At 39.9% G+C, this 144,179-nt stretch overlaps 2 long non-coding RNA genes and 1 pseudogene across 4 annotated transcripts; 1 reads left to right on the top strand and 2 right to left on the bottom strand.

Moving 5' to 3' along the window:
* Positions 1-989: 989 nt before the first annotated feature.
* LOC101687823 lies at positions 990-5,523 on the bottom strand (annotated as a pseudogene).
* Positions 5,524-35,377: 29,854 nt separating this feature from the next.
* NBDY lies at positions 35,378-86,308 on the top strand. Of its 3 annotated transcripts, none has more exons than XR_001177688.2 (3): positions 35,378-35,738; positions 37,466-37,585; positions 84,575-86,308. It is a non-coding gene; the product is annotated as a negative regulator of P-body association (long non-coding RNA). The 3 variants fall into 3 exon arrangements; XR_001177687.2 differs by lacking the exon at positions 84,575-86,308 and adding an exon at positions 53,691-55,966; XR_201439.3 differs by lacking the exon at positions 84,575-86,308 and adding an exon at positions 38,239-39,073.
* Positions 86,309-86,576: 268 nt separating this feature from the next.
* LOC123389902 lies at positions 86,577-130,946 on the bottom strand. Its single transcript, XR_006604583.1, has 4 exons — positions 130,818-130,946; positions 129,394-129,432; positions 87,942-88,022; positions 86,577-86,788 (listed from the first exon to the last, which is right to left on the bottom strand). It is a non-coding gene; the product is annotated as an uncharacterized LOC123389902 (long non-coding RNA).
* Positions 130,947-144,179: the final 13,233 nt, after the last annotated feature.

The raw sequence follows: 144,179 nt of genomic DNA, 5'->3' as shown, positions 1-144,179 counted from the left end.
GATGTTGAATAGCCAAAGCAGTCTTGAGAAAGAAAGAGAAAAAAGAAAAAAGCTGGCAGTTTCACAGTCCCAGATTTCCAAATATACTAAGCTGTAGTAGTCATAATATGTGGTCCTAGCGCAAAAATAGATACACATATCAATGGGATAGAATAGAAAGCCCCAAAATAAATGCATGCTTGTATGCTCAATTAATCTATGACAAAGGAGGCAAGAATATGTAATGGAGCAAGATGGTCTCTACAATATATAATGCTGGGAAAAACCTGATAGCAAGATGAAAAATAATGAATGTGTTACACTTTCTTATACCATACACAAAAATAAACTCAAATTAGATTAAAGATCTGTATGTAAGACCTGAAATAAAATCCCAAGGAAACCATAAACAATTATCTCTTTGACTTTTGGTTACCAGAGTCAGAGGTTGAAAGAAGGGTAATTATAAAAATGTGTTTGAAAGGTTCAAACTTCCAGATATAGAATAAGTAAGTACTAGATTACTAGGGATATATTATATAATGTGATAACTATAGCTAACACTGTTGTATGATATATATGAAAGTACTAGAGTAAATCATGACTTCTCTTCAGGAAGATTTTAAAAATTTTTCCTTCTGTTTTTGTTTTCTTCTCATTGCATCTTTAGGAAAAGATGGAAGCCACCTAAATGTATTGTAGTAATAATTCCACAATATATGTGTATCAAACCATTGTGATGTATTCTTTAAACACATACAAAGATTATGTCTATTATTTCTCAATAAAAGTGAAAAAATTCAAAAGGAACTACCATACAATACAGTAGTTGCACTTCTGAGGAAATAGCTGAAGGAAATGAATACATTATGTTGAAAAAATATCAGACATTGGCATGCTCCTGTTCATTGCAGTCTTATGTACCCTAGACATGGAAACAAATTAAATATCCATCAGTGAAAGGGAAAGAAAAATAAAATATGATAAAAACAGAGAAGGAGGCAAATCATAAGACTTTTTTTTTTTTTTTGCTTTTTCAATATTTCCTTTTATTCTGGAACAGAAACTGGAAAAAGGACAATGATTCACTCAGAAATCAATGACTCAATTCAGGTTGCTACTTTACATTTAAGCACCACTCAAAAAGTGGGCAGAAAGCAAGTGATTCTTCTTTGCCCATCACAATACCAGCTACATAGCTGAGAGTTCAGAACTTAATTACACAATGCTTTCTCTGTTACCAGAAGCTAACACTGCTCTGCGACAAATAGGACAGGTAGAATTCTCAGACAACCAGCGATCGATGCAGTGGACATGGAACTCATGGGAACAAGGTAGTTTATGAAGTTTGTTGCCTTCTGTGTATTCTGTAATGCAAACACTACAGGTTTTTAATGCATCGTTTTCACCAAAACTTCTCATTGCCAAGTTGTCAATCTGTTCTTTGGTGAGTCCTCTAGGTTGGTCATCACCATCCTCATTTAAGAGGAAAAACTAAGCCAGACTAAGGAAGGGCAAAGAGCCACTTTCATCAAATGTTACCAGGGCCCTGTGTCGACCCTCTCATCTGGCACCTGATGAGCCTGATGATGAGCTTCCTTCATTACTGCCTTCAAACACCTCTGAGCTAGTCTCTGAACTTTCACCACTGGAACTGGAGCTAGGACTGGAACTGGAACTGGAACCAGAACTGCTACTACCACCAGAACCCCCACTTCCATTCCATGACTTTGCCCTTTCCACATTTTGTTGAATTGCAACAGATGTAGTCTCACTTAAACCAGTATTAAAGATTCTACGAATTGGAATTCTGATGGTACTGACATAGGTTCTCACATCTGCCTGTTTGGAATGTGAAAATGTACGCCTAAAACCTCCTCATTCACTTTCATAAGTGACAGTATTGTTTGGCATCTGAGACCTTGACCGAGTTCTGCTAGCTATGCTATCTCTCTGCCGGTACTCTCCAGGACGAACTCTTCTTACTTGCAGATTAAGGACTATGGTTGGAGGTCTCTGTCCTGATCCTGCAGATTCACCACTGCTGGTTGTGTCTGAAGAACCTGCTCCTTGTGAGGCATTTCTTGTTCCAGAAGGTGCAAAAAGACCTCTACTTAGCAAGTCAGGTCCACTTATTTGCTGTCTCAATGTCACATGGTGTTGGGTTCTAGAACTTCCCTCAGTCTCATTTACCAAAGGATGCTCAAAAGTCTGAGATGAGATACTATGATGAGATCTCCGTGGAATTTCACTCATTGGATGCAGAGGTGACCTACATCTTTCAGCTCTCGCTCGGGTTCTCTAATGATCTGGGCTCCTGCTTCTTGCCCTTCTCTGACCTCTGGTGGGTGCGACTTCTCCCATTAATGCCTCAGTTGAATTTCGTTCTGATCTAGATGGCCTTGCAGATGTTGATTCAGATCGTGGATTTTCCACGTGCCTTTAGCTGCTGTTGTCTGTATTTTCTCCACCAGAATGTCTTGCAGATGGCTCATTTTCATTCTCTGGATTTTGACTCCCATCATTACGGTTAACGTTGATCTCTAAACTGAAATCTGAAATCACCACTGTCTGGGTTAGTCCGGCTCACTGCTCTCCAAGATTGTTTCCTCTTGGACCACTTCTTGTTGTATTTCCAGTTTGTCTGATGGAGTTAAGCCAGTCTATTATAGAGTCACCATTGGACACATCATCTGAAGAGTCTCCACCTCTGTTTTCATCTGAGTTTTGTGGTGCTGGGCCCTCTTTAATTTGTTGTAGTCTTCTCAGCAACTCTTCCTCAGTACTTTCACCTGGGGAGCCTAGCAAATTGTTATCCCGCATAAGTCTATAATCTTCTTCACTCAGGTTATTTACAAATTGATAGAAAGCTTCTTCCCGATCCAATCGGTCCATCTGACTCCTGCGCGCCTTCCTTGCAGCTGCTCTCAAGCCCACCTCCAATGAGTCGCTGGTGGAGACCCGCCTCTAGCCCAGCACCTGCTCGGAGACGTTGCTCAGGCAGCCATTATCTTCCCCAGATCAACGTTAACCATAATGATGGGAGTCAAAATCCAGAGAATGAAAATGAGCAGCCTCATAAGAGACTCTTAACAGAAGGAAACAAACTGAGGGTTGTTGGAGGGGAGGTGGAGAGGCAGGGTAAATGGATGATGGATATTAAGATTGGAACTTGCTGTAATGGGCACTGAGTGTTATATGCGAGTGATGAATCATTGAATTCTATCCCTGAAACTAATACTACACTATATGTTAACTAACTAAAATTTAAGTGAAATCTTGAAAGAAAAAAAAATGTCCATCAGTGAATGGATAAGGAAATTGTGGTATATATACAGTGTAATATTCAGGGCAATAAGAAGGAACTCATGATATTTGTGACAATAAGAATAGACCTCAAGGCATTACAGTAAGTGAAACTTGTCAGACAAACGGTATATGACTTTATGTGTATATAGGATCTGGAAAACAAAATAAAAATATATAAAAATAGTTCAGGGGCGTCTGAGTGGCTCAGTGGGTTAAAGCCTCTGCCTTGGGCTCAGGTCATGATCCCAGGGTCCTGGGATCGAGTCCCGCATTGGGCTCTCTGCTCCGTGGGGAACCTGCTTCCTCCTCTCTCTCTGCCTGCCTCTCTGCCTACTTGTGATCTCTGTCTGTCAAATAAATAAATAAAATCTTTAATAAAAAATAGTTCAGATTTGTGATTATAGTGTCGGGGGTGGTAACTGGGGATGTGTGAAGAAGGTAGCAAATAGTACAAACTTCCATGTATAAGGTAAATAAGTACTGGGGATGTAGTGTACACCATGGCTATATTTAACATTATGCTACTTTTGAAAGTTGTTAAGAAGGAAATTCCAAGACCTCTCATCACAAGGGAATTTTTCTTCTTTTTTTATATCTATATTTTATGATGTTAACTAAACTTATTTTGGTAATGTTTTTTTAATACATGAAATTGAAGTCATTATGCTCTATACCTTATACAGTGCTGTATATTAGTTATATCTCAATAAAGATTGAAAAAATATAAATACTACACTAAGTAACAAACAGATTTAATGCAACATTTATCAAAATCCCAGTGGTCTTTTTTACAAAAATAGAAAAATCCGTTCTAAATTTCAATATCAAGGATATCAACAGATCCCAAAATAGTCTTGAAAAATAATGTAGTCAGTGATCCCATGTTTCCTGAATTCAATTCATTACAAAGTAACATTAACATAAAGGTTTATGATACTAACTTAAAGACATGTATATAGACCAATGCAGTAGAATAAAAAGCTAAGAAATAAACTATTGCATAAATGCTCAAATAATTTTCAACAAAGGTACTAACACCATACAATGGAGAAAGGACAATCTTTTCAACAAATTACATTGAAAAACTGGATATCCAAAGGCAAAATAATTAAGTTGGACTCTTACCTAAAACCACATGCAAAATATAAATTTCAATGAATCAAAGACCTAAATATAAAAGCTAAAATTATAAAATTCTTAGAAGAAATCATTGGGTATATGATGGAGTGGGGAATAGAGGAACAATTTCATTAATTCAACCCAAAAACCATAGGTAACCAAAATTAAAACAGATAAAATGCACTATATTGAAATTTTATAATTCTATGCATCAAAGGACACAATGAAGTGAAAGGCAACCTACATAATGGGAAAAATATATGCATTATTGATAAGGGGTTCATACCCAAAATATATAAAAAACTCTTATGAAGTCAACAAATCATAAGCAAATTAATTAAAAAATGGTCAGAGGACTTGAATACACTATTCTCTAAAGAAGATATATAAATGACAAATAAGCACATGGAAAGGAATTCAATATCACTAATCAAACAATGTTGCAGGGGTGCTTGGGTGGCTCAGTAAGTTGAGCACCTGCCTTTGGCTCAAGTCATGATTCCAGGGTCCTGGGATCAAGCCCCAGTCCAGGCTCCCTGCTCAGCAGGGAGCCTGCTTCTTCCTCTGCATCCCCACCCCTCACTACTCATTCTCTTTCTCTTCCCCTCTCATTCTCAAATAAATAAAAATGTTATTAAAAAAAACAATGTTGCAAAAAATAGGATAATAAAAAATGTTAGAAGGAAAAGCTCAGAAAGGACATTTCCATTTGGGATTTGAAAATTTCTAATAGGTGTGCCTGGGTGGTGTACTAGGTTTAGTATTAGACTCAGTTTCAGCTCAGGTCATGAACTCAGTCATGCATCTGACACCCTGCTTGGTGCAGAGTGTGTTTAAGTTTCTCTTTGCCTCTCTCCCTGCCCCTCCCACTTCCCTTTCTTGCTCTCAAATACATAAATAAATCTTCAAGAAAACAAAGAAAAGGAAAGGAAAGATTTACCATATTCCTGGTAACCTAGAAGACCACACATATACATACACATGTGCATATGCCCAGGGTTGTGTGGATACCAACCAAAGAAGCAGAGTCCTTACCTCTGGCTGACTTGGAAGCTCTGTGCAAGCAGGAAGTGAAGATGAAGGAATTGTCAACTCCTGTTTGAATGGTGAAGGCATGCACAAACATGTACACAGAACTCCTGGGAGACAGACATGTAAGGAAATATTTCTGCAATAATTACCCAACCTAAACTAATGGAACGGAGACTTTAGTGACTGCACAAATGACAAAATACAGAGTATACAGAATTAGTTTCAAAAAGTCACTCAACAAACAAGATACACTGCTATCAGAAATAATGAAAACAATAAATCCTAGGAACAGAAAATTTGATCTGCAAAATTTTTCAGATTGTATTATTTAAAATAAACTGTTTCCAACGAAATTATAAGGCATGCAAATAAATAAGGAAAGTGTGTTCCTTACACAGAAAATAATAAGTGATACACAGAGAAATAAGACAATCATTTCTAAAGAACTAAAGAAAATGTCCATCAACTGATGAGTGGATAAAGAAGATGTGGTGTATATATACACAAAGTGGGATATTACTCAGCCATAAAAACCTGAAATCTTTCCATTTGCAATGACATAGATGGAGAGATAGAGTATTATGCTAAGTGAAATGAGTCAGAGAAAGATAAATACCATATAATTTCACTCATATGTGGAAATTCAGAAACAAAACAGATGAATGCGGTCGAGGGAGAGATGAAGTCCAGGAAACAAACTCTTATCTACAGAGAAAAAAACTGAGGGTTATTGGAGGTGGGGTGGGCAGGGGGATGGGTTAAATAGGTGATAGGGATTAAGGAGGACACTTGTGATGAACACTGGGTGTTGTAGATCAGTGATGAATCACTAAATTCTACACCTGAAACTAATATCACACTGTGTGTTAACAAACTGGAATTTAAATAAAAAATTGGGAAAAAATGAGAAAATTATGAGATTGGTATCTCATAAAGAATATCAGTAAAGAGGTAGAAATTTTTTAAAAGAGTCAAATAGAAATTAAGAGGTTGAAAAGTGCAGTAACTGAATTTTTTTAAAAAGGCACTAGAGGGGCTCAACAGAATATTTGAGCAGGCTGAAGAAATAATTGATAAAGTTGATGTATTGGGATTGCTCATTCTGAGACACATAAAAGGAAAAAAAATTAAAAATGAACAGAGGCTCAGAGACATGCGGGACACCATTAAACATACCAAAATGAAGAGTACAGATATAAATCCATGTGTTTGTGGTCAACGATTATTAACAAGGGTGCCAAAACCATTCAGTGCGGGTGGGAAACAGTATCTCCAAAAACTAATGCTGAAAACAACTGAATATCTATATGAAAAAAATAAGTTAGATCTCTACCTTCCACCATATGTCAAAATTAACTCAATAATATCTAAATCTACAACACACGTACTTAAAAAAAAAAAAGGTACGTCTTTATCACATTGAATTTGGTAATGGTTCCAGAGATATGACATTCAAAGCAAAACAACAACAAAAAGATTAGACTTCATCTAAATTTTAAAAATTTGTGGATGAATGAACTCTATCATAAAAGTGAAAAAATTTTAAAAAGTGAAAAAATAACCTACAGAATGCAAATTGTACAATTGATGAGTCTGATATCCAGAATATCAAAGAAAACTTATAACTCAGTAATAAAAAAAGATATATAACTAAATTTTTAAATGATCAGATTCAAAAAGGCATTTTTCCACAGAAGACACACAAGTATCCAATAAGCACAGGAAAAAATGCTTAATATCACTAGTCATTAGGGAGATGCAAATGTAAACCACAATAAAACGATCCCTAACATACATTAAAATGTCTACCATGAAATTAAAACCACATTGAGATATCACCTTACACCAGTTAGAATGGCCAAAATTAACAAAACAAGAAACAACATGTGTTGGAGAGCATGTGGAGAAAGGGGAACCCTCTTCCACTGTTGGTGGGAATGCAAGTTGGTGCAGCCTCTTTGGAGAACAGTGTGGAGATTCCTCAAGAAATTAAAAATGGAACTTCACTATGACCCTGCCATTGCACTCCTGGGTATTTACCCCAAAGATACAGATGTAGTGAAAAGAAGGGCCATCTGTACCCCAATGTTTATAACAGCAATGACCACGGTCGCCAAACTATGGAAAGAACCAAGATGCCCTTCAACGGACGAATGCATAAGGAAGATGTGGTCCATATACACTATGGAGTATTATGCCTCCATCAGAAAGGATGAATACCCAACTTTTGTAGCAACATGGACGGGACTGGAAGAGATTATGCTGAGTGAAATAAGTCAAGCAGAGAGAGTCAATTATCATATGGTCTCACTTATTTGTGGAGCATAACAAATAGCATGGAGGACAAGGGGTGTTAGAGAGGAGAATGGGGTTGGGAGAAATTGGAAGGGGAGGTGAACCATGAGAGAATATGGACTCCAAAAAACAATTTGAGGGTTTTGAAGTGGCGGGGGGGTGGGAGGTTGGGGTACTGGGTGGTGGGTATTATGGAGGGCACGGATTGCATGAAGCACTGGGTGTGGTGGAAAAATAATGAATACTGTTTTTCTGAAAATAAATAAATTTATTTATTTAAAAAAAAGATGTCTACCATGGGTGTTCCTCAAAAAATTAAAAATAGAGTTGCCATATGACCCAAAAATTTCACTAGTGGGTATTTATCCAAAGAAAACAAAAACACTAACATGAAAAGATATATGTACCCGTGTTCACTGCAATATTATTTATATTATTTATAATAGCCAAGATATGAAAACAACACAAATATGCATCAATGGATGAATGGAAAAATAAATGGTGTGGAGATATATGTATATAGACATATCTATATACATATATAGATATATATACACATATAGATATGTGTATATATACACATATGTGTGTGTGTGTACACACAGACACACACACACACACACAACGGAATACTACTCAACAATAAAAAAAGCATGAAACCTTGCTATCTTTAACAATATTGATGGACCTAGAGAGTGTAATGCTAAGTCAAATAAGTCAGACAGGAGAAAAACAGATATCATGTGATCTCAAATACACGTGGAATTAAAAAACAAAGAGATACCTTACCAAACTCATAGATGCAGACAACAGATTGGTGGTTCCCAGAGGCAGAAGAAAGGGGTGGGCCAGATACATAAAGGAATTGAAAAGATACAAACTTCTAGTTATAAAATAAATAAGTCATGAGGTAGAAGAAGCTAAGGTGGTGGAATAGTTGGAGGGCTTTAACATTGCATTGTCCCTCGAACACAGCTAGATAAACATCAAATCATTCTGAATACCCAAGACATTGATCTGAGGACTGACAGACTAAATTGCACAACTAGAGGGAGAGAAAAGGCCACATTGAGGTAGGTAGGAGGTGCAGAGATTTACTTTGGGGAAGAAAGGGAAGAAGGGTGCTGCATCTTTCTGCAGGAGGGAACCCTGGTCACAGAGACAGGCGAGAGACAGAGAGGACCACACGGGATCACACAAGAAAAACACTTCTCTAAAGACATTGATGGGGAAAAACGAGAGGGGCTGATTTTTGTGAGTTTTCTGCAACCAGCAGGTCTCAAAATTATAGAGGTCTGTGGTATGGCTGGTATAAAAGTCCTGAGAGTACTGCAGAGCTCCTGTAGAGAAGGCAGGCAGGTAACTAGGGGGCAGAGGGCACAATCTGAAGATTGCCTGATACACACTGGTAGAGAAGTTTCCCCCTTCTTGGAGTGAATTTGAGAGAAGCAGCATTGCCTCTCTGGGGAACAAAGGAGACTGCAGGTGACATTTTCCTCACCTGCCCTTCAGCATAGGCACAGAGATACCTTCTGAGAGCAGATAACCTGCACAATGGTTCTTTGCAGTGATTTATTCCAAATCCCATACCCTTGCACTTTAGTGTGACTGCCCTCCTGAGACAAATCTGCATGAATCGCAGCACAGGGACAACCTCCCCTGGAGGACCAGTGTAGTTCTGGGCAATGCCAGCTCCCTAAAGATTGGAGATTTTAAACTGAGCTGGCATGCCTGGGATAGAACATAGGTGCACTGTGCTACTGGGTGGGAAGACAGCCCAGAGCACATACAGGGCCAAGGCAACGATCTGAGGGAAGTTTTGGACACATGATTGGAGATTATTCACTCTTCTGGGAGGGATTTCCTCGGAAATGCCATATGAACACCCTCTCCAGAGACATGGGGTGGGGGAGCTGGTGCCATTTCTCTCCCTGGCCCCTCAGTATAAACTAACTAAGCAGCACAGCACAAACATTATCAGCCTAAGACCCTTACACCAAGCCTTGCCACCCTGAGCTCTGCAGGTGCTGCTTTTTTAGTCAAGTGTGACCAAAAACCAGATCAGTGGGCAGATCCTCCAGAAGACCAACAGCATGGAAACAAATAAAGGTGAAAACACAACAATCCAAACTCCTTGGGCTGCAACAAAAGTGGTCATAAGAGGGAAGTATATATTATAACAAGCCTACATCAAGAAGCAAGAAAACTCTCAAATACACAGCCTAAACATACATCAAAAGAGGCTAGAAAAAGATAAGAAATGAAACCTAAAGCCAGTAGAAGAAGGGAAATAAAGATTAGAGCAGAAACAAATGGTACAGGAAAAAAACAAACAAATAATAGAACAGATCAATGAAACCAGGAGATTGTTCTTTAAAAGAATTAATAAAATTGATAAACCCTGAGCCAGACTTATCAAAATCATAGAAAGGACCCAAACAAGTAAAATCACGAATGAGAAAGGAAAGATCACGACCAACCACAGAAATACAAACAATTATAAGAGAATATTATGAAACAATTTCATGTTGACAAATTGGGCAATCTAGAGGAAATAAATTCCTAGAAACATATAAACTACCAAAACCGAAACAGGAAGAAGTTAAAAAAAAAAAAGTGAAAAGATCAATAACCAGCAGGAAATTAAATCAGTAATCAAAAGTCTTCCATGGGAGAAGTTAGGATAGTGGGGAAGTAGGGGAACACTAAGTTTGTCTTGTCCTTCAAATACAACTAGATAGTTAGCAAATCCTAGTGAAAGCACAAGAAATCAGTCAGAGATCTGAGAAAACAAATGCTACAAGTTGACCAGTAGGAAAAGGACCATCATTTGGAAGGTTGGAAAGTCAGAGACTTGATCTGAGGTGGTATAGCTGAGGAAATGGTGGAGGGGAGGGAGCTTGTTTAAGGTGGGCAACCACAAGGTATTATAAGCATCAGAGTAGAAAACCAGAACTTTTCCAAGTCTACTGTAGTGGGGTATGAGCCTGGCTTAAAGGTGCTCAGGTGGTAAAGCAGGGAGAAGTCCCAGGTGTGACAGAGTAGATTCAAGATCTCCAGCATCACAAGAAGAATGGGTGGTGCCTGAAATGCGGCACAGTTCCCTGGCATAGGATTAGGGAAGACAGATGAGACCTGTGAGCCTAGGTGCCAGCTTTCTGCTCTGTGTTGCTGTAAACTGTGAACCACTGCATGGTCATGAGACCGCTTTCTTGGGAAGGGTTCAGAAAAAGGCAGAAGCATAGCAACATGTTCCTCCCCTGGGAGTAACAGTACAGGTTCTCAACTTGAAAGTCTCTAAAATTTGTAGTTTTGAAACTCAGTCACATGTCTGAGATAAAAACCCTCAGTCACAAGCAGGGAGAACACAGAGTTCTGACAGAAACCAGGGAGACCAGAGTGATTGACTGCTATTCTTTGAGGGCTTACTGAAGAGTACAGGGCACATTTTCAATTCCTAGCTAGAGACCCTGGCACAGCCATATTCATCTGTCTCATGAGTTCTGGAAAACTTCAGGGAGCAAAAGAACACCACCTAAAGGAGTCCAGAGCCATATATGCCAAACCCTGGCCCTCACTCACTGGAGACATTTTTCCACTAGGACTAATCCACCTTAGAATCAATGCAACAACAAAATGGGAGAATGGGAGAAGATATTTGCAAATAACATTACAGATAAAAGGCTGGTATCCAAGATGTATAAATAACTTATCAAACTCAATACTCAAAGAACAAATAACCCAGTCTAAAAGTGAGCAGAAGACATGAACACTTCTCCAAAGAAGACATACAAATGGCAAACAGACACATGAAAAAAACTTCCACGTCACTTGCCATCAGGGAAATATAAATCAAAACCACAATCAGATAATCAATTTTCTCCAGTTAGAATGGCAAAAATTAATAAGACAGGAAACAAATGTTGGTGAGGATGTGAGAAAGTGGAACTCTTATGCTGTTGATAGGAATGCAAGCTGGTGCAGTCACTCTGGAAAATAGTATCAAGATTCTTCAAAAAGTTGAAAATAGGGCTAGCCTATGACCCAGCAATTACTCTACTAGGTATTTAGCCCAAAGATACAGACAAAGTGAAAAGAAGGAGCACATGCACCCATATGTTCATGGCAGCAATGTCAACAACAACCAAACCATAGAAGGAGCTGAGATGTCCTTCAACAGATGAATAGATAAAGAAGTGGTACGTATATACAATGGTATATTACTCAGCCATCAATAAGGATGAATGCCCACCATTTGCACTGACATGGATGGAACTAAAGGGGATTGTGCTAAGTGATATAACTCAGTCAGAGAAAGACAACTATTGTATGGTTTCACTCATATGTGAAACATAAGGAACAGCATGGAGGGCCATAGGGGAAAGGAGGGAAAATTGAAGGGGGAGGAATCAGAGAGGGAGAGAAACCATGAAAGACTATGGACTCCAGAAAACAAATTGAAGGTTTCAGAGGGGGTGGGAAGAATGGGTAGCTTGGTGATAGGTAGTGAGGAGGGCACATGCTGTGATGAGCACTGGGTGTTATATGCAACTAATGAATCATTGAACACTATATCAAAAAGTAATGAAGTACTATAGAGTGGTTAACTAAACATATCAAAAAAATTCTATCAAGAATGGAAATTAATTATAGATTTCAGAAAAATAAAAGAATCAATGATACACACAAACACAAAGAATCAATGCAGTATACCTGTTCCCCACAAAACCAGCACAAACACCTCACTCTCACCAAGTTTGCTGATCATAGAGGGTCGCAAAGTTCAGGTCTTGGGGAAAACAGTATATAGCATTCTTTCTATTCTTATTCTTTATTTTTTTTAAATTTTTTTTAAGATTTTTTTTATATAATTTTTTATTTTTTATGAACATATATTTTTATCCCCAGGGGTACAGGTCTGTGAATCACCAGGTTTACACACTTCACAGCACTCACCAAAGCACATACCCTCCCCAATGTCCATAATCCCACCCCCTTCTCCCAAACCCCATCCCCCCAGCAACCCTCAGTTTGTATTGTGAGATTAAGAGTCACTTATGGTTTGTCTCCCTCCCAATCCCATCTTGTTTCATTGATTCTTCTCCTACCCACTTAAGCCCCCATGTTGCATCACCACTTCCTCATATCAGGGAGATCATATGATAGTTGTCTTTCTCTGCTTGACTTATTTCGCTAAGCATGATATGCTCTAGTTCCATCCATGTTGTCGCAAATGGCAAGATTTCATTTCTTTTGATGGCTGCATAGTATTCCATTGTGTATATATACCACATCTTCTTGATCCATTCATCTGTTGATGGACATCTAGGTTCTTTCCATAGTTTGGCTACTGTGGACATTGCTGCTATAAACATTTGGGTGCACGTGCCCCTTTGGATCACTACGTTTGTATCTTTAGGGTAAATACCCAATAGTGCAATTGCTGGGTCATAGGCCAGTTCTATTTTCAACATTTTGAGGAACCTCCATGCTGTTTTCCAGAGAGGTTGCACCAGCTTGCATTCCCACCAACAGTGTAGGAGGGTTCCCCTTTCTCCGCATCCTCGCCAGCATCTGTCATTTCCTGACTTGTTGATTTAGCCATTCTGACTGGTGTGAGGTGATATCGCATTGTGGTTTTGATTTGTATTTCCCTGATGCCGAGTGATATGGAGCACATTTTCATGTGTCTGTTGGCCATCTGGATGTCTTCTTTGCAGAAATATCTGTTCATGTCCTCTGCCCATTTCTTGATTGGATTATTTGTTCTTTGGGTGTTGAGTTTGCTAAGTTCTTTATAGATTCTGGACACTAGTCCTTTATCTGATATGTCGTTTGCAAATATCTTCTCCCATTCTGTCAGTTGTCTTTTGATTTTGTTAACTGTTTCCTTTGCTGTGCAAAAGCTTTTGATCTTGATGAAATCCCAATAGTTCATTTTTGCCCTTGCTTCCCTTGCCTTTGGCGTTGTTCCTAGGAAGATGTTGCTGCGGCTGAGATCGAAGAGGTTGCTGCCTGTGTTCTCCTCAAGGATTTTGATGGATTCCTTTCGCACATTGAGGTCCTTCATCCATTTTGAGTCTATTTTTGTGTGTGGTGTAAGGAAATGGTCCAATTTCATTTTTCTGCATGTGGCTGTCCAATTTTCCCAGCACCATTTATTGAAGAGGCTGTCTTTTTTCCATTGGACATTCGTTCCTGCTTTGTCGAAGATGAGTTGACCATAGAGTTGAGGGTCTATTTCTGGGCTCTCTATTCTGTTCCATTGATCTATGTGTTTGTTTTTGTGCCAGTACCATGCTGTCTTGATGATGACAGCTTTGTAATAGAGCTTGAAGTCCGGAATTGTGATGCCACCAACGTTGGCTTTCTTTTTCAATATCCCTTTGGCTATTCGAGGTCTTTTCTGGTTCCATATAAATTTTAGAATTATTTGTTCCATTTCTTTGAAAAAGATGGATGGTACTTTGATAGGAATTGCATTAAATGTGTAGATTGCTTTAGGTAGCATAGACATTTTCACAATATTTATTCTTCCAATCCAGGAACATGGAACATTTTTCCATTTCTTTGTGTCTTCCTCAATTTCTTTCATGAGTACTTTATAGTTTTCTGAGTATAGATTCTGTGTCTCTTTGGTTAGGTATATTCCTAGGTATCTTATAATTTTGGGTGCAATTGTAAATGGGATTGACTCCTTAATTTCCCTTTCTTCTGTCTTGCTGTTGGTGTAGAGAAATGCAACTGATTTCTTTGCATTGATTTTATATCCTGACACTTTACTGAATTCCTGTATAAGTTCTAGCAGTTTTGGAGTGGAGTCTTTTGGATTTTCCACATATAGTATCATATCATCTGTGAAGAGTGATAATTTGACTTCTTCTTTGCCGATTTGGATGCCTTTAATTTCCTTTTGTTGTCTGATTGATGAGGCTATGACCTCTAGTACTAAGTTGAATAGCAGTGGTGATAATGGACATCCCTGCCGTGTTCCTGACCTTAGCGGAAAAGCTTTCAGTTTTTCTCCATTGAGAATGATATTTGTGGTGGGTTTTTAATAGATGGCTTTGATGATATTGAGGTATGTGCCCTCTATCCCTACACTTTGAAGAGTTTTGATCAGGAAGGGATGCTGTACTTTGTCAAATGCTTTTTCAGCATCTATTGAGAGTATCATATGGTTCTTGTTCTTTCTTTTATTGATGTGTTGTATCACATTGACTGATTTGCGGATGTTGAACCAACCTTGCAGCCCTGGAATAAATCCCACTTGGTCGTGGTGAATAATCTTTTTAATGTACTGTTGAATCCTATTGGCTAGTATTTTGTTGAGTATTTTCGTATCTGTGTTCATCAAGGATATTGGTCTATAGCTCTCTTTTTTGGTGGGATCCTTGCCTGGTTTTGGGATCAAGGTGATGCTGGCCTCATAAAATGAGTTTGGAAGTTTTCCTTCCCTTTCTATTTTTTTGGAACAGTTTTAGGAGAATAGGAATTAGTTCTTCTTTAAATGTTTGGTAGAATTCCCCCGGGAAGCCGTCTGGCCCTGGGCTTTTGTTTGTTTGGAGATTTTTGATGACTGTTTCAATCTCCTTACTGGTTATGGGTCTGTTCAGGCTTTCTATTTCTTCCTGGTTCAGTTGTGGTAGTTTATATGTTTCTAGGAATGCATCCATTTCTTCCAGATTGTCAAATTTATTGCCGTAGAGTTGCTCATAGTATGTTCTTATAATAGTTTGTATTTCTTTGGTGTTAGTTGTGATCTCTCCTCTTTCATTCATGATTTTATTTATTTGGGTCCTTTCTCTTTTATTTTTGATAAGTCAGGCCAGGGGTTTATCAATTTTATTAATTCTTTCAAAGAACCAGCTCCTAGTTTCGTTGATTTGTTCTATTGTTTTTTTGGTTTCTATCTCATTGATTTCTGCTCTGATCTTTATGATTTCTCTTCTCCTGTTGGGGTTAGGGTTTCTTTTCTTGTTCTTTCTCCAGCTCCTTTAGGTGTAGGGTTAGATTGTGTACCTGAGACCTTTCTTGTTTCTTGAGAAAGGCTTGTACCGCTATATATTTTCCTCTCAGGACTGCCTTTGTTGTGTCCCACAGATTTTGAACCGTTGTATTTTCATTATCATTTGTTTCCATGATTTTTTTCAATTCTTCTTTAATTTCCCGGTTGACCCATTCATTCTTTAGAAGGATGCTGTTTAGTCTCCATGTATTTTGGTTCTTTTCAAACTTCCTTTTGTGGTTGAGTTCTAGCTTTAGAGCATTGTGGTCTGAAAATATGCAGGGAATGATCCCAATCTTTTGATACCGGTTGAGTCCTGATTTAGGACCCAGGATGTGATTTATTCTGGAGAATGTTCCATGTGCACTAGAGAAGAATGTGTATTCTGTTGCTTTGGGATGAAATGTTCTGAATATATCTGTGATGTCCATCTGGTCCAGTGTGTCGTTTAAGGCCTTTATTTCCTTGCTGATCTTTTGCTTGGATGATCTGTCCATTTCAGTGAGGGGAGTGTTAAAGTCCCCTACTATTATTGTATTATTGTTGATGTGTTTCTTTGATTTTGTTATTAATTGGTTTATATAGTTGGCTGCTCCCACGTTGGGGGCATAGATATTTAAAATTGTTAAATCTTCTTGTTGGACAGACCCTTTGAGTATGATATAGTGTCCTTCCTCATCTCTTATTATAGTCTTTGGCTTAAAATCTAATTGATCTGCACTCCTTGGTAGGTGAACTTGGTCTTGGCTGGATTTCTTGTTGATCTTCTGGGGGAGGGGCCTGTTGTAGTGATTCTCAAGTGTCTTTGCCCCAGGCGGAATTACACCGCCCTTACCCGTGGCCGGGGTGAGTAATCCGCTCGGGTTTGCTTTCAGGAGCTTTTGTTCCCTGAGCGCTTTCCGTAGAGTTCCAGAGGACGGGAATACAAATGGTGGCCTCCTGGTCTCCGACCCGTAGGAGCCGAGAGCCCAGGGCCGCACTCCTCAGTGTGCGCTCAGAGAACCGCGCCCAGTTACTCCCGTCTGCCTGACCTCCGGCCGCGCTCCGAGCTCACCGAGCCTGCGACCAGTTCAAGGTCACCCCGAGCTGCGAGCTTACGCTCGGCTCTGTCTCTGTAGCCAGCTTTCCCGTTCCAATACCGGCAAGCTCTGCGACACTCAGACACCCCCGATCCTTCCGTGACCCTGCAGGACCTGAGGGCACGCTGACCCCGTGTGGGCTTTGCCCCGGGTAGCCTCTGGAGCGATGTCCCAGCGGAACAGACTTTTAAAAGTCCTGATTTTGTTCGCTATTGCTCCGCCGCTTTCCGGGAGCCGGCCCCTCCCCCCAGGGTCTATCTTCCCGTCGCTTTGGATTCACTTCTCCGCCAGTCCTACCTTTTAGAAAGTGGTTGTTTTTCTGTTTCCAGAATTGCTGTTCTTCTTCTCTTCGATCTGCCGATGGATTTTCAGGTGTTTGCAATCTTTAGATAAGCTATCTAGCTGATCTCCTGCTAGCTGAAGTAGTCTCAGCCTGCTACTTTTCTGCCATCTTGACTCCTCCCCCTATTCTTTAGTTTTTTAGTATACTTTTGGTTATTTCCTTTTTGCAATTATTTTATCATTTTTATATACTTATATATTATTTTTGTTTCATTTCATTGTATGTTTTTTCTCTTCATTTTATTTTACTTTATTTATTTTTTTCAGTGCTCCAAAATTTGTTATTTATGAACCACACCCATGTTCCCTCTTTAATGCCCATCACCAGGCTCACCCAATCCCCTACCCTCCTCCCCTCCAAAATCCTCAGTTTGCTTCTCAAAGTCCACAGTCTCTTGTGGTTTGTCTCCCCCTCCAATTTTCCCCAACTCACTTCTCCTCTCCATTTCATTGTATGTTATTTCATCTTTCTTTTCTTTTCTTTACTTTCTTTCTCTTTCGTTCATTCTTTCTTTCTTTCTATTTTAGGATCTATTTATTTTTAATAAGCAGTCCAAAACACACACAGGATGTAGGGTTTTGTTGTTGTTTTCACTATTTTTTTTTGTGTTGTTGTTATTCTTTTTATTTTTTTGTCTCTAGACTACTCTGTTCTTTATTTTTTTTTATTATGTTATGTTAGTCACCATATCATACATCACTAGTTTCTGATGTAGTGTTCCATGATTCATTGTTTGCATATAATACGCAATGCTCCACACAATCTGTGCTCTCCTTAATACTGTTGTTGTTCTTGTTAGATTTATTATTGTTTCCTCTTTCTTTCTTCTGTTCTTTTCCGGACAAAATGAGAAGAAAAATTCACCAAAAAGAACAATGGGAGGTACCACTCATTGTAAGGAATTTAATCAGTACAGATACAAGAAGTTTGAGCTAGAATATAAAGTAACAATTATAAAGATACTAGCTAGGCCTGAAAAAGAATAGAAGACTCTAGAGAATCTCTTGCAGTAGAGATTGAAGAACTGAAATCTACACAAGCTGATATAAAAAATTATCTCACTGAGATGCAGCCCCAAGTGGAGGCCATAAAAATGAAGATAAACAATGCAGAAGACTGAATCATTTATATAAAACATTAAAATGATGGAATATGCATCTCACTGTGATGGTAAATAGGTTAAAAGATTATGTATAAAAAAGTGACCTGGAGTAGTGGGAATGAATTAAAAATAAAAGTTTTAACTACGAAGTAGTGGTGGTTGTTCTCTTGTCTTTTTTTTGTTGTTGTTGTTGGCTTTCTGGGGGAGGGGCCTGATGTGTGGTTTTTCAGGCAGTGTTCCCTGAATTAAGTCCTCCTGCCCCCATCAAGGGGGTGGGCTCTGACGAAACCCCTTTTTCAGGCTTTTGTTCTCTGGAGGATTTTTTGTTTGTTCCTTTGTTTTCTCTCACCTTGGTAACTTTGACGTTTTTTGGAGCTTTAGAGAAAAGCAAACTGTCCCCAGACCTCCCTCTCAAAGAGAAGCCTCTGTCTGTTCCCCTCTGGGTGCTCCAGAGCACATAAATTCCCTCTCGGCTGCTGGAAGAGGACATTCCCAGTCATGGTCTCTGGGGTCACAAGAACTCCTGCTTGTACCCAAAACCACAAGAGCCACAGCTTTCTGGGCAGCTCCAGATCACCAGAGAGGTTCCAAGCAGTGATAGCGCACTGAGATTTTCTTGTTGGCCCTGGCTACAAGTGCTCAGACTCTCCAGGTCCAAGAGAGCATCTAAGAGAGCTCCAGCTGGTGCCTGCATACACCTCTCTCGGGGGGAGGAGGTGTTTATATAGTTAATTTTTTAACCTATTTACCATCACAGTGAGATGTCCAGTACACCAAATTCCATAATAACCTTTTAACCTGAAATTTTTGATACATATATCTGTGTTTTTCTTCTGCTTTTCTATTTTTTAAATTTTTTAAATTTAATTTTACTTTAGTTTATTATTTATTTATTTTTATTTTTTAATATTCATATAGAGTTGAACTTCAAGGTAATCCTCTTCCCCCAGTCAATGCTACCCCTATAGGTAAACCAGTTTTTAATCCCCCTTTATCTTACGAAAAGTGGGTTCTTTAACAAAGATATCAAGATACATCCAGGAAGAATCAAAATAACCCTCCTCGCCCACACTGAGAATTTACAACCACTCACCAATCTGTTTCCTCCACCAGTGTTTCTATGTATTTGTTTTTGTCCTGGTAGTATATAAATCTTACACTTGGGTTTCTTTTGAATAAGGTTCTTTTTCTTTCTTTCTTTCTCTTCTCATCTACATTTATCAGTCTTTTTATTTCTCTATTTTTGTTTGTATACTTCATAAATTTTACCTTGGGGCCCATTTAGGCTGGGCCTTCTCTTTATTTTATCTTTCTTTTCCTGTATCCCTCTCTCTCTTTTTCTTTCTTTTTTCCTTCTTTTGGGTGGGGACACGTGATTGCTCAGAAGTGTTCCAGGGTACACCTTGACAGCACCACAGTCAATACATTCAGCTACATCTGTTCAGTCATCTCTCACCAAAATGATTAGGAGGAAGAATGCCCAACAGAAGAAAAATTCAGAGACTGGGCCTTCTGCAACAGAGCTAATGGCTATGGGCATAGGCAATATGTTGGAAAGGGAATTCAGGCTAACAATTATCCAGGCAATAGCTAGGTTGGAGAAATCCATGGATGAAAAAAATGGAATTGATTAGGGCAGAAGTGAAAACCACCAGGGATGATGTTCACAATGTTCTCAAAGAGTTCCAATCAAATCTAAATTGTCTAAAAGCTAGGGTAACAGAGACAGAAGATAGAATTATTGATCTGGAGGACAAACAGATAGAGAAAAAGGATCAGGAAGAAGTCTGGAACAAACAGCTTAGAAGCCATGAAAACAGAATTAGGGAAATAAATGACGCCATAAAACGTCCCAAAGTCAGAATTATTGGAATCCCTGAGGGGGAAGAGAAAGAAAGAAGACTAGAAGATATAGTTGAACAAATTCTCCATGAAAATTTTCCCAATCTTGCGAATGGAACCAGTATTCGTGTACTAGAGGCAGGATGGTCTCCCCCCAAGGTTATAGAACCTAGAAAGACCTCAAGACACCTGATAGTGAGAATGATGAATCATAATTGTAGACAGGGCTTTTGAAAGCAGCTAGGACAAAGAAATTCCTTACATACACAGGAAAGCCCATCAGAATAAGGTAAGACCTGTCCACAGAAACCTGTCAAGCCAGAAGGGGCTGGCAAGGCATATTCAGGGCACTAAATGAGGAGAACGTGCAGCCAAGAATTCTTTATCCAGCAAGAATGCCATTTTGACTGGCATTCAAAATGGATAGAGAGATAAAGAGCTTAAAGACCCACAAGTTTTAAAAGAGTATGCAGCCATCAAGCAAACACTGCAAGAAATATTAAGGGGGGGGTTATGAAAGAGGAAAAATCCTAAGAATATCATTGAATAGAAATATATGGAGGCAATCTATAGAAACAAAGACTTCACAGGTAAGACGATGTCAATAAAAACGTATTTCTCAATAATCACTCTCATGTGAAGGGCCTAAATGTATCCATAAAACGACACAGGGTTGCAGATTGGATAAAACGCCAGGACCCATCCATATGTTGTCTACAAGAGACCCATTTTGAACCTAAGGATACACACAGACTGAAAGTGAAGGGATGGAGAAGCGTCTCTCATGCCAACAGGCCTCAAAAGAAGGTTGGGGTAATGATTCTCATATAAGATAAATAAGATTTTAAACTAAAGACTATAATCAGAGATACAGAAGGACACTACATCATTCTTAAAGGGACTACCCACCAAGAAGATCTAACAATTGTAAATATTTATGCCCCCAATATGGGAGCAGCCAACTGATAACTGTTAATCAAGATAAAGAGTCATGTTGATATGAATACATTACTAGTAGGAGATCTTAACACACCACTTTCAGCAATATACAGATCATTCAAGCAGAAAATCAATAAAGAAACATGAGCGGGACGCCTGGGTGGCTCAGTGGGTTAAGCTGCTGCCTTCGGCTCAGGTCATGATCTCAGGGTCCTGGGATCGAGTCCCGCATCGGGCTCTCTGCTCAGCAGGGAGCCTGCTTCCTCCTTTCTCTCTGCCTGCCTCTCTGCCTACTTGTGATCTCTGCCTGTCAAATAAATAAATAAAATCTTTAAAAAAAAAAAGAAAGAAAGAAACATGAGCATTGATCAACACATTGGACCCAATGGACCTCATAGATATATACAGAACATTCCACCCTAAAACAACAGAATACTTATTCTTCTTGAGAGCACAAGGAACCTTGTGCTATGTGGTCACATACTGGGACAAAAATCAGGGCTCAACTGATACCAAAGGATTGAGATTATTCCCTAAATATTCTCAGATCATAATGCTTTCAAACTGGAGTTCAACCACAAGGAAAAATTTGGAAGAAATGCAAACACCTGGAAGCTAAAGAAAACTGTGCTTAAGAATGCTTGGATCAACCAGGAGATCAAAGAAGAACTGAAACAATTCATGGAAACCAATGAAATTGAAGACACTTCAGTCCAAAACCTATGGGATACAGCAAAGGCAGTCCTAAAGGGGAAGTACATAGCCATCCAAGCCTCCTTCAAAAAAACTGAAAAATCCAGAATACACCAGCTATCTCTACACCTTAAAGAACGGGAGAATCAACAACAAATTAAGCCATCTCCACACACAAGAAGGGAAATAACAAGATTAGAGCAGAGATCAATGAAATAGAAGCTAGAGATACAGTAGAATAAATCAATAGAACTAGAAGCTGGTTTTTTGAAAGAATCAATAAGATCGATAAGCCATTGGCCAAATTAATCCAAAAGAAAAGAGAGAAGACCCAAATTAATAAAATTATGAATGAAAAGGGAGAGATCACAACTAACACCAAGGAGATAGAAACAATCATCAGAAGTTATTATCAACAGTTATATGACAATAAGTTAAGCAACCTAGATGAAATGGATGTATTCCTAGAAAACTATAAACTTCCAAAATTGAACCAGGAAGAAATTGACAACCTGAATAGACTGATACCTAGTAATGATATTAAAGCAGTGATCAAAAACCTCCCAAAATACAGGAGCCCAAGACCTGATGGATTTCCTGGGGAATTCTACCAAACTTTCAAAGAACAAATAACACCTATTCTCCTGAAGCCGTTTCAAAAAATTGAAGCAGAAGGAAAACTTCCAGACTCTTTTTAGGAAGCCAGCATTACTCTGATCCCCAAACCAGGCAAAGACCCTACCAAAAAGGAGAATTTCAGACCAATATCCCTGATGAATATGGATGCTAAGATTCTCAACAAGATCCTAGCAAATAGGATCCAATAGCACATTAAAAAGATTATCCACCATGACCAAGTGGGATTCATTCCTGGGTTGCAAGGATGGTTCAACATTGGCAAATCAATCAATGTGATAGAACAAATCAATAAGAGAAGAGAGAAGAACCACATGGTTCTATCAATTGATGCAGAAAAAGCATTTGACAAAATCTAGCATCGGTTCCTGATGAAAACGCTTCAAAGTATAGGGATAGAGGGAACATTCCTCAACTTCATAAAATCTATCTATGAAAAACCCAGCAAATATCCTCCTCAATGGAAAAAGCTCACAGCCTTCCCACTGAGATGAGAAACACAACAAGGATGCCCACTCTCACCACTCCTGTTCAACATAGTATTAGAAGTCCTAGCAACAGCAATCAGATAGCAAAGTGAAATAAAAGGTATTCAAATTGGCAATGAAGAAGTCAAACTCTCTCTTCGCAGATGACATGATACTTTATATGGAAAACCCAAATGACTCCACCCCCAAACTACTAGAACTCATATAGCAATTTAGTATTGTGACAGGATACAAACTCGATGCACAGAAATCAGTTGCTTTCTTATACACTAACAATGAAAACACAGAAGGAGAATTTAGAAAATCAATTCCATTTACTATACCACCAAGAACTATAAGATACCTGGGAATAAGCCTAACCAAGGAGGTAAAGGATCTGTGTTCGAGGAACTACAGAACATTCATGAAAGAAATTGAAGAAGACACAAAAAGATGGAAGACCATTCTATGCTCTTGGATCAGAAGAATAAACATTGTTAAAATGTCTACACTGCCTAGAGCAATCTGTACTTTTAATACCATTCTGATTAAAATTCCACCGCTACTTTTCAAGGAGCTGGAGCAAATAATCCTAAAATTTGTATGGAATCAGAAGAGACCACAAATCGCTAAGAAAATGTTGAAAAAAAGCAAAAATGGTGGCATCATGCTACCTGATTTCAAGCTTTACTACAAAGCTGTAAAAATCAAGACAGCATGGTACTGGCATAAAAACAGACACACAGACCAGTGGAACAGAGTAGAGAACCCAGATATGGACGCTCAACTTTATGGTCAAATAATCTTCAACAAAGCAGGAAAAAAAAATCTAGTGGAAAAAAGACAGTATCTTCAATAAATAGTGCTGGGAAAATTGGACAGCTATGTGGAGAAGAATGAAACTCGACCATTCTCTTACACCATACACAAAGATAAACTCGAAATGTATGAAAGACCTCAACGTGAATCAGGAATCAATTAGAATCCTAGAGGAGAACATGGGCAGTAACCTTTTCAATATCAGCCACAGCAACTTCTTTCAAGATATGTCTCCAAAGGCAAAGGAAACAAAAGCAAAAATGAATTTTGGGGACTTCATCAAGATCAAAAACTTCTGCAAAGCAGAGGAAACAGTCAACAAAACAAAGAGGGAACCCACCGATTGGGAGAAGATATTTGCAAATGACAGTACAGACAAAAAAAAGCTGATATCCAGGATCTATAAAGAATTTCTCAGACTGAACACACACAAAACAGATAATCATGTCAAAAAATGGGCAGAAGACATGAACAGTCACTTCTCCAATGAAGACATACAAATGGCTATCAAACGCATGAAAAAATGTTCATCATCACTAGCCACCAGGGAGATTCAAATTAAAACCACATTGAGATACCACCTTATACCAGTTAAAATGGCCAAAATTAGCAAAACAGGAAACAACGTGTGTTGGAGAGGATGTGGAGAAAGGGGAACCCTCTTATGTTGGTGGGAATGCAAGTTGGTGGAGCCACTTTGGAAAACAGTGTGGAGATTTCTTAAGAAATTAAAAATAGAACTACCCTATGATCCTGCAATTGCACTCCTGGGTATTTACCCCAGAGATACAGATGTAGTGAAAAGAAGGGACATCTGTACCCCAATGTTCATAGCAGCAATGGCCATGCTCACCAAACTGTGGAAAGAACCAAGATGCCCTTCAACGGATGAATGGATAAGGAAAATGTGGTCCATATACACTATGGAGTATAAGGCCTCCATCAGAAAGGATGAATACCCAACTTTTGTATCAACATTGATGGGACTGGAAGAGATTATGCTGAGTGAAATAAGTCAAGCAGAGAGAGTCAATTATCATATGGTTTCACTTATTTGTGGACCATAAGACATAACACGAAGGACATGGGGAGATGGAGAGGAGAAGGGAGCTGAGGGAAGTTGGAGGAGGAGATGAACCATGAGATACTATAGACTCTGAAAAACAATCTGAGGGTTTTGAAGGGGCAGGGGTGGGAGCTTGGGGGATTCTGGTGGTGGCTATTATGGAGGGCACATGGAACACTGGGTGTGATGCATAAACAATGAATTCTGTTACGCTGAAAAAAATTAAATTAAAGTAAAGAAAGAAAGAAAAAAGAAAAAGAAGAGCCATTGATATGCTGATTACAAGGGACTCATTTTAGACCCAAAGACACCTCCAGATTGAAAGTGAGTGGGTAGAGAGACATTTATCATGCTAATGGACATCAAAAGAAATCTAGGGTAGCCATATCCATATCAGACAAGTTAGATTTTTAAACCAGTCCTGTAATAAGAGATGAGGAAGACCTCTGTATCAAAAAAGGGGGCCTGTCCAACAGGAAGATCTAACACTTGTGAATATTTAAGCCCCTACCTTTGGAGCAGAAAATTAGATAAACTAATTAAGAACGAAATTAAAGAGACACATTGAAAATAATCCAATAATAGTTGGGACTTTAAAACCCCACTCACAGCAAGGGACAGATCATTTAAGCAGAAAATCAACAAGGAAACAAGGGCTTTGAATGACCCACTTGACCAGAAGGACTTAACAGATTATTCAGAGTGTTTCATCCTAAAGCAACAAAATCCACATTCTTCTTGAGTGCAGATGGAACATTCTCCATAATAGATCACATACTAGGTCACAAATAACGTCTAGCCAATACCAAATGATTGGGATCATTCCCTGCACATTTTCAGACCACAATGCTTTAAAACTTGAACTCAATTACAGGAGAATATTGGAAGGAACACCAATATATAAAGGTTAAAGAGCATCCTACTAAACAATGAATGGGACAACCAGGAAATTAAAGAAGAATTTGAAAAATTCATGGAAAGAAAATGAAAACACAAGAGTTCAGAACCTTTGGGATGGAGCAAAGGCAGTCCAAATAGGGAAGTATACAGCACTACAGGTCTTTCTCAAGAAACAAGAAAAGTCTCAAATACACAACATAATCTTACACCTAATGGAGCTGGAACAAAAACAGCAAATAAAACCTAAATCCTGCAGAAGAAGAGAAATGATAATGATTAGAGCAAAAATCAATGAAATACAAATTAAAAGAACAGTAGAACAGATCTACAAAACTAGGAGATGGTTCTTTGAAAGGGTAAGATTGATAAACCCCTAGGAAGATTTTGAAAAAGAAAAGAGAAAGAATCCAGACAAATAAAATCATAAATGAAATAGGATAAATCACAACAAACACCAAGGAAAAACAGAAAATTTTAAGAACATATTATGAGCAACTATATGCCAACAAATTAGGCAATTTAAAGAAATGGGTGCATTCTTAGAAATATATAAACAACCAAAACTGAAACAGGAAGAAATAGGAAACCTGAACAGGCTAATAAGCAGCAAAGAAATTGTAGCAGTTATCAAAAATATCCCAACAAAAAAGAGTCTGGGGCCAGATGGCCTCCCAGAAGAATTCAACCAAACATTTAAAGAAGAATTAATACCTATCTCTCTGAAGCAGTTTTTAAAAGAGAGAAATGAAAGGAAAACTCCAAACTCATTCTGTGAGACCAGCATTACCTTAATCCCCAAACCAGGCAAAGACTCCATCAAAAAGGAGAATTTCAGACCAATATCACTGATGAATATGGTTGCCAAAATTCTCAACAAGATCCTAGCTAATAGGATCCAACAGTGCATTAAAAGGATTATCCACCACAACCAGGTGGGATTTATCCCTGGGATGTAAGAGTCGTTCAACATCTGCAAATCAATTAACGTGATACACCACATTAAGAAAAGATATGAATCATATGATCCTCTCAATTGATGCAGAAAATGCATTTGACAAATTATAGCATCCTTTCTAGATTAAAACTCTGTGGAATGTAGAGACTGAGGGAACATAGCTCGATATCATAAAAGCCATAAACAAAAAACCTATAGCAAATATCATCTTCAACAGAATGAAACAGAGCTTTTCCCCTAAGGTCAGGAACACAGCAGGGACATACACTCTCACCACTATCGTTCAACATACTACTGGAAGTCCTAGCCTCAGCAATCAGGCAACAAAAAGAAATACATGGCATCCAAATCAGCAAGCAAGAAGTCAAAGAGTTCACCAAAAGACCAAAAGAGTCCACTCCAAAACTGTTAGAATTCATACAGGAATTTGCAAAGTGTCAGGATATATGATCAATGCAGAGAAGTCAGTTGTATTTCTATACACTAACAATGAGAGAGAAGAAAGAAATGAAAGAATTGATCCCATTTATAATTGCACCCAAAACCTTACTATGCCTACAAATAAACCTAACCAAGTTAAAAGATCTGTACTCTGAAAACTATAGAATACTTATGAAAGAAATGGAGGAAGAGGGAATCCTGGGTGGCTCAGTCATTAAGCATCTGCCTTTGGCTCAGGTCATGATCCCATATCCTGGGATCAAGATCTTTGTTAGGTTCTCTTCTCAGCGGGGAACCTGCTTCTCCCTCTACCCCTCCCCACTTTCACTCTCTGTCTCTCTCTCTCAGATAAATAAATAAAATATTTTTAAAAAAGAAATTGAGGAAGACACAAAGAAATTGAAAAACATTCTATGCTCATGGAATGGAAGAACAAATGTTAAAATCTGTATGCTTCCCAGAACAATCTACACATTCAATGCAATACCTATCAAAATCTCATAAACATTTTTCACAGTGCTGAAAAAAATAATCTTAAAATTCCTATGGAGGGGTGCCTGGGTGACTCAGTGGGTTAGGCCTCTGCCTTCAGCTCAGGTCATGGTCTCAGGGTCCTGGAATCAAGCCCCACATCGGGCTCTCTGCTCAGCAGTGAGCCTGCTTCCTCCTCTCTCTGCCTGCCTCTCTGCCTACTTGAGATCTCTCTCTCTCTCTCTCTGTCAAATAAATAAATAAAATCTTTTTAAAAAAATCGTATGGAACCAGAAAAGACCCTGAGTAGCCAAAGGAATGTTGAAAAAGAAAATAAAAAAACTGGGAACATCACAATTCCAGACTTCAAGTTGTATTATAAACTGTAGTGAGAAAGACAGGATGGTACTGGCACAAACAAAGAGACATAGATCAATTGAACACAAAAAAGAACTCAGAAAAGGACCCTCAACTTTATGGTCAACTAATCTTTGGCAAAGCAAGAAAGAACATCCAATGGAAAATAGTTCTTGAAGAAATGGTGTTGAGAAAATTGGACAGCCACATGCAGAAGAATGAAACTGGACTATTTTTGTTACACTATACCCAAAAATAAAATCAAGATGGGTGAAAGACTTAAATGTGTGACAGGAATCCAACAAAATCCTAGAGGAGAACATAGGCAGCAACTTCTTTGACATTGGCTGCAGCAACTTCTTGATAGATCTCAAAGGCAATGGAAATGAAAGCAAAAGCGAATCACTGGAGCTTCATCAAGATAAAAAGCTTTTGCACAGCAAAGGAAACAGTGAACAAAACTAAAAGGCTACCTACACACTGGGAGAAGATATTTACAAATGTATTATCGGATAAAGGGCTAGTATCCAACATCTATAAAGAACTTATCAAACTCAACACCCCAAAAACAAATGAACCAGTCAAGAAATAGACAGAACACATGAGCAGACATTTTTCCAATGAAGACATGCAAATGACCAACAGACACATGAGAAAATGTTCTACATCCCTTTGTATCACGGAAATAGAAATCAAAACCACAATGACACACCACTGCTACATGAGTCAGAATAACTAAAATTAACAAGTCAGGAAACAGCAGATGTTGGTGAGGATGTGGATATAGAGGAAGCCTTTTATACTGTTGGTGTGAATGCAAACTGCTATCACCACTCTGGAAAACAATATGAAATAGAGTTACCATACAACCTAACAAATTTACTACTAGCTATTTATCCAAAAGATACAACATAGTGATTCAAAGGTACACATGCACCTCAATGTTTATACCAACAATGTAAACAAGAGCCAAAATATGGAAAGAGCCCAGAAGTCCCTAGACAGATGAACGGATAAAGAAGGTGTGGTGTGTATATATATACAATGGAATATTACTCAGCCACCAAAATAATGAAAACTTACCATTTGCAACAACACGGGTGGAACTAGAGGGTAATAGGCTAAGAGAAGTATGTTAGAGAAAGAAAAGTGCCATGTAATTTCAGTCGTATGAGGAATTTAAGAAACAAAACAGCATAGGGGATGGGAAGGAAAAATAAAATATAGGTGAAATTGAAGTAGGATTAAAAACCATAAAAAAACTCTTAACTATAGGAAATAAACTGAAGATTTCTGGTGGGAAAGTGGGTAGGCAGATGGGGTACGTGGGTAATGGGCATTACGGAGGGCACTTGATGCAGTAAACATTGGGCGTTACATGCAATTGATGAATCACTTAATTTTACCTCTGAAGCTAGTAGTACATTGTATTTTAATTAATTGATTTTAAATTTTAAAAAAGCAATTTAAATAAATTTAAAGAACTTGAAACTAACTAGCTAACTAAAGTCAGTCAGTCACTCAGTCAGTCCTGGGTACATAATGTATTACTTGTCGACTATACTTTAATGCTGTAGTACCAATTTGAGTATTGTTAAATGGAGTAAATCTCAGTTCTCATGACAAAAAAAATTAATTCTCTAAATATGTATGGGGATATTTTTAAATTTCTTAAGATTTATTTATTTATTTGACAGAGAGAGAGAGAGAGCACATGTGTACAAGCAAGCAGGGGGAGCGGCAGGCAAAGGGAGGAGCAAGCAGAGGGAGAGGGAGAACCAGGCACAGTGAGAGGGAGAACCAGGATCTCTGCTGAGCAAGGAGCCCGATGTGGGAATTGATCCCAGGACTGTGGGATCATGACTGATGTTTAACTGACCGAACTACACAGGCACCCTAATCGTGCTTCATTTTTCAAAAATGATTGTGAAGAAACAGCAAAAAAATGATGCATATCAAATAATAATAAATAAAAATATAATAATAATAATAATAATTAATCCTTGGCAAGGTGATATTGCCCTGGTGATATAGAAGCCCTTGTGCACTTGGTGAAAATGTCAAAAGGTGCAACCACTATGGAAAATATTTTGGTGTTTCCTCAAAAAATTACATATTGAATTATTACTACATGATCCATTAATTCCACTTCTGGGTCATATCCATAAAACTTGAAAGCAGGACCTTCAAGAGATATGTGTATACCCATGTTCTTGGAGGCATTATTCTCAATAGTCCAAACAAGGAAGAAACCCTAATGTAGAATAACAGGGGAATGGATGAATAAACTGTAGTATATACTTCCAATGGAATATTATTCAGCTTTTCAAAGGAAGGAAATCCTGGTACATATTCACCTTTTAAAGGGAAGATAATTCTGACACATGCTACAACATGAATGAACCTTGAGGGCATTATAAAAGCAAAATGAATCCTTCATAAGAAGACTAATATTGTATGATTCTATTTTAATGAGGTACTAGAGTAATTAAGCTTATAAAGACGGAAAGTAGAAAGGTGGTTGCTAGGGGTTAGGGGAAGTGGTGAGTGAGGAGTTGTTGCTTAATGGTTATAGCATTTCCATTTAGCAAGATGAAGACTTCTGGAGATCATTGCATAACACCTAATACTTCTGAGCTGTACACTTCAAAATTATTAAGATGATTAAGATTTTTCAAAATAAAAAATAAACTTTGTTATGTGCATGTACCATAATAATTTTTTAATTTTAAAAATGAAACACTGATTCATTGTACAAAATCATGAACCTGAAAAATATGCTTAGTGAAAGAATCCAAATGCATAAGACCATTTATCATATGATTCCATTCATATGAAATGTCCAGTATAGACACATCCATAGAGAGAGAAAATAAATTAGTAGTTTCCAGGGGCTGGGGTGGGGAGGATTAGAAGTGACCATTAAAATGTACATGTTTTCTTTTTGGATTGATGAAAATGCTCTTGAATTAAATAGTGGAGATAGATGCACAATTTTGTGAATATACTTAAACATGTCAAATTACATACTATAAAAAGGTGAATTTTATGGAATATGGATAAAAAATCAACGTAAGTGCATATAATGGGATTGTGTACAGCCATTAAAAAAATTTAACAATGAGAAGCAAGATTATGTGGAAAAAGCAGCAAACTATATGGTGAAGTTAAAAACACCAAAAACCTATGTTCAAAAGCTGTGATTATATGATCCCCTTTTTGAAATTAAAAAACAACACATATACAGGTACATACATCTCACACACATGCATCTGCATATGTCAACATATACAAATTTACACTCTGTTCATCTCCCCCCAAGCATTTAAGGAGGTTTTCTAGGCAAAGAGCTAATAGATCTTTTTGCTTCATTATTTTTATTTTATAGAATACTTTAAAAAATTCTAGTTTAACATTATATTAAAAACATAAAATAAAACAAAATAAATCATATGTCTAGTCTCACTCCAAATCATTCTTATTTTCCATTTTATGAAAATCTTACCAAAACTCCATGGTTTTTTCCTGAGATTGGTACTTAAAAACAATTAAGAAATTGCACATGTAAGAGAAAACTTCTTGGCCTTGAGATGAAAGTTAATTTCCAAAAGAAATCAGAAAATGTCTATTAGGATCCTCTGTCCATTTTTTAATCAGATTTTTGTTTTTGCTATTGAGTCGTATGAGTTCTTTATACACTTATGGATATTGGCTCCTTATCAGATATACAATTTGCAAATATTTTCTTCCATTGAGTACATTGCCTTTTTATTTTGTTGATGGTTTCCTTCACTATGCAGAAGCTTCTTAGTTTGATGTAGTCCCATTTGTTTATTTTTGCTTTTGTTCTCATTGCCTTTGGAGCCAGATTTAAAAAAAAAAAAAAAAAAGGTATCACCAAGACTGATGTCAAGGAGCTTATAGCCTATGATTTCTTCAAGGAGCTTTATGGTTTATGGTCTTGCATTCAAGACTTTACTCTGTTTTGAGTAAATTTTTGAGTATGGTGTAACAGTGATCCAGTTTCATTCTTTTTTTAAGTTTATTTATTTTCAGAAAAACAGTATTAATTATTTTTTCACCACACCCAGTGCTCCATGCAATCCATGCCCTCTATAATACCCACCACCTGGTACCCCGACCTCCCACCCCCCCGCCACTTCAAACCCCTCAGATTGTTTTTCAGAGTCCATAGTCTCTCAAGATTCACCTCCCCTTCCAATTTACCCCAACTCCCTTCTCCTCTCTAACACCCCTTATCCTCCATATTTGTTATGCTCCACAAATAAGTGAGACCATATGATAATTGACTCTCTCTGCTTGACTTATTTCACTCAGCATAATCTCTTCCAGTCCCGTCCATGTTGCTACAAAAGTTGGGTATTCATCCTTTCTGATGGAGGCATAATACTCCATAGTGTATATGGACCACATCTTCCTTATCCATTCGTCCATTGAAGGGCATCTTGGCTCTTTCCATAGTTTGGCGACCGTGGCCATTGCTGCTATAAACATTGGGGTACAGATGTCCCTTCTTTTCACTACATCTGTATCTTTGGGCTAAATACCCAGGAGTGCAATGGCAGGGTCATAGGGAAGTTCTATGTTTAATTTCTTGAGGAATCTCCACACTGTTCTCCAAAGAGGCTGCACCAACTTGCATTCCCACCAACAGTGGAAGAGGGTTCCCCTTTCTCCACATCTTCTCCAATACATGTTGTTTCCTGTTTTGTTAATTTTGGCCATTCTAACTGGTGTAAGGTGATATCTCAATGTGGTTTTAATTTGAATCTCCCTGAGGGCTAGTGATGATGAACATTTTTTCATGTGTCTGATAGACATTTGTATGTCTTGATGGGAGAAGTGTCTGTTCATATCTTCTTCCCATTTTTTGATATGTTTGCCTGTTTCGTGTGTGTTGAGTTTGAGGAGTTCATTATAGATCCTGGATATCAACCTTTTGTCATTCTTTTTCATGTGGCTATCCGGTTTTCCATCACCATTTATAGAAAACACTCCCCTGTTGCACATCTGTTGTCATCTTTTGAGCACTTTAAATTATGAAAGAAATTCAGATCTGTAACACTTTTCAAATCTGGTATGCTAGCCCTTCAGCCTAAAGGTACCTCTTTTGGTTTTATGATTCACATTCACCTATTTCAACAATGTTTAAAAAAAAAGTTTAACTTGGAAAAGCTGATGGGGAAAAATCCTTTTGAGACCTAGCTGTAAAAGGTTTTAGTTCTCCATTTTAGTATAACAAAAATAAACAAACAAAATCCAGTTGGGAATATAATGGTAGTAACCAAGGACTGGGAGAGGGGGGAAAGGAAGGCATTGTTTAATGAGTACGACAACATTCTGGAGATTGGTTTTACAACATTGTGAATATACTCAACTACTGAACTGTACACTTAAAAATGATTAAGATGGAAAATTTTATATTTTACTACAATTAAAAATAAAAATAAATAAATCCAGTTGAGATATAAATAATCCAGGTTGATGGCAGCAGCTTTACATTGGGACTGTTTTCACAAGTCAAATGTTTACCATAAATATAACACATCTGGATTTGATACAATTTTTAATTTTCATTATTTTACTAAAATAGGCAACATTTATCTTAATTTACTAAAGTAGTGGCTATAAAACAACTTAATTTCAACTTTTGCTCTTAAAGTCTCTAGTTTTACAGATTGAGAAGCAGATCTGAAAAGATTGCAAAAATGTTACTTAACTTACTTTGGAAAATAATGAAATAGTCTGCAGTATAAAGCATAGTAATAAGGTTTGACTTGTACAACTGGGTAGAAGGGATGACAGTCACTGAAATAAAGAAGACTAGAAAAGGAGCAAGCTCGGTAGATTAGGAATAGGCCAATGGCTCTTAGTGGGGATGACTTTGTCTCCCAGAGGACATTTGGCAGTGTCTGGAGACATTTTTCGTTTTAAAGGTGGTGAGGATGTGCTACTGCCCTACATTGGTACACTGCTAAACATTCTACAAAGCACAGGGCAGGCCCCTCCCACAGATAGGAATCTGGCCTCAAATGTCAGTAGTGCCAAAAGTGAGAAACACTAGGTTAGAGTCCTCTCCTTTGACTTTGGCTACTCTTTCTCAGTCTTTGCAGTAGACTACTCTTCCTCTGTCTATAATTACTCAATATTCTGTCTTTAGCCTGCTTCCTTTTTCTTTATGTTTGTGTAAAGGGCTGCACTGGTACTTAGAGGAAGGCAGTGATGGTGAAGATGAGAGGCGATGATGGTTAACAAGTATTTTAAATACATGAAGCTTGATTATGGCAACAGTTTTAAAAGGAAGAAATTAATATCTCCTGGAAATTATAGCTCTAAGTGTTTAATCGACTACTTAAATATCACAGAGCTTATAAATAACAGAGTATTTTACTTATTTTTATTTTTTTAAAGATTTCATTTATTTATTTGACAGAGAGAGATCACAAGTAGGCAAAAAGGCAGGCAGAGAGAGAGGGGGAAGCAGGCTCCCCGCTGAGCAGAGAGCCTGATGCAGAGCTGGATCCCTGGACCCTGAGACCAGGGCCTAAGTGAAGGCAGAGGCTTAGACCACTGGGCTACCCAGGCGTCCCTAACAGGGTATTTTAAAAGTCAGTTCTATTTTGACATTAAGGATTGAACTCTCTCTATTATAAAACACTAAGGACAATGATGTAAAATTGTGGTCTAGTTTGTGCATAGCCAAAGGTGGATGGACATGAATGAGAAAGGTCTAAGAAGTTCCAGTAGCCTTTTCTTCTAAACCACAGGGCACCCTTTTCTGATTACTTACCATATATCATAGAATATAATACACCATATAATAAGATGAATTATAATTTTCCATAACTCTGGGAAACAGAACAAAAATATTGCCAATTAAAGTATGACATTCCATCAATTGAGACTGAGATTCATCAACTGAAATTTTGTAGATGTTGAAATATTTTAAAATATTAGACATTTTAAAAAGTAAGCCTTCAGATATTTCTAAATTGTTAAAATACAAAGGAATAAGTGACATTACATTCTATGACATACGGTGAATTTATTTTACACATTCAATTACCATGGTCAATGCTGGTGTGCTATTTGGCACTTCAGTCAACTATCAGGTTCGCATATTGCTTTTTAAACTGTCCTAAATAGTTTCATGGCTCTGTGTTGCGCATGGGCAACTCTATAGTAAAGCCCTTAGATTTTGAATAATTTCTTTGTTCTCCCCCTTCCCCCACACCTGCGCAACTTCCCTCCCCGCTCCGCGCTTTTCCACAATCTATAAAGAGTTTACCGTTTAGGAGTAAATCTAAATTTCTTTTAATCTTAAAATGGCATAGATTGTATAAAACAGAACATAGATTTAGTTACACTTGGGGGGGACGAGCAGAGGAAAAACATTAAATATTAAATATACGCCTCGTCTTAAGACCCTCCCCTGTAGAAACGTTAAAATAGGGTGGAGTAGAAAGGGGAGGGCGGAGGCGGAGAGGGGATATGCGTTTCAGGATACAGGAAATACGGTAAACGCGAAACCGGGAGGAAGCTCTGTGCCTGGAAGGGACTGGCCGCCATCTCAGGTCTCGGCCTCGCAGGGCCCACCAGAGAGAGCTGACGCCCAGTATTATAATCCTTATGGGGGACCAACCTTGCGCCTCCGGGACATCCACGCTCCCACCTGGAAATACGCGGGAAACCAGGCCTCCAAAAAAGCGCTGTCTCCTAGCTCCACGGTGGGATTATCCTGAAGGAACCCCCAACGGAGGTAGTAACCCTCTCCCCTCCGCACCCTCTCCTGCATCACCCGGCCTGAAATCGCACCCTCCTCCTCCGGAGAAGTAGTAGAATATACTTCTCCCACCCCAAACCAGGTCAGAATCTTTCTCATCTTAAACATCCAGGCTCCCTGCAACTTAATTATGCAATTTCCCAGATCTCCCCCCTCTTTCTCTATTCTTTCAACGATTTCAAAGTGGAAAAACAAAACAAACAACAACAAAAAAGGGGGCATTAAATAGCTCTTTCACGAAATATGTTTGGGTGAAATTATGGATATTTATTGACATTAAGTAGTTATTTTAATATATTAACTGTGGTAATTATTATATTTTTTAAGAACTAGATTTAAATCTTTTGATATGCTTAAAAGTAATTCAGTGGGGCCGAAGTGGGGGTTTACAAACAAAATGTTCATGATTTGATCATAACTGGGTGATTCATTATGCTGTTCCCACTATTTTTGTGTATATTTGAAACTTTCCCATTTAAAGATCAATTTCAAGATCAATAACATTTGGAAGGCCTCATTCATGTGCTAACAGACCTAATTCCTGTGGTGACAGAGAGTATTCTTAAAGTCTCAAGGAATGTATGTTGTCTCTGTGTGTGGCAGGAAAATTTACCAAGTTTAAAAAAAAAAAAAGTTACACTGTGTAAACCCAAGTGCTTGTTTGGGGTATGCAGGGATCACTCAGGATGGACAAAGCCATTCTGCCTGGTGGTAATCATGACCCATCAATAAGGAAAGGGGAACTTTGGGTGGGCCTTAAAGGATGAGTGACATCTGTCTAGTGGAAAGCGAGAGAATGCTTTTCAGGCCTGGTGTTTCCAGTACAAAAGCCCCAAAGCAGCCTTCTGTGAAAAGCTTGGAGAAGCAAGAAGCAAGGAGAAAGACTTGGAGGTGCAACAGAGTGTTGCAGGACCTTTAATGTTATGCTAAAGAGTATGTAGTTTAATCCAAAAGTGGTGGTAACCGTTGAAGATTTTCAATCAAATGATGTATTTTAGGAGTCCAATTTTTACTATCAGAAAAACAACCTTTTATTTAGATGACCTAGAATACAAAAAAGAAAACCGAATCTGACCCAAGCCTCACAGATTCTTGTAATCCAAGGAAACAGGGCATCCTTTCTTCATTCATGCAATAAACCTTTACGGAGCCCTTGAAAAGGACTAGGCATTGTGCGGGAAACTGTAGGGAATGGATGACAAGGCATAATGCCTGGTGAATAGTAGGAGTGAAACAGATATTTGAATAAAAAGGTCAATAAGTGCTAGGTTAACAGTGGAAACTAAGGAGGCTCTGGATTTAGGACTTAGAGATAGTGCATAGAAAAAAAATGAGCTCTGGTTTTGCTTAAAAGCATCATCCAGTCATTCATTCGTTTACACTCTGATTTGCCTCAACTCTACTTCAGTGTCCAAAAGGATAATGGTTGTAGGGGGTAGGACATAGGAATAACAGTGCTCAGATACAAAACAAAGGAGGTTGTGCAAGGCAAAAAGTTCAAGAGCTACATAATTTCCTCTAGTGATTCAAATCATTGAAAATAGTAATAATAGCACATATTTACTGAACATTTTTATGTGCTAGACCCTGTTCTAAAATGCTTCCAATATTTATGTTCTTAATTTACAATAGACCTCTCTTAATAATATCCATTTAACTGTTATACAGGAATATTATTATACAGAAATATAGAATAATATATCTATTATATAGAAATGAGAGCATGGTGGATAATAAGGACTTGAGGCCAGGGGAAAGAGATGGACCATAACAGAAGAAACCATTTTGCCTTACTTTATTATTTTTCAGTCTCTGAGGGATTGAGGAATGACTTCATTTCCTTGGTGCATTCATAAAATGCTTCATCTAGTGAAGAAAATGAAGATTATTGACACTGCTGCCCTGCTTTTTTCTGATGTCCTGCACCAGGTAATTGTGTTTTTTAAGGTTATTTGTTTACAAAAAAACTTAGTAATGGAGGAAGAGGACTAAGAGTTATAAAAAGAAATAGCCAAACAAACAACAAAGCTAGCACCAAATGGTAAAATAGAAACTTACTTTCTACATTATATGAAACCATATATACCATATAATAATAATGTAACTTATAAGCTCCTTTGTTAGATTCACTCCTAATTACCTTACAGTTTTTGTTGTTACTGGGAAATGTATAAATGTGTTTAAAACCACATTTTCTGAGGTGCCTGGGTGGCTCAGTGGGTTAAGTCTCAGTCTTCTGCTGAGGTCATGATCTCAGGGTCCTGGGATCGAGCCCCCACCCCAGCCCCCACTCCATCGGGCTGTCTGCTCAGCAGGGAGTCTACTTCTACACTGGGGGGTGGGTGGCGTCTGCTTGTGATCTCTGTCTGTCAAATAAATAAGTAAAATCTTTTAAAAAAATTTTTAAACCCCACATTTTTTGATATTTGGCTGGTAAATGGGAATGATTGATATTTTTGCATATTGATTTTATATGCCACGATCTTTCTGAATTCTGTTTTTTTCTGATAATTTACCAATTTTCTGAGATTATCTATTATATTGTGAATAATGGCAATTTCTCATCAATATTTATTTTTTAGCTTGTCTTACTATGAAGCTAGGATCTTCACTACAATGAGAAAGAGTAACAGTGGTAGCAGATTTCCTTCTCTTGCTTTTGAATTTTCAACGGAATTACACAAATGTTTCACCATTTTTAGATTTGTTTCTTCAGGATAAGGAAGTTCATTTGTAGCCTTAGTATGCTGAGACTTTTTAATTATGAAGGAATATGGAGTTTTTCTCCATTAATTTGAGAGTGTGACCATATGATAAATTACAGTAATCAATTTTCTAATGTATTTTCTGATATTGGTTTCATCACCCTCACCATTGAATATGTTGTTTTTAAAATTTTTGCTTTAATCTTTATTATTTTCTTTATTGCATTATATTTGCTCTTTTTCAAACTTATCTTCTGGACTTTTAGCCCAGTAATCATCAAGTTCTTCTAAAATAAGAATTTATGACTATAAATCTTCCACTGCATATCATGTTAAAAGGATTTCACAGATTTTTATATGTAGTACTTTATTGTCATTCAATTGTAATTTCTCTCATGACTTCTTATTTGACTCATAAATTTGTTTAATTTGCAGACACATGGGGCTCTTTTGTAAAAATCAGACCATGAAATCATTAGTCCAATTATAATTAACTTCATCTTATTTTCCAAAAAAATCCTACAAAACTTCAACTTATTTTCTGCTTTAAAATATATTTTTAATCTTTCTGATAAGAAAAAGCAAAATTATATATGAGCTTCTCATTCTAAAAGATTTTAGCCATATAAGTTATTTCTTTCATTAACTACATGGAAATGTATGTGCATGCTATTGAATGATGGAATTATTCTTGGTATTTATATTTGAGTTTTTAAACTTTTTGTATATTTTTTTGTTGTTCTTTTTTTTAATCTTAAAAAAAATTAAATTTTATTTAAATTGATTTAATTTTTATTTAAATATATGTTATTTAACATACAGTAAAACATTAGTTTTAGGAAAAGAATTTAGTGATTCATCACTTACATATAATAATACCCAGTGCTCATCACAAGTGCCCTCATTAATACCCATCAACTATTTAGCCCATACCCCCAACCACCTCCCTCCATCAACCCTCAGATTATTCTCTATAGGTAAGAATCTCTTATGGTTTGCTTCCCTCTCTTTTTTTCCCCCCTTTCTATATGTTCATCTGTTTTCTTTCTTAAATTCTACATATTAGTGAAATCAATGGCTAATGGTATTTGTCTTTCTCTGACTTAATTCACTTAGCATAATATACTGTAGCTCCATCTACATCATTGCAAATGGCAATATTTTATTCTTTTTGATAGCTGAGTAATATTCCATTATATACATATATAGTATATGTGATATATATACATATACCACATCTTCTTTATCCATTCATCAGTAGATGGACATTTGGGCTTTTTCTGTAGTCTGGCTATTGTTGATAATGCTGCTATAAATATTGAGGAGTGTGTGCCTCTTCGAATCTGTATTTTTGTATCCTGTGGTTAAATACCTAGTAGTGCAATTGCTGGATCATAGGGTAGATCTATTTTTAACTTTTTGAGGAACCTCTATACTAATTTCCACGGTGAATGCACTACTTTGCATTTCTATCTACAGTGTAGGAGGGTTCCCCTTGCTCCACATCCTCACCAATACCTCTTATTTTCTGTGTTGTTAATTTTAGCCATTCTGACAGTTGAGAGGTGGCGTATCATCATGGTTGTGGTTTGTATTTCCCTGATGATGAATGATATTGAGCATCTTTTCATGTGTCTGTTAGCCACCTGTATGTCTTCTTTGGAGAAATATCTGTTCATGTCTTTTGCCCGTTTCTTAACTAATTATTTTTTGGGTGTTGAGTTTGATAAGTTCTTTATAGATTTTTGATAATAGTGCTTTATCTGATATGTCCTTTGCAAAAATCTTCTCCCATAACATACAATGCCTTTTAGTGTTTTTTTGGTTGTTTCATTTACTGTGCTGATGGTCTTTATCTCGATGAAGTTCCAGTAGTTCAATTTGCTTTTGTTTTCCTTGCCTTTGGGGATTTATCTAGCAAGAAGTTGCCATGGCCAAGGTCATGGAGGTTGCTGCCTGTGTTCTTCTCTAGGATTTTGATAGATTCCTGTCTCACATTGAGGTCTTTCATCCATTTTGAGTGTATCTTTGTGTATGGTGTGAGAAAATGGTCCAGTTTCATTCTTCTGCAATGTGGCTGTCCCATTTCCCCAGCACCATTTATTGAAGAGACTGTCTTTTTTCCATTGGATATTCTTTCCTGCTTTTTCTAAGATTAGTGGACTATAGAATTGAGGGCCCATTTCTAGGGTTTCTATTCTGTTCCATTGATGTATATGTCTGTGTTTGTGCCAGTACCATACTGTCTTGACTACAGCTTCATAAAACTCGAAGTCCAGAATTGTGATGTTTCCAGCTCTGCTTTTCTTTTTCAGGGTGTTGTGGGTATTCCGGGTCTTTTGTGGTTCCATAATTGTTCTGGCTCTGTGAAAAATGCTGGTGGTATTTTGATAGAGATTGCATTAAAATTGTAGGTTGTTTTGGGTAGTATAGACATTTTAACAATGTTTCTTTTGCTCTATGGGCATGGAATGTTTTTCCATTTATTTATGTCCTCTTCAATTTCTTACATAGGTGTTCTATACTTTTCAGAGTACAGAACATTTACCTCTTTGGTTAGGTTTATTCCTAGGCATCTTATGTTTTTTGGTGCAGTTGCAAATGGGATTGATGCCTTGATGTTGGTACATTTTTTATTACTGATATAATTTCTTTGCTGATTATGGGTCTATTCAAATTTTTAAATTCTCCCTATTTTAATTTTGGTAATTTGTATGTTTTTAGGAATTTTTACATATTTTCCAGATTGCCCATTTACTGCATATAGCTTTTTATAATATTCTCTTATAATTGTTTGTATTTCTGTGGTGTTGGTTGTGATCTCTCCTCTTTCATTTGTGATTTTATTTATTTGTTCCTTTCTCTTTTTGATAAGTCTGGCTAGGGAGTTACCAATTTTCTTAATTCTTTTGAAGAACCAGCTCTTAGTTTCATCGATCTGTTCTACTGTGTTTTGTTTTTGTTTTTGTTTTCTGTTTCTGTATCATTTATTTATGCTCTAATCTTTATTATTTCTCTTCTTCTGTTGGCTTTAGGCTTTATTTCCTTCTCCTTTTGTAGTTCCTTTAGATGTAAGAATAGGTTATATATTTGAGACTTTTCTTGTTTGGTGAGGTAGGCCTGTATTATAACATACTTCTCTTAAGACTGCCTTTGCTGTGTGTTTTCATTTTCATTTGCTTCCGTGTACTTTTTAATTTCCTCTTTAATTTCCTAGTTAACCCATTTATTCTTATTAGGATGTTTTCTCACCTCCATGAATTTGTGGTCTTTCCAAATCTTTTCTTCTGGTTGACTCTAAATTTTGTAGCATTGTCGTCTATTATGCACAGTATGATCTCAATCTTTTTTGTACTTGTTGAGGCCTAATTTGTGACCCAGTATGCGATCTATTGTAGAGAGTGTTCTGTCTGCACTCAAAAGGAATGTGTATTCTGCTGCTTGTGGATGAAATGTTATGAATATCTTTGTTAAGTCCACTGGTCCGTGTGTCATTCAAAGCCATTGTTTACTTTTGATTTTCTGCCTAGATGATCTGTCCATTGTTCTAAGTAGGAGTATTAAAGTCCCCTAGTATTATTGTATTATTGTCACTGAGTTTCTTCATGTTGTTTGATTTACATATTTAGGTCCCAAGTTGGGGGCATAAATATTTACAATTGTTAGAAATTCTTGTTTGATAGGTCCCTTAATTATGATATAGTGCCCTTCTTCATCTCTTCTTACAGTCTTTGGTTTAAAGTCTAGTTTTCTTTTCTTTTCTTTTTTTTAAAAGGATTTTATTTATTTATTTGACAGAGAGAGAGATCACAAGTAAGCAGAGAGGCAGGCAGAGGGAGGGGGGAAACAAGCTCCCTGATGAACACAGAGCCTAATGTGGGGCTTGATCCCAGGACCCTGAGACCATGACCTGAGCCAAAGGCAACAGCTTAACCCACTGAACCACCCAGATGCCCCTAAAATCTAGTTTTCTTATATAAGTATTGTCACTGTGGCCTTCTTTTGACAATGAACGGCTCTCCATTCTTTCACTTTCAATCTGTAGGTGTCTTTAGTTCTAAAATGAGTCTCTGGTAAGCAGCATATAGATAGGTCGTGTTTTTTTTTTTAATCCATTCTGCTGCCCTTTGTCTTTTGATTGAATAATTTAGTCCATTTACTTTCAGACTGATTATTGATAAATATGAATTTAGTGCCATTGTTTTAACTGTAAAGTTGGTATTTCTGGATATTTTCTCTGTTACTTTCTAGTTTTTGTTGCTTTTGGTCTTTTTTTTCTCTACTCAGGACCCCTTAAAATTTCTTTCACACCTGGCTTAATGGTCACAAACTCCTTTAGTTTTTGTTCGTCTTGGAAACTCTTTTTCTCTCCTTTTATTCTGAATGACAGCCTTACCAGGTAAAGAATTATTGGCTGCATATTTTTCCCATTCAGTACATTGAATATATCATGCCACTCTCCTCTGGTCTGCTAAGGTTCTGCGGATCTATCTGATGCAAACCTGATTTGTTTTCTCTTCTAGGTTAAGGAATTTTTCCCCGTGTTGCTTACAAGATTCTTTCCTTATCTGTGTACTTTGAAAATTTTACTATGCTGTGTCTTGGTGTTGGGTTGCTTTTGTTGATTTTGATGGGAGTTCTTTTTTTTTTTTTTAAGATTTTATTTATTTATTTGTCAGAGAGAGAGAGAGATCACAAGTAGGTAGAGAGGCAGGCAGAGGCAGAGGCAGAGGGAGAAGCAGGCTCCCTGCCAAGCAAGGAGCCTTATATGGGACTCGATCCCAGGACCCTGGGATCATGACTTGAGCTGAAGGCAGCTGCTTAACCAACTGAGCCACCCAAGCGTCCCTTGATGGGAGTTCTTTATGCCTCCTGGATTTCGATGTCTGCATCCTTCTCCAGATTAGGAAGTTTTCAGCTATAATACCCTCAAATAAACCTTCTGCCCCTTTCCCCTCTCCTCTTCTTCTGGGACTCTATGATACAAGTGTTATTACACTTTATGGAGTCGCTTAGTTCCCTAAGTCTACATTCGTGATCCAATATTTTTCTTTCCTTCTTCTTTTCAACTTTATTATTTTCCATAATTTTAACTTCTGTATGATTGATTTGCTCCTCAGCTTCTTCCATCCTTGTGGTCACTACATTCAGTCTGTTGTGCATCTTGGTTATAGCCTTTTTATTTCTGCCTGAGTAGTTTCTAGAATTTTATCTCTGCAGTAAGGTACTCCCTAGTGTATTCTGTGCTTTTCTCAAGTACAGCTAGCATCCCTTAGATTGTGTTTTAAATTCTTGTTCAGGCATATTACTTATATTGTTTTGATTAGATCACTAGCCATTACCTCTTGGTGTTTCTTGTGGGATAGATTCCTCCAACTTGGCATTTTGCTTAGATCTCTGTCTTCTGCGTTTTCAGAAAATCTGTTACATTTCCTGTTCCTGAGAGTAATGGCTAAATTAAGAAAGATCATATACTGTCCAAAGTTTGGCATTTCAGGAAGTTTTTGGTGTATTTTATGTGTACTCTGCTGCTGTGTTTTGGCTGCTCCTTCCCTTAGGTCAGTCCTCTACAGAGTTTCTCCTTCCCGCAGTAGGGAGTGTTCAGACGTTGGACATTGTGTGGTGGGTTTTAACTTGGTACCTTTTGGTGTGCTTGTTAGAAAAGGCTAGATTCTATTTCATTTCCCCCAAAGCTGAAGTTTTCCAGTACTCTATGATCAGTAGACTTAGTTTGTGCATGGGGTTTATGCTGGTCTTCTGGGGAAGGGGCCTGCCGTGCTGGTTCTCAGGTCAACTTGGCCTAGTGGAGATGCATCTTTAAAGTATGGTGGGGTGAGGATTACTATCAGCAACTGTAGCCTCCACTATGGGTGCTGTGTTGTTCACTGAAGTCTGTCTATGCTGATGGATGGAAGGGAAATGGCCTCACTTTACTCTCATGTCCCTAAAGAGGGGAGTTTGTGCCTGCTCCTATTCAGGAAGCCCTCACAGAAGAATGAACAATCTCCCCCTCTGTGTCCCAGGATTCCTTCAGAACCCTGTCTGTGTCTGCACCATCTGTCTGCATGGTGGCACTGTGTTCCTGTGTTTTATTTCAGGGGTGCAGCTGGGTTTCAAAACTCCAAATTTTAGGAACCTCATAAGGTGCAAACCTACATTAATTCTCTGGAGAGGGTCTTGCTGCACTGTGGCTCATGTCAGTTTGTTCCAGAAAAGCAGTTGCATGACTGTGCAGGGATTCAGCATTTATGATAAACCTTAGACAAAAGCTGGCATCCGGGTAACCTGCCTTCAGCAGGTCCCTCTGCTGATTTGCTAATTAACAGTGCTGCTCTATAGTGCCCATTTTCTGTTTCATCTCCTCTCAGGATATGCCATCTCTCCCAAATTCACTCCAAAGAAGGGAACTGTCTCTCCCGGTACAACCAAGGGTATCCTCAGACCATGCTGTCCACTTCTGGGGCTCTGAACTCTTCCCTAGATGAACACAACTGTACCCACCTGACACAGCCCCAGCAATGGCACAGACTTCTTAAACATCAGACTTTGAGCTCCACTGCTTGTAAAAACATAAAATAGTCAGCCCCTCTCCTTTTCACAGTCCGTGGTTTTGGGGAAGTGTTTTTCTTGCATAATCCCCTGCATATTGGATTCCCTCTTTCTCTTCCTCTCTCAGTCTTCTCTGTGAGAAGGTCTCCTTCCCCTCTGAAGCATCTGCAGTTCTCTTCTCCCCCCAAATCACCTGTCTGCAGCTCCTACCTTCCATGATGTGGCTTTTCTCCCTTTAAATGTACAGTTTGTTCTCAGTCCTCAGATCAATTTCTTGGGTGTTCAGAATGATTTGATATTAACCTATCTGTGTTCAAGGGACAAGGCAGGCATAGGGTTCCCCATGTACTCCACCATCTTAACTCATCCTCCTCTAAACTTTATTTTTATCTAATTTTACAATTCAAAGAAATTGTTAGACTATTACAAAGAACTCCCATACGCTCTACCCAGATTCACCAATTAACATTTTTCCATGTTTGCTTTTATATTCTCTATTTCTTTTTCTCCCTCTTATACCCCTTCTCCCTCTACCAGCTCTTTTTTCCTTTCCTCCTCACTTATCCATTCTCCTCTTCTCTACCTTCCCCTTTTCCTTGGCCCTTTCCACTCTTCCTCTCTCTCTCTGAGCTGTTTAAGAGTCTCTAGCAGATATTATGCTCCTTTACTTGGAAATATTTCAGTACTGTAAGTACGTCAGTGCATACTTCCTCAGAAAGATGACTTTCTCTTAAATAATCTTACTACATGTGTCAAAATAGAAATTTTATATTGTTCTAGTTTTTGTTACCTAAAGTTTTATTTTCAAGATTATCCACTTATAATCACTGAAAAAGGGAAGTGTTTGGAAGAACATATATTTTAAATGGATGATGCAAGCTATATTAATAACTCTTTTTTGTCTAGATTTATTGAAATGTATTTGGCATATAACATTGTTGCAAGCTTATGGTATACAATAAGGTGATTTGCTATATCTATATGTTACAAAATAATTACCACAAGTTTTCACAGTCATCTCACACAGTTATCTTTTTTTTCTCTGTGGTGAGACTTTTTTTTTTTAATTATTTCTTGAGAGATAGAGAGCACATGAGCAGGAGGGGCAGAGAGAGAGGGAGAGAATTTTAAGCAGGATCCATGCTCTGCAAAGAGTCCAAAGCAGGGTTCAACCTCCTGACCCTGAGATCATGACCTGAATCGAAAACAAGAGTTGGACTTTTAACCGACTGAGCTAACCCAGTGACCCATGTGTGGCGAGAACTGTTAATATCTACTCTCAACAACTTTTAAGTATACAATATAGTATCATTAATTATAGTCAAACTATAGTTTTAATTATAACTATAATTGTATAAATACATATACTATAACTATATTATTAACTGTAATACAGTGTATATCATGCTATATATGTTGTAGATATCCAGAACTTAGTCATGTTAATAACTGAATATTTATGCCCTTTGAGCACTTTCACCAATTTCTCCCATCCTCCAACCTCAGGAAACTACCAACGTACTCTGTATTGATGAGTTTGTTTTCTTTTTAGTAAGATTCCATGTGTAAGTTCATGCAGTGTTTTTCTCTATCTAATGTCTTTGACTTAGTATAATGCCCTCAAGTTTTATCCATTGGGTTGGAAATGACAGGATTTCTTAAGGCTGAATAACACATCATTTTATATTTACATCGTATTTTTTTTTATCTTTTCATCTGTCAGTGGAGACCTAGATTGTTTCCATGTCTTGCTTATTGTAAATAATGATGCAGTGAACTGGGGGTGCAGACGTCTCTTCAAGATTAGTGATTTTATTTCTTTCAGATATATACCTAAAGGGACTTGCTGAATCATATAATACTTTTTTTCTCAAATTTTTATTTAAGTTCTAGTTAGTCAATGTACAGTGCAGTATTGGTCTCAGAAATACAATTCAGGGGCGCCTGGGTGGCTCAGTGGGTTAAAGCCCCTGCCTTCGGCTCAGGTCATGATCCCAGGGTCCTGGGATTGAGCCCCGCATCGGGCTCTCTGCTCAGCAGGGAGCCTGCTTCCTCCTCCCTCTCTCTCTGCCTGCCTCTCTGCCTGCTTGTGATTTGTCTGTCAAATAAATACATAAAATCTTTAAAAAAAAAAGTGATTCATAAGTGATTCAGTGATTCATCACTTATGTACAACACTCAATGCTCATCGTAAGTGCCCATACCCCACCCACCTCCTCCATCAACCCTCAGTTTGTTCTCTGTCTTTAAGAGACTGTTATGGTTTGTTTCTCTCGTTCTTTTTACTTTTTTATTGTCCCTCCCATATGTTCAGCTGTTTTGTTTCTTAAATTCCACATATGAGTGAAATCATGTTACTGATCTTTCTCTGACTGGCTTATTTTGTTTAGCATAATATACTCTACCTCCATCCATTTCATTGCAAATGGCAAGATTTCATGCTTTTGATGGATAAATAATATTCCATTGGAATAACATTCCATTCCAATGTAAATAACATTCCATTCCACCACATCTTCTTAACCCATTCATTAGTCAATGAACATTTGGACTCATTCTATCGTTTGACTATTGTTGATAATGCTGTTATCAACATCAGGGTACATGTGTCCCTTTGAATCTGTGTTTCTCTGTCCTTTGGTTAAACACCTAGTAGTGCAATTGCTGGATTATAGGGAAGTTCTATTTTCAACTATTTAAGGAACCTCCATACTGTTCTCTTGAATGACTGTACAACTTTGCATTCCTACCATCAGTGAAAGAGGGTTCCCCTTTATCCACAGCATTACCAACACCTGTTGTTTTTTGTTTTGTTAGTTTTAGCCATTCTGACAGGTGAGAGTTGCTATCTCATAGTGATTATTTGTATTTCCCTGATGATGAGTGATGCTGAGCATTTTTAATGTGTCTGTAGGCCATCTGGTTGTCTTCATTGGAAAAGTGTCTATTAGTGTCTTCTGCCCATGAAATATTTTTTGGGTATTGAGTTTGATAATTTCTTTATAGATTTTGGATACTAATGCTTTTTTTGTCTGTCATTTGCAAATATATTCTCCCACTCTGTAGGCTGCCATTTAATTTTCTTGATTTTTTTTTCCTTCTTGAAGAAGTCCCATTAGTTCATTTTTGCTATTATTTTCCTTGCTTCCTGTGACATGACTAGTAAGAATTTGCTATGGCCGAGGTCAAAGGATACTGCCTGTGTTCTCTAGGATTTTGTTGGGTTCCTGTCTCACATTTAGGTCTTTCATCTATTTTGATTATTTTTATGTATGATATGAGAGAGTGGCCCAGTTTTATTCTTCTGCATGTGGCTGTCCAATTTTCATAACGCAATTTTTTAAAGAGTCTATATTTTTTCCATTGAATATTCTTTCCTGTATCATCAAAGATTAGATAACCATAGAATTGAGGTTCCATTTTGGGGTTTTCTGTTCTGTTCAGTTGATCTCTGTGTCTGTTTTTGTGCCAGTACCACACTGTTCTGATGGTTATAGCTGTATAATTCACCTGGAAGTCTGGAATTGATGCCTCTCACTTTGGCTTTCTTTTCAACATTCCTTTGGCTCTTCTGGGTCTTCTGTGGCTCCATACAAATTTTATGATTGTTTGTTCCAGCTCTATGAAAAATGCTGAGGGTATTTTGATAGGGATTGCATTGAATGTGTACATTGCTGTGGGAAGTATAGACTGACTGACTTTCTTTCTTTCTTTCTCTATTTGTCAGAAAGAGAGGCTGAAAGAGAGACAGAGAGAGAGCACAAGCAGAGGGAAGGGCAGAGGGAGAGGGAGAAGCAGACTCCCCGCTGAGCAGGAAACGTGAATCAAGGATCAGTCCCAGGACCCTGGGATCATGACCTGAGCCAAAGGCAGACCCTTAACCAACTGAGCCTCCCAGGCACCCTGGTACAGACATTTTAACAGTGTTTGTTCTTCCAGTCCATGAATGTGGAATGATTTCCCATTTTTTTGTGAACTCTCCAGTTTTTTCATTAGTGTTCTGTAGTTTCCAGAGTATAAATTCTTGAACTCTTTGGTTAAGTTTCATCCTACTTATCATATCATATGGTTTTTGGTGCAATTGTAAATGGGATTGATTCCCTGATTTCTTTTTCTGTTTCTTCATTATTGTTGTATAGAAATACAACAGATTTCTGTTTTTTATTTCATAGCCTATGATTTTGCTGAATTTGTATACAAGATCTAGCAACTTTTTGGTGGAGTCTTTTGTGTTTTTTACATAGAATATCATGTTGTCTCAAATACTGAAAGTTTGACTTCTTCCTTATTGATTTGGATACCTTATTTCTTTTTCTTCTCTGATTGCTGAGGCTGAGTCTTCCAGTATGTTAAATATGGTGAGAGTAGAAATCTGTATCTTATTCCTGACCATAGATGAAACACTCTGTTTTTCCTCTTTGAGGATGATATTAACTGTGTCTTTCACATATGGCTTTTATGATGTTGAAGTATGTTCCTTCTATCCCTACTTTGTTGAGGGTTTTTATCAAAAATGGTGGCTGCTGTATTTTGTCTTGCTTTTTCTGGCTTTATTAACTGGATTATCTGGTTCTTATCTTTTTGTATATTAAGGTGTTGTATCATATTGATTGATTTATGAATATGAACTACCCCTGAAACCCAGAAATAAATTCCAGTTGATTGTGGTAAATAGTCCTTATAATGTACTGTTAGATTCAATTTGCTAGTATCTTCTTTTTTTAAAAATTTTATTTATTTATTTGACACTCAGAGATCACAAGTAGACAGAGAGGCAGGCAGAGAGAGAGGAGGAAGCAGGCTCCCCGATGAGCAGAGAGCTTGATGCGGGGCTTGATCCCAGGACCCTGGGATCATGACCTGAGCAAAGGCAGAGGCTTTAACCCACTAAGCCACCCAGGGTGCCCCATCTTCTTTATTTTTAACATCTTAATTTTATTTTATTTTTTTTCATGTTCCAAGATTCATTGTTTATGCACCACACCCAGTGATCTTCTTAAGAATTTTTGCATCTTCTTGAGAATTTTTGCATCCCTGTTCACCAGGGATAGTGGTCTGTAATTCTCCTTTTTACTGGAGTCTTTGTCTGGTTTTGGAATCAAGGTAATGCTAGCCTTGTAGAAGGAGTGTAGAAGTTTTCCTTTCATTTCTATTTTTTGGAAGAATTTGAGAGGTATAGGTATTATCTCTTCTTTAATGTCTGGTGGAGTTCCCCTGGGAAGCCATCTGTCCCTGGAGTTGTTTGTTGGAGATTTTTGATTACTTTCAAAATTTTCAGTGTTCTTTTGATTTCTTTCCTGGCTATGGGTCTTCATAAATTTTTTATTTCTTCCTGTTTCAGTTTTGGTAGTTTCTATGTTTCTAGCAATTTGTCCATTTCTTCCAGATTGCCCATTTTGTTGGCATACAGTTTTTCATAATATAATCTATGATTATTTGCATTTTTGTGGTTTGGGGTACTATCTCTCCTTTTTCTTTCATGACTTTTTTCTATTTGGATCCTTTTATCTTTTTTTTAAATTTTTTATTTTTTATAAACATATATTTTTATCCCCAGGGGTACAGGTCTGTGATTCACCAGGTTACACACTTCACAGCACTCACCAAAGCACATACCCTCCCCAATGTCCATAATCCCACCCCCTTCTCCCAAACCCCCTCCCCCCAGCAACCCTCAGTTTGTTTTGTGAGATTAAGAGTCACTTATGGTTTGTCTCCCTCCCAATCCCATCTTGTTTCATTTCTTCTTCTCCTACCCACTTAAGCCCCCATGTTGCATCACATTCACCCATTTAGCATGTTGAATGTTTCCTGCCACTATCTTCTGGCCTTCCAGGTTTCTCTGGCAGATCTGTTGTGAACTTGAGCTGTCTTTCCTTGTAGGTTAAGCGCTTTCTTTCCCTTGTTTTCAGGATTCTTTCCTTACCTGTGTATTTTGTGAATGTATTATATGCCTGGGTGATGTTGAGTATTTTAATTTAATGGGAGTTCTCTGTCCTTTTTGGATTTTGAGGTCTGCGTCCTTCCCCAGATGAGGGAGGTTTTTCAGCTACAATTTGAACAATCCTTCTCCCTATTTTTCTCTTTCTTCATCATCTGGGTCTCCTATGATAAAAATGTTACCAGCTTTTAATAAGTCACTGAGTTCCCTAAGTCTACCTTCATTGGCCTACCTTCATGGTAGGCTTTCTTTCCCTCTTCTTGTCAGTGTCATTATTTTCCATAATTTTATTTTCTGTATCACTGACTCCTTCCTCTGTTTCATCCTTCCTCACTTTCTTGGAATCCATTCTGGTTTGAACCTTAGTTATAACATTTATTTGGGGGAGTGACTAGATTTTAGTTCTTTTATCTCTGATGTAAAAGAGTCTTTATTGTCTTCTATGCTTTTTTGAAGCCCAGTTGCTATCCTTATAATTGATGTTTTAAATTCTAGTTCAGACATCTTCCTTATGTCTCTTGATTAAATCCCTGGACATGAGTTATACTTCCTGCTTTTCTTTGGTGAATTTCTCCATCTCCTCATTTTGTTCTGAAACGAAAAGAAAGAAAACCAAAGCAAAAATCAAAAAACATAAAAACTAGATCCTGGGTGTGTTGGTCTCATTGTTAAAAGATCCCCCCCCCGAAATTAATAAGATAAAATGAAAGTAAACAAAAAATTAAGGAAACATTTATATAATATATATAAATAAAATTTAAAAATAATAAAAAGAGAAGATATTGAAAAAATAAGAAATTAATGAAGAATTAATACAGAATAAAAGTAAAAAGGAAGCAAGATCTTATTTCCCTTTTAGCATGAGTACCTTTGCAGTACTCAGTGATCAGTAGATTTGGTGAGAAGAAGGTGTTTGTGTTTGTCCTTTGGGGAAGGTGCCTATTGTGCTGATCTTCAGGTGGACTTGACCTAGCAGAAATTTGCCTCCAGCGTAGCTGGGGGTTGGGGCTTTGTGCGGGTGATTCTGGCCTCCACTATGTGGTGTTGCCTTTCTTCATGAAGGCTTACAGTGCTGATGGGCAAGATGAAAATGGTGGTGTCCTGATGTCTAGCCTTGGAGCTGAATGTTTAAGCCTCCCACTCTTCAGTGAGCCTTCAAAGAAGAGCAGTCAGTCACCCCTCTGGTGTCTCCAGTTTTCGTCAGAACCCTGTGTTCACCCCATCTGTGTCCAAGTTTTTATTTAATCTCAGGTGCACGACTGAGTTTCAGAATTCCAAATTTTAGGGACACCTGTGTTGTGCACCTATCCTGTTCCTCCAGGGGAGGGTCTTGCTGCACTTTTGTTGTTTGCCAGTCAATCCAAGTATGTAGTCACACAACCACTCTGTGGTTTGTAGCTTATAGCAAAATAGCAGAAAGCCAGTACAAAGACTGCCTAAGCAGGATTCACCTGTCCTGTTTCTGGGAACAGTGCAGTATGTTGGCATCACCTGTTCTTCTTGTGACCCAGGGGATCCTCAGACCACATTGTCACTGCTGGGATTCTGGCCTACTTCCCCACCTTAGCACCTTTAAGTGAACTTCTAAAGGTTCAGATTTTGCACTCTGTTGATTGTAATACTTTGCAGTTGCCCCTATAAACAGGGCTCCCTCCTTGCCATTGTATCCACAGCTATATCTCCCCCAGGTCAACCAAAGGTGGTCACTTTTCTACTTGAAGATTTGCAGTTTTTGTTCTCTCGGACCTCTGAGTGACATTGTGGGTGTTCATAATGATTTGATAAGTATCTAGCTATATTTTGAGGGAGGACACAAGCTTAGAGTCCCCCTACTCTTCCATCATCTTAACTCTTCCCTCCAAAATCCACTGGTTTTAGTATCCATTGGTAAATCTGGACTGAAACAGTTATTAGTATGATGGCTGCAGTATGATAATTTTGAAGCTCCATCATTTTTGCTACAGATATAAATTTGAATAATGCTTTAAGGAAGAGCTTTATTCTCTATTTGTTTACTTATTTACGTTAGTTTGGACACATTCATTTTGATTCTTTCATGAATATCTTACTGCTATCATTATTTATTTTAATGTTCAGATTATCTCAGATTTAACCAGTGGCAACCAATTCAAGCTGGCTTCTCTGTCCATTCAATCTACTCCCATCATTCTGATACATATTTTGACATCAACATTTCCTTCACTTCCTTACTTTCAGGCTTGTTTTTTATTCCCGCCTTATGGACCATTTCTGTGTGGAGCTGCAATTACTTTTAGTGGGAGGTGATATTTAGAAACCAAGGCATGGGTACATGGATATATTTTAGTTTCACATTTTGTTATTCTCGTTTAATTATACTTAGTACAGACACTATGATACTATTTATTTAGTATTGAGATTTTATTTATATTCTAGAGAACATGATCAATTTTTAAGTATTTAATATGTGCCTGAAAAGATTTTGTATATTCTACCTCTTGAATGTGGTGTTCTGTAAGTGCCCATTGAATTCATTGTATCATTTATCTGTCTTCTATATTTCTATTAATTTTGTTTGTTTGTTAGATCTGTCAGTTTCTGAAAGAGGTAAATTTAAAATGCCCCACTATAATGGTGGATTTGTCAAATTATTGTAGTTCTCTAAATTTTTGCTTTTTATACATGGCACTTTGTTATGTCCATACAAGTCTAAAGTACATGCATCTTTTATCATTTCAATGACCCATTTTACCTCTTTTTGCACTTAAAGTCTATTTTGGTTGTTATACTTTTCTATGGATGGTATTTCTTTCTCAGTTCTTTTGATTACTCACTTTCTTTTTTTTCCTTTATTTTTCAGAATATATTCTATAAAAATAAAACAGTGGATGCATTGATTTATTTGTGAATTTATCAACAGATTTTATAATGAGCAATAAGGATAAGCTTTATATATGAAAACAAAAATGTTCTTCAGTTTTTTTTAATAAAATTTTTTTTAATAAAATTTCAACTCTTCAGAAAAGTCAAAAGACATCCTTCATGTAGATTCATCCATTTTTTATTTTGTTATATATAATTTCTTTGTTTATAAATGTATACATGTTTTTATGTTATATATTAATATTACATGTTATATATAATTATAAGTGTTGCTGAACCATTTGGAAGTAACGTGCAGATACTATGACACTTCAGCCTTGAACACTTCACTTCGTTACTTCTCAAGAACAAGGGCATTACTTTCATCACATTTAGAGAAATTTAACACTGATACAATTCTGTTATCTAACATAACTGTCCCGATCAAAATTTTAAAATTGTCCTAAGAGTGTCCTTCAAAGCTTTTTATTTGTTTTGGTACAGGATCCAGTCAAGGATCATGTACTGTATTTGGTTGCCATTGCGCCTTTAATGTAAATCTAGAAAAGAACTAACTCATCTTTTCTTAAAAATTTTTCAAAATATTGGCAGCTCTGATGGGTCCAGGCAGTTGTCCTACATGTGTGTCACAATTTGAGCTTGTCTGTTTCCCCATGATTAATTTAAGCATTTTTAGCAAAGGACTACATAGGTGATGCTGTGTCCTTGCATCACATCGGAAAGCACAAAAGCCTGTTTTATCCCACTCATTATTGATGGTGCTAAGTTTGATCTTTTTAAAATATTTTTTTTAAGAGCTATTTACATTCACAGCAAATTTGAGAACATATAGAGATTTCTCATATATCCCCACCCCTACACATGCATAGCCTTTCCTGTTAACATTCCCTATCAGAGTGGTACATTTTTCACAATTAATGAAACTGTACTGACATACAATAATCACCCAAAGTCCATAGTTACATTATTTCACTCTTACTGTTAAACATTTTGTGAGCTTAGAAAAATGAATAATGACATTTAATCTCATTATAGTATCATATAGAGTATTTCCACTGCTTCAAAAGACCTCTGTGTTCTGCCTATTTGCCCCTTCCTCCAAGCCTCTGGCAACCACTGGTCTTTTTACTGTGACCATAGTTTTACCTTTTACAGAATGTTAATAATTGAAATCATACAGTATATGGCCTTTCAAATTTACTTATATCCATTAGTAATATGCATTTAGGGTTTCTCCGCATCTTTTAATGATTTGATAGCACATTTCATTTCAGAGTAACATTCCATTGTTTGTACCAGTTTATTTATCCATTCACCTACTGAAGGACACTGGTTGCATCTAAGATTTGGCAGTTATGAATAAAGTGCTATAAATACCTACATGCAGATTTTTGCGTAGACATGTTTTCAACTCCTTTGGGTAAATATCAGGAAATATAATTGTTTATATTTGGTTTTTCATATTTATATTTATATATTTTTATGTACATATTGTATATGTGTATACATGTACATATTTTTTCTAAACAATTTGACAATAAGTTGCCTCATGAATCCTGTGTAATTCAGTATGTATTTCCTAAAACTGTATTCATTTTTCACCCATTATACCATTAAATGTCATTTATTTAAAAAAAGAAAAAAGAATCTGGTCCAGGGTCCAATCTATCTATAATCATGTCGCATTGAACTGTCATGTTTGCTTAGTTTCCTTCAATCTGCAGTAGTTTCTTAGATTTTCTTTATGTAGAAAAAATAGTTTTGAAGAAACAATAATTTTTTAGAATGTCCTTGAATTTCAGTTTGTTTGATGGTTTTTCATGATTACATTCAATTTATACACTTTTGTCAAGGATATGACTGAATTGATGTTTGTTTCTCAGTATATTGTGTAAGGAGGCACATGGTATCATTCTGTTCTATAACTTTTAGTTTCTTGTTACAGAATTTTGTTTAGGAGATTGAAGAATGTTAGGTTGTGTCCATTGGTGATGTCATGGATAGCTAGGCAGGTACTCTTCTCTTTTCCCATGGGAAACAATAGCTTTTTTTTTTTTTAAAGAAGGTTTTTTTTTTTTTAAGACTTTATGTAGTTACATCATGTGAGTGGGAGTCGGATGAGGGGCAGAGAGAAAGGGAGAGAATCTCAAGAAGATTTTGTGTTCAGCACGAGCCTAACATGTGGCTTGATCTCATGACCCTGAGACTGTGACCTGAGCTGAAATCAAGAGGTGGATGCTGGGGCACCTAGGTGGCCCAGTCGTTAGGCGTCTGCCTTTGGCTTGGGTAATAATTCCAGCGTCCTGGGATTGAGCCCTGCATCATGCTCCCTGCTCAGTAAGGAGTCTGTTTCTCCCTCTCCCACTCCCCCTGCTTGTGTTCCCTCTCTTGCTATGTCTTAAATAAGTAAAATCTTTAAAAAAAAAAAAAAACAACCAAAAAAGAGTTGGATGCTAAACCACCTGAACCACCAAGGAGCCCAAAACAGTCATGTTTTTATGGACATGTTATTATGATGGATTTAGGTTTTCCTAATAGGCAGCCTGTTTTTTTGTCTACTTTACCTGTTTATAGAAGTGCTTATCATTAAATAGAGTTGCCATGTCTATTCTACAATCATATTTTCTTGCCTTAGAGTATTTATTACTCTGCCTATTGGTCTGTTTCTCTCTCTCAGAAGAGTTTTTTCAGCAGCCTCACATGCACATTGTCCTTAGGCACATTTTTCTGTAAGGTTAGCCAGTTTTTTTCCCCTTACCATTCATTGCCTTCCTGTACTACTTTCTTATTTTATAATTATTTCAAAGACTTTATTCTGTGAAACCAATTCATCATATTCCTTATTTTATATTTTTTAAATTCCAGTATAATTAACATACAGTTTTATAGTTCTAGGTGTACAATATAATGATTGAACGATTCCATACATTATTCAGTGATGATCAGGATGAGTGTGCTTTTAATCACCCTCACCTGTTTGACCCATTCCCCTTCCACCTACCATCTGTCAACGTGTTTGTTTCTGTATAGTTACTCTAGATTTTGGTCTCCTTTTTCCTAGTTTATTTTATTTCTTAAATTGCATATATGATTGAAATCATATATGATTGAAATCGTACTTATCTTTCACTGACTTTTTTTAAATTTAGCATTATACTCTCTAGCTCCATCTGTGTTATTGCAAATGACAAGAGTTATTCACTTTTATGGCTGAGTAATACAATGTGTATATAAACCACATCTTCTTAAATCAGAGAGAGAGAGACAAACCATGAGACTCTTGACTCTGGGAAACAAACTGAGGGTTGTGGAAGGGGAGGTGGGGGCAGAATGCCCCTTGTCCCACTCACATGATATAAATAAATAAATGCAGAAATAGATAAAATCTTAAAAACAACAACAACAACCCCGAGGAGGCAAGGTGGCGGAGAAGTAGGAGGCACTGTTTCAACCTGTCCCCTAAAGTGAGCTGATTATCTACCAAAGAACTCTGATTACCCATGAAATCAGCCTGAAATTAGAATTATACACTTCTGGATCTCTACGGGGGCAGATGACACCAGTGCCCAGGTAAAGCGGAGTGTGAACATGGGACTGATACCAGAAGATCAACAAAAGGGGGAGGGAGTCACCAGAAGACCCATTGGAAAATAATACCCCAATACGAGTTCCCTGTGATTGGGGACCAGCATTAACTTGGAGTCTGGTTGAAAGCACTCAAAAAGAGCAGAAGATCTTAAGGGGAAATTGGTGGAATCAGGTGGTTAGGGAGAGGGTCTTAAGCCCACAGACCCAGGACTACCACCGCTGGTGCTGAGCCAGAGACAGTGTGGCAAATAAGTCAGGTGTTGGTGCCTGAGCCGCTGGCGCTTGTGAAAGGGTCTGGGTGGTGGCATGCATGAGAGTCTGGTGTGGACCCCCACCGGCGCTCTCTAGAAGCACAGCCTTTTGCACTCTGCAGGTGCGCTGCACTACCAGGGTCTGAGTTGTGCTCCACATGCTCCTGTGAGAGAGAACCATGCAGGTGCTAGCCAGTACTCTCTAGGGCTGGGAGAATCTGACCACTCTCAGCCTGGGCCAGCATGAAAATCTCACTGTGCTCTCTCTGGTTGGGACCTCTCCAGCGGTCTGGACCTGCCCAGAAAGCCACAGAGGAGGCAGCCACTGGAAGCCAGCTCTCTGGACTAGTACTTCTCATGGTTTTGGTAATAGCGACCCCTGAGTCTGTGACTGGGGACGTGCTCTGCCGGCGGCAGAGGGCTTGTTTATGTGCTCTGGAGCACCCAGAGGGGAACAGGCTGGGGCTGCTCTCTGAGACGGAGGTCTGGGTACAGTTTGATTTCCTCTATACCTCCAAAGAACCACCAAAAATGGCCAAGGGGAGAGAAGAAAAAATGGGGGGGGGGCCTCCAGAGAACAAAAGCTTGAAAAGATGGTTTCCTCAGAGCCCAGCCTCTTGATAGGGGGCAGGAGGACTCTAGCAAGACTGTCTGAAAAACCATACAGTAGGCCCCTCTCCCAGAGAGCCAGCCAAACAAAAAACCAAAACCAAAACCAAAAAAAACACAAAAGGACAACCACCACTACTTCATGCGTACTACTTTTATTTTTAATTTGTGCCCACTATTCTCATTCTTTGTAGTTTTCTTATAATTTTTTAACCTAGTTACCATCACAATGAGATGTTCAGTACAACAAATTCCATGATAACCTTTTAACTTGAACTTCTTTGACACATATACCTGTGTTTTTCTTTTTCTTTTCTATTTTTTTAATATTCATATAGAGATAAGCTTCAAGGTAATCCTCTTTCCCCAATCAATACTACCCCTATATATAAACCAGTATAAATGACCATTTATCTCAGGGAAGTTGAGTCCTTTAACAAAGAGAACAAGATACACCCAGGAAGAATCAAAATAACCTTCCTTGCCCACAATGAGAATTTATAACGACTCTCCTATCTTTTTTTTTTTTCTGTCAGTATTTCTGTGTATTTGTTTTTGTTCTAGTAGTATCTAAATCTTACACTTGGGGTTCATTTTGGCTGGGTTCTTTTTATTTTTTTTCTTGTCATTTACTTCTGTTGGTCTTTTTGTTTGTTTTTTGTTTGTATACTTTATAAATCTTATATTTGGGTCCCATTCAGGGTGGGTCTTCTCTTTTATATTTTTTTCCTCTCTCTTTCTTTTTCTTTTTTCTTTCTTTTTGGTGGGAACTCCTGATTGCTGAGTAGCATTCCAGGGTGCACCTTCCCTGCATCATGGTTGATACATTCAGCTACACATCCCCTTAGCCATCTCTTACCAAAACGACTAGGAGGAGGAATGCCCAACAGAGGAAAAATTCAGAGACTGTGCCCTCTCCATCAGAGCTATTGGATGTGGAAATAAACAGTATGTTGGAAAGAGAATTCCAGGTAACACTTATCCAGGCAATGGCTAGATTGGAAAAAATCATTAATGCCAAAATGTAATTGATTAGGGCAGAAGTCAAAGTCACCAGGGAAGATGTTAACAATGCTCTCAATGAGTTCCAATCTAATCTAAATTCTCTAACAGCTAGTGTAACTGAGGCAGAAGATAGAATTAGTGATCTAGAGGACAAACTGATAGAGAAAAAGGATCAGGAGGAGGCCTGGAACAAACAGCTTAGAAGGCATGAAAACAGAATTAAAGAAATAAATGACTCCATGAAACGTTCCAATGCCAGAATTATGGGAATCCCTGAGGGGGAGGAGAAAGAAAGAAGACTAGAAGATATAGTTGAACAAATTTTCCATGGAACTTTTCCCAATCTGGTGAATGGAATGAGCATTTGTGTCCGAGAGGCAGAAAGGTCTCTCCCAAGATCACAGAATCTAGAAAGACCTCAAAACACCTGATTGTGAAAATGATGAATCATAATTTTAGACAGGAGCTCTTGAGAACAGCTGGGGGGAAGAGATTCCTTACATACAGAGGAAGGCTCATCAGAATAAGGGGAGACCTGTCCATAGAATCCGGGCAAGCCAGAAAGGGCTGGCAAGATGTATTCAGGGCACTAAATGAAAAGAACGTGCAGCCAAGAATATTTTATCCAGCAAGACTGACATTCAAAATGGATGGAGAGATATAGAGCTTCCAAGACGGGCAAGGTTTAAAAGAGTATGTAACCACCAAGCCAGCACTACAAGAAATATTACGGGAGGTTCTATAAAAGAGGAAAAAAACCAAGAATATCATTGAACAGAAATTATGGAGACAGTCTGTAGAAGCAAAGACTTCACAGATAACATGATGTCAATAAAAATGTATCTCTCAGTAATCACTCTCAACATGAATGGCATTAATGTGCCCATAAAATGGAACAGGGTTGCAGACTGGATAAAATGACAGGATCCATCCGTATGATGTCTACAAGAGACCCATTTTGAACCTAAGGATACATCCAGACTGAAAGTGAAGGGATGGAGAAGCATCTTTCATGCCAATGGGCCTCAAAAGAAGGCTGGGGTAGTAATTCTCATATCAGGTAAATTAGATTTTAAAGTAAAGACTGTCATCAGAGATACAGAAGGACACTGCATCATTCTTAAGGGGACTATCCACCAAGAAGATCTAACAATTGTAAATACCTATGTCCGCGATATGGGAGCAGCTAACTGCTTAATACAACTGTCAATAAACAAAGAGTCATATTGATATGAGTACAGTAATAGTAGGGCATCTTAACACAATACTCTCAGCAGAAAATCAGTAAAGAAACAAGAGCATTGAATGACACATGGAACCAGATGGACCTCATAGATATATACAGAACATTCCACCCTAAAACAAAAGAATAATCATTCTTCCAGACTAGGCCACATACTGGGACAAAAATCAGGGCTCAACTGATACCAAAGGATTGAGATTATTCCTGAATATTCTCAGATCACAGTGCTTTGAAACTGGAGCTCAACCACAAGAAAAAGTTCGGAAGGAATTCAAACACCTGGAAGCTGAAGACCATCTTCCTTAAGAATTCTTGGATCAACCAGGAAATCAAAGAAAAATTTAAACAATGAGACATTGTGAAGACATTTCTGTCCAAAACTATGGGATACAGCAAAGTTGGTCCTAAGATGGAAATACATAGTCATCCAAACCTCCCTAAAAAAACCCTGAAAAATCCAGAATACAACAGCTGTCTTTACACCTTAACAAACTGGAGAATCAACAACAAAGTAAGCCAATTCGACACACAAGAAGGGAACTAATCAAGTTTAGAGCAGGGATCAATGAGATAGAAACTAGAGGTACAGTAGAATGGATCAATGAAACTAGAAGCTGGTTTTTGGAAAAAAACAATAAGATCAATAAACCATTGGCCAAACTAATCCAAAAGAAAAGATAGAGGACCCAAATAATAAAATTATGAATGAAAACGGAGAGGTTACAACTAACACCAAAGAAAGAATAACAATCATCAGAAATTATCAACAGTTATGCCAATAAATTAAGCAACGTAGATGCAATGGATGCATTTTTTGAAAACTATAAACTTCCAAAACTGAATCAGGAAGAAATTGACAACCTGAATAGATCAATATCTAGTAACGAGATTGAAGCAGTGATCAAAAAACAAGAGCCCACTACCTGACGGATTCCCTGTGGAATTCTATCAGACTTTCAAAGAAGAAATAATACCTATTCTCCTGAAGCTGTTTCAGAAAATTGAAGCAGAAGGAAAACTTCCAGACTCTTTTTAGGAAGCCAGCATTATCCTGATCCCCAAACCAGGCAATGACCCCACCAAAAAGGAGAATTTCAGACCAATATCCCTGATGAATATGGTTGCTAAGATTCTCAACATGATCCTAGCTCACAGGATCTAACAGCATATTAAAAAGATTATACACCGTGATGAGGTGGGATTTATCCCTGGGTTGCAAGGGTGGTTCAACATTCACAAATCAATTAATGTGATAGAACAAATCAATAAGAGAAGAGAGAAGAGCCACATGGTCCTCTCAATGGATGCAGAAAAAGCACTGGATAAGAAACAGCATCCATTCCTGATGAAAACATTTCAAAGTATAGGGATAGAAGGAACATTTCTCAACTTCATAAAATATACCTCTGAAAAACCCACAGCAAATATCATTCTCAATGGGGAAAAGCTGACAGCCTTCCCTTTGAGATCAGTAACACAACAAGGATGCCCACTCTTGCCACTTTTGTTCAACATAGTACTTGAAGCCCTACTCACAGCAATCAGATACCAAAGAGAATATTCAGATATCCAAGATCTATAATGAACTCCTTAAACTGAACACACATACAATGGATAATCATGTCAAAAAATGGGCAGAAGACATGAACAGACACTTCTCCAATGAAGACATGCAAATGGCTAACAGACATATGAAAAAATAAATGTTCATTATCTTTAGCCATCAGGGAGATTCAAATCAAAACCACATTGAGATACCACCTTGCACTAGTTAGTATGGCCAAAATTAACAAGACAGTAAACAACGTGTGTTGGAGAGGATGTGAAGAAAGGGAAACCCTATTACACTGTTGGTGGGAATACAAGTTGGTGAAGGCACTTTGGAAAACAGTGTGGAGATTCCTCAAGAAATTAAAAATAGAGCTTCCCTATGACCCTGCAATGGCACTACTGGGTATTTACCCCAAAGATACAGATGTAGTGAAAAGAAGGGCCATCTGTACCCCAATGTTCATAGCAGCAATGGCCACAGTCCCCACACTGTTGAAAGAATGAAGAAGCCCTTCAATGGACAAATGGATAAGGAAGATGTAGTCCTTATATACTATGGAGTATTATGCCCCCATCAGAAAGAATGAATACCTAACATTTTGTCAACATGGACCGGACTGTAGGAGATTATGCTGAGTGAAATAAGTCAAGCAGAGAGAGTCAATTATATGGTTTAGCTTATTTGTGGAGTATAAGGAATAACACGGAGGACATGTGGAGATGGAGAGGAAAAGGGAGTTGGAGGAAATTGGAGGGGGAGATGAACCATGAGAGACTGTGAACTCTGAAAAACAATCTGAAGGTTTTGGAGGTGTTGGGGGTGGGAGGTTGGGTGACCCTGGTGGTGCGTATTATGGAGGGCGTGTATTGCATGGAGCACTGGGTGTGGTGCATAAACAATGAATTCTGTTATGCTGAAAAGAAATTAAAAAAAAAAATCGGTGGGGGCACCTAGGTAACTCAGTGAGGTAAGCCTCTGCCTTTGGCTCCGGCCATGATCCCAGGGTAGTGGGATCAAGCCCCACATCAGGCTCTCTGCTCAGTTGGGAGCCTGCTACCACCCCCCATCCCCGCCTGCCTCTCTGCCTACTTGTGATCTCTGTCAAGTAAATAAAACCTTTAAAAACAAAACAAAACAAAACAAACAAACAAAAATCCCACTATTTTTTCTTGTGGGAAAAGAGAAAAGTACCTGCCCAGCTATCCACGACATCACCAAAGGACAAAGCCTTACATTCTTCAATCTCCTAAACAAAATTCCTAACAAGAAATTAAAAGTTTAAGTTCTAGAAAAAATTGATACCATGTACCTCCTGACACAGTATACTGAGAAACAAACATCACTTCAGTCATATCCTTGACAAACATGTATATACTGAATGTAATTTGGTGATAGGCATTAAGGAGGGCATGTGATGTGAAGAGCACTGGGTGTTAAACACAATTGATGAATCATTGAACACTATATCTGAAACTAATGATGTACTATGTGTGGGTTCATTTAAGTTAAAAAAAAGAATTAAAAAAATAAACCACATATTGTTTATCCACTCATCAGTTGATACACACTTGGGTTGCTTTCATATCGTGCTGCTGTAAATACTGTATTTTGCGATAAATCTAGGGGTGCAATATATCTTTTTCAAAATAATGTAATAACATACGGGTGCATTTTTTTCCAAAATAATGTTTTCATATTCTATCAGTAAATACCCAAAGGAGAAATTATTGAATCATATGACAATATTATTTTTAATTTTTGGAGAAACCTCTACTGTATCCAGAGTGGATGCACCAGTGTGCATTCCCACCAACAGTGCCTTAGTGTTCCATTTTCTGAATATACTTGCCAGCAATTCTTTCTGTTTTTGTTTTGGCCATTCTGACAGATCTAATATTTCATTGTGGTTTTGATTTGCACTTCCCTGATGATGAGGGATATTGAGCATCTTTCCATTTGTCTCTTGACTATCAGTATGTCTTCTTTGGAGAAATGTATTTTCATTTCTTCTGTCCATGATTTATTTGGATTATTTCTTTTTTGGGTACTCATAAGTTTTTTAGATATTTTGGAGAGTAACACTTTATCAGATGTGTCATTTTATTTTTCTGATTGTTTCCTTCATTGTACAGAAGCTTTTTATTTTGATGAAGTCCCAGTGGTTTATATTGGTTTTTGTTTCCCTTGCCTCAGGAGACATATATAGAAAGAAGTTGGAGATAGTCAATGTCAAAGAGATGACTGCTGGTATCTACTCTAGGGTATTTATGGTTTTATGTCTCACATTTAGGTCTTTAATACATTTTGAAGTTATGTCTGTCTTTGTTGTAAGAAAGCGGTTAGTTTCATTGTTTTGCATGTTTCTGTCTGGTTTTCCCAGTCCCATTTGTTGAAGAGACTGTCCTTTTCCCACTAGTTATTCTTTCTTGCTTTGATGAAGATTAATTGACCATATAATTGTGGGTTCATTTCTGGGTATTCTATTCTCTTCCATTGATTTATGAGTCAATTTTGTGCCACTACAATACCGTTTTGATCGCTAGAGCATTTGCAATATATCTTGAAGTCCAGAAATGTGATGCCGCCAGCTTTCATCTTTTTCAAGATTATTTTGGCTTTTGTGGTTTCATACAAATTTTAGGATCATTTGTTCTAGCTCTTTGCAGAATGCTTTTGGTATTTTATAGGGATCAAATTAAATATGTGTATTGCTTTGGGTAATACAGGTATTTTAACAATATTTGTACTTCAGATCCATGCACATGGAATGTCTTTCCTTTTTTGTGTGTCATCTTCAATTTCTTTCTTCAGTGTTATGTACTTTTCAGAGGACAGGTCTTTGACCTCTTTCATTAGGTCTATTACTAGGTATCTTACTGTTTTGCTGCAGTTATAAATGGGATAGATCCTTTGACTTTCTGTTGCATAATTACTGATCTATAGAAATTCAAAAAATTTTTGTAGGTTGATTTTGTATCCTGCATTTTTACTGATTCATATATCAGTTCTAGAAATTTTTTTGTAGAGTCTGTCAGGTTTTCTACATAGATTACCATGACATTTGTAAATAGTAAAATTTTCACTTCTTCCTTGCTGAATGAATGAATGCTTTCTATTTCCTTTTCTTGTCCAATTGCAAGGCTAAGACTTCCAGTACTATATTAAATAGTAATGGTAAGAGTGGACATCCCTATCTTCTTCCTGACCATAAAGAAAATGCTCTCAGTTTTTCCCCATTGAGGATGATACTAGCTATGGGTCTTTCATATATGGCCTTTATCAAGTAGAGATATGTCCTTTCTATCCATACTTTATTGATGGTTTTTGTCATGAATGGATACTGTACTTTATCAACTGAGTTTTCTGCATCTATTGAGAAGATCATATGGTTCTTGTTTCATTTACTAATGTGGTGTAACACATTGATTGATTTGTGAATATTGAACCACCCTTGTAATGCAGGAATAAATCCCACTTGGTTATGGTGATTAATTTTTCTAATGATTTGTTGGATTCAATTTGCTATTAATTTATTGACAACTTTTGCATCTCTGTTCATTAGGAATATTGGTCCTTAGTTCTGTTTTTCAGTGGAGGTTTTATCTGTTCCTGATATGAGGGTGATGCTGGCTTCATAGAATGAATATGGAAGTTTTCCTTCCCTTTTTATTTTATTGGAATAGTTTGAGAAGTTTAATTCTTCTTTAAATGTTTGCAAAAATGTACTTGTGAAGCCATCTGTTCCTGAATTTCTGTGTCTGAAGAGATTGTTGATTACTAATTCAGTTTTCTTGCTGGTTATCATGCTGTTTAAGTTTTCTGTTTCTTCCTGTTTCCGCTTTTGTAGATTATGTTTCTAGGAATTAATTCGTGTCTTCCAGGTTGTCCAATGTGTAGCCATATAGGTTTTCATAATCTCTTATACCTTTATTTCTCTGATATTGATTGTTATTTCTTTTCTCTTATTTGTGATTTTATTTATTTGGGTCCTTTCTCTTTTCTTTTTCAATAGTTTGGCTAGGTGATTAATTTCATTAATTTTTTTCAAAGAAACATCTGATTCCACTGACCTGTTCTAATGTATTTTTTGTTTGTTTGTTTTAGTTTCTATTTCATTATCATTTTATTTCTACTCTTAATATTATTTCCCTCCTTTAGCTGCTGTGAGGCTACTTTTATTGTTCTGTTTCTAGCTTCTTTAGGTGTAGGCTAAGGGTGTTTATTTGAGATTTTTCTTGGCTCTTGGGACTGTTTCGCTACGTACTTCCCACTTAGAAAAACTTCTGCTGTCTCCCAATGGTTTTGGACCATTGTGTGTTCACTTTTTTTGGTTCCATGTTTTTTTAAAATTTCTTCCTTGATACTGTGTTTTACACATTCATTGTTTTGTAGCATGTTGTTTAAACTCCATGTATTTGCTTCCAAATTTTTTTCTTGCATTTGACTTCTATTTTCATAACATTATATTCAGAAAAGCTGCATGGTATGATTTCAATTTTATATTTTGTTAAAACCTGTTTAATACATGACCTAAATATTTTTTAAAAGACATTTATTTGAGAGAGAGAAAGCATGAATAGAGGGAAAGAGCAGAGGGAGAGAGAAGCAGGCTCCCAACTGAGGAGGGACCACAATATGGGACTTGATCTCAGGACACTGGGATGGTGACCTGAACCAAAGGCAGATACTTAACTGAGGCACTTTCTCTCTCCATCTGTTCATAGCTGAGAACTTCCTTAATCTGGGGAAGGGAACAAGCATTCATGTCCAAGAGACAGAGAGGACCCTCCCAAAATCAATGAAAATTGATCAATACCCCAATATATAATAGTGAAGCTTGCAAATCATAGAGCTAAGGATGCTACCTAAGAGCAGCAAGAAGGAAGAAATTTCTTATGTACAGAGGAAGGAACATCAGAATAACATCAAACCTGTCCAGAGAGACCTGGTAAGCCAGAAAGGACTGGCAAGACATATTCAAGGTACGAGATGAAAAGAACATGCAGCCAAGAATACTTTGTCCATCAAAGCTGTGACTCAGAAGAGTTGGAGAGAGAAAGTACTTTCAGGAAAAACAAAAGCTGCAAATATGTGAACCCAAGCTAACCCTGCAAGAATTATAAAGCAGGGTTATTTAAGTGAAGAGATCTAAAGAGTCACATAGACCAGGTATTAACAGAAACTACATGAACAGGGACTTTATAGGCAATACAATGGCACTAAATTCATATCTTTCTGTAGTTACTCTGAATGTAAACAAGTTAAATGGAGCCACAAAAAGACAAAGGGTTTCAGATTGGATTAAAAAAAAAAAAGTAGGACCCATTTATATGTTGTCTACAAGAGATGCATTTTGAATTTAAAGACACTGCCAGATTGAAAGTGAGGGGATGAAGATACATTACCATGCTAATGAACCTCAAAAGAAAGCTAGAGTAGAAATCCTTTTAACAGACAAATTACTTTTTATTTTTATTTTTTAAATTTATTTTATTTTCAGCATAACAGTATTCATTATTTTTGCACCACACCCAGTGCTCCATGCAATCTGTGCCCTCTATAATACCCACCAGCTGGTTCCCCCAACCTCCACCCCCTACCACTTCAAACCCCTCAGATTGTTTTTCAGAGTCCATAGTCTCTCATGGTTTGTCTCCCCTTCCAATTTTCCCCAACTCCCTTCTCCTCTCTAACACCCCATGTCCTCCATGCTACTTGTTATGCTCCACAAATAAGTGAAATCATATGATAATTGACTCTCTCTGCTTTACTTATTTACTCAGCATAATCTCTTCCAGTCCCGTCCATGTTACTACAAAAGTTGGGTATTCATCCTTTCTGATGGAGGCATAATACTCCATAGTGTATATATGGACCACATCTTCCTTATCCATTCGTCCGTTGAAGGGCATCTTGGTTCTTTCCACAGTTTGGCAACCATGGCCATTGCTACTATAAACATTGGGCTACAAATGGCCCTTCTTTTCACTACATCTGTATCTTTGGGGTAAATACCCAGGAGTGCAATTGCAGGGTCATAGGGAAGTTCTGTTTTTAATTTCTTGAGGAATCCACACTGTTCTCCAAAGAGGCTGCACCAACTTGCATTCCCACCAACAGTGGAAGAGGGTTCCCCTTTCTCCACATCCCCTCCGACACAAGCTGTTTCCTGTCTTGCTAATTTTGGCCATTCTAACTGGTGTAAGGTGATATCTCAATGTGGTTTTAATTTGAATCTCCCTGAGGGCTAGTGATGATGAACATTTTTTCATGTGTCTGATAGCCATTTGTATGTCTTCATTGGAGAAGTGTCTGTTCATATCCTCTGCCCATTTTTTGATATGATTATCTGTTTTGTGTGTATTGAGTTTGAGGAGTTCTTTATAGATCCTGGATATCAACCTTTTGTCTATACTGTCATTTCAAGAAATCATCTCCCATTCCGTGGGTTGCCTCTTTGTTTTCTTGATTGTTTCCTTTGCTGTGCAGAAGCTTTTGATTTTGATGAAGTCCCAAAAGTTTAATTTCGCTTTTGTTTCCTTTGCCTTTGGAGACATATCTTGAAAGAAGTTGCTGTGGCTGATATTGAAGAGATTACTGCCTATGTTCTCCTCTAGGATTCTGATGGATTCCTGTCTCACGTTGAGGTCTTTTATCCATTTTGAGTTTCTCTTTGTGTATGGTGTAAGAGAATGGTCCAGTTTCATTCTTCTACATGTAGCTGTCCAGTTTTCCCAGCACCATTTTTTGAAGAGACTGTCTTTTTTCCACTGTATATTTTTTCCTATTTTGTTGAAGATTATTTGACCATAGAGTTGAGGGTCCATATCTGGGCTCTATACTCTGTTCACTGGTCTATGTGTCTGTTTTTATGCCAGTACCATGCTGTCTTGGTGATCGCAGATTTGTAGTAAAGCTTGAAATTAGGTAACGTGATGCCCCCAATTTTATTTTTGTTTTTGAACATTTCCTTAGCAATTCGGGGTCTCTTCAGATTCCATACAAATTTTTGGATTATTAGCTCCAGCTCTTCAGAGAATACTGGTTGAATTTTGACTGGAATGGCATTAAAAGTATAGATTGCTCTAGGCAGTATAGACATTTTAACAATGTTTATTCTTCCGATCCAAGAGCATGGAATGGTCTTCCATCATTTTGTGTCTTCTTCAGTTTCTTTCATGAGTGTTCTGTAGTTCCTCGAGTACAGATCTTTACCTCTTTGGTTAGGTTTATTCCCAGGTATCTTATGGTTCTTGGTGCTATAGTAAATGGAATCGATTTTCTAAATTCCCTTTCTGCATTTTCATTGTTAGTGTATAAGAAGGCCATTGATTTCTGTACATTGACTTTGTAACCTGCCATGTTGGTGAATTGATGTATAAGTTCTAGTAGTTTGGGGGTGGAGTCTTTTGTGTTTTCCATATAAAGAATCATGTCATCTGCGAAGAGACAGAGTTTTACTTCTTCATTGCCAATTTGGATACATTTTATTTCTCATTGTTGTCTGACTGCTGTTGCTAGGACTTCTACTACTATGTTGAACAAGAGTGGTGAGAGCGGGCATCCTTGTCATGTACCTGATCTCAGCGGGAAGGCTGCAAGCTTTTTCCCATTGAGGATGATATTTGCTGTGGGTCGTTCATAGATAGATTTGATGAAGTTCAGGAATGTTCCCTCTATCCCTATACTTTGAAGCATTTTAATCAGGAACGGATGCTGGAATTTGTCAAATGCTTTTTCTGCATCAATTGAGAGGACCATGTGGTTCTTCTCTCTTCTCATATTAATTTGTTCTATCACATTGATTGATTTGCAAATGTTGAACCATCCTTGTAGCCCAGGAATGAATCCCACCTGTCATGGTAGATAATCTTTTTAATGTGCTGTTGGATTCTGTTCGCTAGGATCTTGTTAAGAATCTTAGCAACCATATTCATCAGTGATATTGGTCTGAAATTCTCCTTTTTGGTAGGGTCTTTGCCTGGTTTGGGGATCAGGGTAATGCTGGCTTCATAGAAAGAGTCTGGAAGCTTTCCTTCTGCTTCAGTTTTCTGAAACAGCTTCAGGAGAATAGGTGTTATTTCTTCTTTGAAAGTTTGGTAGAGTTTCCCAGGGAATCTGTCAGGTCCTGGGCTCTTGTGTTTTGGGAGGTTTTTGATCACGGCTTCAATCTCGTTACTATATATCGGTCTATTGAGGTTGTCGATTTCTTCCTGGTTTAATTTTGGGAGTTTTTAGTTTTCCAGGAATGCATCCATTTCATCTAGGTTGCTTAGCTTATTGGCATATAACTGTTGATAATAACTTCTGATGATTGTTTCTATTTCCTTGGTGTTTGTTGTGATTTCTCCCTTTTCATTCATAATTTTATGAATTTGGGCTTTCTCTCTTTTCTTTTGGATTAGTGTGGCCAGTGGTTTATCAATCTTATTGATTCTTTCACAAAACCAGCTTCTAGTTTCATTGATACATTCTACTGTATCTCTGGTTTCTACCTCATTGATCTCAGCTCTAATCTTGATGATTTCCCTTCTTATGTGTGGAGTTGGTTTGATTTGTTGCTGATTCTCCAGTTCCTTAAGGTGTAGAGACAGCTGCTGTGTTCTGGATTTTTCAGTTTTTTTGAGGGAGGCTTGGATGGCTATGTATTTCCCCCTTAGGATCGCCTTTGCTGTATCCCATAGGTTTTGGACTGAAGTATCTTCATTCTCATTGGTTTCCATGAATTGTTTCAGTTCTTCTTTGATCTCCTGGTTGATCCAAGCATTCTTAAGCAAGGTGGCCTTTAGCTTCCAGGTGTTTGAGTTCCTTCTGAACTTTTACTCGTGATTGAGCTCCAATTTCAAGGCACTGATCTAAGAATATGCAAGGAATAATCTCAGTCTTTTGGTATCGGTTGCATCCTGATTTGTGACCCAATATGTTGTCTATTCTTGAGAAGGTTCCATATGCACTTGAGAAAAATGAGTATTCTGTTTTTTAGGGTGGAATGTTTTGTATATATCTATTAGGTCCATCTGGTCCAATGTATTATTCAATGCTCTTGTTTCTTTATTGAATTTCTGCTAAGAGAGGTGTGTTAAGATCTCCTACTATTAATGTATTCATATCAATATGACTCTTTATCTTGATTAACAGTTTTCTTATGTAATTGGTTGCTCCCGTATTGGGGGCATAGATATTTACAATTGTTAGATCATCTTGGTGAATAGTCCCTTTAAGAATGATGTAGTGTCCTTCTGTATCTCTGACTACAGTCTTTAGTTTAAAATCTATTTTATCTGATATGAGAATCACTACCCCGGCCTTCTTTGGAGCCCCATTGGCATGAAAGATGTTTCTCCATCCCTTCACTTTCAGTCTGGGTGTATCTTTAGATTCAAAATGGGTCTCTTGTAGACAACATATGGATGGGTCCTGTCATTTTATCCAATCTGCAACCCCGTGCCGTTTCATGGGCGCATTTAGGCCATTCACATTGACAGTGATTATTGATAGATACGTTTTTATTGACATCGTGTTACCTTTGAAGTCTTTCTTTCTGTAGATTGTCTCTATATTTCTGTTCAGTGCTACTCTTAGGATTGTTCCTCTTTTATAGAACCGCCCTTAATATTTCCTGCAGTGTTGGCTTGGTGGTTGCACAGTCTTTTAAGCCTTGCCGGTCTTGGAAACTCTTTATCTCTCCATCCATTTTGAATGTCAATCTTGCAGGATAAAATATTCCTGGCTGCATGTTCTTCTCATTCAGTGCCCTGAATATATCTTGCCAGCCCTTTCTGGCTTGCCAGGTCTTTGTGGACGGGTCTGACGTTATTCTGATGGGCTTTCCTCTGTAAGTAAGCAGCCTCTTTGTCCTAGCGGCTTTTAAGAGATTATACCTACAATTATGATTCCTCAATTTGACTGTCAGTTGCCTTGATGTTTTTTTGGAATCTGTAATCTTGGGTGGAGACCGTTCGGCCTCTAGTACATGAACACTGGTTCCAGTTTTGAGATTGGGAAAATTTTCATGAAGAACTTGTTCCTCTATATCTTCTAGACTTCTTTCTTTCTCCTCCCCTTCAGGGATTCCAATAATCCTGACGTTGGAACGCTTCATGGCATCATTTATTTCCCTGATTCTGTTTTCGTGGCTTCTAAGCTGTTTGTTCCAGGCTTCTTCCTGATCCTTTCTCTCTATCTGTTTGTCTTCCAGATCACTAATTCTATCTTCTTTCTCAGTTACCCTAGCTTTGAGAGAATTTAGATTAGATTGGAACTCATTGAGAGCATTGTGAACCTCATCCGTGGTAGCTTTCAGCTCTTCCCTAACACTGAAAACATGATCTCTAGTCATTTTCAGTTCAGCCCTAATCAATTCCGATCGGTCATCCATGCCTTTCTCCAACCTAGCTATTGCCTGGATAATTGTTAGCCTGAATTCTCTTTCCGACATATTGCCTATGTTGATAGCCATTAGCTCTGTTGCAGAAGGTCCATCCTCTGTATTTTTCTACTGTTGGGCATCCCTCCGCCTAGTCATTTTGGTGAAAGATTACTGAACAGATGTAGCTGGATGTATCGACCGTGGTGCAGTCAAGGTGCACCCTGGAACACTTCTTAGCAATCAGGATTCCCCACCCAAACGAGAGAAAAAAGAAAAAAAGAGAGAGAGAGAGACAGGAAAGAAAGGGAATATAAAAGAGAAGGTTCAGCTCAAATGGGCCCCAAGGTAAGATTTATGAAGTATACACACAAAAACAGACAAACAAAAAGACTGATTAAAGTATATGACAAGAGAAAAAATATATATGTGCAAATATAGGAAGAACCTCGTCAAAAAGAACCCCAAGTGTAAGATTTATATAATATCAGGACAAACACAAAAACACAGAAACAGTGGTGGAAGAAAAAGATTGGAGAGTGGTTATACATTCTCAGTGTGGGCAAGGAAGGTTGTTTTGATTCTTCCTGGATGTATCTTGATATCTTTGTTAAAGGACTCAACTTTCCTAAGATAAAGGGGGATTAAAAATTGTTTTACCTATAGGGGCAGTATTGATTGGTGAAGGGGGATTACTTTGAAGTTTAAGTCTATATGAATATTAGAAAATAAAAATGAAATATGAATAAACTAGACTAACCTAAACTAAAATTTAAAAAAAGAAATTTAAAAAATAGAAATGCAAAAGAAAAACACAGGTGTATGTATCAAAAAGTTCAGGTTAGAAGGTTATTATGGAATTTGATGTACTGCACAGCTCACTGTGATGGTAAATAGGCTAAAAAATTATCTATATATAAAAAAAAGGAGCCAGAATAGTGGGAACAAATTAAAAATAAAAGTTGTCTTATGAAGTAGTGGTAGTGGTTCTCTTGTAGTCTTTTTTTTTTCTTTCCTGGTTGGTTTTCTGGTGGAGGGGCCTGCGACGTGGGTTTTCAATCAATGATGTTCCCTGAGTTAAGTCCTTCAGTCCCGCTCAAGGGTTTGGGCTCTGAGAAAACCATTTTTTTCAGGCTTTTGTTCTCTGGAGGTTTTTATGATTGTTCCCTTTTTTTTTCCTTTTGCCTTGACTGCTTTTGATGGTTTTTGTAGGTTTAGAGGAAAGCAAACTGCACCCTGACCTCCCTCTCAGAGAGAAGCCTCAGTCTGTTCTTCTGTGGGTGTTGCAGAGCCCATATAAATTTCCCCTTGGCTGCTGGCAGAGCAGGTTCCGAGTTGCGGCCCTTTGGGACACAGGATCTTCTGCTTGTCCCCAAAACCATGGCAGCAGTAGCTGTCTGGGCAGCTCCAGACTGCCATAGAGGTTCCAAGCAGCGATCGCACACTGAGATTTTCCTGCTGGCCCAGGCTGGGAGTGCCTGGTCTTTCTGGGTCTCAGAGCACCTGGATTGCACACACCTCTCTCAGTGGAGGCCTGCGGGTCACGTGCGCATCTCAGGCTCTGAGAGTGGGGCACAGGTCCAAAAGTACCAGGCTGGGCCTTCACACACCTCTCTCCGGGGAGGGTTTGGGGGCGTATGTCTTAGGCTCTGAAACAATGGCGTGCGTCTAAGAGCGCCAGCTGGGCCTTTGTGTACCTCTCTTAGGGGAGGAGGAGAGGCACGCACATCTCAGGCTTTGTAGCAGTGCTCCCGCCTTCTGCTGTCTGGTGTGGATCCTATCCCCTCACAGGAGCCAGACCCCACACAATCTCGGGTGCTCTCGTGGCTCAGGGACCAAGACCTGGTTTCTCTGCTGCATTCTCTCTGGCTCAGTGCCAGGGGAGGCTGTCCTGGGGCCGGGGACTTAACCCTTAAGCTAGCCCCAGGGTCCCTAGCCACCCTGATTCCCACAATTCCCCCCCCCCGCCACAATCCTTTGCTCTTTTGGAGTGCTTTCAACCAGTCTCCAAGTTAATGCTGGTCCCCAGATGCAGGGCATTCTCGCTCGTATTAGGTGTATTACTTTCCAAGCCGTCGCCTCTGGTGGCTCCCTCCCCCTTTTGTTTATCTTCCGATATCAGTCCGCCATTCCCCCGCCTCTTTACCTGCCCACTGGCATCTTCTGCCCCTGTAGAGATCCAGACATGTATAATTCTGATCTCAGGCTAATTTCATGGGTGATCGGAGTTCTTTGGTAGGTAATCAGCTCACTTTAGGTTACAGGTTGAAAAGGCGCCTTCTCCTACTTCCCCGCCATCTTGTCCCCCCAACAAATTACTTTTTAAACCAAAACTGTAGTAAGAGATGTAGATGTAGATATATCATACTTAAAGGGTCTATTCAACAAGAAGATCTAAGAGTTGTATGTATCTATGCACCTAACATGGGAGCACCCAGTTGTATAAACCAATTAATCACCAATGTAAAGATACATCAATAATAGTACATTAATAGCAAAGACCTCAACACTCCATTCACAACAATGGACGGATAACTAAGCAGAAGATCAACAAAAAAACCACCACTTTGAGTAAAACATTGGGCCAGATGGACTTTGCAGAAATATACAGAACATTACATCCTAAAACAGAATATTATTTCTTCTCAAGTACACATGGAACTCTCTCCAGAATAGATCACATAACTAGATCACAAATCAGGTCTTAACTGATATCAAAAGATTGGGATTATTCCCTGCATATTTTCAGACCAAAATGCCCTGAACTGGAAATCAATCACAGGAAGAAGTTTGGAAGGAACTCAATCACTTGGAAGTTAAAGAGCATCCTGCTAAAGACTGATTCTATTAACCAGGAAATTAAAGAAAAAAAGAAAAAAAAAACACAAGTCATTGAAACTAATGAGAATGAAAACACACTGGGCCAAAACCAGTGGGATACTGCGAAGGAGTTCCTAAGAGGGAAATACATAGCCATTCAAGTCTCTCAAAAAACTAGAAAAATCTCAAGTGCACAAGCTAACCTTACACCTAATGGACCTGGAGAAATAACGTCAAATCATGCCAAAAGCAAGCAGTAGCACATGAATAATAAAGATTAGAGCAGAAATCAATGAAATAGAAACCAGAAAAATAGTAGAACAGAACAACGAAACTAGAAGCTGGTTCTCTTAAAGAATTAACAAGCTCTATAAACCTCTCACCAGACTTATTTAAAAGAAAAGGGAAAGGACACAAATTAGTTAAGTCTTGAATGAAAGTGGAGCGATCAGGACTGACACCAAGGAAATAGAAACAAGTATTAGAAATTATTACCAGCAACTATATGCCAAGAAATTAAGCTATCTAGAAGAAATGGATGCATTCCCAGAAACTTAAAAACTACCAAGAATGGAACAGGAAGAAACAATCTGAACAGACTCATAAGCAGGAAGGAAATTGAGGCAGTAACCATAAAACCCCCAAAACACAAGAGTCCAGGACCACATGGCTTCCCAGGGGAATTCTACTAAACTTTTTTTTCAAATTATTTATTTATTTATTTAAATTTTTATTATGTTATGTTAGACACCATGGAGTACACCATTAGTTCTTGATACAGTGCTCCATGATTCATTGTTTGCATATAAAACCCAGAGTGCCATGCAATCCATGCCTTTCTTAATACCCAACACCAGGCTCATTCATCCCCCCCACTGCCCTCCCTTCATAATCCTCAGTTGGTTTCCCAGAGTCCATAGTTTCTCATGGTTCATCTCCTACTCCAATTATCCCCCTTTCATTTTTCCTTTCCTTCTCCTAATGTCTTCCATACTATTCCTTATGTTCCACAAATAAGTGAAACCATATGATAATTTACTCTCTCAGCTTGATTTATTTAACTCAGTATAATCTCCAACAGTCCAATCCATGTTGATGCAAATGTTGGGTATTCATCGTTTCTGATGGGTGAGTAATATACTATTGTGTATATGGCCCACATCTTCTTTATCCATTCATCTGTTGAAGGGCATCTCGTCTTCTTCTCAGTTTGGCTATTGTGGACATTGCTGCTACGAACATGGGGGTGCATATGACCCTTGTTTTCATGACCTCTGTCTTATTGGGGGAAATACCCAATAGTGCAATAACCAGGTCATAAGGTAGCTCTATTTTTTTTAATTTTAACTTATTATTTATTTATTTTTTAAATTTCTTTTCAGTGTTACAAAGTTCATTGTTTATGTACCATGCAATACGTGCCCTCCCTAATATCCACCACCAGACGCACCCAACCTCCCACCCTTGCCTCTTCAGAACCCTCAGATTGTTTCTCAGAGTCCACAGTTTCTCATGGTTTGTTTTGATGAATCTCCACAGTTTTCCACAGTGGCTGCACCAACTTGCATTCCCACCAACAGTGTAAGAGGGTTCCCAACCTTTCTCCACATCCTTTCTGACATTTGTTGTTTCTTGCCTTGTTAATTTTTTTCCATTCTAACTGGTGTAAGGTGGTATCTCAATGTGGTTTTGATTTGAATTTCCCTGACAGCTAATGATGAAGATCATTTTTGTTATGTCTGCTAGCCATTTATATGTGTTCATTGGAGAAGTGTCTGTTCATTTCTTGTGCCCATTTTTTTTCACTTGATTATCGGTTTTTTGGGTGTTGAATATGAGAAGCTCTTTGTAGATCTTGGATATCAGCCCTTGGTCAGTAAACCTCTCCCCAGACTTATCCAAAAGAAAAGAGAAAGGACCCAAATCAATAAAACCATGAATGAAAGGGAAAAGATCCCAACTAACACCAAGAAAATAAAAACAATTTTTAGAAATTATTACCAGCAACTATATGCTAACGAATTAAGAATCTGGGAGAAATGGATGTATTCCTGGAAACATATAAACTGCCAAGACTTGAAACAATCTGGGTAGACCAGTAACCAGCAAGGAAACTGAAATAGTAATCAAAAACAAAAACAAAAAAACAATGGTCCAGGTCAGCTTCCCAGGGGAATTCTACCAAACACTTAGAGAAGAAATCATACCTATTCTACTGAAGATGTTTCACAAAAATAGAAATAGAAGGACAACTTCCAAACTCTATGAGGCCAGCATTACCCTGATACCCAAACTGGACAAAGACCCCATTACAAAGGAGAATTAAGGACCAATCTTCCTGTGAATTTGGATTCCAAAATACTCAAGAAGTTCTTAGCCAAGAGGACTCAACAGTGCATTGAAAGGATTATTCACCACGACTAGGTGGAAGTTAATTTTGGGATGAAATGGTAGTGGTTCAACATTCACAAATCAATCATTGTGATAGAGCACATTGATAAAATAAAAGATAAGAATTATATGATCCTCTCAGTTGTTGTAGAAAATGTATTTGACAAAATATATCATCTTTTCCTGATTAAAATTCCTCAGGATGTAGTAGTAGAGGGAACATACCTCAATATTATAAAACCCATCTATGAAAAGGCCATAGTTAATATCATTCTCAGTGGGGAAAAATTTAGAGCCTTTCCTTTAAGGTCAGGAACACAACAGGGATACCCACTCTTCACCATTATTGTTCAACATAGTACTAGAAGTCCTAACCTCAGCAACCAGACAACAAAGATAAATCAAAGGCATTCAAATTGGTAAAGAAGAAGTCAAAATCTCTCTTCTCACAGATGATATCTTACTTTATGTGGAAAACCCAAAAGACTCCACCCCCAAATTACTACAACTCCTACATCAATCAGTAATGTGGCAAGATACACAATCAATGCACAGAAGTCAGTGGCATTTCAATACACTAACAATGTAATTGAGGAAAAAGAAATTAAGGAATCAGCTCCTTTTACAATAGCACCAAAACCCATAAAATACCTAGGAATAAACCTAACCAAAGAGGTCAAGGATATATATAAATTGCAGAACACCTATGAAAGAAATTGAGAAGACAAAAAGAGACGGAAAAACTTTCCATGCTCATGGCTTGGAACAGTAAACACTATTAAAATGTCTCTGTTGCCCAGAGTAATCTACACACCCAGTGCAATCCTCATCAAAATACCATCAACATTTTTCACAGAGCTGGAACAAACAATCCTAAAATTAGTATGGAACCAGAAAAGACCCCAAATCACCAGGAGCATGTTGAAAAAGAAAACCAAAGCTTAGGGCATTATGATGCCTGATTTCAAGCTATATTACAAATTTGTGGTCATTAAGAAAGCATGGTATTGGCAAAAGAAGTAACAGACTTATTTATTAGTGTAACAGAATAGAGATCCCAGATATGGACCCTTAACTCTATGGTCAAACTCTCTTCAACAAATCAGGAATGAACATCCCATTGATAAAAGGCAGTCTCTTCAATAAATGGTGCTAGGAAACCTGGACAGCCACATGCGGAAGAATGAAACTGAACCATTTTCTTACATCATACATAGAGATAAATTCAAAATGGTTGAAAGACCTCAATGTAAGACAGGAATCCATCAAACTCCTAGAGGAGAACATAGGCAGTAACCTATTTGACATCGACTGCATTCACTTCTTTCAAGACATGTCTCCAAAGGCGAGGGAAACAAAAACAAAAATAAACTATTAGGACCACATCAAGATAAAAAGCTTCTTCGCAGCAATAGAAACAGTCAACAAAACAAAGAGGCAACCCACAGAATAGGAGAAGATATTTGCAAATGACATTCCAGACAAAAGGCTGGTATTTAAAATCTATAATTTTCTCAAACTCAACACCCAAAAAACAAATAATCCAGTCAAAAAACTGTCAGAAGACATGAATACATACTTCTCCAAAGAAGACATACAGTATCCGTAGTATAGTGGTTATCACATTTGCCTGACAAAGAAGACATACAAATGGCTAATGGGCTCATGAAAAAATGTTACATATCAGTAGCCATCAGGGAAATTCAAATCAAAGCCTCAGTGAGATACCATCTTGCACCAGTTAGAATACCTAAAATTTGCAAGACCGTTAACAACAAATGTTGATGAGAATGTGGAGAAAGAGGAACCCTCTTACACTGTTGGTGAAAATGCAAGCTGGTGCAGCCACTCTGGAAAAGAGTATAAAGGTTCCTCAAGACATTATGACCCAGCAATTGCAGTACTAGATATTTAGCTAAAGATATAGATGTAGTGAAGAAGGGGCACCTGAACCCCAGAATTCATAGCAGCAATGTCCACTATAGCCAAACTGTGGAAGGAGCCTAGATGTCATTCAACAGATGAATGGAGTAAGAAGATGTGATTCATGTGAAATATTGCTCAGCCATCAGAAAAGATGAATACCTACCATTTACATCTACATGGATGTAACTGAAGGGGATTATGATAAATGAAATAAGTCAAGCAGAGAAAGACATATTGTCATATGGTTTCACTCTTCTGTGGAACAGAAGGAAGAGTGTGGAGGACCACAGGGGAAGGGAGGAGAAACTGAATGGGAAGAAATCAGAGAAGGAGACAAACCATGAAAGACTCTGGACTCCTGAAACCAAACTGAGGGGTACAGAATGGAGTAGTATGCAGGGTTGGGGTAAGTAGGTGGTGACTATTGAGGTGGTCTTGTGTTGTGAAGACCAGTGGATGTTACACACAACTAATGAATCATTGAACACACCATCAAAAACTAATGATGTAGTAAATGTTGGCTAACTGAACATAATAAAAAACAATAGAAAACAAAGTCAAAAAAGAATAAGAACAAGAACAAGAACAGACGGCAATAAGCATTCCTCCACCTCAAAGAATAAACCCCCTCATTTGTGGACACCAAAAACAAAAACAAAACAGACAAACACAAAAATAGAAGTTGGTAAATTTAAGAATGTAGTTAAAACCAGTAAAAAAGGTAAAGAGAGAAAGAGAGAGAAAGAAATGAAAAATTTTATCCTGAAGGTAAACGGGTCATGAGGAAACCCTGGGGTTCAATATACTATTTTACCATGGCGCTGGAGTTTTACCGTATTGTGGTATCCATAAAGCTTTTCATTCACCTGTTCTTCCAGTCAGTCTTCTGGGGAAGGAGCTTGCGGTGCTGGCTCTCAGAATCTTTGCCTGGGCATACTTGTCCCACCCTTTGTCAGAGGGATGTGCTCAATTTAAGCTGGTCATTTGTAAGGTTTTTTTCCCCTGGAGGCTTTCCATGCCTCTTCAGAATCAGAGCAAACATGGCCAGCCCAGAGCCATAAGATCGCAGTGCCCCCTCTTCAATAAACCCTCCAGGTCAAAGGGTCTCCACTTCTGTGTGGCACAAACTCCTCAGACTCTTGGGGTTCATGCCCACTGCAATCCTCCTGGTGGGGGGAGGGGAGCAGGGACCTACTGTTGTTACCATGCTTTGCATCTTTGCGACTTTGAGTGGTTGTGGGCTCACACACATACCCTGCTCTTCAAGGTCATGGCTGGGTGCTGCTCTGTGGTGCTTTCGGGGCCACCAGTGCCCTGAGAGCTGTTGCCCAGTCCTGGGTGCAGCCATTTTGTCCCTCCCAGGGGATGGTAAATGGCCTGCAGGTTCCAGTCCTTTTCAGGGTGCTCAGGCAAACAGCAGTCTCCCTATTGTCTGTCTCACAATTTATGGCAGCCTGAGCTGAAAGTCCCTCCTAGGCTCAGTGACCATAATAATTTTTTCCTCTCCGCTGCTTGGGCACTGTATCAGTTCCAGCCCTCCCATTCTTTCTGCATCTCCTTGGATCCTGAGACCACAATGATCCACCTAGATTTCTGCCCTTTTCATCCCCTGACCCCCTTTCAGAAAGGGATGTCTCTCACTGGAGCAGATTTCTTAGGGTTCCAATTTTGCACTCTGGTGTTATAGCACTTTCTGGTAGCCAGCTTATATAGCCTCCCTGCCCCCTTGTGTTTATCTTCTGATATTTCCCCATAGATTCATGACTCTGCACCACCAACCTTGCAAAAAGCAATTGTTTTTCTGCTTGTAGAGTTCCAGATAAATTTTCTTGCCATTTCAGGCTGAATTCATGGGTGTTTGGAATGGTTTGCTAGATATCCACCTAAATTCGAGGGACCAGATTAAAGAAACCAGGTCCCTTACTGCTCTGCCATCTTGCCTCCCTTCTCATTCAATGTAATTATTGATGGATGTATATTTATTGCCATTCTATTACTTGTTTTCTCATTTCTGGAGGTTTTCTCTCACCTTATCTTTGTCACATTGGTGACAAATTGTTACCTTTGCACCCAAAGTGCCTTCTCTAATATTTCTTGCAGGACTGGTTTAGTGGTCACAATTTCCTTTAGATTTAGATTTTGTTTGTCTGGTAAACTGTTTCTCTCTCTTTCTATTCTGAATGACAGCCTTGGTGGATAGAGTATCCTTGGCTGTGGATCTTTCCCATTCAGCACTTTGAATATATTCTACTCCATTCTTATTTGGAAAGTTTCTTTGAGAAATCTCCAACTAAATTTATGAGTTTTTCGTTGTAAGTTAAGGGCTTCTATGCCTTGCTGCTTTTAAGATTTTTTTCTTTATCACTAAATTTTCAAATCTAATTGCAATATGTCTTGGTGTTGGCCTGCTTTTGTTGATTATGATAGGAGTTGTCTGTGCCCCCCAGATCTAGATTTTTGTTTCCTCCTCCAGATCAGGGACATTTTCAGTTGTTATTTCTTCAAATAAATTCTCTCTTTTTCTTTCTCTTCTTCTGGGACTCTTATTATACAAATGTCATTACATTTGATGGTCAGTGACTTCCATGTGTCTGTTCTCATACTGCATAATTCTTCTGTCTTTCCTCTTTAGTGTCATTACTTTCCTTTGTCTGTCTTCTTGGTCACTAATTCATTCTGCTTCTTCCAGCCTGGTGTTCATTGCATGAAGCCTGTTTCTGAATCTTGTTTATTGAACTCTTCATCTCTAATCAATTCTTTTATCTATTTTCTGTGTTAAGGGTCTGACTAATGTCTTCTTTTCTTTTCTCAAGCCCACTGAGTATCCTTATGGTTGTCATTTTAAATTCTCCATCAGTTGTTTATATCAGCATTATCAACAATAGCCAAATTATGAAAGAGTCCAAATGACTTATGAATTGATAAAGATGATGTACTATACATATATGTGTGTATACACATATGTGTGTTGTATACATTGGAATATTACTCAGCCTTCAAAAAGAATGAAACTTTGCCGCTGCTGACATTGTGGGTGGATCTAGAGAGTATTATGCTAAGTGAAATAAGTTAGTCAGAGAGATAAATACCATGACTTCACTCATATGTGGAATTTCAGAAACAAAAGAGATGAATATAGTTGGATGACAGAGAGGCAAATTATGAAACAAATGCTTAACTACAGAGAGCAAACAGGATTACTGGAAAGGACATTCATGGGGGATGTGTTAAATAGGTGATGGATATTAAGGAGGACATTTGTGATGAGCACTCTTTAGTTTATGTAAGTGATGAATTACCAAATTCTATACATAAAGCTAATATTACACTGTATGTTAACTGACTGGAATTTAGTTAAGAAGTTGAAGGAATAAAAATTCTCCATCAGGTATGTTATTTTTCTCTCTTTTGCTTATATCTCTGCCTATGGCCTTGTTTTTTTCATTTGGGATAAATTCTTTCTTTGCGTTTTGTCAAAGTCTCTGTATTTTTCTCTGAGCTATGTTAAGGCAGATATGCCTCCTGCTTCTGAAAGTAAGGCCTTGTGAAGAAAAAGCCATGTAGTGCCCAGACCATGGTGCTTCAGGGAGTTTCTCTGATGTGTGCCGCATGTTTACTGCTTTTGTGTTTTGGCTGCTTTATCCTTTAGGGCAGTTGGCAGAGGTTCTCTGTGCCTGCTGTGAGCAGTGTTTGGACTCTGGCCTGAACATGGTTTGTTTTAACTAGGTGTGTTGTGTTCTGCTAATCAAATGAGTTTTGCCATCACCTCCGCCAGAGCTGAGGCACTGCAGAACTCTCTGTTTGGGAGACATGGCATGGGTGGGGGTTATGCTGTCTTCTGGGGGATGGGCCGACCATGCTGGGACTGAGGCAAGTTTGAGAAGTGCAGTCACACCAGAGTGGAGGGTGGTGGAGACTGGTGTATGCAAGCTATGCAGCCAGTTTGGGCACTGCTCTGCTTTTCCCAAGTGGCTCTGTGTTTATGCTGAGGGGTCGGTTGGGAAATGGTGCCGGTCAGCTCCTGTGTTTCTGAAGAGGTGTCCTTGTGAACAGTGCCTCTTACAGACATGCTCCAAGAAGAAGAAATAATGTCCCCACTGTGTGCCTCAGGTGCTCTTCAGATTGTTGTGTCCATGCTCTCTGCCCCTGTGTTGTTTGCTTGCCTTCTCTTCAAGCACAGCCTACTGCCCTCTGGGCTTTATTCCATCCAAACCCACTAACATTTAAACTTCAGGCTTTAAGCCCATCTGGTTGCAAGAACTCACCAAATTTAGCCCCTCTCTTTTTCCAAGCCAGTGGCTTTAGGGAAACATTCTTGTTGTGAGTTCCCCTGTGTGCCCCTCTACCCCACCATATCATCCTTCTCTGTGACTGTATATCCTTCCCTTCTACATCCCCCATGATCTGTTTCTCCCTTAAACCATATATCCACACTTTCTACCTGCTTTGATGTGGCCTCTTATCTCTCTTTAGTTTTGGAGTTTGTTCTGTCAGAATTTAGATCAACTTCTGGAGTATTTAGAATGATTTGATAGTTATCTAAGTGTGTTCATGGGGCGAGGGAAGCATAGGGTTCTCCTACTGTGCCACCATCTATCTCTCCAAGCTTATTGTAGTATATTTTTAATTTTAGTTACTGAGTTTTTCACTGCTGATTGATTTTTTTTTATCTTTTCTATCTCTTTTTGAGGATCTCACTGAGATCCTCCACTCTTCTTAAGTCCAGTGAATATCTTTATGACCATTACTTCAAATTCTCCATCAAACATATTGCCTATCTAGATTTCATTTAGCTCTCTTGGTGTGTTTTTTTCTTGTTCTTTCATTTGGGCCACATTCCTCTGCCTCCTCTTTTTATGTAACTCTCTGCATCTGTTTCTTTGTTTTAAGAAAGTCTTCTTATGTGCTTGTGTTCCCTGCTTTTCAAAATAGTAGCTTTATGAAGAAGTCCTGTAGTACCCTATAGCACAATATCCACTGTTCACTAGGACCTGATGATTTAGGAGTATCTCCTATGTGTGTTGCTGCACTCTACTTTTGTAGATTAGCTGTGTTTGCCTTCAGACCCGTGTTTCACAGGGGCTCTGTTTGCCTGCTGATTTATTCCCAGGTATATTGTATGGAGCCAGCCTAGGGACCTCTTGGGCTTGAATTTGTTCCAGCCAGATGTTTGCCAGAGTTGTGGTTGCAGCAAACTACAGGGTGCTCTTCCTGTGTTGTTCCCTGAGAGGCTTTCACTGATGGGTGAGGACTGCAGTCAATCCAGGTAACTATCCCCAGTCCACTGCTGGGGCTTCTCTCTTTAGAGTGTTGCTTGGCACCTTTGGGGCTGTTTGCAGAATGCGACACTTGTGGTGTGGCTTTGGATAAACCCTAAATTTATTATGCTAAGTAGAGTGGGTTGAGTGAGGTATATCCAAAGGAGAATGCTAGGGTATGTTGCACTCTTAGGAAATTTTGCCCTTGTCTGCTTATGGGTGGTGACCTGGTGCTGCTTCGGAGAACACCTGTGGAGAGCAGGTTGGATGAAGCAGGTCAGTATGAGAGCATAGAGGTATAGAACATTGCTAGCAGGCAAGTTGGAGAGTGTTTGTACTGGTTCCTCCAGGTGTCTGTGCATCTAGGCTGGGTGTTGGTGGAAAAAATGGCTCCTGCCAGTGCTTTCCTTTTGGAGAAGTCTCTAAAGACTCCTGCCTCTCCTACACATGTTCTGAGATTAGTAAACAAATCTCCTTCCCATATACTATGCAGGTATTTTTCCAAACTAATGCTTCTATACTTTATGTTAGTGGGATTGTTTGTTATATTATTTCTTTAAGGGTGGGGACTCAGTTTCTTATTCTCCTCATGTTCTCCCAGAGCTGACCCTACTGATTTTTAAAGTTTCTGTAAAATTCCTGGTGTTAAGCTTCATTGACTATAAAAACTCTCAAAGTTAAGCCCCTCTGGTTTTCAAAGCCAAATGTTATACTGATTTGTCTTCCCAGCTGGGGGGTGCCTGGTGTGGGGTCTTCTCCTTTCCCTTCTCTGTACTTGCACTGCTCCTCTTTCCCCTGGTCAGTCTCACAGGTCACTTTGTTTCATGACCAGTTCTGTGCCCTTCCTATTATTTTTGATGTGGCTTCTCTACAATTAGCTGTGGAGAATCTGTTCTTGCAGTCTTCAGGTTGTGTTCTGAGTTACTTAAACTGATGTGGGTGTTACATAGGTGGATCTGTGGGGTGAGTTAAGTTTAGGATCCTCCTACTCTGCCATCCTCCCCAGAAGTCCTTCCTATACTACTTTAGATTGATCATTTTTAAAAGGAACATATGATACACTCAAGTTCTTGGTAATCTTCCTTCCTGATGTGTTATCACTTCATTTCAGTGTTTTGTTTTTCTTGGAAGTGCACCAACTTTTCTTGCATTGATTTCATGTAAGTTTTCTACTATTGCCTTAACAAATTTATCACACGTGTAGGGGCTTAAAACAATACCTGCACTGTTTTACCATTGTGTATGTCAGAAATCTGGTACAGGTCTCATTGGATGAAAATCAAGGTATTGGCAAGCTGCATTCCTTTCTAGAGGGTCTGGGGAAAATTCATGACTTACTCATTTGGTTATTGGCAGAACTCAATTTCTTATTACTGTAAGTCTAGAATTTCTCTTTCCTTGCTAGCCATAAACCTTCATTCTTTGGTTCATTGCATCTTTTTTCCATCATCAGAATGAAGAACAGATCTCCTTTTACCATAGAATTTCTCTACTTTCTTTTTTCTTATTTCTGAGAGATACTTTGGAAATTTATATCACCTAGGATATATGTGTATGTTTGAAAAACATCGCACAAATATATATATATAATATATATTTACACTATATGTATACGCATACTATATATATACTATATATATATACTTTATATATACTAAAAGAATGTGAAGTTATTTTTCTTTTTAAAATAATGGTTATATGACTCAGTTTTGAGGGAAAAAATAGGGAACATAGGCATTTTGATGTTGTTAAAAGACAATTTTTTCTGAAATCACAGAATCTGTGTTCAAATATGATTTCTTCATTTTCTGACTATAACACCTGAGGCAAGTCATTGAACTTTTGAGTCCAATTTTTACTTCTATAAATGAGGATAATGAATACCTGTCACAGTTGATTTATAGGTTATGACTATTAAGTGACATAAATAATTTTTTATAAAGCTATGTGCATGTAATGATATATTAAAATGAACCCATTACAATTTTAATTTTGGCAGAGGTCCCAAAATGATACATCATCTCCTCTAAGCTACCAAAGTCAGCCATGACACCATCACACTTGACCTGCAAAAAAGTGAAAGAAAAAATTTTTCTATTATCCTCAACTGCAAAGATATATAAAATTATTCTCATGAAAATAAATAAATGAAATAAATAAGTAAATAAATAGTGTCCTCATGGATAATAGATGCAAAGATTTTTCTACATATGGAATGTATGTACCCCACACCCTCTAATAAGGATGGGTATTGATGGTGTTTTTAATCCTCATCTCACAATTTTTTTCATCTTTATTGGTGTTTGACAAATAAAATTATGAGATATTTAAATTGTACCTTATGGTGATTTGGTATACATATACATTTTGAAAAGATTTCCACCATCTTGTTAATTAAGACACCCATCACCTCCCATATATTTATTGGGTCTTTTTGGTGAGAACATTTAAGTTCAACTCTCTTAGCAAATTTCAATTATACAGTACATTGTTATCAACTATAATCATCATGTTTTACATTTAATCTTCAGACCTTGTTCATTTATAGTTCAAAGGTTGTACCCTTTGGCCCACCTCTTCCTATTTCCCCCAGTTACCAATCCCTGGCAACTAATTTTATAATTTTTGTTTCTAGGAGTTTGACTTTTTTTTTTTTTTTTAAATTCCACATATAAATGACAACAGGCAGTATTTGTCTTTGTCTGGCTTATTTCACTTAGCATAATGCCCTCAAGGTTCATCCACATTGTCAAAATGGCAAAGTTTTTTTCTTTCTCATGGCTAAATATTTATATGTATGTATATTTATGTACGTGTGTATGTATTATGTCTTCTTTAGCCTTTTGACTGATTGACACTTGTTATTTCTGTATCTTGGCTATGATGAATAATGCTGCAGTGAACACTGGAGTGCAGCTGTCCCTTCAGTATTCTGTTTTCACTACCTTTGGATATGTACCTGTAAGTTTTCATTTTCTTTTCTCTTTTCTTTTTGTCTTTACATCTCTCTCTGACTCAGCTGGGGAAAAAATCCTCTGCTTTTAAGGAATTATGCTGTTACTCTGTGTGCAGCCAGGTAATCCAGAATAATCTCCCCCATCTCAAGTCCCTTTTCTTAATCACATCATCAAAGTTCTTTTTTCCATTTAAGGGACATAGTAGTTGTAGGTTCTGGGAATTAGGGTGTGGCCATTTTTGGGTAGTCATCATTATGCTTACCTTTGGGTAGTCATCATTCAGCCTTTTCTTGTTGAAGGATGAAGATGGTTGGTGAGCAGATCTACACATCATATGATTTTCCTAGATCAGAGAGATGAAGCTAGATAAGCAAGTTGGAGCTTGAACCTTGTATGCCATGCTAGGTAGGTTTGAAATAAATCTAGGAAATGGAAAGTCATTGAAGATTTTTTTTTAAGGAGGGTAGTATATTCACATTCATGTTTTATATAGATTATACTAGTGAGCCTATGGAAAATGGTGTAGAAGGTGTTTGGGGTAAGAAGACCATTTACGATGTTTTTGTAATAATCTTGACAAGTAATGATGAAAGCCTGAAGTCAGTCATAATTGGGATGTATCACAGAGGAATGGATTTGAGAATGTTTAAGGAAATATTACTGATTAGTTGATATAATCAACCAGGGATCAACTAGAGAAACAGAACTAGTAGGAGCTAGATATTAAAAATGTTTCAAGGAATTGGCTTATGTCATTGCAGGGACTGACTAGGCAAGTCTGAAATACATAGAACAGTCTCTCAGGAATGCAGACTGAAATTTTTCAGCATGGCCTGAAGCTAGTTTTCAGAGATAAAGTTTCTTCAAGGAAGCCCCATTTTGCTCTTAAGACCTATCAGCTGATTGAATTAGTTCCACCACAATATATAGGATAATTTCCTTTACTTAAGTGATATCACAGACATTAATTACATGTACCAAATGGCTTTACAGCAGCAGCTAGATGAGTGCTTGATTGAATAACTGGGGTATCTAGTCTAGCCAAGTTTACTTATAAAAGACCGTCACTGATGGGATGGAGGCCAATGGGGACAGAATAATAGGGAATGACTCAAGTATCTGGCATGAGTATTAAGTGATATCACTAATATAGATAGAGAATACAAGAGAAGGAGCAGGTTTTCAACACTTTTAGTAAACTTTTAGTAAAGTTTAATTAAAAAAAAAACTTTTAGTAAAGTTTTGAGATTGCAAGAAAGGTTTCAACCAGATAAATACATTTAGAAGCCATCAGATAAAAGTGATAGTTGAACCAGGGGACTAAATTAAATAATCTACAAGAGGACATATATAGGGAAAAGTTATGAGGAGGAAATTCTGAGGACCACCAACATTTAAGAATTATCTAGAAAAAAATTTAGAAAAATAGGATGAAGAGAGAACCCAGAAGTGTTTGATGCCCAGTTCTAAGAAAAATGTAGTGAACAGCAGCATTATAGATACTAGAAGGTTCAATAAGTTCAGCTCAATGAGAAAAAATCCATTAATTTGTGAATTAAGTTCATTAGTGAATTTAGCATGAACAGTTTCAGTGTTGTTAGAACAGAAGCAATACTGCAGTGGGTTGAAGAATGACTAGAAGGGGGTGTCTGGGTGGCTCAGTCATTAAGTATCTGCCTTTGGCTCGGGTCATGATCCCAGGGTCCTCGGATCAAGGGAGCCTGCTTCTCTCTCTCCCACTCCCCCTGCTTGTGTCCCTTCTTTCGCTGTGTCTTTCTCTGTCAAACAAATAAATTTTTAAAATCTTTAAAAAAAAGAATGACTAGAAGGTGTCAAATTGAAGCCAATATAGATCACCCAGAGATGTGTAGATAAGGAGGAAAGATACAAATTGAATGATTTAAGAAAATGGATATTAATTATAAGAGGATTAAGTGCCAAGGAAGGATGTTAAAAATGGCACAAACTTGAGAAAGTTTATTGGCAAACAGTAACAAGAAAGGAGGGAGAGGTTGGTGTTCTAGAAGAGAAGAAAATTCCTAATAACTGAGAAAGAAAATAAATAACCCAGTTATTAAACAGGGATGTAATACTAAGGAAAGTCTTGTCTTCTTCTTTGCATGAGAATAAAGTAGGGGCTGTCAATTATGGTAGTATAAACCCAAGGAGATGGTTTGAAAGTTTGTGAGAGGTTTTGTAGACCATCGTAATGACTGGAGAACTTCCTTGCCTATTATGAACAGGGTTTTGTGTCAGGATAGGCTTCACAGAAAAAAAAAAATAATTTTTCTATATCTCCTATAACTTTTGATTATCCCATTGGTTGTCTATATAGATAAAAAAAAAGCCTGTTTGTATTGATCTAAGCCTTGAATCAAACTTCCATTTTATATACAAAGAAGAAAGTTTTAGTATACAGACTTCTCCAGGAATGCATCTACCATGTAAATCAACATACAACCTTACTTTGTTTTGTTCAGAATGTTACAAAGAATGTTCATCATTTTGGAAAATCATTTTACCTACAAAAATACTGCTCTTGGTTATTTGAAATAATAGTAATAACAGACCTGTACCAGTCAGCATTCATAGATATTATATTTATAAGCATTCTCTGTATACTTGTCTACATATCTTTTAGTTTTGTCATGCCCCAGCATTTCCATGTTGAAATGCATTTTGATTCATCATAAACTACTTCCTTTGTATTTCTCTTTCATGTTATATGTATCATATATTTGGCATTATGTGTATTTTATTTCAGCATAGTAAAATAGGTATTAAAATGTTTAAGAAATAGGGTCAGATAGACTTGAGAACCACTAGCTTAGAGGAAAGAAGATAGGAATGGGCAAAAATGCTGAAAATTTTCATGTAGAGATGCAGGAACTTGTTAGAATGGCTATGCATTATGCTTTATGGTAGAGGTTACCATAGCTCTGATTGCCAGATTTTTAGCTTTTATCATGACTCTATAGTATTTAAAATTCTCTCCTCTTTTTCTTTCTATGACATCCTTCTTCTTCAGTTCTTCTCTTACATATCTGGGCCTCATTTCTGACTCTTTCTCTGAGTACTCCTCTGCCTGGATCTTTAGATTTGGTGATTCCTAAAGCTCCCTGTTTGAATTCTCAGTTCTGCTTGGCAGTCTCACTCATACCTTGGATCTAATTAAACATACATATGTAGATGATTCCCAAATCTGTACTGCCAGCACAAGTCTTTATGCCAGGTTTCAGACTCATGAAGCCAACTGCCTGCTGATTTTTTTCTTTGTGGATGCCTTATCAGCACCTCAAACTGAATATAGCCAAAACTGAACTCTTCATTACTCCACCAGCAACACCATAAACCTCTTTCTTATTATTTTTGGTACTAATATTCCCAAGGTAAATGACTAGGGCATAATGTCATATTTTTCCTTTTTTACCTCCACTTTTTAGTCTGATGCAAAATCATAATGATCATTCCTTCAGAATATCTCATGAATTTGTCTTCTTTTCCATTTTCTAAACTCCATTCCAATATAGTGTAGACCCTTACCATTTCACTTGATAACGATAGTAATCTAACTAAATCTGCTACCTCCACTAATTCCTGATGACTTTTGGTACAGTTTCTAGAATAAATATCTAACCATATTTTTTTCTACTTAAAACCCTTTAATGACTTTCTATTTCCAATGATAAAGTCTTACTGTGACCTAAAACATTCTCTGTGGCATCTCTTACTCAAACTTGTCTGTTACTGCTAATCCCTATATCCTACCCCAAATTTATATAATCCTTTTCTTGTAATTTATGTTTCACCGGGGTTTTCTTGAACCTACTATGTTTGTCTCCCATTTGTTTGGACATTTGTTTTCCTCTAATATCTTTATACGCTTTACCTCAGGAACTTCATTTTTCAAGTCCTGCTCAGTTGTCTTAACCTTAACAAAATTTTCTTTTATTTCCTGTTATTTGTTCCTAGAGGCAATTACTTCCTCTCTGCTATTTCTCTGCCTGGTATTTATATATTATTGTACATATCATATACAGGCTTAGTAGATGCACATTGATACATATTGAAATCTCAGTATATCATCTTTCTATCTTGTTGATTAGGAATGTAAAAAATAAAATATGCAACAGAAGTTCATAGGTTTGTTTCTTTTGTATTGCTTATTAATTGATATATAACACATAGTAAAGCATATAAATCTTAAGTATATAGCTCTGGTAATTTTATACCCATATTTATATGTTCATGTAACCACCACCTAGATCAAAACATAGAACATTTTAGTAACCCAGAAGATTCATTTGTACCATTTCCAAGTCAGTACCCTTAAGAAGTAACCATTATGGGGAACCTGAGTGGCTCAGTGTGTTAACGCCTCTGCCTTTGGTTCAGCTCATGATCCCAGGGTCCTGGGATCGAGCCCCACATCGGGCTCTCTGCTCAGCAGGGAGCCTGCTTCCCTCTCACTCTGCCTGCCTCTCTGCCTACTTGTGATCTCTGTCAAATAAATACATAAAATCTTTAAAAAAAAAAAGAAGTAACCATTATTCTGACTTCTGTCGCCATCTATTAGTTTTCCTTGTGCTTCAACTTTATATACATGGAATCACAGAGTATGTGTTCTCTGGTCAAGCAGGTTTGTATAAAAACCTTGGAACTTTGGTGCATTCTAATGTTGTCAATGAGGAAAGAGATTCTGAAAGCCTGTGAGAGGATGTTCCAAGAATGAGGCAAGGCGTCAACCACTCCTGAGTCACAAAAATTAGAAAAGTCTATGAACATTTGGATGGGTGCCCTCATTGCAAAATAAAATATTGTTACACATATATATTAACAAGAACAAGAAAAAATGAAATCTCAAGAATTTTGAAGAAACTGTAGAGGGAAGAGATCCTTAAAATTTTCTAGAAAAGAAAAGATGTTAATTTGAAACTAAGTCAGTTCTATTCAACCAGCACTTACTGAGAACGTCTGTGTATCAGGCACACAGAGTACTAAACTATGCACCTGCCATTGAAGACTACAGACTCTAGTGCTAGAGACAGAATCATCTTCTAAGGAAGAACTGAATTAAACATACGCTATAAGTGGGAGACACTCAAGAAAGTTGAAGAGGTACATTTCATTTTCAGCCATGATTAATCTGAGATTCCTGTGGAACATTTAAGTGTAGATGTTCTTTAGAATGTCAAAATTATAGATCAGGGATGCAGATTTGGATATTACCAGCATATAGATGGGAATTCAGATTACATAAATAGGAACTGAAGTCATGAGGAGTGTATTCTGTGAGACAAGACAGTGAAAATGGAATTCTGAAGGCTTCGACAACTCCTGAGTCACAAAGGATAGAAAGGAAAGTCTATGAAAATTTGCCCTCACTGCAAAATAAAATGTAGCACATATTTATTAACAAGACCTGGGGAAAATGAAATCTCAAGAATTTTGAAGAAACTGTAGAGGGTCCTGAAAATGAAACTGCATAACCAAAGATGTAAGGAAGGAGTATAGGACATGAAGTGTCCTTAAAAAAAAAAAAAAAGTGCCCTAGGTTACTAAGGGAAAAGAGTATCTCAAGAGGCGGTAATGAACAGTGTCAACAGGTTTTTGTTTTTGTAAAAGACTTTAAAGTGTCCATTGGTGTTGGGAATGGAAGGGAGAGAACAATCATTGAATCTGTCAAAGAAGGTCCTTGATTTGGCATGTAAAAAATTAAAAAAAAAAATGTTGTGGTTTGAGTGTATGGAAGGAGAGTGGGGAAGTGGTCAAAGAGAGTACAGACTGTTTTCAAGAAACTGAGCTATGATACCTAGGAAGAAGGAGAAGAGATTTATAATGAAGGGAATATAAGGTTAAATCAAACTTTATTTTGAAGGAAAAGACTTGAGAATATTAAAATATTTATGGGAATGTCAAATAGGAAGCTGAAGGGACAGGAAAAAGTGGTTATAATTAATGGTTTGAAGGAGGTGAGATCAAGTGCAGAGATGGAAGGATATGCCTTAGGAAAGGAGAAAACTAAAGGGAGAAATACTCCACTCTCAATTATGGGTAGAATATGTAGACAGATCAATAAAGAAATAGCAGATTTACTCACAGATTGAAAGTGAGATAGAGAAGCATTTATCATAGACCTCAAAAGAAAGTGGGGTTAAGGGGCACCTGGGTGGCTCAGTTGGTTAAGCGGCTGCCTTCAGCTCAGCTCATGATTCCAGGGTCCTGGGATGGAGCCCTGCAGCAGGCACCCTGCTCAGCAGAGCCTGATTGTCTTTCTCCTTCTGCCTGCCGCTCTGCTTACTTGTGTTCTCACTCAATCTGTCTAACAAATAAATAAAATCTTTAAAAAAAAAAAAAGAAGGTGGGGTTAACAGTATTTATATTTTAAGCCAAAAACTGTAATACATGAAGAAGACTACTATATCATAATAAAGGAAACTATCTAACAAGATATAACAATTTTAAATATTTATGTACCCAACATAGGAACATCCAAATATATAATATAGTTAATAATAAACATGATGGAACTCATTAATAATAATGCACTAATATTAAGCAACAATAACAGTCCACATTAATCAGTGGGTGGATCATCTAAACAGAAAATCAACAAGGAAACAGTGGCTTTGAATGATTCACTGGACCAGAGGGACTTAACAGTTATATTCAGATCATTCTATCCCCAAACTGCAAAATATGCATTCTTGTCAAGTTCACATGGGATATGCTCCACACTCAATCTCATATTAGGTCACAGATCACACCTCAACAAGTACAAAAAGATTGAGATCAAACCGCGCATATTTTCTGACCATAATGCTATGAAACTTGAAGTCAACCACAAGAAAAAAAATTTAGAAATACCAAAAATACAGTTAAACAGCATTCTGTGAAACAGTGAATGGGTCAATCAGTAAATAAATACAAGGAAATAAATGAAAATGAAACACAATGGTCCAAAATAATTGGAATGTAGCTAAAGCAGTCATAAGAGGAAAGTATATTGCAATGCAGGCCTACTTCAAGAAGCAAGAAAAATCTCAAATAAACTACCTAACTTTATACCTAAAGGAGTTAGAAAAAGAACAACAAATGAAGCCTAAAGCCAGCAGAAGAATAGAAATAATAAAGATTAGGGAGAAAAAAAATGACATAGAAACTAAACAAACAAACAAAAAACCCCTCAGAACAGATCAATAGATTCAGAATGTGATCCTTTGAAAAAATAAATAAAATTGATAAACCTCCAGCCAGACTTATCAAAAAGAAAAGACAAAGGACCCAAAATAAAATCATAAATGAGAGAGCAGAAATAACAAGCAACATTACAGAAATATATACAGCTATAAGATAATATGATGAAAAACTATATGCCAACAAATTGGGCAACATGGAAGAAATGGATAAATTCTTAGAAACATGTAAGCTACTAAAACTGAAACAGGAGGAAATAGAAAACTTGAACAGACTGATAACCAGCAAAGAAATTGAATCAACAATCAAAAATTTCCCAAGAAACAAAGTCAAGGACCAGATGGCTTCACAGGTGAATTCAAGAAAACATTAAAAGAGGAGTTAATATCTATATTTCTAAAACTATTGCAAAAAAATAGAAATGGAAGTATAACCTAATTTAATTCTATGAGGCCAGCATTACCCTTATAATAAAACCAGACAGACTCAACTAAAAAAGAGAATTGTATAGGCCAGTACCCTTGATGAACATGGATGCAAAAATTCTCAATAAATTACTAGTTGATCGAATCCAACAGTACATTAACAGAATCATCATCATGATCTAGTGGCATTTATTCCTAGGCTGCAAGAGTGGTTCAACCTTCAAAAATCAATCGTGGTGATACATCATATGAACAAAAGAAAGGACTAAAACCATATGATCCTTCCAACAGATGCAGAAAACTCATTCACAAAGTACAACATCCATTCATGATTAAAAACTGTCCACAAAGTAGGGACGGAGGGAATATAGTTCAACATCATAAAAGCCATTTACAAGAGACCCATAGCTAATATCCCCTACAGGGAAAAACTGAGAGTTTTTCCTCTTTGTGCAGAAATAAGACAGGGATGTTCAGCCTCACCATTGTTATTTAACATAACATTGGAAGTCCTTGCCACAGTAATCAGACAAAAAAAAAATACAAATTGATAAGGAAGAGGTAAAACTTTCACTATTTGTAGATGACATGATATGCTCTATAGAAGACCCAATGCTCTACCAAAAAACTGGTAGAAGTGATAAATGAATTTATTGAAGTTGCAGGACATAAAATCAACATATAAAAATCTTTTGCATTTTTATACACCACTTATGAAGTGCAGAAAAAGAAATCAAAGATCAAGCCCACTTATAAATCAAAAACAATGAGACATGTAGGCATATACATAACCAAATAGGTGAAAGGCCTTTATTCTGAAAACTAAAATTGATTAAAAAAAAAAATTGAAGATGACACGAAGAAGAGGAAAGTCATTCATGCTCATGGATTAGAAGAACAAATATTTTTAAAACGTCTACACAAAGCAATCTACATATTTGATGCAAGCTTTATCAAAATACGAACAGAATTTTTCACAGAGCTAGAAAAAAATCATAAAAATTGTATGGAACCACGAGGGAGGAGTCAAGATGGCGGAAAAGTAGCAAGCTGAGACTGCTTCAGCTAGCCGGAGATCAGCTAGATAGCTTATCTAAAGATTGCAAACACCTGAAAATCCATCGGCAGATCGAAGAGAAGAAGAACAGCAATTCTGGAAACAGAAAAACAACCACTTTCTGAAAGGTAGGACCGGCGGAGAAGTGAATCCAAAGCGACGGGAAGATAGACCCCGGGGGGAGGGGCCGGCTCCCGGCAAGCGGCGGAGCAACCCCGCACAAAATCAGGACTTTTAAAAGTCTGTTCCGCTGAGGGACATCGCTCCAGAGGCTAAACCGGGGCGAAGCCCACGCGGGGTCAGCGTGGCCTCAGGTCCCGCAGGGTCACAGAAGGATCGGGGGTGTCTGAGTGTCGCAGAGCTTGCGGGTATTGGAACGGGAAAGCCGGCTACAGAGACAGAGCTGACAGTAAGCTCGCAGCTCCGTGTTACCCTTGAACCGTTCGCAGGCTCGGTGAGCTCGGAGCGCGGCCGGAGGTCAGGCAGACGGGAGTAACTGGGGCGCTGTTCTCTGAGGGCGCACTGAGGAGTGGGGCCCTGGGCTCTCGGCTCCTCCAGGCCGGAGACCAGGAGCCCGCCATTTTGTATTCCCGTCCTCTGGAACTCTACGGAAAGCGCTCAGGGAACAAAAGCTCCTGAAAGCAAACCCGAGCGGATTACTCACCCCGGCCCCGGGTAAGGGCGGTGTAATTCCGCCTGGGGCAAAGACACTTGAGAATCACTACAACAGGCCCCTCCCCCAGAAGATCAACAAGAAATCCAGCCGAGACCAAGTTCACCTACCAAGGAGTGCGGTTTCAATACCAAGGAGAGCAGCAGAATTCCAGAGGAGGAGAAAGCCAAGCACGGAACTCATGGCTTTTTTCCTGTAATTTTTTTTAGTCTTGCAGTTAATTTTTAATTTTTTCTTTTTCATTTTTTTTTTCCTCGCCTTCGGGTAAAATTTTTTTTTTAACTGTTACCTTTTTTCTTTTTTAACGATTTTCTATCTACTAGTTTATCTAATATATATATATATATATAGTTTACATTTTGTCTTAGGTGTTTTTCTTTTTCTAAAAATTCTTTTCTTTTCTTTTTTTTTTTTTTTTTTTTTTTTTTTTTTTTTTTTTTTTTTTTTTTTTTTTTTTTTTTTTTTTTTTTTTTTTTTTTTTTTTTTTTTTTTTTATTTTTTTTTTTTTTTTTTTTTTTTTTTTTTTTTTTTTTTTTCTTCTTCCTTTTTGAAACCTCTTTTTATCCCCTTTCCTTTTCCCACTCACGATTTTGGATCTCTTCTAATTTGGTTAAAGCATATTTTCCTGGGGTTGTTGCCACCCTTTTAGTATTTTACTTGCCCCTTCATTTACTCTTATCTGGACAAAATGACAAGACGTAAAAATTCAACACAAAAAAAAGAACAAGAGGCAGTACCGAAGGCTAGGGACCTAATCAATACAGACATCGGTACTATGTCAGATCTAGAGTTCAGAATGACAATTCTCAAGGTTCTAGCCGGGCTCGAAAAAGGCAATGGAAGAATATTAGAGAAACCCTCTCGAGAGATATAAAAGCCCTTTCTGGAGAAATAAAAAAGAACTAAAATCTAACCAAGGTGAAATCAAAAAAGCTATTAATGAGGTGCAATCAAAAATGGAGGCTCTAACTGCTAGGATAAATGAGGCAGAAGAAAAAGAATTAGTGATATAGAAGACCAAATGACAGAGAATAAAGAAGCTGAGCAAAAGAGGGACAAACAGCTACTGGACCACGAGGGGAGAATTCGAGAGATAAGTGACACCATAAGACGAAACAACATTAGAATAATTGGGATTTCCAGAAGAAGAAGAAAGTGAGAGGGGAGCAGAAGGTATACTGGAGAGAATTATTGGGGGAGAATTTCCCCAATATGGCAAAGGGAACGAGCATCAAAATTCAGGAGGTTCAGAGAATGCCCCTCAAAACCAATAAGAATAGGCCCACACACCCCCGTCACCTAATAGTAAAATTTACAAGTCTCAATGACAAGAGAGAAAAATCCTGAAAGCAGCCAGGGAAAAGAAGTCTGTAACATACAATGGTAAAAATATTAGATTGGCAGCTGACTTTATCCACAGAGACCTGGCAGGCCAGAAAGAGCTGGCATGATATTTTCAGAGCACTAAACGAGAAAAACATGCAGCCAAGAATACTATATCCAGCTAGGCTATCATTGAAAATAGAAGGAGAGATTAAAAATCTTCCAGGACAAACAACAACTGACAAGAATTTGCAAATACCAAACCAGCTCTACAGAATAATTTGAAAGGGTGTCCTCTAAGCCAAAGAGAGAGCCTACAAGTGGTAGATCAGAAAGGAACAGAGACCATATACAGTAACAGTCACCTTACAGGCAAGACAATGGCACTAAATTCATATCTCTCAATAGTTACCCTGAAATGTGAATGGGCTAAATGCCCCTGTCAAAAAAACAAAAAAAGACACAGGGTATCAGAATGGATAAAAAAAACAAAACCCATCTATTGTTTGCCTCCAAGAAACACATTTTAAGCCCGAAGACACCTCCAGATTTAAAGTGAGGGGGTGGAAAAGAATTTACCATGCTAATGGACATCAGAAGAAAGCAGAGTGGCAATCCTTCTATCAGATCACTTAGATTTTAAAGCCAAAGACTATAATAAGAGATGAGGAAGGACACTATATCATACTCAAAGGGTCTGTCCAACAAGAAGATTTAATTTAACAATTTTAAATATCTAATGCCCCCAATGGTGGGAGCAGCCAACTAATATAAACCAATTAATAACAAAATCAAAGAAACACATCACAATAATACAATAATAGTAGGGGACTTTAACACTCCCCTCACTGAAATGGACAGGTATACCAAGCAAAAGATCAGCAAGGAAATAAAGGCCTTAAATGACACAACTGGACCAGATGGACATCACAGATATATTCAGAATATTTCATCCCAAAGCAACAGAATACACATTCTTCTCTAGTGCACATGGAACATTCTCCAGAATAGATCACATCCTCGGTCCTAAATCAGGACTCAAATCCGATATCAAAAGATTGGGATCATTCCCTGCATATTTTCAGACCACAATGCTCTAAAGCTAGAACTCAACCACAAAAGGAAGTTTGGAAAGAACCCCAAATACATGGAGACTAAACAGTATCCTTCTAAAGATGAATGGGTCAACCGGGAAATTAAAGAAGAATTGAAAAAAAATCATGGAACAAATTATAATGAAAATACAACGGTTTCAAAATCTGTGGGACACAACAAGGCAGTCCTGAGAGGGAAAATATATAGCGGTACAAGCCTTTCTCAAGAAACAAGAAAGGTCTCAGGTACACAACCTAACCCCCTACACCTAAAGGAGCTGGAGAGAGAACAAGAAAGAAACCCTAAGCCCAGCAGGAGAAGAGAAATCATAAAGATCAGAGCAGAAATCAATGAAAATAGAAACCAAAAAAACAATAGAACAAATCAAACGAAACTAGGAGCTGGTTCTTTGAAAGAATTAATAAATTGATAAACCCTGGCCCGACTTATCAAAAAGAAAAGAGAAAGGACCCAAATAAATAAAATCATGAATGAAAGAGGAGAGATCACAACTAACACCAAAGAAATCAAACTATTATAAGAACATACTATGAGCAACTCTAAACGGTCAATAAATTTGACAATCTGGGAAGAAATGGATGCATTCCTAGAAACATATAAACTACCACAACTGAACCAGGAAGAAATAGAAAGCCTGAACAAACCCATAACCAGTAAGGAAGATTGAAACAGTCATTAAAAATCTCCAAACAAACAAAAGCCCAGGGCCAGACGGCTTCCGGGGGAATTCTACCAAACATTTAAAGAAGAACTAATTCCTATTCTCCTGAAACTGTTCCAAAAAATAGAAATGGAAGGAAAACTTCCAAACTCATTTTATGAGGCCAGCATCACCTTGATCCCAAAACCAGACAAGGATCCCACCAAAAAAGAGAGCTATAGACTGATATCCTTGATGAACACAGATGCGAAAATACTCAACAAAATACTAGCCAATAGGATTCAACAGTACATTAAAAAGATTATTCACCACGACCAAGTGGGATTTATTCCAGGGCTGCAAGGTTGGTTCAACATCCGCAAATCAGTCAATGTGATACAACACATCAATAAAAGAAAGAACAAGAACCATATGATACTCTCAATAGATGCTGAAAAAGCATTTGACAAAGTACACATCCCTTCCTGATCAAAACTCTTCAAAGTGTAGGGATAGAGGGCACATACCTCAATATCATCAAAGCCATCTATGAAAAACCCACCGCAAATATCATTCTCAATGGAGAAAAACTGAAAGCTTTTCCGCTAAGGTCAGGAACACGGCAGGGATGTCCATTATCACCACTGCTATTCAACATCGTACTAGAGGTCCTAGCGTCAGCAATCAGACAACAAAAGGAAATTAAAGGCATCCAAATCGGCAAAGAAGTAGTCAAATTTTCACTCTTCGCAGATGATATGATACTATATGTGGAAAACCCAAAAGACTCCACTCCAAAACTGCTAGAACTTATACAGGAATTCAGTAAAGTGTCAGGATATAAAATCAATGCACAGAAATCAGTTGCATTTCTCTACACCAACAGCAAGACAGAAGAAAGAGATATTAAGGAGTCAATCCCATTTACAATTGCATCCAAAACCATAAGATACCTAGGAATAAACCTAACCAAAGAGACACAGAATCTATACTCAGAAAACTATAAAGTACTCATGAAAGAAATTGAGGAAGACACAAAGAAATGGAAAAATGTTCCATGCTCCTGGATTGGAAGAATAAATATTGTGAAAATGTCTATGCTACCTAAAGCAATCTACACATTTAATGCAATTCCTATCAAAGTATCATCCATCTTTTTCAAAAGAAATGGAACAAATAATTCTAAAATTTATATGGAACCAGAAAGACCTCGAATAGCCAAAGGGATATTGAAAAAGAAAGCCAACGTTGGTGGCATCACAATTCCGGACTTCAAGCTCTATTACAAAGCTGTCATCATCAAGACAGCATGGTACTGGCACAAAAACAGACACTAGATCAATGGAACAGAATAGAGAGCCCAGAAATAGACCCTCAAATCTATGGTCAACTAATCTTCGACAAAGCAGGAAAGAATGTCCAATGGAAAAAAGACAGCCTTTTCAATAAATGTGCTGGGAAAATTGGGACAGCCACATGCAGAAAATGAAATTGGACCATTTCCTTACACCACACACGAAAATAGACTCAAAATGGATGAAGGACCCTCAATGTACGAAAGGAATCCATCAAAATCCTTGAGGAGAACAACGGGCAGCAACCTCTTCGACCTCTCTGCCGCAGCAACATCTTCCTAGGAACAACGCCAAAGGCAAGGGAAGCAAGGGCAAAAATGAACTACTGGGATTTCATCAAGATCAAAAGCTTTTGCACCAGCAAAGGAAACAGTTAACAAAATCAAAAGACAACTGACAGAATGGGAGAAGATATTTGCAAACGACATATCAGATAAAAGGACTAGTGTCCAGAATCTATAAAGAACTTAGCAAACTCAACACCCAAGAACAAATAATCCAATCAAGAAATGGGCAGAGGACATGAACAGACATTTCTCTGCAAAGAAACATCCAGATGGCCAACATACACATGAAAAGAAAAAGTGCTCCATATCACTCGGCATCAGGAAATACAAAATCAAAACCACAATGAGATATCACCTCACACCAGTCAGAAGGCTAAAATCACAAGTCAGGAAATGACAGATGCTGGCGAGGATGCGGAGAAAGGGGAACCCTCCTACACTGTTGGTGGGAATGCAAGCTGGTGCAGCCACTCTGGAAATCAGCATGGAGGTTCCTCAAAATGTTGAAAATAGAACTGCCCTATGACTATGACCCAGCAATTGCACTATTGGGTATTTACCCTAAAGATACAAATGTAGTGATCCAAAGGGACACATGCACCCGAATGTTTATAGCAGCAATGTCCACAATAGTCAAACTATGGAAAGAACCTAGATGTCCATCAACAGATGAATGGATCAAGAAGATGTGGTATATATACACAATGGAATACTATGCAGCCATCAAAAGAAATGAAATCTTGCCATTTGCAACAACATGGATGGAACTAGAGCGTATCATGCTCAGCGAAATAAGTCAAGCAGAGAAAGACAACTATCATATGATCTCCCTGATATGAGGAAGTGGTGATGCAACATGGAGGCTTAAATGGGTAGAAGAAGAATAAATGAAACAAGATGGGATTGGGAGGGAGACAAACCATAAGTGACTCTTAATCTCACAAAACAAACTGAGGGTTGCTGGGGAGAGGGGGTTTGGGAGAAGGGGGTGGGATTATGGACATTGGGGAGGGTATGTGATTTGGTGAGTGCTGTGAAGTGTGTAAACCTGGTGATTCACAGACCTGTACCCCTGGGGATAAAAATATATGTTTATAAAAAATAAAAAATTAAAAAAAAAATTGTATGGAACCACAAAAAATCCCTCAATAGCCAAAGCAACCTTGAAAAAGAAAAAAAAAAAAAAAACAAACAAACCAGAAACAACAACAACAAAAAAGGCAAACATGGACGCATCACAGTTCCAGACTACAAGTTCTCTTACGAAGGTATAGTGATCAAAACAGTATGGCACTTGCACAAATATAGACACGTAGATCAGTGGAACAGTATAAAAGTCCCAGAAATGAACCTATAAGTATATGGTCAGTTAATCTTTGACAAAGCAGAAAAGACTATCCAATGGGCAAAAGACAGTCTCTTCAAAAATTGGTTTTGGGGAAACAGGACCACAACATGCAAAATAATGAAAGTGGACCACTTTGTTACACTATACACAAACATAAATTCAAACTGGATGACATACCTACGTGTGAGACCAAAAAAAACCCTTAAAATCCTAGAGAAGACAGGCAGTAACCTCTTTGTCATTGGCAATAGCAACTTCTTAAATTGTGTCCTGAGATAAGGGAAACAAAACCAAAATAAACTATTGGGATTTCATTAAAATAGGAAGCTTCTGTATAGTGAAGTAGACAATCAATAAAAGTAAAAGACAACATTCAGAATGGGAGAAGATATTTGCAAATGACATATCTGATAAAACATTAGTATCCAAAATATGTAAAGGAATTATACAAGTCAACAACCAAAAATATGTATAATCCATATTAAAATATTGGCAGAAGACATCAGCAGTACTTTTTTCCAAAGAAGACATAGAGATAACCAACAGACACATGAAAACATGCTTAACATTACTCATTATCAGAGAAATACAAATCAAAACTACAATGAGATATCACCTCACACCAGTCAGAATGGCTAAAATTAGCAACACAAGAAACAACAGGTTTTGGAAAGGATGTGGAGAAAGGGCAACCGTCTTGGACTCTTGTTAGGAATGCAAGCTGGTGCAGCCACTGTGGAAAATAGTATGGCATTTCCTCAGAGAGTTACAAATATCAATACCCTATGTTCCAGCAATGGCATTACTTGGTATTTATCCCAAGAAAATAAAAACACACAAAAATACTAATTCAAATGGATACATGTACCATGATGTTTACAGAAGCATTATCTACAATAGCCAAATTATGGAAATATCTCATGTCCATTGACTTATGGATAGATAATGATGTATATACAGAAGAATGAAACTTGACCCTTCTCTTAAACCACACACAAAGATAAACTCAAAATTGAGGAAAGGACCTCAATGTGAGACAGGAATGCATTAAATTCCTAGAGAACATAGGCAGTAATCTTTTTGACATCAGCCACAGCAACTTCTTTCAAAACACATTTCCAAAGGCAAGAGAAACAAAGCAAAAATGAACTTTTGGGATGTCATCAAGATCAAACGCTTCTTCACAGCAAAGGAAGCAGTCAACAAAACAAAGAGGCAACCCACAGAATGGGTGCAAATATTCGCAAATGACACTATAAAGGGCTGATATCCAAGATCTATAAAGAACTCCTCAAACTCAACACCCCAAAAAAACAAATAATCAAGTCAAAAATTGGCCAGAAGACGTGAACAGACACTTCTCCAATGAAGACATACAAATGGCTAACAGACACATGAAAAAATGTTCATCATCATTAGCCATCAGGGAAATTCAAATCAAAACCACATTGAGATACCTCCTTACACCAGTTAGAATGGCAAAAATTGACAAGCAAGAGACAACAAATGTTGGAGAGGTTGTGGAGAAAGGGGAACACCCTTACACTGTTGGTGGAATGCAAATTGGTGCAACTATTTTAGAAAACACTGTGGAGATTCCTCAAAAAGTTAAAAATAGAGCTACCCTATGACCCAGCAAATGCACTACTGGGTATTTACCCCAAAGATACAGATATAGTGAAAGGAAGGGCCACATGCACCCCAGTGTTCATAGTAGCAATGGCCACAATAAACAAACATCTTCAATGGGAGGAATGGAGATATATATATATATATATATATACACATACACACACACACACAATTGAATATTACTCAGCTATCAGAAAGTATGAATACCCAACTTTTGTATTAACATGGATGGAACTGGAGGAGATTATACTAAGGGAAATAAATCAAGCAGAGAGAGTCAGTTATATGGTTTCATTTATTTGTGGAACATGCACAGAATGCTGGGGCAACCTGGGTGGGATAACTGGAGATTGGGTAGGTGGTGGGAGCTGTCTTGGAGGGATGACTGTGGCTACTATGAGCTAAGGGTTCAGGCCTCACCAAGGCAGGCAGCTATTTAGATTGCCTGTTCCTGTCTCCATTATCAAGGTGGAAGGGGTACAGTACTTTTTGGAACTTAAGGAACTTAAGTGGAGGGCATTAGGGGAAGGGAGGGAAAAATGAAGGAGTGAGGAATCAGAGGAGGAGACAAACCATGAGAGACTATGGACTCCAGGAAACAAACTGAGGATTTTAGAAGGGGTGAGGGTGAGGATCGATTAGCCCAGTGATGGGTACCAAGGAGGGCACAGGGTGTTATATGCAAACAATGAATCATGAAACATTACATCAAAAACTAATGATGTATTTTATGGTGACTAACATAACATCATCATCATCATTTTCATTATCATCATAAAAGAAATGGTATATATGTATATAAAGTAGAATATTATTCAGCCATAAAAATGAATGGAATCTTGCTATTTTCAATGCTATGGAGACTTAGAGTATTATGGCAAGTGACATAAGTGAGTCAGATAGAGACGTATACCATATGATTCCACTCATATGTGGAATTCAAGAAACAAAGGGGAAAAAAAGGAGATAGGCAAATGAAGAAATAGACCCTTGACTATAGATTACAAACTGATGGTTTTAAGTCGGGATGGGTTAGATAGATAGGTGTTGAGGATTAAGGATTGTACTTGTGATGAACACCAGGTGTTGTATGGAAGTATTGAATCACTGTATTGTATACCTGAAACTAATACTACGCTGTTAGTTAACTAACTCAAATTTAAATAAAAACTTAAAAAGAAGTGTTAAAATATGTTAGTCTTTATAAGAAGATAAAATTTAGGGCAGGATCCAAGAATACAACATAGGAAGACCCTGAACTCATTGCCACAGATAGACCAAATCACCTATATATAGATCAATTCCTCCAGAAGAATTGCAGGCTAACTGAACATCTTCTCCACAACAAAGGATAGAGAGACTACATAGATGATGACAGGAGAGACAGACACAAGGAAACTATGAGAACCCTGTCCCCAATTCTGTGAACAGCAGTTATACCTTGGAGGTATAACACTGACAAGCTTGGAGCAGATTCTCTACCCTAGGTCACAAGGGAAGAACAAACAATCAAACAAACTGATTTAAAAGAGCAACTAGAATTTAAAAGTTGAAGCCCTTCAGTACCTGCAAAATTCTGGAGGACCTGTAGAATGCTCTCTGGAATGAGTGGCTGATGAATACTACTGTTTATGCTCCTCCTCCACCTTGATAGCAAAGATAAAAACAGAATCTGGGCACTCTCACTGGCATGATGTTTTAATGATTCCCCAGATTCCTTGGCCAAACCATCTTTCACCAAAAAACTGTGATTTGAAAGAACAAGTGGGGCACCTGGGTGGGTCAGTCATTAAGCATCTGCCTTCGGCTCAGGTCATGATCCCAGTTTATCAGGCTCCCTGCTTGGTGGGAAGCCTGTTTCTCCCTCTCCCACTTGCCCTGCTTATGTTCCCCTCTCTTGCTATGTCTCTGTCAAATAAGTACAATCTTTAAAAATAGATAGATAGATAGATAGATAAAAGAACAACTAACATATAAAGAAAACAACCCTAGAAGCACTGTGGGAACAGTGCTGTATTGGAGGGGCTTGTGAGTGCCATTGTTTATGCACCCCCTCCACCTTGATAATGGAGACAGGAACAGGCAATCCAACCAGCTGCCTGCCTTGGTGAGGCCTGAACCCTTAGCTCATAGTAGCCACAGTCATCCCTCCAAGACAGCTCCCACCACCTACCCAATCTCCAGTTATCCCACCAGGTTGCCCCAACATTCTGTGCATGAGGACCTTCCTGGCCACTGCTCACTACAGCTCCAGCCATCTCACAGGAGCAAATCACCCCAAGACACCCCAAGTCCACACCCACTTTGGATCCAGGTGCCCTGCCAAAGTACTCTCTACTGAATGCACTAAGAACCCCCAGCCTGTACCTGCTGCAGCTCCAGCTGCTCTGCTAAAGCAAATCTGCACAGAATGCCAAGAGTCTCCCTGAGAACAGTCCTTTTAGTTTCACCTGTCCTATCAAGAAGCCCTTTTTATGTAGTGCCCTGGGACCTTCCAGTCTGCACCCAGTTCGCCTCAAGCCATCCTATGAGGCAGCCCCTAAATGGACTTTCCTGGGTCATCTCACTTGTGCCTTCTACAGTGCCAGCCAGGCAACAAAAGGTGTTAAACTGGCTGAGCCACCCAGGTGCCTGGGTGGCTTAGTCATTAAGTGTCTGCCTTTGGCTCAGGTCATGATCCCTGGGTCCTAGGACTGAGTGCCTCATCAGGCTCCCTGCTTAGTGGGAAGCCTGCTTCTCCCTCTCCCACTCCCCCTGCTTGTGTTCCCTCTCTCACTGTGTCTCTCTCTGTCAAATTAATAAATAAAATCTTTAAAAACAAAACAAAACAAAAACTACTAAACCAACACTGTCAGCACAAGGGCAGTCCTTCAAGACTAGGAGAAATAGCTGATCCATTTAATTAATGGAAACAAAGTCAAATAAAATGAGGTAATAAAGGAATGAGGAAAGACTGAGGCAAAAGTTTAGAAAATAACTAAATGAAATGGAATTAAATGATCTTTCTAAAAACAACAATTTAAAGTAATGTCATAAAAATGGTCACTGGACTGGAGAGGAGTGGATGAACTCAGAGAGAACTTCAAAAAAGCAATAGAAAGTATTTAAAAGAACCAATAGGGTTCCTGGGTGCCTCAGTGGGTTAAGCCTCTGCCTTTGGCTCAGGTCATGATCTCAGGGTCCTGGGATCAAGCCCCACATCTGGCTGTCTGCTCAGTGGGTAGCCTGCTTCCCCCTCCCCTCTGCCTGTCTCTCTGCTTGCTTGTGATCTCTCTCTCTCTGTCAAATAAATACAATCTTTTTTTTTTTTTTTAAGAACCAATCAGTTGAAGAATACTGCATCTGAAATGGGGGAAAAAAAAAAAAAGAAATGGAAAAAAATATCCGCTACATGGAACTAAAAGCAGATTAGAAGATATAGAAGTACAGACCAGTAATCTGTAAGAGAGCTCTGGAAAGTGACCAAACTGAACAGCAAAAAATTTTAAAAAATTAAAATGAGGAAAGATTAAGGGTCCTTCTGAGACAGCATCAAGTCTATTAATATTCTAATTATACAAGTTCCAGAAGGAGAAGTGAGAGAGAAAGGGGCAGAAAACTTATCTGAAGAAATAATGGCTAAAAATTTCCATAATCTGGGGAAAGAAACATGTGATCCAGGTCCGGGAAGCATGTATATCTCTAAATAAGGTGAATGGAAGGATGTCCACACTGAGAACATAATAATTAAAATGTCAATGATTAAAGATAAAGGTAGCAAGGGAAAAATCAACTAGTTACATAAAAGAGAAACACCAGAAGGCTATCAGGTGATTATACAGCAGCAGCTTTGCTCAAGAGAAGGCAGTGACATGATATATTCATAATGCAAGAAGAAAAACCTACAATGAATAATCCCCTACCCAGCAAAGTTACATTCAGACTGGAAGGAGAGAGAGTTTCCCAAACAAAAGCTAATGAAGTTTATCCCCACTGAATCTGTTTTAGAAAAAAAAAATATATATATATATATGTGTGTGTGTGTATATATATATATATATGTGTGTGTGTGTGTGTGTGTGTGTATACACACATATATATATTTTTTCTAAAGTGCCTTTTTTTCTGAAGTGCCTATATATATATATATATATATATATATATAGGCACTTCATTATTTATTTTTAAAGTCACTTCATTAACTGGGAAAAGGGAAACATCATAATTAAAAAACCAAGTTATGAGTAAAAGGAAACATACAATGAAAATTAGATTACTCACTTATAAACTAGTGTGAAAGTTAAAAAAACAAAAACATTGAAATTAATTATATCAAAAAATACTTCAGAGAGTCACCAAATTTAAATACACACACGTAAAAACTAGAGAGAGGAGAAGTAATGCAGTACTTTTGGAATGTGTTTGAACTTAAGTGACCATCAACATAACATAGATAAGACTACTACAGATTACTACAGATGTGGATCCTGAGAAGATATTAGAGTAGTGGGACCCTAAGCTCACCTTATTCCATGGATACAACTAGTTAACACTCAAGTGTAGATAAACTAGAAAACAACCAGTAGAGTAAATAAACACTACAGTGAAAGGTAAAGAGGCAACATCAAGCAAAGTAGGAAAGTTGGAGACATAGTTTTGGTGCTAAATGGCCCTTGGCCATTTACAGAGGGAGGGAGCCTTGAGCCTTGAAAGGGGAGTCATCCAGACTATCACATCATGGACTCCACACTGGAAAGAATAATTCCCATAACATTTGGCTTTGAAAGTGAGAATGACCAAATTCCATGAGTTCTTAAAACCAGCGGGACTTAAAAGCCTAGAATTTTAAAGATCAGTGGGATTGGATCTGTAAAAACAGGCAGGACAAGAGGAAGTTGTGTCTCTACCCTTAGAGAGCACAACAAAAAGACCCTAGAGGACCATCCTAGAAGCAGCTCTTTGAAAAACAGCTGGGGAATACAGGAGGGAGAGTTATTTACTGAATTTACACTCTGTCATGGAGAGACAGAGATTACTGATGGACTTCTGCAGGAAACAAAGGAGCTAGCAGGTGTCTTCTACTCCCCCATTCCCCAGGATAAATATACTACCACCAGCAGGAATCAATCTGGCACCTACCTAACTTACTTATATCTAGTCCTGTATCTTGCACTGTAATGGACCTGCTCTTCCCAGTCACCTTTCCTTCTATCATGTTGCTACAGTTCCTTTAACCAGAAGACCAGTGCAGACCTTGTCAACACCATGTCTCCCAAACCACACATTTTATATGGGGCTTTTGTCCTTGTGGCAGTGGCAACAGCAGCAGTGGCAGGCCATGTAGAAGCTTGAGGTGCACCTAGACAAAATTGTGTGCTGTGGCAAATTTGCATAGTTTCTGGATGAACCTAGGGTGACCCAAGTTCTGGGAGTGACAGCAGATCTCATTTTGCAAGCATCAGAGTACACCTTGTTAAAACCGTGTGCCCCACCATGCCCTGGGACCAATTCACAACAGGCAAAGGGAGACTCTGTATATGATTGGACTAAAGGAGAAAGTGGACAGGACACAACTGCAGAGCACATGTAACACACATGAGACAGCCCATGAAGTACCATGTTCTGTGGAATAGGGCATATGCACTGCAGGGCATTATAACACCTCTTCTTCGTAAGGCCATTACCCTCAAGAAGAGAAGACATCTGACTTCCTAACACACACAAACACACAGAGTAAGACAAAATGAGACAGAGGAATATGTCCCAAATTAAAGAACAGGGCAGCACCACAGCAAGAGACCTATGTGAAACAGATTAAAAATAATATGCCTGATAGAGGACTTAAAGTAATGATCATAAAGTTACTCACTGGACTTCAGGAAAGGGTGGAGGACATCAGTGAGACCCTTGATAAAGAGATTAAAAAATAACATCAGAGTTAAGAGCTCTATAATTTATATATAAAATACAATAGATGGAATTAATAGTGGACTGTTGGAAGGAGAGGAACTTATAAGTGACCTAAAGGATAGAGTAATGGAAAGTAATCAAGGTGAAGAGGTGAAAGACAAACAAATACTGCATAATGAGAATAGACTTAGGGAACTCAATGACTGCATCAAAAGCAATAGCATTCTCGGGACGCCTGGGTGGCTCAGTTGGTTGGACGACTGCCTTCGGCTCAGGTCATGATCCTGGATTCCTGGGATCGAGTCCCGCATCGGGCTCCCAGCTCCATGGGGAGTCTGCTTCTCTCTCTGACCTTCTCCTCGCTCATGCTCTCTCTCACTGTCTCTCTCTCAAGTAAATAAATAAAATATTAAAAAAAAAAAAAGCAATAGCATTCTCATCATAGGGTTCCCAGAAGAGAAGAGAGAGAAGTGGAGGGTCAAAAACTACTTAAATAATAGTTGAAAACAACCTGAATATGGGGGAAAAACAGAGATCCAGATTTAGAAGGCACAGAAATCCCCCAAGAAATTGAACCCAAGAAGATATATGTCAAGACACATAGTAATAAAAATGGCAAGTAGTGAAAATGAGAGAATTTCAAAAACAACAAAAGAAAGATAGTTACATACAGGGGAAACCACATAAGGATATCATTGGACTTTACAGCAGAAACTTTGAAGGCCAGAAAGAAGCAGTGTGATATATTCAAAGTGCTGTAAAGTGAAAATCTGCACACATGAATATTCTGTCCACCAAAGCTATCATTCAGAATAGAAGGAGTGATAGTTTCTCAGGCAGACAAAGGTAAAGAAGTTTATGACCACTAAATGAGTCCCACAAGAAATATTAAAGGGGACTCTGGAAAGACCATAAGTAAGAGTATGAAAAGTAGTAAACACAAAACCAGTAGTAAGTATATCTGTAAAAATCAATCAAAGGAATCACAAAATACAAGGATGTAAAATGTGACACCATATATCGAAAACATGGAGGGAAGAAGAATAAAGAGTGGGTTCAAACTTAAGCAACCATTGCTTTAATATAGGCTACTATATTCAGAAGATGTCATATACAAACCTATTGGTAACCAGAAATTAAAAAAAAAAAAACAGTAAGAGATATAAAGTAATAAAGAGAATGTACTCCAAGTATATTACTAAAGAAAGGCAATAAACCATGAAAGCTATTAAAGGATCAGAGAATTATAAAAACAATAACAAAAGTGCCACAATGGTAATAAATAATTATCAGTAATTACTTTGAATGTAAATTAGGACTAAATACACCAATCAAAACACTTATGGTGACACAATGGATAAAAAACCCAATACCCATCTATATGCTGCTTAGAAGGGACTCATTTTAGATGAAGAATCCTGCAGATTGAAAGTGAGAGGATGGACAAAGATTTGTCGTGATAATGGATGTCAAAAGAAAGCCAAAGTAGGCAGCATATATATTAAATATTCACTATATCAGCATATAGATGGGTATTGAGTTTTTTTATCCATTTTGTCACCATAAGTGTTTCAATTGGTGTATTTAGTCCTAATTTACATTTGAAGTAATTATTGATAGATAATTATTTATTGCTATGGGGTATTCTCCAGGATAGATCACATACTTATTTCAGACAGACTAAATTTGAACCAAAGACTGTAATGAGAGATGAATAAGGACACTTTATTACAATAAAGTTGTCTACCCAACAAAAAGATCAAACAATTGTAAATATTTATGCCACCAACTTGGGACCATCCAAATATATAAATGAATTAACAACATACATAAAAGACATAATTATTAATAATCCAAAATAGTAGGGGACTTTAACACCTCACTTACAGCAATGAACAAATGACTGAAACAGGAAATCAAGAAGGAAACAATGGCTTTGAATGACACATTGGATCACTTAACAGATCTATTCAGAACATCTCATCCTAAAGCAGCAGAATACACATTCTTTTTGAGTGCAATGGGGTATTCTCCAGGATAGATCACATACTAGGTCACATATCAGGCCTCAAAAGATATAAATAGATGGAAATCATACCATGTGTATTTTCTCACCATAATGTTATGAAACTTGAAGTCAACCACAAGCAAAAATTTGAAAAGATCACAAATACATGGATGTTAAACAACATGCTACTAAACAGTGAAACGAATCAACCAGGAAGTAAAAAAGGAAATAAAAACAACATTGGACAATGGACCAAAGTCATTTGGATGCAGGAGAAGCGGTCTTAACAGGGAAGTATATAGCAATACACCTTATCTTAAGAAGCAAGAAAAATCTCAAACAGTCTAAATTTACACATAAAGGAGCCAGAAAAATAACAACAAAAGAAGCCCAATGCCAGAAGAAAGGGAATAATAAAGAAGAGAGCAGACATAAGTGATAAAGAACAAACAAACAAAAAAAAAAACCAGTAGAATAGAACAAATAAACCAGGAGATGGTTCTTTGAAAATCTCAGTAAAATTGATAACCTCTAGCCAGATGCATCAGAGGGAAGAAAAAGCATCCAAAGAAATAAAATCACAAATGGAGAGGAGAAATAGTAACCAACACCACAGAAATACTAACAGTTATAAGAGATTATTATTAAAAACTATGCACAACAAATTGGGCAACATGGAAGAAATGGATAAAATTCTAGACACATGTAAACTGCTGAATCTAGGTTAAGATGGTGGAATAGTAGGAGGACGTTATGCTTCCCTCAACCCTTGAACACAGCAGGCAAATATCAAATCATTCTTAACACCTAGGAAATCAATCTGAGGACTGAGAGAATAAACACAGACAAGAAAAGATTCTTGAAAGCCAAAAGGTGAAAAAAGTTGTTAGCCTACAAAGGAGGACAGGTAAAGTTTGCAGCAGATCTGTCCACAGAAACATAGGCCAGAAGAGAGTGGCAGGATATGTTCAACATGCGAAATGTGAAAAGTATTCAGCCAAGAATACTTTATACAGCACGGTTGTCATTCATCATAGAAGGAGAATTAAAGATTTTCTCAAACAAAAACCAAAGGAATTTGTGATCACTTAACTAGCCCTGCAGGAAATATTAAAGGGGACTCTTTGAGTATGGGGTGAAAAAAAGACCAAAAGCAACAAATTAGAAAGGAACAGAGAAAACCTCCAGAAACACCAACTTTACAGGTAACACGATGGCACTAAATTAATATATTTCAATGATCACTCCAAAAGTAAGTGGACTAAATGCTCCAGTCAAAAGGCATAGGGTATTGGAATGGATAAAAAACAAGACCCACCTCTATGCTGCCTACAAGAGAGTTGTTTTAGTCATAAATGCACCTAAAAATTGAAAGTGAGGAGATAATTATTTATCATGCAAATGGATGTGAAAAGAAAGCCAGAGTTTCAATACTTATATTGGACAAAATAGACTTTAAAACAAAGATTTTAAGAATAGACAAAGAAGGAACCTATGTAGTAATAAAGGGGACATTCCAAAAAGAAAATATAACATGTAAAGATTTGTGCAGCCAACATGGGAGAAGCAAAATACATAAAATGGTTAACAGGAATCTTAAAGGCACTAATTCATAGTAACACAGTGATAGTTGGGGACTTTAACACTCCATTTACATAAACTGATCATCCCCACAGAAAATCAACAAGGAAACAGTTGTGTTGAATGATACATTGGACCAAGTGGACTTAAATGTACTCAGAACATCTATCCTATAACAGTGGAAGGTGGCTCCATGGCGCAATGGATAGCGCATTGGACTTCTAAAACAGTGGAATACACATTCTTTTCAAGTGCACATGGAACATTCTTCAGACTAGATCACATATTAGACCACAAAGAAAGTTTCAACAAGTTTAACAAGATTGAAGTCATACCGTGCATCTTTTCAGACCACAATGCTATGAAGCTAGGAATCAATGACAAGAAAAACACTGGAAAGAATGCAAATACATGGAGGTTAAATAACAGGCTACTAAACAATGAAACCAAGAAATCAAAGATGAAAGAAATACTACATGGAGAGAATTTAAAATGAAAGTACAGTGATCCAATGCTTTTATGAAGCAGGAAAAGGAGCTCTAAGGGGTAGATTTATAGCAAATAAAGGTTAACCTAAAGAAGCAGGATAAGCATTTATTTAAACAACATAACCTTAACCTAAATGAGCTACCAAAGGAACAACAAACATAACCCCAAACTAGGAGAAGGATGAAAATAATAAGATTGGAGCAGAAATAAATGATATAGAGTAAAAATAATAATAATTTTAAAAGATCAATGAAACCAGGAGCTGGTTCTTTAAAGGATCAACAAAATTGATAAATCTTTAACCAGGCTCATAAAAAAATGAGAGAGACGATTCCAGTAAAATCATGTGTTAAAGAGGAGAAAAACAACTGACTTCACAGAAATACTAAAGACTGTAAGAGACTATTATGTGAAAAGTATATACCAACAAATTGGACAGCCTGGAAGAAATCCTAGAAAGATATAACCAACCAAAACTGACCCAGAAACAAACAGTCCAATTACCAGTAAAGAAATTGAAAACAATAAACAACAAATCTACAACCAGATATCTTCACAGTGAAATTCAAACATTTAAGCAAGAGTTGATACCTATTCTTACAAAACTTTTCCAAAACTTGGAAGTGGAATGAAGACTTCCAAATTCATTCCATGAGGCCAGAATTACCCTGATAACAAACCAGATGAAGACACCACAAAAAACGAGAACTACTGGCCAAGATCCCTGAAGAGCATAAATACAAATCTCTCAATAAAGTCGCAGTAAAATGCTAGCAAACCAAATCCAAGAATTCATTTTAAGAAAAAAATTCAACAGGATCAAGTAGGATGTATTTCTGGGAGGGGGGTTCACTAAACAATGTTATGCATCCTGTCAGTAAGAGCAAGGATAAAACTGATACAGTAATCTCAAATTTTTATTTATTTATGTATTTGTTTGTTTGTTTGTTTGTTTGTTTTGACAGAGAGAAAAGGAGATCATAAGTAGGCCAGCAGAGAGAGGGGGAAGCAAGCTCCCTGCTGAGCAGGGAGCCCAATGTGGGGCTTAATCCCAGGACCCTGATATCATGACCTGAGCCGAAGGTAGAGGTTTAACCCACTGAGACACACAGGTGCACCAATACAGTCATTTCAAGAGATGCAGAAAAAGCAATAGAGAAAGTACAACATACATTCATGACAAATACCTCAACAAAGTAGGTTTAGAGGGAACATACCTGAACATAATCAAGGGTGTATATGAAAAACACAGTTAACATCATGAGGAAAAACTGAGAGCTTTTCCTTTAAGGTCAGGAACAAGACAAGGATGTCCAGTCTTACTACAGCAATCAGAAAGCAAAAAGAAATAAAAGGCATCAAAATCAATAAGGAAATAGTAACACTTCACTATTTGCAGATGATGTGATACTCTAAATAAAAATAAATAAATAAATAACATAAAAAGCTCAAAAAGACTCCACCACAAAACTACTAGAATTGATAAATTAATTCAGTGATGTTGCAAGATGTAAAATCATTGTGCAGAAACCTATTACACTTCTAGAAACTTACTAATAAAGCAGCAGATAGAGAAATTAAGAAAATAATCTTGTTTACAGTTGCACCAAATATAATAAAATATCTAAGAATATAATTAACCAAAGAGGTGAAAGACCTGTACACTGATAACTATAAAACTCCAATGAAAGAAATTGAATATGAGAAAGAGAAATGGAAAGACATTCCATGCTATGGATTGGAATAACAAATACTGGTAAATGTCTGTATTATGCAAAGGAGTCTACACATTTAATGTATGCCTTAACAAAATACCAGAGCGTTTTTCACAGAAGTATAACAGACAATCCTAAAATTTGTGTGGAACTGCAAAAGAACTGGAATGGCCAAGGCAATCTTGGGCAGGGGGTGGGGGTGGGGGCAAACTATGGGAATATAGGTATCCCATTTCGAAATTCCAAGTTATACTACAAAGCTGTAAAATTAAAGCAGTATGGTAGTGCCACAAAAATAGAGACATAGATCAATAGAACAGATTACAAAACCCAGAAATAAACAATTACATGCTCAATTAACTTTCATATTTATTTTTTAATTTTTTATTTTTTTATAAACATATCATGTATTTTTATCCCCAGGGGTACAGGTCTGAGTCACCAGGTTTACACACTTCACAGCACTCATGATAGCACATACCCTCCCCAATGTCCATAACCCCACCCCTCTCTCCTGACCCCCCTTCTCACTGCAACCCTCAGTTTGTTTTGGGAGATTAAGAGTCATTTATGGTTTGTCTCCCTCCCGATCCCATCTTGTTTCATTTATTCTTCTCCTACCCCCCTAACCCCCCATGTTGCATCTCCACTTCCTCATATCAGGGAGGTTATATGATAGTTGTCTTTCTCCGATTGACTTACTTAACTAAGCATGATACCCTCTAGTTCCATTCACGTCGTCGCAAATGGCAAGATTTCATTTCTTTTGATGGCTGCATAGTATTCCATTGTGTATATATACACCACATCTTCTTTATCCATTCATCTGTTAATGGCCATCTAGGTTCTTTCCATAGTTTGGCTATTGTAGACATTGCTGCTATAAACATTCAGGTGCACATGCCCCTTTGGATCACTACGTTTGTATCTTTAGGGTAAATACCGAGTAGTGCAATTGCTGGGTCATAGGGTAGTTCTATTTTCAACTTTTTGAGGAACCTCCATGCTGTTTTCCAGAGTGGTTGCACCAGCTTGCATTCCCACCAACAGTGTAGGAGGGTTCCCCTTTCTCCACATCCTCACCAGCATCTGTCATTTCCTGACTTGTTAATTTTAACCATTCTGACAGGTGTGAGGTGATACCTCATTGTGGTATTGATTTGTATTTCCCTGATGCCGAGTGATGTCTGTTGGCCATCTGGATGTCTTCTTTGCAGAAATGTCTGTTCATGTCCTCTGCCCATTTCTTGATTGGATTATTTGTTCTTTGGGTGTTGAGTTTGCTAAGTTCTTTATAGATTTTGGATACTAGTCCTTTATCTGATATGTCGTTTGCAAATATCTTCTCCCATTCTGTCAGTTGTCTTTTGATTTTGTTAACTGTTTCCTTTGCTGTGCAAAAGCTTTTGATCTTGATGAAATCCCAATAGTTCATTTTTGCCCTTGCTTCCCTTGCCTTTGGCGTTGTTCCTAGGAAGATGTTGCTGAGGCAGAGGTCGAAGAGGTTGCTGCCTGTGTTCTCCTCAAGGATTTTGATGGATTCCTTTCGCACATTGAGGTCCTTCTTCCATTTTGAGTCTATTCTCGTGTGTGGTGTAAGGAAATGGTCCAATTTCATTTTTCTGCATGCGGCTGTCCAATTTTCCCAACACCATTTATTGAAGAGGCTGTCTTTTTTCCATTGGACATTCTTTCCTGCTTTGTCAAAGATTAGTTGACCATAGAGTTGAGGGTCTATTTCTGGGCTCTCTATTCTGTTCCATTGATCTATGTGTCTGTTTTTGTGCCAATACCATGCTGTCTTCATGATGACAGCTTTGTAATAGAGCTTGAAGTCCGGAATTGTGATGCCACCAACTTTGGCTTTCTGTTTCAATATCCCTTTAGCTATTTGAGGTCTTTTCTGCTTCCACATAAATTTTAGGATTATTTCTTCCATTTCTTTGAAAAAATGGATAGGATTTTGATAGGGATTGCATTAAATGTGTAGATTGCTTTAGGTAGCATAGACATTTTCACAATATTTGTTCTTCCAATCCAGGAGCATGGAACATTTTTCCATTTCTTTGTGTCTTACTCAATTTCTTTCATGAGTAGTTTATAGTTTTCTGAGTATAGATTCTTAGCCTCTTTGGTTAGGTTTATTCCTAGGTATCTTGTGGTTTGGGGTGCAATTGTAAATGGGATTGACTCCCTAATTTCTCTTTCTTCTGTCTTGTTGGTGGTGTAGAGAAATGCATCTGATTTCTGTGCATTGATTTTATATCCGAACACTTTACTAAATTTCTGTACAAGTTCTAGCAGATTTGGAATGGAGTCTTGGGTTTTCCACATATAGTATCATATCATCTGCAAAGAGTGATAGTTTGACTTATTCTTTGCTGATTTGGATGCCTTTAATTTCTTTTTGTTGTCTGATTGCTGAGGCTAGGACTTCTAGTACTACGTTGAATAGCAGTGGTGATAATGGACATCCCCGCCATGCTCCTAACCTTAGCGGAAAAGCTTTCAGTTTTTCTCCATTGAGAATGATATTTGCAGTGTGTTTTTCATGGATGGCTTTGATAATAGTGAGGTAATTGCCCTCTATCCCTACCCTTTGAAGAGTTTTGATCAGGAATGGATGTAGTACTTTGTCAAATGCTTTTTCAGCATCTATTGAGAGTATCATATCGTTCTTCTTCTTTCTTTGCTTAATGGGTTTTATCACATTGATTGATTTGTGGATGTTGACCCAAACTTGCAGCCCTGGAATAAATCCCACTTGGTCGTAGTGAATAATCCTTCTAATGTACTGTTGAATCCTATTGGCTAGTATTTTGGTGAGAATTTTCGCATCTGTGTTCATTAAGTATATTGGTGTGTATTTCTCTTTTTTGATGGGATCCTTGTCTGGTTTTGGGATCAAGGTGAGGCTGGCCTCATAAAATGAGTTTTGAAGTTTTCCTTCCATTTCTTTTTTTTGGAACAGTTTCAGGAGAATAGGAATTAGTTCTTCTTTAAATGTTTGGTAGAATTCCCCTGGGAAGCCGTCTGGCCCTGGGCTTTTGTTTGCTTGGATATTTTTGATGACTGTTTCAATCTCCCTACTGGTTATGGGTCTGCTCAAGTTTTGTATTTCTTCCTGGTTCAGTTGAGGTAGTTTATATGTCTCTAGGAATGCATCCATTTCTTCCAGATTGTCAAATTTGTTTGCATAGAGTTGCTCATTGTATGTTCTTATGATTGTGTGTATTTCTTTGGTGTTAGTTGTGATCTCTCCTCATTCAGCATGATTTTATATATTTGGGTCTTTTCTCTTTTCTTTTTGATAAGTCTGGCCAGGGATTTATCAATCTTGTTAATTATTTCAAAGAACCAGCTCCTAATTTCATTGATTTGTTCTATTCTTTTTTTTTATTTGTTTCTATTTCATTGATTTCTGCTCTGATCTTTATTATTTCTCTTCTCCTGCTGGGTTTAGGCTTTCTTTCTTGTTCTTTCTCCAGCTCCTTTAGGTGTAGGGTTAGGTTGTGTATTTGAGACTTTTCTTGTTTCTTGAGAAAGGCTTGTACTGCTATATATTTTCCTCTCAGGACTGCCTTTGCTGTGTCCCACAGATTTTGAACCGTTGTGTTTTCATCAACATTTGTTTCCATGAATTTTTTCAATTCTTGTTTAATTTCCTGGTTGACCCATTCATTCTTTAGAAGAATGCTGTTTAGTCTCCATGTATTTGTGTTCTTTCCAAATGTCCTCTTGTGATTGAGTTCTAGCTTCAGAGCATTGTGGTCTGAAAATATGCAGGGAATGATCCCAATCTTTTGATACTGGTTGAGATCTGATTTAGGAACGAGGATGTGATCTATTCTGGAGAATCTTCCATGTGCACTAGAGAAGAAATGTGTATTCTGTTGCTTTGGGATGGAATGTTCTGAATATATCTGTGATGTCCATCCGGTCCAGTGTGTCATTTAAGGCCTTTATTTCCCTGTTGATCTTTTGCTTGGATGATCTGTCCATTTCACTGAGGGGAGTGTTAAAGTCCCCTACTGTTAATGTATTATTGGTGATGTGTTTCTTTGATTTTGTTATTAATTGGTTCATATAGTTGGCTGCTCCCACTTTAGTAGCATAGATATTTAAAATTGTTAAATCTTCTTGTTGGACAGACCCATTGAGTATGATATAGTGTCCTTCCTCATCTCTTATTATAGTCTCTGGCTTAAAATCTAATTGATCTGATATAAGGATTGCCACCTCAGCTTTCTTCTGATGTCCATTAGCATGGTAAATTCTTTTCCACCCCCTCACTTTAAATCTGGAGGTGTCTTCGGGCTTAAAATGAGTTTCTTATAGACAACATATTGATGGGTTTTGTTTTTTATCCATTCTGATACCCTGTGTCTTTTGATTGGGGCATTTAGCCCATTAACATTCAGGGTAACTATTGAGAGATATGAATTTAGTGCCATTGTATGGCCTTAAGGTGATTGTTACTGTATATTGTCTCTGTTCTTTTCTGACCTACTACTTCTGGGCTCTCTCTTTGCTTTGAGGACCCCTTTCTATATTTCCTGTAGAGCTGGTTTGGTGTTTACAAATTCTTTTAGTTTTTGTTTGTCCTGGAAATTTTTTATCTCTTCTTCTATTTTCAATGATAGCCTAGCTGGATATAGTAATCTTGGCTTCATGTTTTTCTCATTTAGTGCTCTAAATATATCATGCCAGTTCTTATGGCCTGCCAGGTCTCCGTGGATAAGTCTGCTGCCAGTCTAATATTTTTACCATTGTATGTTACAGACTTCTTTTCCCGGGCTGCTTTCAGGATTTTCTCTTTGTTGCTAAGACTTCTAAATTTTACTATCAGTTGACGGGGTGTAGACCTATTCTCTTTCATTTTGAGGGGAGTTCTCTGCACCTCCTGGATTTTGATGCTTATTCCCTTTGCATATTAGGGAAATTCTCTACAATAATTCTCTCCAATATACCTTCTGCTCCCCTCTCTCTTTCTTCTTCTGGAATCCCAATTATTCTAATGTTATTTCGTCTTATGATGTCACTTATCTCTCTAATTCTCCCCTCGTGGTCCAGTAGCTGTTTGTCCCTCTTTTGCTCAGCTTCTTTATTCTCTGTCATTTGGTCTTTTATATCACTAGTTCTTTTTTCTGCCTCATTTTTCCTAGCAGTGAGAGCCTCTATTTTTTGATTGCACCTCATTAATAGCTTCTTTGATTTCAACTTGGTTAGATTTTAGTTCTTTTATTTCTCCAGAAAGGGCTTTTATATGTATTCCGAGAGGGTTTCTCTAATATCTTCCATGCCTTTTTCAAGCCTGGCTAGAACCTTGAGTATTGTCATTCTGAACTCTAGATCTGATATATTACCCATGTCTGTATTGATTAGGTCCCTAGCCTTCGGTACTGCCTCTTGTTCTTTTTTTTTTTTTGTGATGAGTTTTTCTGCCTTGTCATTTTGTCCAGATAAGAGTATATCAAGGAGCGGCAGCCGCATCTCCGCCTGCCCACGGGTCCTGTCCCCGTGCTCTAATAAATCACCTTTTGCACCAACGATGTCTTAAGAATTCTTTCTTTAGGGGCGCCTGGGTGGCTCAGTGGGTTAAGCTGCTGCCTTCGGCTCAGGTCATGATCTCAGGGTCCTGGGATCGAGCCCCGCATTGGGCTGTCTGCTCAGCAGGGAGCCTGCTTCCCTCTCTCTCTCTGCCTGCCTCTCCATCTACTTGTGATTTCTCTCTGTCAAATAAATAAATAAAATCTTTTAAAAAAAATGAGTATATCAAGGAGCAAATAACATACTGAAAGGGTGGAAAAGACCCTAGGAAAATGCACTTTAACCAAATCAGAAGAGACCCCAAATCATTGGAGGGAGAAAGGGGATAAAAAGACGTTCAGAAAAAAAAATTAAAAAAGGAAACAAAGAAAAAATACAAAAGAATATATATATAGATAGATAGATAGATAGATAAACTAGTTAAAAAACATTAAAAAAGAAAAGGGTAAAAGTTAAAAAAAATTAGGAGAAGAAAAAAAAATTAAATTAAAAATAAATTAAATTAACCACAAGACTAAAGAATCATGGGGAGAAAGCCATGAGTTTCGTGCTTTGCTTTTACCTCCTCTGGAATTCTGCTGCTCTCTTTAGTAGGTGAACTTTGTCTTGGCTGGATTTCTTGTTGATCTTCTCGGGGAGGGGCCTGTTATAGTGATTCTCAAGTGTCTTTGCATGAGGCGGAATTGCACCGCCCTTACCAGGGGCCAGGCTAAGTAATCTCAGGTTTCCTTTCGGGAGCATTTGTCTCCTGAATGCTTTCCCTAGAGTTCTGGAGGACGGGAATGAAAATGGCGGCCTCACAGTCTCTGGCCTGGAGGAGCCGAGAGCTTGGGGACCCGCTCCTCTATATGCCCTCAGAGAAAAGAGTCCAATCACTCCCATCTCCCTGGCCTCTCCCGCCCTCCAAGCTCACCCAGCCTGGAACTGGTTCAAGGTAACCCCGAGCTGAGAGCTCACTCCTTGGCTCTGTCTCTGTAGCCGGCTTCCCTGGTCTAATACCTGCAAGCTCTGTGACACTCAGACACCCCCAATCTTTCTGTAACCCTGCGGGACCTAGAGCCACACTGGCCCCGTGTAGGCTTCACCTCGGTGTAGCCTCTGGAGCTATGTCCCTCAGTGGAGCAGACTTTTAAGAGTCCTGATTTTGTGCTCTGTTGCTCTGCCGTTTGCAGGGAGCCGGCCCCTCCCCCCACGGTCTATCTTCCCATTGCTTTGAATTCACTTCTCCGCTGGTCCTACCTTTCAGAAAGTGGTCAATTTTCTGTTTCTAGAATTGCTGTTCTTCTTCTCTTCTATCTCCCGTTGGATTTGTAGGTGTTTGCAATGGTTTGATAAACTATCTAGGTAATCTCCTGCTACCTGATGTAGTCTCAGACTGCTATTTCTCTGCCATCTTGACTCCTCCTCTCATATTTATTTTTTGATTAAAAATATTTATTTATTTGAAAGAGAGAGTGTAGGAGTGGAGGGAAGGAGCAGAGAAAAGGAAGAAGCAGGTTCCATGCTGAGCAGGGAGCCCAATATGGGGCTCAATCCCAGAATCCCAAGATTGTGACTTGAGCCAAAGGCAGACACTTAGCTGACTCAGCCACCCAGGCACCCCAGTCGATTAAATTTCAATAAAGGAGGCAATAATATGCAATGGGGAGAAGATAGTCTCTTTAACAAATGGTGTTGGGAATACTGGCTAGGTCCATGCAAAATAATGAAACTGAGCCATTCTCGTACACCATAAACCAAAATGAGCTCATAATGTATTGAGGGCCTAAATAGGAGACCTGAAACCATAACAATCCTAAAAGAGGACATAGTAGTTTCTTTAACATTGGTCATAGCAGCATCCTTCTGTATATATTTTTTGAGAGCAAGGGGAAATAAAGGAAATAAACTATTGGGAATATATCAAAATAAAAAGCACAGCAAAGGAATAAACTAAAAATACTAAAATTCAGCCTATCAATTGAAGGAGATACTTGCAAATGACATATCTGATAAAGGGGAAATATCCAAAATATACAAAGAGATACTCTTAAGCACCAAAAACCCCCTAAATAATCCAATTAAAAGTTGGCAGAAGACATCAACAGACATTTCTCCGCAAAGAAGACATCCATATGGCCAACAGACACATAAAAAGATGCTTATCATCAGTTATCATCAGGGAAATACAAATTAAAAGCACAATGAGATATCACCTCACATCTGTCAGAATGGCTAAAAACAAGAAAAGAACATTTTATCAAGTATGTGGAGGAAAGGGAACACTTGTGAACAGTTGGTGGTACAAACAGTTTGGAAAACAGTATTATGGTTTCTCAAAAAGTTAAATATAGAACTACTATGAGCCAGCACTCTAACAACTGGGATTTTATATAATTAGTGCACATCTATTAATTCAAAGGGATACAGACACCCCCTGTGTTTATAGTAGCAGCACCAAAGGGATACAGATACCCCCTGTGTTTATAGTAGCATTATTTCCAATAACGAAGATATGGAAGCTGCTCAGGTGTACATCAATTGATGATGGATAAAAAAGAAATGGTGTATGTATATATGATGTAATATTATTCAGTCATAAAAATGAAATTTTCCATTTGTAGCGACATGACTAGAGCTAGACAATATAATGTTAAGCCAAACGAGTCAATCAGAGAAAGAGAAATACCATATAATTTCATTTATCTGTGAAATTTAAGAAACAATCAACATAGAGGGAAAAAAGGAGAGAGACAAACCATAAAATAGGCACTTAACTCAAGACAACAAAGTCAGGGTTGCTAGAGGGTCAAGTGGATGATGGGCATTAATACCCATCCTTAAGGAGGACATGTGTGCTGAACACTGGATGTTGTAAGTGATGAATCACTAAATTCTACACCTGAAACTAATACTAAACTCTATGTTAAATAACTGGAATTTAAATAAAAATTTGAAACAGAACAAAAAGTGTGATATGTTTGTGTGGGAGGATGGGTGAAATAGGTTATGGATATTAAACAGTATACTTACCATGATGAAAAAAATAATAAAAAAATAATGTGGCAAAAATAAGGAATAAAAGGCATCCAGTTTGGTAAGTAAGAAGTCACACTCAGTATTTGCAGAAGTCTTGATACTATATAATGAAAACTCTGAAGACTTCACCAACAAAGGATTAAAACCAATAAAGTTCAGTGAATTTATAAAATATAAAATTAATATACTGTAATTCATTGTATTTTTAATGATTTACCTTGTGGGGGTGTGGATGGGGGAGAGGGAGAGAATCCTCAAACAGACTCCCTCTTGAGGGTGGAGCCCAATATGGGGCTCAATCCATGACCCCGAGACCCTGACCTGAGCTGAAATCAAGAGTCAGATGCTTAACTGACTGAGCTACCCAGGTGCCCCTGTTGTGTTTTTAGACATTATTAAGGCAGAAATAGCAGAAAGACAAATTAAGAAAATAATCCCATTTACAACTGCACCAAGAAGAATAATATTCCTAGGAATAAATTTAACCACAGAAGTAAAAAGGATATACTCTAAAAACTAAGATACTGATGAAAAAAACTGAAGACAACACAAATAAATGGAAACCTAGCCAATTTTCATGAATTGGAAGAATTCAGATTGTTAAAATGTTTATACTACTCAAAGCAGTCTAGAGTTTCAGTGAAATATAACAATGGCATTTTTCACAGAACTAGAACAAATAATAGTAAAATTTACATGGAACCACAAGAAACCTTGAATAGAGGAAGCAATCTTGAAGAAGAAAAAAAGCTGAAGGCATGACACTCCCAGATTTCAAGATAACTAAAATGCCATTGTAATCAAAATACTATGGTACTGGCATAAGAATAGACATATAGATCAATTGAAAGGGATAGGGAGGGGCACCTGGGAGACTTAGTCATTTAAGCATCTGCTTTCACCTCAGGTCATGATTTCAGGGTCTTGGGATGGAGCCCTGTATGCTTCCTACTCAGGGGAGTCTGCTTCTCTCTCTTCCTCTGCCCATCCCTCCTAGTTGTGCTCTTTCTTGACCTCTCTCTCTCTCTCTCAAATAAATAAAATCCTTAAAAAAATAAAAGGATAGGGAATCCAGAAATAAAATCACTTATATACATTAAATAATCAATCTATGTTAATAGAGACATAAATATACAATGGGAAATGACAGTCTACAACAAATGCTATTGGGAAAACTGGACAGCTACATGCATAGTAATGAAACTGTATTACCTTATTATGCCATATACAAAATTAAATATAAAATGGTTTAAAGACCCAACATCTGAAAGCTGAAACCATAAGTATCTTCAAAGAAAAGGGGCAGTAATCCGTTTGACATCAGCCTTGACAAAATATTTATTGATGTGTCTCCTCTGACAAAGGAAACAAAAGCCAATATAAACTATGGGGACTCCACCATGATAAGAAGCTTTTGCACAGCAAAGAAAGTTATGAACAAAACAAAAAGTGAACCTATTGAATGGGAGAAGGTATTTGCAAATAATATTATCTGATAAGGGACTAATATCCAAAATCCCTTATAAAAACAGATTTTTTTTAAAAATGGGCAAAGGATGAAATAGACATTTTTCTAAAGAAGATGTACAGATGGCCAACAGTCACATGAAAAGTTGCTCAACATCACAAATCATCAGGAACTTGCAAATCAAAGCCAAGATGAGAGATCAACTCACACCCAGCAGAAAAACTAGAATCAAAAAGAAATCACTAATGTTGATGAGATTGTGGAGAAAGGGGAACCCTCATGCACTGTTGGAATGTAAATTGCTCTAACCACTGTGGAAAACAGTATGGAAGATCCTTAAAAAATTAAAAATCAAAATACCGTGTGATCCAGTAATTTCAGTACTGGTAGTTGGTTCAAATAAAACAATAACACTGATTTGAAAAGATATATGCATTCCTTTTTTCATCACAGTGTCATATATGATAGCCAACTCATGTCAGCAACCTGGGCAATACCACCAATAGATGAATTATGAAGAGGGGGTGTACATATATACAATGGAATATTCCTTAGCCATAAAAAGAATGGCATCTTGACATTTGCAAAGACACAGATGGACCAATAGGGTATTATGCATAGTAGAGTAATTAAGACAGAAAAACACCATATGATTTCACCTATATGTGGAATGTAAAAAACAAAAACAAATTTGCAGACAAAAGCAGATACAGACACAAATACATAGAACAAACTGATGGTTTTCAAAGAGAATTCGAGGATAAACACAACAGTTGTAGGGGATTAAAAGGTACAGATTTGCAGTTATAATATAAAAAAGTTACAGGGATAAAAAAAAATACATCATACTAACTATAGCCATTGATTTTGTAATAACATTGTTTGTTGACAGATGGTAACTACACTTACCATGGTTAACATTATGTAATGTATACAATTGTTGAATAACTATGTTGTGCGCCTGAAACTAATATAATGTATGTTAGCTATATTTTAATAAAGGAAAATAGGGGTGCCTATGTATCGCAGTCAGTTAAGTTTCTGTCTTCAGGTTCAGATCATGATCCCAGGGTCCTGGGATCGAGCCCCACATATAGCTCTCTGCTTAGTGGTGAGGTTGCTTCTCCCTCTCCCTCTGCCTACCGCTCTGAGTATTTGTGCTTGCTCTCTGTCCATTAAATAAATAAAAATCTTTCAATTTTTATTTTTTTAAAGATTTTGTTTATTTGTCAGAGAGAGAGAGAGAACACAAACAGGGGGAGCAGCAGACAGAGGGATAGGGAGCCTGATGTGGGACTCCATCCTAGGACCCTGGGGTCATGACCTGAGCCACAAGCAGATGCTTAAATGACTGCGACACCGAGGTGCTCCTAAATAAAAGCTTAAAAGAAAAATAAATTTTAAAAAAAATGAAAATTTTTCAAAAGTGAAATTTGTAAGCACAAAGAGACAACATGGGTGCATATACACAGAGAAAAGGCCATCATCTGGGGACATAGGAAATGACCCATCACCCATCTGCAAACCAAGGATCAAGGCCTCAGAAGAACTCAGACCTGCCCACATCCCCATGTTTGACTTCTGGCTAGAAGTTTCTCTAACTGAGAAACAGTTTCTCTAACTGAGAAACAAATTTCTGCTGTATTTTTTTAAGTGTTAAAGTATATAAAAGATAACCTCTTCGTGAGATGGAAGTCAACAACATATTAATAGGCTGTATGAAGAAAACAACAGATAAATAGAAAATGGAAAATATTTATATTCAGTTTGAAAAATGAAAGGATCTAGACTGCCTTGAAACAAGTGCTAGAGAAGTAAAAATGACATAATAGGAATTTTCTCAGTGACCCTTATTAAACTGACTATTATGTTAAATGTAAATGATACCATTTATTATTAGGAATGGTTTTCTCATACATGGGTAGTATAAGAATATAATGATGATGAAATATTAGATGTAATTTGCTACAAATTTTTGACATTTATCTTGGCTCTCCACATAAGATATATTATATTTCATGTTGCATTCATTTTTATTTTTCCAAATTTTTTCATTATTTGGAAAAAATTATATATATTTAAAGTGTGCAAGTGATCTTTGTATACATTATGAAATGATTATTAAAAACATGCTAATTAACAAAGTCATCACTTCACATAGTAACATTTTGTTCATTTACAGATAATGATATAAAAAGTTTTAGAAGATTCTAAAAGTTAACTTATGTAAATTTTCAAATTATTTTTCACTATTAGCAACTAGACAGGAGTACTCCCTATTATTGTACATCTAGACCTTACACAACTTAGTAAAAAAAACTTGGAGGTAGTGAACATCTTGACATTTCTGATACTACACGCATTTAATAAACACCATTCCATGCTCTGCTGTAAGACTTGTTGAAATTACATATAACTAAAATTCTGCAGTATTTCCCATTTATTGTATATCATATGTCAATAAAATTTTATACTCCAAAATCATCATTTTATTGAAACTAACATTTTTTTCAGTAAGATATATATTATTCTCTTACATACATATAACATAATTTTTGATTCTATGACTCCATTCACATGTGGGTTATGAGCACAACTGGGCTAATATGAAAAATACTACAGAAATTGTGAAAAAATATGTATCTTTGAGAAACAAATCATTTCAGTTTTATATGTACTCAGATTTCTAAAAAAATAGGTATTGATATCTGATATACTAGGTGGAAAATATATGATAATTTTCAATAATTTCCTGACTCTTTCTATAGAAACAAAAGAAAACATGGGATTTAAAAAAAAAAAAGTTGCCTGGATTAATAAATATAAATCAAATTCTTACTAGAGAAAAAAAAATGTTTCCAATAGAAATAATGATCAACCTCATATAAATACCTACGGAGTTTATAAACATATCTACACAACCATTAACAACACAAAACATACCTCAATTGTAATATATCCAGTTCATACCGAAAAATTCACCTGAGGAAAGTAATGAAAACCAAAACAGCCATAAATACTATGTATACTATAATTGATTCTGCAACAGAAAGTAAGCTAAAATATATAAGACAACTTATACTGAGTAATTAATTTTAAAAAATGATCATTTCTATGGAATATAAAAAATCTGTGAACAGGCCTACTCAAGCAAGGGCTGTGAACCCGGAGCCTGGCCAGATAGATGGGGACTCCCCCACTGGAGGAGAGTCGGGGGGGTGGGGGGGGCCATCCATCCTCCACGGGAGGTGGCCCTGTGTGGGGCCTGCTCCCTGACTTCCTGACTGGGCAATGTCTGGTGGCTTTGCCAAGGCCCCTGGGTGAGAGCAAGGGCTGCCTGCCTGCCCCGAGTCGGGGCTTGTGTGAGTGCTGGGTTCCCCTTTCCAGGGAGCCTCCTGGATGTGGCCCTGTGGGCTGCAGGTGGGGCCAGCCATTTCTGGCGGTGGGGCCAGCCGTTTCTTTCTCGGTGGGGCTTGTGGTGGGGCTTGTCGGGTCAGCCCAAGGTGGGGGTGACCTCAGCCTGTAGCCCCAGGCCTTGGGACGAAGCACAAAAGTGACTTGCAAGCCAGCGAGGTGGGTGGCCGCCAGCTTGTCCAGGACAGGTCCTGTCCACGTAAAGCCTCAGGCAGAGTCACAGAGGCCGGTTCCTGTGTCCTTTGCCCTTCATTTCTCCCAAGAGCAGGAGCCAAGAAAAATGGGGCAGCACAAAAGGAAGGAAGAAGGCCTGCAGGGTGTGTGTCCTCCTGGGAGGTGGTCATTTGGCCCTGTGTACTTATTTGGTGGTCCCCTTGGGTCCCCTTGGCTGGTTTGTTTCTCTTGCTCTGGTTCGTCATGCCCAGTTATGGTGTCCAGTGGTGGTGGTAGTGGTAGTGGTGGTCCTGGTGGTGGTGGGTTTTCTTCTCGAGGGTGTTTTTGCCTTGTGGTGGGGGTGGGGGGGGGCGGGGGCGGTGGGGGGATGGTAGTGGGGAAAGTCAGGTGGGGCGGTGGTGGGGGTTTGTTTAGGTTTTCCTTTTCCTTTGTGCTTTCCCTTTCTTGGTTGGTGTGTGGGTTGGGGTGGGGGGCAGTGTGTAGGGGTTGAGATGTGTGTGTTGTGGTTGTTGCCCGTTTTGTTTTGTCTGTTTTGACTTTAGAAGGTGCTGAGGCCCAAGGTCCGCAGGGGGAGGGCTACGGGTTCAGCTGGCATTCCTGGAGCCATACTGCCATCAAGCGGAAATCGTTTCTGTCCCGGGGAGGTGCCTGGGCTCTCCTGCTGAGGGGAGCCCAGGAGCAGGAAGGAGAAGGCTCCAGTGTGTCCCTGTGTGTACTGTGGTGGGGAGGTGGCGGTTGGCGGTGGGGCCAACGGGAAGCGGTGGGTCCTGTGCACGCACCTGGACACCTGGCTCCCGGTCCTGTCTTCCCCGCTCTGCTTCTGCTGGATCCGAGACTGGAGCTGAGGAAGTCACTCAGAAACCCCGGGGGCAGCCCGAGATGGCTGCCTGGGAACCCCCTACACCTCCCCCCCCCCGCCCCCCACCCCCCCCCCCCCCCCGGAGCTGCCCGGGACTGCCAAGCACCAGTGGCCCCGAACCCAGGGCCTCTAAACGCCTCCGCTCCCGGGGAGGCCAGGGATGGCCCCAGGCAGGGCACCCTGCTGCTCCCCAGAAAGGACAGCAGAAGAAATGTCCGCCTGGTCCCTGTGGACAGGGGTGAGTTGCTTCCCCTGGGCCCACCCCAAAATGGCTGACGGGGAAGCTCCGCCCCCCTGGGCTGTTTGGTCTTGGGGCTGCCTGCTGTGTCCCCAGGGCCCCTAGAGCTCCTGCTTCCTCACTGGGTCCCAGCAACAGGCACACTTCCCTCTAGGCCTCAGAGCCCAGATCGGGGAAACCCTGGCTTGAGCCCAGCACAGCCCACCCAGCGCATCCCTTCTGACCCCTGTGCCTGGCAGAAGGCGCCATGCTGCTGCTGGGCTTTTCAGAGACCTTTTCCGCTGGATGGCACTGTGGCTGCAGAAATGACAGTCACCCCTCTCCCTGCCCCCCACCGGGCTTTCTGCCCTCCACTCCCCTGCTCCTCACCTTTGCTGCCCGGCACAGAGAGGGGAACAGCAAGGACCACCACACAAATCATCCATCCTCCTCCTGCAGCCTCCTCCAGCCTCCTCTGCCTCTTCCCCCGCTCCCCCCTCCCTAGGCTGGGCTCCTGGCCAACTTGACCACTTTGTGGTAAACCTGCAAGAGTATGCAGGCTTTGCTTTTTCTTTTTCTTCAGGGGTTTAGTGTAATTGCGGTAACTGAACATGCGGTGTTATATATTGGTTTCAGGTGTCCAGTATAGGGATTCATCAGCTACTTAGGTCACCTGCTGCTCAGCAGGACAAGTGCACTCCCTAATCCCCATCACCCCTTTCAGGCAACACTCCCTCCCCACTGGTAACCATCAGTTTTCTCTAAGACTCTATTTCTTGATCTCTCTCTCTCTCTCTCTCTCTTTCTGTGTGTGTGTGTGTGTGTGTGTGCCCGCGCGCTCATTTGTATTCTTTTCTTGAAATCTGCATAGGAGTGAAATCATATGGTATTGTCTTTCTTTGACTGATTCACTCACCTAGCATTATACTCTCTGTACCACCCCCCCCACCACCACCACCCCATCCCTGTGAATGGCAAGAAGATTATTTCATTTTCATTTCAAGGGTGAATAGTATTCCCCTGACTCTGTGTGTGTGTGTGTGTGTGTGTGTGTGTGTCTGTGTCTGTGTGTATCTTTGCGTGCCTATGTACCACTTTGTCCATATGTCTTCTTTGTCCATTCGTCAATGCGAATGGCACATGGGCTGCTCCTGTCTCTTGGCTATTGTAATGAATACTGCTGTAACATGGGGTTGCACGTATCCCTTTGAATACGTGTTCTTGGGCAATTATCCCGTATGCGATTGCTGGGAGCATAGGGTGCTTGTAGTTTCCCCTTTCCGAGGAACCTCCATAGTGTTTTGCACTGCGGCGGCCTTCTCAGTTTGTGTTGCCAGCAACAGTTTAGGAGTGTTCCTTTTCCTCCACATCCTCGCCAACGCCTGTTGTTTCTTGTGTTATTGCATTTTGGCTGGGCATTTCTTGACCCTGTCCATCCTCTTAGGCTCCCTGTGAAGACAGACGGGCCCTCAAGCGATCCCACCAGTGGGCTTGCAGATTTCTCTTTGACTTTGAATCTTCAGACTCCCCTGGCCGCTTGCTTGTCTCCACCGCACCTGTCCCTTGGCAGCAGACTCCCGTCTCTCCAAGCCTCGTGGTTCAGGGGACCACGGATTGGACCAGCGGGCAGCCAGGTGCCACAGGGGTCCAGAACCTGGTGACCAGTCCTGCAGCACGGGGTCCTGCCAAGTGTCACCCGGCTCTGAGGGCCCAGGCTACCTCCCTCCATGGAGGCCCCCGGGCACTGGTTTGTGGCCTGGGGTGGGCCCTTTCAGAGATGGGATGGGTTGCAGAGGTGGGTGTCCCGGGAGGCCACTCGGCATCTCTTAGGGAGCTCGGTGCGCGCTTGCCTAGAATGCCTCTGTTCTTGAGTTCCTGGCGCTGGGGGTGGGGGTGGGGGGCTTTCTGCCCCCTGGCGTTGGTGGCCCGGCTTCCCTGGATTCAGGTCTGCCCAGGAATCTTTTCCATGGGAATTGCTCAGTTTTCTTCCAGGGCTCCTGCAAATTTTGTCCCTTGGGCATGGGTGATGGAGGTCAGGAGGCCAGTGGAGTGGGAGGTGGGGGCGGGGGCGTTGCAGTTTGGAGAGGGGTGTGTGGCTGAAGAGGGTTTGGGGACTTGGTCTGGTATGTAGCTCTCTCTGATTCTCAGCCTCACCTGTGGTTGATGCTCTAGTACCCAGGCCCTGTATTCTCCCGGGAAAACGAATGAGCTGGAGGACCGGCGAGCAGAGGAGGAGGAAGGAGGGGTGTGTGTGTGTGTGTGTGTGTGTGTGTGTGTGTGTGTGTGTGCGCGCGCGCGCGCGCAGGCCTGGGAGTGTGCTTGTGTGTGTGTGCGTGTGGCAGGAGGGTCCGGGATCCCCCTACCTCCAAACACCACCCCCTTCTGAGGAACCACGGAACACCTTAATGCTGCCCCGCGTTTCCAGGCAGGCAGGCAGGCAGGCAGGCAACACCAGGGATAAGGGCCTTGCCTTGAATCCAGCAGCAGGCTGGGATGCAAAGCAAAGCAGTGGTCACCTCCGTGTGATTGTTTAAAGTCGTACCCTCCTAGCCATGCCACCCCGTGCCTGGACAACGTGATCCTGAGGCTTTCTACGGGTTCTCAGGTGGCTCCCTTCCTGGCCCTTTTGGGAAGGCTTCCTAGACGCCTGGGCCCATGAGAGCTCCGGTGGAGGGAAAATCCACACCCGCAGGGCAGGGAATTCCAACACTCCAACACTGGGTAGTATCTTAAGGACTCTTAGAATGGAGGACTCCTGTTTCGGACACTCTTCCACGCCAGGCTCTCCCAGGAATCGCGCAGACGTTTTGAACCTGGTGAGAGGAAAGAACACGCCAAAGACAACCCACAAACACTTTTTGAAAGTCGCCACCGTCCTGCCAAGTAGGGCCTGAGGTGGATCTTCCGCACGTATGCCAGGGCAGGGAGCGACCACAGCACAACTTCTTGGGAGAAATGCAGGGAGAAAGAAGGGCCGGGATTGGGTCCCCCAAGTGGTGGAATCCCCACTCTGCAGCATCTGGGGTCATCCTTGTTTTCTCACATCTGGATGCAGCCCCTCCACACCTTTCCCCGTAGTCCTGCCCATGCTTACCTTTGAAAACTCGGGCACATACCTACACGCCCGCACACGCCCGCACACGCCCGCACACACGCACAGACACGCACATCCAGCCACACGGGGGCAGGCACACAGGCCCGCGGGCTCCTGTGCACACGCGCGCGCGCGCGCGCGCGCACACACACACACACAAACACACACACACAGAAACAGAGACACACAGGCCTACGTGCCTACGGGTAGACCCATCTGGGCTGGCACCCACACTCGCACACCGAGAATCTCTGTGCAAGGAGGCTCAGTGGACCCCACGGACGCCCTTCCTTGTTTCCTTTCTTTTCTCCTTGCCCCTTTGTGTTTGGCCTCCCACTCCTCATTTGGGTCGTAGAGCATGGCAAAACAGGCCTCTCTCTGGACAGGGTTCGTTCAAGTGGCTCGCCTAAGTGGCTGAGACTTTGTCTTGGCACATGGCTCTTCCCCTAGGAGGCCACTGCTGGTTTACCCCCCCCCCCCCCCCGCCCCCCCCCCCCCCCCCCCCCCCCCCCCCCCCCCCGCAGAGAGATGCCTTCCTAGGTCGCATTCGTTCTCCTCCTCCACCAGGATTCCTTCTTTGCCTGCGCTTTGCTCTCCCCACTTTTGGCTCCTTACCTGGACGTCTTCACTGGCCCTGCTTCCCCTGTGGCTGTCCCCAGATTCACCTTCACGTGTCCCGTGGAAGGGAAAAATGGCCCGCGTGGATTGGGGGAGCAAAGGGGCATCCCCTCACAACCATCCCTTTCTTACCCTGGGAGAGTAACTCCCCCTTCTCCTCTCCTGTCACCACGCACGCCACCGCCCACCCGCCGCCGCTCCCCGCCAGCCCTGGTTTCCGGGGTTTCCTCCTACCCACTCTTGGCCCTGTGTGCGTAGCCGGGACTCTTTGGCTCTTTGGGCCCTGTGGAGTGTGCCCATGACATATTTAAGGTGTGGCTCAGCCTGCCCTTTTACCCTCCTTAGGGCCTACAGGCCGACCTCTGGGTCAGGACCCTTGATGGCCTCAGGAGGGATCCTGTGGCAAGAGGCGGCCTGGCCAGGCCGTTGCGCCCTTCCCTGGCGAGGCCGCCTGTAGCTTGTGTCTCCTTGCTGTAGCTTGGGTCTCCTTGTCATTCCATGTGCCTGTTACCCCCACAGTGAGGCGCGCCTGGACTGCGCCCACGTCCACGAGGGCCCTGGCCCTGGCCCTGGCGCGGTGGCTGGTGGTGACATTGTGCTTCTCTCTTTCCTTTCCTTTCCCTTTGCATGCTAAGGCTAGGGGCCAGGATGGGTGGGGGGTGAGGGGCGTGGTGGGAGGGGGGAATGGGTGGGGATGGGTGTGCTAGGGGCAGAGGGGAGGTGTGCTGGGAGGTGGGGGTGGGCTTGCGGGGCAGGGGCTGGGGGCGGTGCAGGGGCTGGGGCAGCAGGGCCCTGTGTGATTCCGAGGGTGGGGAGGGGCGGCTGGAGGCAGCCGGGGACCCAGGGATCCTCCTTCTACCCCTGGTCTCCGGGGTATGAGGGAGACACAGGTGCAGCAGAAGGCAGGAGTGAGGAGGTGCCGCCGTTTGCGAACTTTGTGACCCCGTGGCGGTGGCAGTCAGGCTCATCCTTGAAAAACACGATCCAGAAGTTCCTTTGCAAGGGAACCACATCAGGAAGTCAGGACTCGGCAAAAGATGCCTTGGCTTTCCAGTCCTTGCAGTTCTTGTCCTTACCAAAGCTCTTAAAGTCAGTGCTTGGACCCGCTGGAACCTCACCGAGTTGTGCCCTCCTTCCCCTGATTCAGGGAGTGCCTGCGAGCTGGGGTCCTCCAGTTCCGCAGGCCAAGGCGGGCCGAGCAAGCACAGCCCACCGGCCAGCGCCCCCCACCCGCCGCACACGCACGGGTACACAGGCCCACAGGCACCCTCCCACAGGCACGCACCGTGCACACACTGAGCATACTCCCAACACGCCACACGCTCACTCCCACCGGGACGCGGACACACACACACTCTCAGGCGTGTCCCTCAGAGAGGCCGCAGGCCGTTCTGGGTTGCCTGAGCTGGTCATGTGTGAACAGGCCTGCTCAAGCGAGGGCTGTGAACCCGGAGCCTGGCCTGTTTACCCAGATAGATGGGGACTCCCCCACTGGAGGAGAGTCGGGGGGGGGGGCCATCCTCCACGGGAGGTGGCCCTGTGTGGGGCCTGCTCCCTGACTTCCTGACTGGGCAATGTCTGGTGGCTTTGCCAAGGCCCCTGGGTGAGAGCAAGGGCTGCCTGCCTGCCCCGAGTCGGGGCTTGTGTGAGTGCTGGGTTCCCCTTTCCAGGGAGCCTCCTGGATGTGGCCCTGTGGGCTGCAGGTGGGGGCCAGCCATTTCTGGCGGTGGGGCCAGCCGTTTCTTTCTCGGTGGGGCTTGTGGTGGGGCTTGTCGGGTCAGCCCAAGGTGGGGGGGGTGACCTCAGCCTGTAGCCCCAGGCCTTGGGACGAAGCACAAAAGTGACTTGCAAGCCAGCGAGGTGGGTGGCCGCCAGCTTGTCCAGGACAGGTCCTGTCCACGTAAAGCCTCAGGCAGAGTCACAGAGGCCGGTTCCTGTGTCCTTTGCCCTTCATTTCTCCCAAGAGCAGGAGCCAAGAAAAATGGGGCAGCACAAAAGGAAGGAAGAAGGCCTGCAGGGTGTGTGTCCTCCTGGGAGGTGGTCATTTGGCCCTGTGTACTTATTTGGTGGTCCCCTTGGGTCCCCTTGGCTGGTTTGTTTCTCTTGCTCTGGTTCGTCATGCCCAGTTATGGTGTCCAGTGGTGGTGGTAGTGGTAGTGGTGGTCCTGGTGGTGGTGGGTTTTCTCGAGGGTGTTTTTTGCCTTGTGGTGGGGGTGGGGGGGGGGGGGGCCGGTGGGGGGATGGTAGTGGGGAAAGTCAGGTGGGCGGTGGTGGGGGTTTGTTTAGGTTTTCCTTTTCCTTTGTGCTTTCCCTTTCTTGGTTGGTGTGTGGGTGGGGTGGGGGCAGTGTGTAGGGGTTGAGATGTGTGTGTTGTGGTTGTTGCCCGTTTTGTTTGTCTGTTTTGACTTTAGAAGGTGCTGAGGCCCAAGGTCCGCAGGGGGAGGGCTACGGGTTCAGCTGGCATTCCTGGAGCCATACTGCCATCAAGCGGAAATCGTTTCTGTCCCGGGGAGGTGCCTGGGCTCTCCTGCTGAGGGGAGCCCAGGAGCAGGAAGGAGAAGGCTCCAGTGTGTCCCTGTGTGTACTGTGGTGGGGAGGTGGCGGTTGGCGGTGGGGCCAACGGGAAGCGGTGGGTCCTGTGCACGCACCTGGACACCTGGCTCCCGGTCCTGTCTTCCCCGCTCTGCTTCTGCTGGATCCGAGACTGGAGCTGAGGAAGTCACTCAGAAACCCCCCGGGGCAGCCCGAGATGGCTGCCTGGGAACCCCCTACACCTCCCCCGCCCAGCCCCCTACCCCCTCCCCCCCCCGGAGCTGCCCGGGACTGCCAAGCACCAGTGGCCCCGAACCCAGGGCCTCTAAACGCCTCCGCTCCCGGGGAGGCCAGGGATGGCCCCAGGCAGGGCACCCTGCTGCTCCCCAGAAAGGACAGCAGAAGAAATGTCCGCCTGGTCCCTGTGGACAGGGGTGAGTTGCTTCCCCTGGGCCCACCCCAAAAAATGGCTGACGGGGAAGCTCCGCCCCCCTGGGCTGTTTGGTCTTGGGGCTGCCTGCTGTGTCCCCAGGGCCCCTAGAGCTCCTGCTTCCTCACTGGGTCCCAGCAACAGGCACACTTCCCTCTAGGCCTCAGAGCCCAGCCCAGATCGGGGAAACCCTGGCTTGAGCCCAGCACAGCCCACCCAGCGCATCCCTTCTGACCCCTGTGCCTGGCAGAAGGCGCCATGCTGCTGCTGGGCTTTTCAGAGACCTTTTCCGCTGGATGGCACTGTGGCTGCAGAAATGACAGTCACCCCTCTCCCTGCCCCCCACCGGGCTTTCTGCCCTCCACTCCCCTGCTCCTCACCTTTGCTGCCCGGCACAGAGAGGGGAACAGCAAGGACCACCACACAAATCATCCATCCTCCTCCTGCAGCCTCCTCCAGCCTCTGCCTCTTCCCCCGCTCCCCCTCCCTAGGCTGGGCTCCTGGCCAACTTGACCACTTTGTGGTAAACCTGCAAGAGTATGCAGGCTTTGCTTTTTCTTTTTCTTCAGGGGTTTAGTGTAATTGCGGTAACTGAACATGCGGTGTTATATTGGTTTCAGGTGTCCAGTATAGGGATTCATCAGCTACTTAGGTCACCTGCTGCTCAGCAGGACAAGTGCACTCCCTAATCCCCATCACCCCTTTCAGGCAACACTCCCTCCCCACTGGTAACCATCAGTTTTCTCTAAGACTCTATTTCTTGATCTCTCTCTCTCTCTCTCTCTCTTTCTGTGTGTGTGTGTGTGTGTGTGTGCCCGCGCGCTCATTTGTATTCTTTTCTTGAAATCTGCATAGGAGTGAAATCATATGGTATTGTCTTTCTTTGACTGATTCACTCACCTAGCATTATACTCTCTGTACCACCCCTGCCACCACCACCCCATCCCTGTGAATGGCAAGAAGATTATTTCATTTTCATTTCAAGGGTGAATAGTATTCCCCTGACTCTGTGTGTGTGTGTGTGTGTGTGTGTGTGTGTGTCTGTGTCTGTGTGTATCTTTGCGTGCCTATGTACCACTTTGTCCATATGTCTTCTTTGTCCATTCGTCAATGCGAATGGCACATGGGCTGCTCCTCTCTTGTCTCTTGGCTATTGTAATGAATACTGCTGTAACATGGGGTTGCACGTATCCCTTTGAATACGTGTTCTTGGGCAATTATCCCGTATGCGATTGCTGGGAGCATAGGGTGCTTGTAGTTTCCCCTTTCCGAGGAACCTCCATAGTGTTTTGCACTGCGGCGGCCTTCTCAGTTTGTGTTGCCAGCAACAGTTTAGGAGTGTTCCTTTTCCTCCACATCCTCGCCAACGCCTGTTGTTTCTTGTGTTATTGCATTTTGGCTGGGCATTTCTTGACCCTGTCCATCCTCTTAGGCTCCCTGTGAAGACAGACGGGCCCTCAAGCGATCCCACCAGTGGGCTTGCAGATTTCTCTTTGACTTTGAATCTTCAGACTCCCCTGGCCGCTTGCTTGTCTCCACCGCACCTGTCCCTTGGCAGCAGACTCCCGTCTCTCCAAGCCTCGTGGTTCAGGGGACCACGGATTGGACCAGCGGGCAGCCAGGTGCCACAGGGGTCCAGAACCTGGTGACCAGTCCTGCAGCACGGGGTCCTGCCAAGTGTCACCCGGCTCTGAGGGCCCAGGCTACCTCCCTCCATGGAGGCCCCGGGCACTGGTTTGTGGCCTGGGGTGGGCCCTTTCAGAGATGGGATGGGTTGCAGAGGTGGGTGTCCCGGGAGGCCACTCGGCATCTCTTAGGGAGCTCGGTGCGCGCTTGCCTAGAATGCCTCTGTTCTTGAGTTCCTGGCGCTGGGGGGGGGGGGGGGGGGGGGGCTTTCTGCCCCCTGGCGTTGGTGGCCCGGCTTCCCTGGATTCAGGTCTGCCCAGGAATCTTTTCCATGGGAATTGCTCAGTTTTCTTCCAGGGCTCCTGCAAATTTTGTCCCTTGGGCATGGGTGATGGAGGTCAGGAGGCCAGTGGAGTGGGAGGTGGGGGGGGGGGGGGTTGCAGTTTGGAGAGAGGGGTGTGTGGCTGAAGAGGGTTTGGGGACTTGGTCTGGTATGTAGCTCTCTCTGATTCTCAGCCTCACCTGTGGTTGATGCTCTAGTACCCAGGCCCTGTATTCTCCCGGGAAAACGAATGAGCTGGAGGACCGGCGAGCAGAGGAGGAGGAAGGAGGGGTGTGTGTGTGTGTGTGTGTGTGTGTGTGTGTGTGTGCGCGCGCGCGCGCGCGCGCGCAGGCCTGGGAGTGTGCTTGTGTGTGTGTGTGCGTGTGGCAGGAGGGTCCGGGATCCCCCTACCTCCAAACACCACCCCCTTCTGAGGAACCACGGAACACCTTAATGCTGCCCCGCGTTTCCAGGCAGGCAGGCAGGCAGGCAGGCAACACCAGGGATAAGGGCCTTGCCTTGAATCCAGCAGCAGGCTGGGATGCAAAGCAAAGCAGTGGTCACCTCCGTGTGATTGTTTAAAGTCGTACCCTCCTAGCCATGCCACCCCGTGCCTGGACAACGTGATCCTGAGGCTTTCTACGGGTTCTCAGGTGGCTCCCTTCCTGGCCCTTTTGGGAAGGCTTCCTAGACGCCTGGGCCCATGAGAGCTCCGGTGGAGGGAAAATCCACACCCGCAGGGCAGGGAATTCCAACACTCCAACACTGGGTAGTATCTTAAGGACTCTTAGAATGGAGGACTCCTGTTTCGGACACTCTTCCACGCCAGGCTCTCCCAGGAATCGCGCAGACGTTTTGAACCTGGTGAGAGGAAAGAACACGCCAAAGACAACCCACAAACACTTTTGAAAGTCGCCACCGTCCTGCCAAGTAGGGCCTGAGGTGGATCTTCCGCACGTATGCCAGGGCAGGGAGCGACCACAGCACAACTTCTTGGGAGAAATGCAGGGAGAAAGAAGGGCCGGGATTGGGTCCCCCAAGTGGTGGAATCCCCACTCTGCAGCATCTGGGGTCATCCTTGTTTTCTCACATCTGGATGCAGCCCCTCCACACCTTTCCCCGTAGTCCTGCCCATGCTTACCTTTGAAAACTCGGGCACATACCTACACGCCCGCACACACGCCCGCACACGCCCACACACACACGCACAGACACGCACATCCAGCCACACGGGGGCAGGCACACAGGCCCGCGGGCTCCTGTGCACACGCGCGCGCGCGCGCGCACACACACACACACACACACACACACACACAGAAACAGAGACACACAGGCCTACGTGCCTACGGGTAGACCCATCTGGGCTGGCACCCACACTCGCACACCGAGAATCTCTGTGCAAGGAGGCTCAGTGGACCCCACGGACGCCCTTCCTTGTTTCCTTTCTTTTCTCCTTGCCCCTTTGTGTTTGGCCTCCCACTCCTCATTTGGGTCGTAGAGCATGGCAAAACAGGCCTCTCTCTGGACAGGGTTCGTTCAAGTGGCTCGCCTAAGTGGCTGAGACTTTGTCTTGGCACATGGCTCTTCCCCTAGGAGGCCACTGCTGGTATCCCCCTGGTCCCCCCCCCCCCCCCCCCCCCCCCCCAGGCAGAGATGCAGAGATGCCTTCCTAGGTCGCATTCGTTCTCCTCCTCCACCAGGATTCCTTCTTTGCCTGCGCTTTGCTCTCCCCACTTTTGGCTCCTTACCTGGACGTCTTCACTGGCCCTGCTTCCCCTGTGGCTGTCCCCAGATTCACCTTCACGTGTCCCGTGGAAGGGAAAATGGCCCGCGTGGATTGGGGGAGCAAAGGGGCATCCCCTCACAACCATCCCTTTCTTACCCTGGGAGAGTAACTCCCCCTTCTCCTCTCCTGTCACCACGCACGCCACCGCCCACCCGCCGCTCCCCGCCAGCCCTGGTTTCCGGGGTTTCCTCCTACCCACTCTTGGCCCTGTGTGCGTAGCCGGGACTCTTTGGCTCTTTGGGCCCTGTGGAGTGTGCCCATGACATATTTAAGGTGTGGCTCAGCCTGCCCTTTTACCCTCCTTAGGGCCTACAGGCCGACCTCTGGGTCAGGACCCTTGATGGCCTCAGGAGGGATCCTGTGGCAAGAGGCGGCCTGGCCAGGCCGTTGCGCCCTTCCCTGGCGAGGCCGCCTGTAGCTTGTGTCTCCTTGCTGTAGCTTGGGTCTCCTTGTCATTCCATGTGCCTGTTACCCCCACAGTGAGGCGCGCCTGGACTGCGCCCACGTCCACGAGGGCCCTGGCCCTGGCCCTGGCGCGGTGGCTGGTGGTGACATTGTGCTTCTCTCTTTTCCTTTCCCTTTGCATGCTAAGGCTAGGGGCCAGGATGGGTGGGGGGGTGAGGGGCGTGGTGGGAGGGGGGGGAATGGGTGGGGGGGATGGGTGTGCTAGGGGCAGAGGGGAGGTGTGCTGGGAGGTGGGGGTGGGCTTGCGGGGCAGGGGCTGGGGGCGGTGCAGGGGCTGGGGCAGCAGGGCCCTGTGTGATTCCGAGGGTGGGGAGGGGCGGCTGGAGGCAGCCGGGGACCCAGGGATCCTCCTTCTACCCCTGGTCTCCGGGGTATGAGGGAGACACAGGTGCAGCAGAAGGCAGGAGTGAGGAGGTGCCGCCGTTTGCGAACTTTGTGACCCCGTGGCGGTGGCAGTCAGGCTCATCCTTGAAAAACACGATCCAGAAGTTCCTTTGCAAGGGAACCACATCAGGAAGTCAGGACTCGGCAAAAGATGCCTTGGCTTTCCAGTCCTTGCAGTTCTTGTCCTTACCAAAGCTCTTAAAGTCAGTGCTTGGACCCGCTGGAACCTCACCGAGTTGTGCCCTCCTTCCCCTGATTTCAGGGAGTGCCTGCGAGCTGGGGTCCTCCAGTTCCGCAGGCCAAGGCGGGCCGAGCAAGCACAGCCCACCGGCCAGCGCCCCCACCCGCCGCACACGCACGGGTACACAGGCCCACAGGCACCCTCCCACAGGCACGCACCGTGCACACACTGAGCATACTCCCAACACGCCACACGCTCACTCCCACCGGGACGCGGACACACACACACACTCTCAGGCGTGTCCCTCAGAGAGGCCGCAGCCGTTCTGGGTTGCCTGAGCTGGTCATGTGTGAACAGGCCTGCTCAAGCGAGGGCTGTGAACCCGGAGCCTGGCCTGTTTACCCAGATAGATGGGGACTCCCCCACTGGAGGAGAGTCGGGGGGGGGGGGCATCCATCCTCCACGGGAGGTGGCCCTGTGTGGGGCCTGCTCCCTGACTTCCTGACTGGGCAATGTCTGGTGGCTTTGCCAAGGCCCCTGGGTGAGAGCAAGGGCTGCCTGCCTGCCCCGAGTCGGGGCTTGTGTGAGTGCTGGGTTCCCCTTTCCAGGGAGCCTCCTGGATGTGGCCCTGTGGGCTGCAGGTGGGGCCAGCCATTTCTGGCGGTGGGGCCAGCCGTTTCTTTCTCGGTGGGGCTTGTGGTGGGGCTTGTCGGGTCAGCCCAAGGTGGGGGTGACCTCAGCCTGTAGCCCCAGGCCTTGGGACGAAGCACAAAAGTGACTTGCAAGCCAGCGAGGTGGGTGGCCGCCAGCTTGTCCAGGACAGGTCCTGTCCACGTAAAGCCTCAGGCAGAGTCACAGAGGCCGGTTCCTGTGTCCTTTGCCCTTCATTTCTCCCAAGAGCAGGAGCCAAGAAAAATGGGGCAGCACAAAAGGAAGGAAGAAGGCCTGCAGGGTGTGTGTCCTCCTGGGAGGTGGTCATTTGGCCCTGTGTACTTATTTGGTGGTCCCCTTGGGTCCCCTTGGCTGGTTTGTTTCTCTTGCTCTGGTTCGTCATGCCCAGTTATGGTGTCCAGTGGTGGTGGTAGTGTAGTAGTGGTGGTGGTGGTGGTGGTGGGTTTTCTCGAGGGTGTTTTTTGCCTTGTGGTGGGGGGGGGGGGGGGGGGGGCGGGGGGGGGGGATGGTAGTGGGGAAAGTCAGGTGGGCGGTGGTGGGGGTTTGTTTAGGTTTTCCTTTTCCTTTGTGCTTTCCCTTTCTTGGTTGGTGTGTGGGTGGGGTGGGGGCAGTGTGTAGGGGTTGAGATGTGTGTGTTGTGGTTGTTGCCCGTTTTGTTTGTCTGTTTTGACTTTAGAAGGTGCTGAGGCCCAAGGTCCGCAGGGGGAGGGCTACGGGTTCAGCTGGCATTCCTGGAGCCATACTGCCATCAAGCGGAAATCGTTTCTGTCCCGGGGAGGTGCCTGGGCTCTCCTGCTGAGGGGAGCCCAGGAGCAGGAAGGAGAAGGCTCCAGTGTGTCCCTGTGTGTACTGTGGTGGGGAGGTGGCGGTTGGCGGTGGGGCCAACGGGAAGCGGTGGGTCCTGTGCACGCACCTGGACACCTGGCTCCCGGTCCTGTCTTCCCCGCTCTGCTTC

Source organism: Mustela putorius, unplaced genomic scaffold, assembly GCF_011764305.1.
Source record: "Mustela putorius furo isolate JIRA1106 unplaced genomic scaffold, ASM1176430v1.1 tig00004121_pilon_pilon_pilon, whole genome shotgun sequence".
Lineage (NCBI taxonomy): Eukaryota > Metazoa > Chordata > Mammalia > Carnivora > Mustelidae > Mustela > Mustela putorius.
Note: the sequence above shows the minus strand (reverse complement) of the source record. Positions and strands in the feature narration are given on the sequence as shown.